Source organism: Oncorhynchus keta, unplaced genomic scaffold, assembly GCF_023373465.1.
Source record: "Oncorhynchus keta strain PuntledgeMale-10-30-2019 unplaced genomic scaffold, Oket_V2 Un_contig_992_pilon_pilon, whole genome shotgun sequence".
In the NCBI taxonomy this organism is placed as follows: domain Eukaryota; kingdom Metazoa; phylum Chordata; class Actinopteri; order Salmoniformes; family Salmonidae; genus Oncorhynchus; species Oncorhynchus keta.
The window spans coordinates 157,062-301,240 of NW_026290727.1; the positions used below are offsets into that span (position 1 = coordinate 157,062).

Here is a 144,179-nt window from a genome sequence, read left to right on the forward strand (position 1 = left end):
AATATTAAAAAGAAACTATTTAAGTGCAATTATATTCACTCTGAACATATCTTTATTATAATGATTCATGAAGATGTTATTTGGGTGGCAATGGCTTTCTTACTACCGCCAAGAGTCGCGTGACGTCCGTGTGTTGCCTATTGTAAAATAAATTGAGTTTTTGGATAAACACCGAAAATAAGGCCTGTGGTAAATGCAGGCTTAGGAGATCTTATACGTTTTGTTCTATGATAATCTTTATCAGCTAACGTCACTTTTTTGTAAATGTTGAATAATTTATATAATCATATAAAGCACATAAGGCTTCATAATTCATAAAGGTCATGTTAACTGACGGATGTTATCTCATAGAACAAAACGTATAAGATCTCCTAAACCTCTGTTAACCTCAGACCTTATTTTTCGTAATTTATCTCAAAACCCTATTCTTTGCCAATTCATTTTCCCCATAGGAATGGTTGAACGAAGCACAGGTAACTAATTTCTGTTTTTTAGGACTACAAACTGGCGAGATCTATGGAGGATTGGGTTAGTACCAGGATTAAGATCCACATATGGATGTGGTATAAATCGGAAGTCAAAAGATCAGATTCAATGGCTGTTTTTTTTCACGAATTGGTCTTTTGACCTATCATCTCTGAAAAATGATCCGATGTAAAAAGATCTGATGTGATTGGTCAAAAGACCAATTAGTGTAAGAAATATATCTGAATTGGCCTGCCTGTGTAAACACAGCCTTAATAGCCTACATGGTGCAAGCACAGTGAGGTCAAACAATGTAACAGTGAGTTTTAAAGGCATCACACTCCCACCCAGTGACATGTACTAAGAGGTGGGCCATAGAGAATGATAGAGGCCTCTAGCAGCCAAAATGCAGTTTTAGCATGAGCAGTGCCATTGAGGGATTCCACCCTTTTAAAATAGTCAACTGGGTGGAGATTCCTATGGGTTGTAGCCTCTATCTGGCTCTGGTTAGGAGGATTAGGTTAAGGTCAGGGAAAGAGTTAGCTAAAAACTATCAACGTTTGAAGTCAAATTTGACAAAAGCTGTATCCAGTCTAGATATGACCTTATCAAGTGGGTGATCAATCAAGGTGATGTTGGAGAAAGACCTGCCTTTATAGGCACTGCCCCCAGAATAAGTATAAGTCTCCTCTCTGTTGGGAGTAGATCAGTGAGAAACTGCTTTGTGACAAAAGACTGACATCTGAAATGGTAAGGGCCTTGTCTTGTCTGTGGAATAGTAGGACTCCGAGGCTGGTTTGATTTAACAATTAATGTGTTGACTGAATGAGAATATTTGGAAATGTACCGTACGTGCAGTAGATGGAATACAGACCGTGGGACATAGAACGCCTTCGTTAGCGGCCGTTCAAAAAAGATGGTCAAACAAAGTAGATATTCGTCAAATCCGAATTGATTTGTGCCCCAACAGGCTTATAAGGTTACTAAAATCCGATGTCGCTGTATAATATTTAGAAGTTGTCTAATTACCAATATATTTAGATTTAAAGTAGTAACGGTTATCGAAGCTGTTTGCGATGGATGAAAATACTGAACTTGTGAAATCAATCAGATATTGACTGAATTATATCACACAAAACATTACTTGCATGGACAAACAATTGAGTTCAGGCATTTGTTCTACCGATTCGATTCGGCCAACGACGTTCACCAAAACAATCGGCTCAGAAAGAGCCGTCTGTTCGAGATCGACCCATCATTAGCCAACAGCGCGCAGATGCAGCACGGGTAAACTAATCTAGGCTACATGATTACATTATTTTGGGTAAGAGCGAGAATACGTTTATTTATCAAGCATCGGTCACCAGAATAATAATAATAATAATAATAATAATACCCTTAAATACATGTCATTGTGTCCATGGCATATTTAATGTAAATACTATAGAATTCCATTCCTTCCTATGGAAGACTGCACCTACTGGGGAGTGCCATTATGGTTGACCTGTTGCTTCAAAGCCTTTCAATGGCCCATAACGCACAGCATCACCAATCCAGGGTTTACATTCATCATTGATTTGGCCCCATATTCCTAAAACACAATAACTACATCAAGCTTGTGACTCTACAAACGTGTTGGATGCATTTGCTATTTGTTTTTGTTGTTTCAGATTATTTTGTGCCCAATGTAAATGATGGTAAATAATGTATTATCATTTTGGAGTCAATTTTGTGAATAGAATGTTTCTGAACATGTCTACATAATGTTGATGCTAGTATAATTACAGATAATCCTGTATAATGAGTAAGAAAGTTGAGGCACAAATATCATACCCCCGAGACATGCTATCCTCTCACCAATAACAGGGGAGGTTAGTATATTATCATTATTCACATTTCATTCAAGATTCTGTAATCATGGTAGAGCATCCACATTATGTAGAAATGTTCAGAAACCCAGTCCCACTCCTCCAACAGTCTTCACCTCTGGTGCCCCACCCAATGAAAAGCTTTCTGGGCAACCCTGAGGAGAGTGACCCCCTGATGAGATGGAGAATTGGTTCGCCCTCTGTATCTCAGATACACTTGACCCAGGGGTTGGTGAAGGCAGGGTAAGACACTGTCCATAACTCAAGAGATTCAAATCAACCCACCCCCTCTGCCCTCAGAACAGCTTCAATTTGTCAGGCTATGGACTCTACAAGGTATCAAGCGTTCCACAGGGATGCTGTCCCATGTTGACTCCAATGGTTCCCACAGTTGTCAAGTTGTCTGGATGTCCTTCGGGTGGCGGAGCATTATTGATACACACAGAAACTGAGTGTGGAAAAACCCAGCACCGTTAAAATTCTTGACACAAACCGGTACGCCTGGCACCTACTACCAAACCCTGTTCAAAGACACTTAAATATTTTGTCTTACACATTCACCCTCAATGTCACACATACACAATCCATGTCTCAAGGCTTAAAAATCCTTTTTAATCCTTTTTAAGTTGACTCCTCTGGTTCATCTACATTAATTTGAAGTGATTTTAACATGTGACATCAATAAGGGGTCGTAGACTGACCAGGTGAAAGCTATGTATGGAAAGAGGTGTTCATAATGTTTTATATTCTCACTGTACATGGTCTTAAATTCCTTTGTTTGAACTGTATTTTCACTTTGTCTCCCATTGACATCAATGCATGGCTAAATGCATGGCTAAGTGACCATTCTACTTTAGTGGAAGTTAAATTTCTCCCCAGAGTGCATGGTCTCTGAAATTACTTGAATAACTTTTTTTACTCCTCTCAGGCCACCTTCTGTTGACAGAGAGGAGTCCAGTTCAGCTACACAGGAAATGTGTTCGGTGAGACAAAATAAAAGTATCACAGTCAGTCAGCTCTAAATGGGAAATTGGCCCCAAGTGGCATTTTTTTTTCAATGTAAAAGTACACTGTCTCTACACAGGAAGAACATAAAGCTCTGTTTGTTTATTACAACCTCAACTAGCGACAACCAGAGTTTACTAATGTAACCACGGTTCTATGAACCAAGTGCACATTTCCTCTCGCACCCACCCCTGGTCTGGGAGACCCTGCATTAGTGAGACCAACTGGGTACATTCAGTCTGGTTCAGTTGTGCATCAGAATGGCTACCATGTTTCATCGTCCAATCTATCGTTGTGAACCAAATCATTAAAAGAGAATAGATTTAGTCATGTTCATTTCACTGAATCTCTCAATGGGCATTGTAAAAGTGTACCGTATAACTGCACTGGGGATTACAGTTATATGGCAGGGTTTCCCAACCCTGGTCCTCTAGTACCACCAACAATACAGTTTATTATAGCCCTGGACAAACACACCTCATTCAACTCTTTGAGGGCCTGATGATTAGTTGACAAGTTGAAACAGGTGTGCGTGTCCAGGGTTACAAGAAAAATGTGTACTATTTGGGCTACTCCAGGGTTGGGGGAAACGCTGCATAACTGACTCTGTAATCCCTGTTGCATGGTATTATCAAGTTGATGCAGAAAAACCTGCTTTTCTAGGCACTGCCCTCCGAATAGTAGATTGATGCACACAAAGAAGTCTCTCCTATTGTGAGTGGAGAAAGGAGAGGAAGTGTATGAGGTAAACCGTGCTTTAGGACAAGACCAATATCCAGAGACGTTCAGACAGGGGAATACTGGTATATCTGAGATGGCAAAGGTAAGGTACTTTTTCATTTACCTGTGGAGTTTTATGACTGAAGTGCAATTGATATGCTTATAATTTAAAGTTGAAACTAACACTGTGCAGCAACAGTGTTTGACAGATGTTTGCAGCTATCTTTGTGTCATGATAAATGCATTTTGTTTTTCACACAATCTAAATGCAAAAAGTCAGACTGAAAGTGAAAGAGGTGGAATGGCAAGGCGCAGTGTCAACAGCTGAAATGTCTCGTCCAACTGGATAGACAAGGAAATTACATCCATGGTTCCTTCTCCACTGCAAAATAAAACAAAAAAAGCATATTTAGGCAGAGTTTAAAACTATTGCATTGATAACATGTTACTTAAGATAAATGATGCATTTATGGTAGATGTGTTTTGGGGATATCATGATGGAACATTCCTACTGGGAGTGCTCAGTTGGTCTTTGCTGGCGGGAGAGCAGGCTGGGCAGGTAACAGGTTGGGTAGAGTACAGTCATACCTGAGTTTTCTTAAAGGCCAAGAGTTGTTGCCTGGCAACAGAGAGTATCTTTTGATTTTTTAAAGTATTTATGTCAACGTCCTGTTATTTTCTGTACAAGGTTTATTGGCCAACTCGTCCTGTCTGTCTCCTCCTCACTGTCCGATCAGCCGCCTCAGCTTCTATTTCACACCCACCCATACGTTCTTAACCCCCTCCTCCTCCACCCACAGCCTCCACCTCTGGTGCCCCACCCCAGGAACATCTGTATGGGCAAGCCTGAGGAGAGTGATCCCCAGAGGAGATGGAGTTATGGTCCCTCTCCCCCAGACCCATCTGTCCCAGGGCTTGGTGAAGGCAGAGTAAGAGACTGTCAACCATTGACAACATGAGCCCTGGTCAAAAGAAGTGCACTATGTAGGGAATAGGAGCCATTTGGGACCCTATTCCATATATAGTGCACTACTTTTGACACGGCTATTGACTTTTTATTTTATTTATTTCACCTTTATTTAACCAGGTAGGCTAGTTGAGAACAAGTTCTCATTTGCACTGCGACCTGGCCAAGATAAAGCATAGCAGTGTGAACAGACAACACAGAGTTACACATGGAGTAAACAATTTAGCAAGTCAATAACACAGTAGAAAAAAATGGGCAGTCTATATACAATGTGTGCAAAAGGCATGAGGAGGTAGGCGAATAATACAATTTTGCAGATTAACACTGGTGATAAATGATCAGATGGGCATGTACAGGTAGAGATATTGGTGTGCAAAAGAGCAGAAAAGTAAATAAATAAAAACAGTATAAAAACAGTATGGGAATGAGGTAGGTGAAAAGGGTGAGCTATTTACCAATAGACTATGTACAGCTGCAGCGATCGGTTAGCTGCTCGGATAGCTGATGTTTGAAGTTGGTGAGGGAGATAAAAGTCTCCAACTTCAGCGGCAATTCGTTCCAGTCACAGGCAGCAGAGTACCACCAAATGAGGTGTTGGCTTTAGGGATGATCAGTGAGATACACCTGCTGGAGCGCGTGCTACGGATGGGTGTTGCCATCGTGACCAGTGAACTGAGATAAGGCGGAGCTTTACCTAGCATGGACTTGTAGATGACCTGGAGCCAATATGTAGTGAGGGCCAGCCGACTAGAGCATACAAGTCGCAGTGGTGGGTGGTATAAGGTGCTTTAGTGACAAAACGGATGGCACTGTGATAGACTGCATCCAGTTTGCTGAGTAGAGTGTTGGAAGCCATTTTGTAGATGACATCGCCGAAGTCGAGGATCGGTAGGATAGTCAGTTTTACTAGGGTAAGCTTGGCAGCGTGAGTGAAGGAGGCTTTGTTGCGGAATGAAAGCCGACTCTGGATTTGATTTTTGATTGGAGATGTTTGATGTGAGTCTGGAAGGAGAGTTTGCAGTCTAGCCAGACACCTAGGTACTTATAGATGTCCACATATTCAAGGTTGGAACCATCCAGGGTGGTGATGCTAGTCGGGCATGCGGGTGCAGGCAGCGATCGGTTGAAAAGCATGCATTTGGTTTTACCCGTTTAGGAGCAGTTGGAGGCCACGGAAGGAGTGCTGTATGGCATTGAAGCTCGTTTGGAGGTTGGATAGCACAGTGTCCAATGACGGGCCGAAAGTATATAGAATGGTGTCGTCTGCGTAGAGGTGGATCAGGGAATCGCCCGCAGCAAGAGCAACATCATTGATATATACAGAGAAAAGAGTCGGCCCGAGAATTGAACCCTGTGGCACCCCCATAGAGACTGCCAGAGGACCGGACAGCATGCCCTCCGATTTGACACACTGAACTCTGTCTGCAAAGTAATTGGTGAACCAGGCAAGGCAGTCATCCGAAAAACCGAGGCTGTTGAGTCTGCCGATAAGAATTTGGTGATTGACAGAGTCGAAAGCCTTGGCGAGGTCGATGAAGACGGCTGCACAGTACTGTCTTTTATCGATGGCGGTTATGATATCATTTAGTACCTTGAGTGTGGCTGAGGTCGTGACCGGCTCGGAAACCAGATTGCACAGCGGAGAAGGTACGGTGGGATTGAGATGGTCAGTGACCTGTTTGTTGACTTGGCTTTCAAAGACCTTAGATAGGCAGGGCAGGATGGATATAGGTCTATAGCAGTTTGGGTCCAGGGTGTCTCCCCCTTTGAAGAGGGGGATGACTGCGGCAGCTTTCAATCCTTGGGGATCTCAGACGATATGAAAGAGAGGTTGAACAGGCTGGTAATAGGGGTTGCGACAATGGCGGCAGATAGTTTCAGAAATAGCGGGTCCAGATTATCAAGCCCAGCTGATTTGTACGGGTCCAGGTTTTGCAGCTCTTTCAGAACATCTGCTATCTGGATTTGGGTAAAGGAGAACCTGGAGAGGCTTGGGTGAGGAACTACGGGGCGGAGCTGTTGGCCGAGGTTGGAGTAGCCAGGCGGAAGGCATGGCCAGCCGTTGAGAAGTGCTTATTGAAGTTTTCGATAATCATGGATTTATCGGTGGAGACCGTGTTTCCTAGCCTCAGTGCAGTGGGCAGCTGGGAGGAGGTGCTCTTGTTCTCCATGGACTTCACAGTGTCCCAGAACTTTTTGGAGTTGGAGTTACAGGATGCAAACTTCTGCCTGAAGAAGCTGGCCTTAGCTTTCCTGACTGACTGCGTGTATTGGTTCCTGACTTCCCTGAACAGTTGCATATCACGGGGGCTATTCGATGCTATTGCAGTCCGCCACAGGATGTTTTTGTGCTGGTCGAGGGCAGTCAGGTCTGGAGTGAACCAAGGGCTGTATCTGTTCTTGGTTCTGCATTTTTGAACGGAGCATGCTTATCTAAAATGGTGAGGAAGTTACTTTTAAAGAATGACCAGGCATCCTCAACTGACGGGATGAGGTCAATGTCCTTCCAGGATACACGGGCCAGGTCGATTAGAAAGGCCTGCTCACAGAAGTGTTTTAGGGAGCGTTTGACAGTGATGAGGGGTGGTCGTTTGACTGCGGCTCCGTGGCCAGGCGATGAGGCAGTGATCGCTGAGATCCTGGTTGAAGACAGCGGAGGTATATTTGGAGGGCCAGTTGGTCAGGATGACGTCTATGAGGGTGCCCTTGTTTACAGAGTTAGGGTTGTACCTGGTGGGTTCCTTGATGATTTGAGTGAGATTGAGGGCATCTAGCTTAGATTGTAGGACTGCCGGGGTGTTAAGCATATCCCAGTTTAGGTCACCTAACAGAACAAACTCTGAAGCTAGATGAGGGGCGATCAATTCACAAATGGTGTCCAGGGCGCAGCTGGGAGCTGACGGGGGTCGGTAGCAGGCGGCAACAGTGATAGACTTGTTTCTGGAGAGAGTAATTTTCAAAATTAGTAGTTCAAACTGTTTGGGTATGGACCTGGAAAGTATGACATTACTTTGCAGGCTATCTCTGCAGTAGACTGCGACTCCGCCCCCTTTGGCAGTTCTATCTTGACGGAAGATGTTATAGTTGGGTATGGAAATCTCTGAATTTTGGTGGCCTTCCTGAGCCAGGATTCAGACACGGCAAGGACATCAGGGTTATTGCTAAAGCAGTGAGTAAAACAAACTTAGGGAGGAGGCTTCTGATGTTGACATGCATAAAACCAAGACTTTTTCGATCACAGAAGTCAACAAATGAGGGTACCTGGGGGCATGCAGGGCCTGGGTTTACCTCCACATCACCCGCGGAACAGAGAAGGAGTAGTATGAGGGTGCGGCTAAAGGCTATCAAAACTGGTCGCCTAGAGCGTTGGGGGCAGAGGATAAGAGGAGCAGGTTTCTGGGCATGGTAGAATATATTCAGGGCATAATGCGCAGACAGGGGTATGGTGGGGTGCGGGTACAGCGGAGGTAAGCCCAGGCACTGGGTGATGATGAGAGAGGTTGTATCTCTGGACATGCTGGTTGTAATGGGTGAGGTCACCGCATGTGTGGGGGGTGGGACAAAGGAGGTAACAGGGGTATGCAGAGTGGATCTAGGGGCTCCATTGTGAACTAAAACAATGATAACTAACCTGAACAACAGTATACAAGGCATATTGACATTTGGGAGAGACATACAGCGAGGCATACAGTAATCACAGGTGTTGAATTGGGAAAGCTAGCTAAAAACAGTAGGCGAGGCTAATCAGCTAGCACAACAAACAGCAGGTAAAATGGCGTTGACTAGGCAACTGGGCCGACAGATAAACAAACAAGCAGAATGGGGTACCGTGATTAATGGACAGTCCAGCGTGCGTCAGCTATGTAGCCAAGAAATCAGTGTCCAGGGGGCAGTGGATGGGCAGGGAAGCTGGGCTGGCGAGTGTTATCCAGGTTTTTTTTTTTTTTTTTTTTTTTTTTTTTTTTTTTTTTTTAAACTAACAATGACTAAATAGCTTGTAGCTAGTTAGCTGGTTAGCGTCTGGAGGTTCTTGAGTGTGTCATAAAAATAAATCAAAATTAAAAGTGATAGCGAATCCGTATCACAGTGGGTGAGGCAGGTTTCCGGAAGGTATAAACAAATAAAAATCAAAGAGAGAGAAAGTAAATGGGTTCAGAAGTGTTTGGGATGAGGTGAGTCAGATGGTTAGCAGGCCTGTGCTAACAAGCTAACAGTTCGTAGGCCCGGGCTAGACAAGCTAGCCGTTAGCAGGCCGAATAGCAAGTAGGGAGATAGCGAGGGCTAGAGAGCTAACCTTTGGGGACGTCGCGATGGGGTGAGTCTGTTTATTCCTCTTCTTGCGGTGGTATTGACAGACTAGCCCAGGATTATGAGGAGCTCTGTGAGCTTTTAACTATTTGAACTGCAGGTATAACTCACCTGACTTCATCCTCTTGGCCCCCTGGGGAGCGTAGGACATCCACCATGGCTCTCCACCTAACGCTTCTCTGAGAGACCTATGGTTTGAAATATAAATGGACTCAAATGTATTTATATTAGAACTGCAGTGGTATACCATGATGTACACTATATAACTATAGTGTGAAACTGTTATTGTAAATGTGAATTCTTAGAACCCAGGAACGGCCCAGAAGCCTGTGGCCCAGAATAAGGGATAGTTGAGAGTCCTCCACAAGAAGGTGGTTGTGACCCTCAGGATGGAGTGTCTGAAGGCATCTCATCTGATGCAGCAACATGCATTCTTCTCTTTTACTTTGCTCTCATACAGTATGAATCTTAACACCCACCCATACATTCTTCACCCACAGCCTCCACCTCCAGTGCCCCACCCCAGGAAAATCAATATGAGCAAGCCTGAGGAGAGTAAGCCCCAGAGGAGATGGAGCTATGGTCCCTCCTCTCCCTCACACACATCCGGTCCAGGGGTTGATAGAGGCAGAGTAAGAGACTGTCCATAAATCATTAAATTGGAATCAACCATTGACAACCAGTCAGGTCACCCATCATACAAGTCAGTATTCTATGTCTGAGGATGTTGGGAAATGAAGTGGACCCTGGCCACTAGGGGCAACAGTGAGCGCTGTTACCTTCAAGAAGGTTTCAGTTTTGCTAGGGCGTTGGGGATGGCGTAAGCATCTGCCCCTGATGCCAAAGGCTGCAATTTCGAATCCAACAATAAAGTTGTTTTCTGTATTTTAGTTTTAAGCCATAACCATTTGGAGTGAATGCTTACCTTAACCATTCAGAGTGAATGCCTAACCTTAAACAATTCAGAAGTTGCTGTTTGAGAAACATGGATGAACATCTAATTCTGTCGTGAGTGCTGGTAGACGTGTGAAATGCCTTTCTTGAAGGTCTAACCCCCAACAATTCATAAATCAATAACAATGTAATACTAAAAAATAACGTAGAACAAAAAATATAGCATACTATATACAGGCGACTTTCTCTGTAAGCAGCGAAGCAAGACAACACTGAACTTTCTCTATACTGTTTGAATTGTGATTGAATCAACACTATTAGCCACTTTCAATGCAGCATACCGACGCAAAACGAACCACGCAAGAGTAAATGGCTTGTTTTGAGGTACATGTAGCGACACATGTTCAAAACTAGCAAAGTATAATTGGTTATTAGCCCAGTTCTAGGTAATTTGTAGTCAGCAATGGGGGAGTGATTGTTTCCTACAAGAGCACAAAACGTGTGCATTTCTGGACATCTTTGAAAAGCTTTTTTAAATTTTATGTTTTTCCTTAAATGGGCAGTGTTGTATTTTGAGACAGGCTGGAATAAGCTAAGTAGACAATAGCTTATTCCAGCCTGTCTATTGTCTACTTAGCTTATTCCAGCCTGTCTATTGTCTACTTAGCTTATTCCAGCCTGTCTATTGTCTACTTAGCTTATTCCAGCCTGTCTATTGTCTACTTAGCTTATTCCAGCCTGTCTAAGTAGACAATAGACAGGCTGGAATAAGCTAAGTAGACAATAGACAGAGAGTAGCATCGGTGAGTATGTCTGGTCTGCTGAGTGCAGAACACTGAGGCTGCACCCACTTAACTAAAGTGGTCAAGTAGGCTACTGTGACTATTTCATTATAATGAAGGCCTACTAGAGGGGCTTACAATGAAGACTATGTATCACATTACATTTTAACATGGAAATAGCTGTTCTATCATACAGTAGCAGCTAATGTGTGGTGTTCAATGTAGGCCTACATTCCATGAGAAATTTGAAAAAGAAATTCAGGGCTTGACATTAACCTGTTTATCCACTTGTCCTTCAGACAAGGTGACTGAATGTTCTGGTGTTTGATACAAGAAGCCACTTTACAAAATAAAATGCATTGTCACTATATGTAGCTCTCGCTTTGATTTCAAGCGCATCTACTCATGACCGCTCATGCTGTAAACACAGTCCAGTTCAAAGTGAATGGCACAGATCTATATATGGCAATGACTCTGTTTGCATATAGGCCTACTGCAGCTCTGATCTGGTTATGGCGCATGGGTCTCTGTAGAGTATGGGTCGTGCCTGTCAATGCTATAGAATTCTACTTGGATGCGTTCTGCCTACAACAATCTCTTGCATAGATTGTTTTTTTTATTTCGGTATGTTAAATTGAAAGTGGCTAATATTGTTTCGATCACAACTCCCACAGTAAAGGGGAAATGTGGATTATGTAACACTAAGGGGGAAAACTGGAGAAAATTGAGTGATGTTCAATCTCATGCTTCTCTGTGTGCACTGATATTTCTTCTGTGCTGCAGTCCCAGGGGAGCTGCGCGCTAGCGCAGGCATGCAGCTCAGAGGGAGCATCGGTTCTGAATACAAAGCATTATGTTTGGGGCAAATCCAACACCACATCACTGAGTACCACTCTTCATATTTTCAAGCATGGTGGCTGCATCATTTATGGGTATGCATGTCATCGGCAAAGACTAGGGATTTCTTAAAATAAATGGAATTGAGCTAATAACAGGCAAAATCTTAGAGGAAAACCTTGTTCAGTCTGCTTTTCAACGGGGACAAATTCACCTCTTTGAGCAGGACAATAACCTAAAACACAAGGCCAAATATACACTGGAGTTGCTTACCAAGACAACTTTGAATGTTTCTGAGTGGCCTACTGTAGTTGACAGTTTTTACTTCAATTGGCTTAAATCTATGGCAAGACTTGAAAATGGCTAGGGGTGTGAATACCTTCTGAACGCACTGTGTACAAAACATTATGACCATCTGCTCTTTCCACCACAGACTATCCAGGTTAAAGCTATGATTCCTTATTGATGTCACTTGTTAAATCCACTTCAAACAGTGAAGGGAAGCGGGGGGGACAGGTTAAATAAGATTGTTTTAAATGTCTTGAGACATGGATTGTGTACAGTCGTGGCCAAAAGTTTTGAGAGTGACACAAATATAAATTTTCACAAAGTCTGCTGCCTCAGTTTGTATGATGGCAATTTGCATATACTCCAGAATGTTATGAAGTGTGATCAGATGAATTGCAAAGTCTCTCTTTGCCATGCAAATGAACTGAATCCCCAAAAACATTTCCACTGCATTTCAGCCCTGCCACAAAAGGACCAGCTGACATGTCAGTGATTATTTCGTTAACACAGGTGAGTGTTGACAAGGCTGGAGATCACTCTGTCATGCTGATTGAGTTTGAATAACAGACTGGAAGCTTCAAAAGGAGGGTGATGCTTGGAATCATTGTTGTTCCTCTGTCAACCATGGTTACCTGCAAGGAAACACATGCCGTCATCATTGTGTTGCACAAAAAGGGCTTCACAGGCAAGGATATTGCTACCAGTAAGATTGCACCTAAATCAAACATTTATCGGATCATCAAGAACTTCAAGGAGAGCGGTTCAATTGTTGTGATGAAGGCTTCAGGGCGCCCCAGAATGTCCAGCAAGCGCCAGGACCGTCTCCTAAAGTTGATTCAGCTGCGGGATCAGGGCACCACCAGTACAGAGCTTGCTCAGGAATGGCAGCAAGCAGGTGTGAGTGCATCTGCACGGACAGTGAGGCAAATACTTTTGGAGGATGGCCTGGAATCAAGAAGGGCAGCAAAGAAACCACTTCTTTCTGGGAAAAACATCAGGGACAGACTGATATTCTGCAAAAGGTACAGGGATTGGACTGCTGAGGACTGGGGTAAAGTCATTTTCTCTGATGAATCCCCTTTCCGATTGTTTGGGGCATCCAGAAAAAAGCTTGTTCGGAGAAGACAAGGTGAGCGCTACCATCAGTCCTGTGTCATGCCAACAGTAAAGCATCCTGAGACCATTCATGTGTGGGGTTGCTTCTCAGCCAAGAGTGGGCTCATTTACAATTTTGCCTAAGAACACAGCCATGAATAAAGAATGGTACCAACACATCCCCCGAGAGCAACTTCTCCAAACCATCCAGGAACAGTTTGGTGACGAACGATGCCTTTTCCAGCATGATGGAGCACCTTGTCATAAGGCAAAAGTGATAACTAAGTGGCTCGGGGAACAAAAGATTGATATTTTGGGTCCATGGCCAGGAAAATCCCATTGAAAACTTGTGGTCAATCCTCAAGAGGTGGGTGGACAAACAAAAGCCCACAAATTCTGACACTCCAAGCATTGTTTATGCCAGAATGGGCTGCCATCATTCTGGATGTGGCCCAGAAAGTTAATTGACAGCATGCCAGGGTGGATTGCAGAGTTCTTGAAAAAGAAGGGTCAACCCTGCAAATATTGTTTGCATCAACTTTATGTAATTGTCAATCAAAGCCTTTGACACTTATGAAATGCTTGTAATTATACTTCAGTATTTCATAATAACATCATCTGCCAAAAATATCTAAAGACACTGAAGCAGCAAACTTTGGAAATTAATATTTGTCATTCTCAACTTTTGGCCACGACTGTATGCATCCCATTCAGAGGGTGAACGGTCTTGACAAAAGTTGTGCCTTTTGAAAGGGGTATGGTAGCAGGTGCCAGGTTCACTGGTTTATGTCAAGAACTACAATGCTGCTGGGTTTTTCAAGATCAACAGTTTCCCGTGTGTATTAATGGTCCACCACCCAAGGACATCCAGCCAACTTGACACAACTGGGGAGGCAGCGGAGTCCAGATTAATTTAGGCTGTTCTGAGGGCAAAAGGGGAGAGGGGGGTACAACTCAGTATTAGGAAGATGTTCTTCATGTTTTGTACTGTGTGTGTGTGTGTGTGTGTATATAACTATGATGTGACACTTTTATTTGTTGTAACTGACATCTTAGAAGCCAGGCTCCGCCCAGAAACCGCCCCCTGTGACCCAGAATAAGTGGTCGGTGGGAAGGAATCCTCCACAAGAAGGTGGTTGTGACCCTCCGGATGGGGGGAGTGTGTCTGAATTCATTAAGAAGGTATCTCATCTGGTGCAGCAACACACTTCTCTTTCATATACAGTGAGAGTGAATCCTAACTTCCACTTATGTTGCATTTTCTCTGTCTCCCGCTGACATTTAACTACAACTAAGTGGAAATTCGTCTTGAGCGGAAGTTAGAATTTAGGTCAAAGTGCACGGTCTCTGAATATGACTTGAATGTTATGTTTCAGTTTGAAGCTAAAGAGGACCAGAACAAGCAGCTGGTGGTGTGTTGTCCTGTTGGTCCGCCTGCCGTCATTTACAGGGAGGACTCCGTTCACCCTCTCTATGAAAAGGTTTTGGCTATGCAGGAAACTCGTACGGTGAGACAGAGAGAACAGATGTTTAACACTAAGCTTAAATCAAATAATTGTGTATTGGTCGCGTACACAGTTTAGAAGATGTTAAAACGTGTGCGGCGAAATGCTTATGTTACTAGCTCCTAAAAATGGAGTGTAATGCCAAACAAGTAAGGATTGTCTCAACCAATCCAATTAAATAACACTGGAACGGCAATCCAAATGCAATCTGTATGTACGTATACCGGGACAACTTCCACAATATACTAAGAATGACAGAGTACAGCAGTAGATATATTACAGCAGTAGATATATTACAGCAGTAGGTATATTACAGCAGTAGGTATATTACAGCAGTAGGTATATTACAGCAGTAGGTATATTACAGCAGTAGGTATATTACAGCAGTAGGTATATTACAGTGAGCTATGTCAAGAATCCGTATATAATACATATGTGGTGAGTGTATAAACAGTAACTACAATGCAATGTACAGTAGTATAAATATTAGAATGAGCTATACGGAGAATACAGTATTTAATCATAACACTAATGCTTGGTTTTCTGAGCTGTACCTTGTTCTTCCAGTTTGGGTCACCTGCCTTTGTTGACAGAGAAGAATCCAATGACTACATCTATGAAGAGGTTTTTGCTACGCATGAGACTCCTACGGTATGACAACTGAAGGGATCAGTCAGCCAGCTTCAAATACTGTTTTTACGTTTTTCACATTATACTTCAAGGGCTGGTTTCCTGGACTTGGGGGTGGATGTAACAGTAAACAAATATCGGGGACACTCAAATTAGTATGATATGTATTGATTTGTGGATGGCCGTCATTCACTTCATATGTTATGAATTACAATATGTTACAAATTGCAATACATATATGTTAGATTCCAATTTGTGGTGGCGGACATTGGCTAGGTGGCTAATGCTAACGTTAGCTAGATGTCTGTTTGCTAGACTAGGGGTAAAGGTTAGCTAACTAGTTGCAAAGTAGCATGTAGTTGCAAAGTTGTCCATGAGGCGATTTGAACATGGACATTTTGGGTTGCTCAACATTCCCTTTATACGCCAACCCATCCATGCTCCTTTCGTTTTTGCCTTAAGTAACCTTCTGTCTTATGTAACCATACCAAACATTGCATATCATATACCTTTGAGTGCCACTGATTTTAGTTTACTATGTTAGATCTATTCTGAGACCAGCCTGATTTCCCAGACCCAGATTAAGCCTCGTCCAAATAATGCTTTTAAAAAATGTAGCATACGCTCTGGACAAGAGCAACTTTTTTTTCCTTCATCGGAATCAAACCCACACCCCTATTGTTGCAAGCACCATGCTCTACCAACTGTGCCACACGGGACCATTCTCAATGTAGATTCTCTTTTGAAAGAGTTTTTACTAGGACTAGGCTTGATCTTAATCTGGCAAACCGGCCCGACGTGTCATCCTTTATTACAAAGTGTCCTGAGAAAAAGTTTATTGTATTTCTATTGTTTTAGGTAACAGTTGAACAACGGATATGTGCAACCTATGTTCACTGTGTAAGGCCACCTCCTCCATTGCCGTTAAAGCAGTCACTCCCTCTGAAAGGCAGAATCAAAACACTCTCAAAAAGCAGCATTAGTGAAGAGGAAAAAGACAACATCAAGGTATGACCGTGAACCTGCTCCGTGATGATTCCCCTGGGTATAGATCTAGGATCAGCTTCCACTTCCCCAGTCCTAACAGTAACAATTAGGGGGGGGATATGCTAAACTGATCCACGATCAGAATTGACTGGATATTTCACCATACACTGTAAAACCTAGCCTAAACTGCCCTAAGTGGTCAAAAGACAGGAATGAAACCACAACCACTAGCGGCTGTTGGGCCTATGTATAACCATGAACAGCTCATCAATACATTCTGTGTTATATTATTTACATACATGTGGGTTTGTTACATACGGAACCTCCCAAAGAATCATCACTAATGACAATTTGACCACAATCATTTGTCATTCGCATTTCTCCCTTTCATTGAATTCTTCCATCAGGATGCAGATGGTCTGATGGAATGGTGGGAGAAGGTGAAAAGTGAACGTGAGCATCACAGCTTCAAAATGTACTTTGTAATTTCCAGCATAGTTTAGGTGCAACTTTAATATTTTCCTCTGCCTTTTTAGCATGGAAAGATCTGTCTAAAGACCCTAAACTGGCCAAGAAGGGAGAAGCAAAGTAAGTTATTTAGGTTAGACCCAGCTAACAAAATTGTGTACATTTGAATATTCTGTCACTAACCACCCTCCATACTGATGACCTTCTATTTCTAGACTGTTCAAAGAGAAAGCCCAGCGGTTCCAGAATGCATTGCAGTTGTACAACCTCCTCCTGACTAAGCATGGGGAGACCCTAAAGAACCACATCATTGACCTCATCAGCATCGCAGACAACTTAGACAAGGTAGGAGTACTATAGACTAATAATAATATAATAATATATGCCATTTAGCAGACGCTTTTATCCAAAGCGACTTACAGTCTCATGTGTGCATACATTCTACGTATGGGTGGTCCCGGGGATCGAACCCACTACCCTGGCGTTACAAGCGCCATGCTCTACCAACTGAGCTACTTACTGTACAGGCAACGTAGACAGGGTAGGAGCATGATGCCCTACTGTACAGACTACTTAGACAAGGTAGGAACACTATAGAATACTACTGTATACGCTTGTAATGCCTTTGATTTTTAATGTAAGCCTGTAACTAACATCAATTACCCCAATCAGATTTAAATACAATTCTACAATTCCATTAGAGTTCATTCCATTCAAATCAACAATTTAATTATATCCAAGGTTTCCAAGGGAACCAAGATTGCTGGCATCACCGGGGGCGCCACAGGGGCAGTTGGAGGGGTGGCGGCTGCAGCAGGGGTGATCCTCGCCCCCTTCACCCTAGGGGCATCACTGGCCTTGACAGTGGTCGGTGTCGGTGTAGCTGCAGCTGGAGGGGTCACAGGGGCCTCTGCAGCTATTGCTAACAAAGTGAGCTGTTAGAATCACAATCAAACTATATTTATAGAGCATTTGCAGGATGATGGCACACTTAATATATTCTTATGGTTCATGCTTGATTGGACAGACACCAGGAATTTAACTTGGCCTGGGAACCAAGTTAGTTTCCCATGAAACTCACTCAGATAAATTCACTAAGTGTTCCCTTCAGAACTTAGATACGAATGTAGAGAAGTACTGTGCATAACATCACTGTCCAACTCCTCATTCCAGGAAGTAAATTCTTCATCTCTCTTAGGTGAGCAGTGCACAGGACAGGAAGAAGATTGAGTTGATCCTCCAGGACTACCTGGCCCTGATGGGTGACATTGAAGCCTGCTTGAGGTTCATCAACGTGGGCATGGAGCACCTGAGGAAGCACAACCTCTCAACCCTCCAGGAGGTCGACACAGAGGCCGTCAGAGTGGTCAGGTATGATCTTAATAATATACTGCATTTACTCTTGTCTGGAAATATATTATCTTTATTTTATTTTTTTTATATTTGCATGTTTTTCAAACTGAACCTAAACCAGGGTGGCCATAGTGACAGGAGTGGGTAGCTCCAGTGCCATAGATGCCAGCAGTAAGGCATCAGGGATGCTCCAAGGCTTTGCTCTAGGCATGGATATCTATTTTACCCAGAAGGAGGATGGCAAAGGTGGCCCGAAGCTGAAGAAGGGATTGGAGTCCAAGTTTGGGAGAAAGATACGCGAAGTGGCTCAGCAGCTGAATGAAGGGCTGGATGAAATGATCAAGGTCAAATATGAGCTAGTTGAAAATAATCTCATCCTCTGAAGAAAGGGAAAGGGGGATACCTGGTCAGTTGCTCAACTGAAATGTCTTCCGCATTTAACCCAACCCCTCTGCCTTAATCGACAGCCCTACACACACAAACATGTGGCTTCCTCAAGGCTTCTTTGGGAAGGGTGATGGTTCCAGTGATATTTCTGATGTTGGTGGCGGCTCATTGGACTTGATGTTATGCGATTACATGATTAAGGTCAGTGTCTTGTGAAGTGAGACTGGTTGACAGTCAGTAGTTCTCAATTCTCTCCTCAGGGACCCTGAGCAGTTCCAGAGCTAGCATACTTGATTCTGTTAATGGACATAATAGTAAAAACCGATGGAATTTTAAAAATATAACATTGCTATTAACCAGAATAAATAACCTTTTGAGATCATTCTCCATGAAGTTTCTATACATGACCATAAGGGTTGTAACCATAACGGAACCCTTTGTCTAAAACTTTTTAGAAATGGTTATTTATAGAACATTTTGGTACCAGGTTTCAGTTCACTACCAGGTTTCAGAATCACTGCAACATTTTCCACTGTCAAATCTATTGTCATATAAACCAATGTTGTGAATAAATAAATAATTAGAAGACATAGAATTAGTCATGTTCCTTTTTTTTCAAATTTCAATTAATCTCTCAATGGATCTTGTAGGACTGTATATTATAACTGGTAATGTACTCTCCGGTGCAATGATCAGGGCCGGTCCTCCATCTAGGCAAAATTATGCCCGGCACTTGATTTTTGGGGAGGCATTTTGACAATTGGTTGCCGCCCTCTTGCGCCCCTGATCGGCTACTACACCGCCCGCGGCATCCCAGCCACCGGCTCATAGCGTTGCTGCTGTTCCCGCTCCCCACCCCATTCCTGCTTCTCCCGAATCCCACTATCCTTGGTGGTGATATGTTTATGGGATTATCCAATTGTGAAAAAATTATAAAAATTAATCTGCCAATTAAATGTTTGTTTTAAAATATATTTGTGTGTGACACGATTAGTGATTAAGGCAGTAGCCTACCATGTTAGTAGCTAGCTAACAGAGGATATCATTTTAGCTAAACGTAATCTATAGAGTTGAAACAATTTGCTACCACGTCTAAAACCGACAACTATGAGACAAGAGGCACAATCTCTGAACCAAAGAAATTTGCTGGTGCATTGTATCAGCATGCAGCAATGTCCATCAGCCGGTGTGGAGAATGACAAGCCTACGAGGACGACGAGCCCCGGTTCGCTGATTCTAGCAGCAAAGGGGGCAAACCGGAGGAGTCCCAAAGCCATGCACTTCCACCGATGATGACAGCTCTCTGGGCTGGACAAGAACAGGTGCTCGCACCAGGCCAAGCCACACCTCCAAACAATGCTAAGACCCTATTTTGGACCCAGACTCAGATTCTTCACTCCCTGTCCCCGATGACAGTTGTGGTACTACTGCTAAATCCGACTCCCAGAAAAAAAAACATAAAATATTCCTGTGATTGGCCAAAATATATTAATGGATCTTTACGGGGTATGTTTGTGCAGGCTGTGCCACAACAGGATAAGGAGGGGTAATTCCCAAGAGATGAGGGTACCGTTTTGTGTGAGCTTTTGTCTGTGTGGAAAGGTAACTTTTTAAAGTGCCATAAGGATGTCTAAAATGTAATAATTTTTGTCTCACCTAGGGTGGCAGAGCTTCCCCGGCATTAGGGATTTTATCAATGTAATCAGATTGAAAATGTTAGGCTATATTATTGACATTGAACTGATTATATAGCCTATTAACGAGATGTATTTTAAAATTGTGTTTAATTTGTAGCATAGGCCTATTTAAATTGAGCTACTGTTCTGTTCCTTCTGACTTTTAGCTGAGATAAAAATTGTCTCGCCTTGGGCGGCAGCACGTCCAGGAGCGGCCCTGGGCATGATCATGTTGTGGCTCAAGTTAATGAAGTAGGAAGTTTGATACCCTCCGAAATGTAGATCCAAGCACGCAAAATAATAATGATCTTCTATTGTGAGTGGAGAGAGAAACCGTGCTTTGTGACAAGACAAATCTCCAGGGAAGTTCAGACAGGAGTGTAGTTGTACATCTGTGATGGCAAAGGTAAGGGCCTTTGTGTATTTCCCTGTGGAGTTTTGTCTCTGAGTCTGGTATGATTTAGCCCTTGATGCATATCCTCAAATGGATGAGCAGACTTCATGAAAGTTTCTTTTGTTCAATAAGTACATACGTTTTTGCCCCAATATACTTTATTTGTGCTCACTTAAGGATTTATGTCAAACCTTGTATTGACTACATTAACCAAACACAAATTAATGCATTGCAAAAAATAATACAATTGTTTTTTTTACAAGTAGGAACCTGTGTTTTGTCATGACATGATGCCTGATTTTAATGCTGCATTTTTAGCCTTACATAAAACAAATTGAAGCAATGGTCTGAGTATGTTGCTGCACAATCTGACATAAAAAGAAAAGGACAGTTTGATGAAAAAGCTTTAAATGAAGGTTAAAATCCAGGCATGTCATATGATGGCGCAAAACACAAGGCCGAATTTAAGACTTGTGTGTTTGTGACACTGTCAGAGTGAAAGTGAAAAGGATGCAAGGCATTATGAATGATTCATTCCAAGTTGCACAACTCCACAGCCTAAATGTGTCTGGACTCTTATCCAAATGGATAGACAGGCAACATCCAGGGTTCTTCCTCCACTGCAAAACACCAATAAAGCATGTACAGAAAGCAGATAATCAACTGTTATCAAGCACACCTGGGTCAGAAAATATGATTGCCTTCCTGAATAGCAGCCAGCGAATTCTACTAGATGAAAAGACTAAATTAGTATGACATCCTGGCATTTGAAACATACTCAATTCAACGCGGGACATACAATAAAATGTTATATTTCCGCATACCCCAAAACACTACTATTTAGAACTCAACTACAGTTATTCAGCAGGTGCTTCATCTCTGTCCGGCTCCTTACTATTCACCGTTATAAACATGACAGTATCGATTTAAAGAAGTATGTACACGAGTATTTGCTTTTAACCTTTCCACCTTAGCTACTTTTTGAGTGTGTGGCAGATTCACCCCCCCAACAGCCTCCACCTCCAGGAACATCTATATGGGCAAGCCTGAGGAGAGTGATCCCCAGAGGAGATGGAGCTGTGGTTTTGACTGGGCTAAGCGGGAACTGTACTTCCTCAGTGGTAGGGAGGCGAGCAGGCCGGAGGTGGATGAGCGCAGTGCCCTTGTTTGGGTGTAGGGCCTGATCAGAGCCTGGAGATGGAGCTGTGGTCCTCCCCTCTCCCCCAGTCTCACTTGGCCCAGGGGTTGGTGGAGGCAGAGTAAGATTGGATTCAACCATTGTCAACATACTGTACATCAAGTTGAATTCCTTTTATATTTGAACTGCAGTTTCAACTAGGACATCCACCATGGCTCTCGACCTCCCTCTTCTCTGAGAGTCCTATGGTGGGAAATATACATTGACTTGAGTTCTCTAGACACAGTTCAGAGGTGGCCTCCTATGGCCCAGCAGAAGTTGTCTGTGAGATGTAATCCTGAAATCACTGTGACTGAAATGGTCAAGAAGGTATCTTGCCACAACACACTCTTCTCTTCCATTTTCTCTCATATATATATATATATATATATGAGTGAATCCTAACTTCCCCTGAAGTCAAATGTTCACGTTGTCTCCCATTAACATCAACGCAGTGCTATGTAGTAAAAATTTGACTTGCGTGGAAGTTAGGATTTGCCTCAGAAAATGCACTCTCTGAAAAATGAAACATTTTTGGTTACGCAGGAATCTCGAATGGTGAGACAGACAGAGAAAAGAGATGTTTAACGCTAAGCGTAAATCCAATGAACAACCCAAATAACACTAACAGTAATCCAAATGCAATCTATACGTATGTACACAGGGAGCATTTACACATTGTACTGTATACTAAGAATGACAGAGTACAGCAGTATATATATTATAGTGAGCTGTCAAGAATCAGTATATAATACATATGTGGTGAGTGTATAAACAGTAACTACAATGCAATGTACAGCAGTAGAAATATTAGAATGAGCTACATGAAGAATACAGTATTTAATCACAACACTAATGTTTTTCCGAGCTGTACATTGTTTGGGTCGCCTGCTGTCGTTGACAGAGAGGAGTCCAATCACCCTCTTTATGAAGAGGTTTTGGTTACGCAGGAAACGCGTACGGTGAGACAACTTTCTCAGTTTTAGCATTTATGTATCTGAAGGACTTTGCATTATCTGTTGTGTATGACTTTATTGATGATATATTTAGGCAGATTATTTCTATAATTGTGTTTTATATGATATAACATGTTAAGAATGTTTCTGCATATGTACCAAGATGATCAAATAAACCTAAACCTTAACCAGGGTGGCCAAAGTGACAGGAGTGGGTAGCTCCAGTGCCATAGAGGCCAGAAGTAAGGCATCGGGGATGTTCCAAGGCTTCGCTCTGGGCATGGATATCTACTTCACAAAGCAAGAGGATGTTCCAAGGCTTTGCTCTGGGCATGCATATCTACTTCATGAAGCAACAGGATGCTCCAAGGCTTCGCTCTGGGCATGGATATCTACTTCACGAAGCAAGAGGATGCTCCAAGGCTTCGCTCTGGGCATGGATATCTACTTCACGAAGCAAGAGGATGCTCCAAGGCTTCGCTCTGGGCATGGATATCTACTTCACGAAGCAAGAGGATGCTCCAAGGCTTCGCTCTGGGCATGGATATCTACTTCACGAAGCAAGAGGATGCTCCAAGGCTTCGCTCTGGGCATGGATATCTACTTCACGAAGCAAGAGGATGTTCCAAGGCTTCGCTCTGGGCATGGATGCTCCAAGGCTTCGCTCTGGGCATGGATATCTACTTCACGAAGCAAGAGGATGCTCCAAGGCTTTGCTCTGGGCATGGATATCTACTTCACGAAGCAAGAGGATGCTCCAAGGCTTCGAAGCAAGAGGATGCTCTGGGCATGGATATCTACTTCACGAAGCAAGAGGATGCTCCAAGGCTTCGCTCTGGGCATGGATATCTACTTCACGAAGCAAGAGGATGCTCCAAGGCTTCGCTCTGGGCATGGATATCTACTTCACGAAGCAAGAGGATGCTCCAAGGCTTCGCTCTGGGCATGGATATCTACTTCACGAAGCAAGAGGATGCTCCAAAGCTGAAGAAAGGACTGAAGTACAAGTTTTGGGGAAAAAGAAACGCAAAGTGGCTCAGCAGCTGAATGAAGGGCTGGATGAAGTGTTCGAGGCCAAAGACGAGCTAGCAGAAAATAATCTCTTCCTCTGAGGTGGAGGAGACGGAGAAAGAGGATGAGGAGCCAAATCAATGTTTATTTGTGAGGTGAAAATAATATAGGGTGTAAACTGTACAGTGAAATTCTTACTTGGAAGCTCTCAACATTCCAGTAACATTACACTTTGTCAAAGATATTAGAAATAAAAAAGTAATACAAAATATGTAGGAAAATAAACAATTTTTTGTTATATTTTATTCTGTTCTATTCTATGTTCTATTAATAGTTTAGATTGTCTGTGAATAAGAAGGCATGAGGTTGTTAATCATGATTTGTCAGGACTCTTGACAGCTGCTTTTCCAGATGTAGATATTTTTACTAATAACTTCAACAAATGTGCCACTCGATTGACTCAACCTCAAAATATGTAATAAACAAATAACCTTGAATTCATTATATTTACATCTCTGTCAACAAAATTGAGAGACAATATTTTTGCTCAATAAACTATTTTTTCAAATGATCTTTCGAATGAACCATTTCTATATTGTCACGTATACCAAACATTAGGAACACATTCCTAATATTGAGTTGCACACGGGAAACTGTTGAGCGTGAAAAACCCAGCAGTGTTGCAGTTCTTGACACAAACCAGTGTGCCTGTCTTGCCCATTCCCCCTCTGAATGGTATACATACACAATCCATGTCTCAATTGTCTCAAGGCTTAAAAATCCATCTTTATTTTGTCTCCTCCCCTTCATCTACACTGAAGTGAATTTAACAAGTGACATCAATAAGGGATCATGGCTCTCACCTGGATTTACCTAGTCAGTCTGTCATGGAAATAACAGGTGTTCTTAATGTTTTGTATAATCAGTGTATATCTGTACTATACATTTGTTAAAAATGTCAAATAAATTGACATTTTTATTTTTTACTACCCACTAGACCCCGACTTTGAATACCACTGGTCAAATGGAACAGTAACATTGTCTGTTTCTCAAATGGCACCATATAGGGTTGTGGTCAAAAGTAGTGCACTACATGGGGAATAGGGTACTAGTTTGATGTACCATAGACAATGGAGAACTCAATGACCTCCACTACTTGTTTTATTTGGCTTTTCAACCACCAGGTGGAGAGATTGGACATGTATTCAATTGTAATAATGAGTTGTCATCAGAATATAACTAAACCATATCTGTTTATAAAATTGAAATAAAGTTACCACAATTTTCGTTTTAATCTGTTGATTAGTTACCGTTGATTAGTCTTCAGTTAAGTTAATAAAGACACTCGAATCATTGAGGACAAATCATCTTTGGAAAAGAGACTCCTCAGGAATTCAACGTGTCCTTTTCTACCATAAGTAATGGGTGTATTAAGGCTGGAAAACTATTTGATCACTTTAGACAAGTTATAATACATTTTGATCGATCTTAGATTGACTTTTATCTAACTTTGTGAAGTAGTCTACTCTACACATTGCAGTCCTTCGTTTTGTGGGCAACAAGTTTCACGTAATCAAACGTAATACACTGGCTTTTTTAGATTGGAAATACAAGTTACCTATGTAAACATTAATTTCCTCTTCAATCTTAATTCAATGTATACATGTTCATTTGACCTACATTTCGTCGGTTACACTATGGCCCTGGACCTATTTATTTCCAACGAGCGGAATAATGACCTAAACCAATCAGAGGCAGTAACGGGATCGGAGTGATACACCACAGCGCTGTTTGACGGAAGGATACACTTGGGTGTGATGCGGGACTATAAATACTCATGTGACCTCGTTCGACCGTTGTTTCTCTGTGACATTCAACGTTGTTTCGTAGCATTCCGAGCGCTCAGTTCTCCTTCGCAAAATGGCAGTTTAACGTGCAGCGGCTTATCCAGCAGCGGCAACAACCCGGCAGTGCAACGGTCAAGCACTGGCTTTTTTACGCAAAATGGCGTAAGTAAAAATGATACGTATTTCTTCTCAGAAAATGTAAAGTCAGTCACATGTCAGCTGTCGGGCAGGTGTGGCTGGCAAGCAGGCTTGGGAAGTTGTTGTTAGCGTCCTAGCTCGCTAACTCTACAATACAATAGCTTATACTGTTTGCTAACTTTTCTTCAGATATTTGATATGTCAGACTGTCAGCTAGATTTGAGCTGTCTTTGGCACCTACCCAACTGTGGAAATAGTTACTCGTATCAACTGTCTGTCTGAAATAACCAACGTTAGACAGCATATGCTAACGTTATTCAGTGTCGGCGTTTCAGTGCCTTTCAACAAAGTGACAATAAAACCACGTGGATCCCGTGCCATCTACAGTGGGCCGTTTTTAAACCGATATCTACGTCATAACTAATCAACTACCCCCTTCTCATATTGAATAACAATCTTGTTATGATTTTTAACTAATGTTATTAAACCCAGGCTCATACATGGATGAAGTTACTATGCCAGACATGGCAACGTGGCACTTTCAAAATGGCGTATTTGTGTCCTCTCGCTTTCTACTTTCCTTTCATGACCAGATGGTTGTTGTGAAAATGGCGGTATCCTCACCCTCCCCTCTCCGTTTCCATAGTGAGTCAGCGAGGAGGCGGCGTTACCGGTCACATCATGACCAAATTAGGCAACGTTATCCCGTGGCGGTGGGCGAGGAGTTTACCAGCAATGGCGAAATTTCCACTGAAGTATTAGACCAGAATATCTCGTACTATTTTTGTGAAATATATGAATGCGTTTTAGGAGATATTAAGTCAAAAGTTATTGACTCGACTTGTTCCTTTAGCACTTAGTTGAACAAATGGCCTCAAATTTACCAGGAAACGACCGAATGTTACCGTTGACTAGGTCACTAGGACATAACTTCAGATACCACAGGTTTTACAAGATATCTCTAGCAGACTGTTTTCATGTGTATTTCCCAGACGCATACTTCCTCTTAAAATACTTCCTCCTAACACTGGGGCATTTGTTTATTTGTCCCTACCTTGGTGGGTGGGAGGAGTTTGAACCGGTGCATTCGTTGAGCCAGATGCCCTGCTCAGTCCAACTGTGAAGCCAGCTCAAAACAAACGTGACATAAATAAGCATGTGGAGTGATGTGTAGGATTCTGTGTTTTCACATGTAAAGTGATTGCTTTTGATAAATGGTGCATCTGCCTTCAAAGTGAAAACCAGTTAAATATTTATTATATGGAGAAGCGATGTATGTTTCTGGAAGACACACCATGCTGCCTTTGACAACATGACAGCGGCACAGATTATTGTTTGATTTGTCAAGGGCGCTCCACCCTCCCCACTTTCTCCCGGCGTGAAGGACTATTCCCCGGTTCAACCCAGGCCGGCGTAATAGAACTTCCTCGATGGGTGTTACGTTGAGGGTAGTCAATGAGTAGCACCATTTAACTGACATAATATAATATTGATATGATTACCTATCCCTCAAAACAATGACATGTGGCGAAGAGATTCTTGAAGAACGATCTGACCTTGAAGGCCATGTACTCTTATAATCTCCACCCCTCAGATCCTGGTTCCTCTCTAGGTTTCTTCCTAGGTTCCTAGCCACCGTGCTTCTATATATGCATTGTTTGGAGTTTTAGTCTGGGTTTCTGTGTAAGCACTTTGTGACATCTGCTGATTTAATAAAAGAAAGAGGCTTTATAAATACATTTTTATTGATTGTTTTCCTTTTTATATAGCCTAGCTATGATGGTACTAAGGCCCTGTCATACATGACATCTCACCCCTATCTCACCTTCTCTCCTACAGTATGTGTATGTCTACCGGAGAGAATGGGATATGCAAAATACATTTCTGTTGCTCATGTAGTAAATGGACCAATAAAATAATGTTCTCTCCTCTGTGGAACTACTTGTCATACTGCAATGTGTAACCCCTATCCCTCCATCTCTCCTTTCTGCTTCCAGTTCTCTCAAACCAACCACCCTCAGCTCTGCTGTTGTCTACCACAGCACGATATCACCGTTCCCCCTAACGACGACAACGTCCGAAGACTCTCTGTTATCCCGTTATAGTACCCTGTTACTGTTGACAGCCACCAGAAGAAGCAGTCATGTCCCTGTTGACTTCCCAACTGGTCATGGAGGAAGTTGGAGCCCTGTTACTGGACAACTGGTTTCTGACGGCTGACCCCATGGGGCCCCGTCTGGACCAAGATGAAGAGGATGATCTACCCCCCTCTCTCTCCTCCTTCTCTCCTTCCCTCTCTCTCTCCAACTCTTCCGCCTCTTCCCTCTCTCCCTCCTCTTTGTTTAGTTTGTCTCCTTCCCCCTCCCATCTCTCGTCCTCCTACTCCCTGCCTCCATCCCCTCGTCCCTCATTCCTGGGGAGCAGCAAGGCCGGGTCCGGGGTAGAGGACCACCTGATGCCGTTGACTCCGTGGCTGGACTCTAGCGACCTGCTCCATGCCCACATGGGAACAAATGTCTGCAGAGGTGAGAACACAGCTGAAAAGAAAACTACAACAAAAACGCACAGCTCAAGTTGCAAAAGACTTACAAACTCCTCCTTTGTTTGCTGACTAACCCTATACGTGGTTCCATCTGTGGTGTTATCACATCTATTAGGCTTGAACCTATCATTTTAAGCAATCCCTCACCTACACAACAGTTGCCCGATACCAACGTGTATGGTAATCATTAACCATAAAGGTAGTTAGTAACTACCGGTATTACCCGTTTGCACATCCACACGTGATGACAAGCCACCCATCACCCGAACAAACTGGTTTGTACCAGATTTCCTGGCTATTAATGTAAAACAAGACTAGTGTCAGCGGTGCTTTTCTTCCTGTTGTACAGACAGGAAACATTTTGGCAAACAATAGGGTTTTATAGTAGGGTTCCGGTATCAGCAACTTCAATGTCCCTTCAAATCATAATTAGACTGGAATATTGTCTTTCAGAGCAGGTTTTTGTTTGGGAAAGGACTTGTTTCAGAGGACCTATTTATTTATTAGTTATTTTTTTATTTCTTCTTTCTGTTATCGCTGTACAATAATTATTAAAATTGTCATGAACATTGAGTATAATATGTTGTATATTTAGATGGAATTAACTTATCGCTTCTTCCCCAGATGATGCGTTTTCGGGCATGGACTGGATGGCTGAGAAGATAGACCTGAGTGACTTTGACCTGGACTCTCTGATTGGCTCCTGTTGTTCCGACGCCCCGCCCAGTTCCCCCGAGGAGCTCCTGGCCTCCCTGGAGACCCGAATGGACCTAGACCTGATGGACCCCTTCACCGCCCCAATCCCTGCCCCACACGAGGTGCTCTCCCTGGGCATCCCTCTGGCCGACCTCCCCTCCCTGGAGATCCCTGAAGAAGAGGTAGGGGATGAGGTCAGAGGTCCTGTGGTGACGGTTCAGGATCAAGAGGTCGTGGTGAAGTCTGAGCCACAATCTCCAGCACCCCTCTCCATGGGGTATACCCTCGAGCTGGGGAGCGAAGTGGACGTTGATGTCTTGGAAGTCAAGACCACCCACACTCCAACTACCATCATCTCTGAGCCCAGCGACAGCCTCCAGACCACCGCCCCTATCGTCCTCTCCCTCCTGCCCTCAGGCCACTTCGTGGTAGTCCTCTCCCCTAAAGAGGAGCCAACCATCCTCCCCACATCAACCCTCTCAGCCTCCAGTAGCTGTGATGAGCAGTCTGATGACAGCGACTCCGGCATCGACTCTGTATCTGGCTCCCCTCCTCACCACCCATCTCCTTCTCCCTCCATAGCCGGGTCCTCCAGGACCAAACCTTACTCCAAACCTGAACCTGAGACTACATCCCCCACAACCCTCAGCGGCAAGGTCAAATCAGTATCCGGGGCGCCCAAGGTCGTGGAGAAGAAGCTCAAGAAGATGGCGCAGAACAAGACGGCAGCGACACGTTACCGACAGAAGAAGAAGAGCGAACAGGAAGTGCTGAGTGCGGAGTGTTCCGAGCTGGAGCAGAGGAACCATGAGCTGGCAGAGAAGGCTGACGGCATCAGCAGAGAGATCCAGTACCTCAGAGATCTGATGGAGGAGGTCCGCTCAGCGAAGAACAGGAAGAAGACCACTGTTAGTGTGGCGTAGTCAGTGGAAATGATGGATAGAAGGAAGGCAAGAAGGGGGAATGCATAGAATGAGATCCAGTACCTTGTGGAGGAGGGGCTACGTCCTGGTTATCCACCCTTCCACCAAAGTGGACGTTTGCATACTTGCTGTCTATGATGGGAAGTGTGCATTTGCATACTTTGGGAGAAGATTAGAGAATGGAGAAGGCAGTCTGGTAATGGCTAGAAAGATGATAGAAAAGTTGATGAGATTATTATCAGGGGGAGAAGATGCGGGACTGATTTTAGTCAGGCGGCGCATCAGTCATGCTGGTCTGTTCTGTATGAACCCTATTACAGTGTTACACTGGTATACATACACATTATTAAACGCACACACACACAAGTGTTGTATGGTATTGTCTTGACTAGGCCATGGCTACTGCGTAGGTAGGAAAATGTAGAATTACGACAGACAAATTAGTATGGCCACACACCAAGATCCAACCCATAACCTTCCCCAAAAATACTCCAGTTTCAAAGACCAGTTACAACAACCCCCCCCCCCCAACTGTCACCCTACTGTTACTCTTACCCCACTCACCCCTTACCTTCCCCCTTTTTTCTCGTTACCCCACTACTCTTTGACATCCTCTATGCAGCTTTAGTCCAGAAAGGGGCCTCACCCTGTGGCAGATTTTTAATTGTTACACTGAATTCCCTCTGTCACAATGTAATGTTTGTTATGTATATATCTTCACCTGAACTCTACTCTGGCTTCATCAGGGTTTTATTTAACGCTGGGTAGTAGGAAACCATCCATCTCCTAGACTGTCCTAGACCTAGTTGGCAACTCTACTGTAGCTTTTAGCTACATGTTTGTTTGGCTTGTATAAATGCTTTGCTATTGTTTACTATTAAAGCTCCTTATTGAATCTCAATTGATCTGTTATCTTTTATTTGGATTATGAAGTACATGTTAACTATTAGTTAACTTAATTATTAGTTAACTATTAGTGGCAAATGTAAATGCCATGACAAACGTACAGTGAAATTGATATTCAAGTTTAGTAAAGCACTAGTCGTGTACACATACGACATACCATATAAGAGTTGAATCAATTTGATGACTAAGCAACAGCACTCTGGTATTTTAAGCCTGTGCAACTGGAATGGCAGGTGATACTGGTCCTGGGGAAAAAATATACATGAAGCATATGAGTAGGAGTGCTGACCTAGGATCAGGTCTCGTGTCCATATAATCTTGATCTGAAATATAAACTGGTCCTAGATCAGCACTCCCTACTTTGAAGTTCTATGAATACAGACTGCCACACTCGAGCGCCAACCTAAGCTTTGTGAATATCGGGTCTATTTTAAGCATCTTGGAGTAGGAGTGCTGATTGAGTTCAGTTTTCCTTTTAAATCACAATGAATAAGAGGACTGATCCTAGATTGGCTCTCGATACATACGGCCCCAGGTATACCTGATTTACATGTAAGATTGCGCAAACAGGAAATGGCTGGGTGGTTGGTAGTGCAAACATCCATGCTAGAACTAGTACAGCTATACAACTTGTCATTGTGCAATAGTTAATGCAGGGGTTGGCAAGTACACTACTACACGTTTGAGCTTTTAGAGTGATTAGCTTATAATATAAATAAAAAAAATGTTATTTAAATAATTATTAAACAAGCTATTTATCCTTTATTAAACCATAACATATAAGGATATATAGCAGGGATTGTTAACTGGTGGCCCTTACATTTTTTTTCAGAATACATTTTTAGCATTAAAAATTGGGGCATAAAGTAATAAAATCACTAGGAATTCACCTCAAAATGTTATTTAGGAAATCTATACCCAAGTATTTCCACTCATAAATAGAGACGTGATCTTGTAAGCAAGGTTTTAAATGATTGTTTCCGTCAAATACAATATCTGTTTGGGCTTCTTACGTCAATTTTCAGAGTACAAATGAGTAATAATTATGTTCCGGTGCCCTGACCATCCGCTCAAGAAATGGTCCCGCGGCTGAATCTAGTTGATGATCCCTGTCTATAGAATCTATATAATATCAGTGTTTGTCATTGTGCTTTAAGGGTTAGCCAGTACACCCTGCTTATACTGTGTCATTAGCTGTTTTACAGTAACATTTGTTTAAAAAATAAATATATCCTTAATTAAACAAGTTAAAGACTAATCTTCTGAAAATAAGCCTTGGTGCGAGTTGAGCTATTTCAGAAAGTCTTAGAAAACAGGTTTGAACCGGCCATCATTCAGCACATTTTCGTGCCATTGGCTGAAGGAACAAAACCCAAAATGCAGAAGTGAGACAGAGAAAGGTGTGTGAGTGAGAAAGAGACTGAGTGGGGGGAGGATAGAGAGAACAATGAAGCACAGCTGTGAAAACGTCTCACAGGAAAGAATCTCTTGTCTTTCTCCCCTATTTGTTTTATCTGAAACCAGACAGACTGAGGGGAAACATTGGTCTCTTTCTCTCTGTGTGTGTGTGTGTGTGTGTGTGTGTGTGTGTGTGTGTGTGTGTGTGTGTGTGTGTGTGTGTGTGTGTGTGTGTGTGTGTGTGTGTGTGTGTGTGTGTGTGTGTGTGGCAAAAAGTTGTGGGTTGACAGCATATGTCAGTGAGTGAGAGAGAGAAAAAGGTTGTGGGTTAGTGTGTGAGTATGTGCAATGAAAATAGTGTGAGGTCATTGGACTGAATATTTGTGTGTGTCTATATGTAAGACTAGTGCACGTGTATGAGTGTCTGTTCAGGTGTACAAACGTTTGTGTGAAAGAGTTCAGTGGGTTGAAAGAAACATGGCAGACAGATGTGTACGTTTAGCTTGGGCAGTAAAACGTCACAGGTTTATTTATTTTACCTTTATTTACAACCATGTAAGCCGGGAGAACAGACACACACACACACACAGTCCACAGTAGTGAGGCCTTCCACTCCTGCACAGGCCCTGATAAGAACCGCCCTTAGAGAGAAAGGGGGGAGGGAGAGAGAGAGAGAAGAGGAGGGAAGGAGAAGGAGAGAGTGGAAACGATAAGGGGAGAGAGCGAGAGTAGAAGAGAGAGGGGGAGAATAGCTAGTCAGTTGTTCAACTGAAATGTGTCTTCTGCATTTAACCCAACCCGTCTGAATCAGAGAGGTGCGGGGGGGAGGGGGCCTTAATCGACATCCATGTCATCGCGCCTGGGGAGCAGTTGTTGTTGGGAGTTAACTGCCTTGCTCAAGGGCAGAACGGCAGATTTATCTACCTTGCTGGCTCTGGGTTTTGAACCAGCGACCTTTCAGTAACTGGCCCAATGCTCTTAACCGCTAGATGGAGGGAGAGAACAAGTGAGAGGCATGTCAAGCCAAGGCAAATGCCATGCAGGGAATGAATGCCTGTTTGAAATGGGACTTGAAATGGCTCCAGACCTGGGTTCAAATACCATTTGAAATCATTTCAAATACTTGATCTGTGCTTGATTGAGGTTGCCTGTTAAAATGGAACCAATAGAGAAGTCCCAAAAGTGCAAAACCGGCCCACCTGTGACCTGGCACTCCAGGCAGAACGTTTTCAAATAGTATTTGAACCCAGGTCTGAATAGCTCATTAGGAGATCATGGGTGTGAGTGCTGGGATCGGCGAAGCGTTTTAAGGCAGGCTGACTGAAGATGAGCCTTGACTTGTAGTGTTCATTCCACATGAATATACTGTTATTTGGTTTGCGTACCAAATGGCACCCTATTCCCCATGGGACCTGGTCAAAAGGAGTGTACTACATAGGGAATAGGGTGCCATTTTGGGATGCACTCTACCAACCACAATGGGCTTCATTCATTAATGGCTTGGGTTGGCTTGTCAGTATGCTTTTGGTGTTTTGAGCCATTCACAATAACAGGGATTCTCACTGGCGTGTGTGTTTCATGATTCACTGGCCCTAAACTAAGGTTTGATCAGGCCACAGCCACATAGCAGTTACTGGTGGTATGTAGTGTTAATTATAACTCTTGGCTAGAGCCCAGGTAGAGGCCTCATTGGTTAACAAAGGCAAAGAAGGTCTGAGTAAGGAATAGTATAGATGTATCTGTCCTCCACTGAGTAGATTCAAAGAGGGACTACAGTACCATGAAACTGAGACTGCATCCCAATGGCACCTATAGGGTTCTGGTCAAAAGTAGAGCACTGTCTAGGGAATAGTGCTAATTGGGACGTGACCTCTAGCAGTCCATTGCTACTTCCCACATACTTGTCAAAATGTTATTTTAGGCACTTACCTTTCAAAGCACAAAATACTATACCTAACATTATGGGGAAGCAACTTTGATTCAACCAGCGTGTGCCCAGTGGGGATCATCTCTTTCTACCTCTCTCTCCTCTTCCCTTCTTTCTCTTTCCAACCCCCTCTCTTCTGGCTCTCTCTCCCTCTCTCTCACTCACTACTGTATGTAGGAGTCTAAAACCAGATGACTGGTAGGTCTATTTTCAAGTAGGTCTATTTTAGGCTAACTTTAATCTGAAGCAGGACTTAACCCAGCAACTCTTCAACGCAGTCAGTCACAGGACAAGTGCACTGGTCTGCGTCATAAAGATGGTTGAGTAAACTGAGTTGACTGAGGGGTAACAGAGAAGTGGTAGTGACAGCGTTAGCATTGGCCCTACTTCCCTGAGAGTATATATAGTTCCCTAATCCCCAGCCATCAGCCTGGTAATGAGCTCAGATAATGTCACTGTGACCAGATAATTACAATGTGTGTGTGAGAAAGAGCGAGAGCGAGAGCAAGCGAGAGAGAGAGAGATCAGGTAATTAGCCTGAAGGCTCGGGATCAGAGTGAGTCATCCAGGGACATGTCAGTCAGTATACAGACATGTGAGAGAGGAAGAAAGGGGTAGAGCTTAAATAATTAGTTAAATCAAATACAGGTTCCACTGAATGACAACAAAGACAGAATACAATATGTAATTTTATTGAATAGTTTGGGGTAGCCTCATCTCCGTGGAATGCTCCTCAGAGCTAGATGCTGATGACAAGTTGCCCTATGCTGGAAGAAGGGGGGCGCGATGACAGCTGGTGGTGGGGAGGTGGAAGGTCGTTGAAAGGCTGTTTCTGCAAAACAGCAAGTGGGAGACAAAGTTTGAGTTGACATAAATACCCCCCTAGATTCGTGCTCATTGGTTGAAAGAAAGGAAAGTGATTACTGCACGAGTGAGCCCATAGGTTAATCAGCAAGCGGGGTGGGATTGCCTTAGTGTGCCATGCTCATAGGCTGAAGTGAATAGGTGAATGACATTCTGCATTCTTGCTAATAGTAGAGGAGGAGAGACGTGACACTATGCTGATGAGGTAACATTATACACACTACCATACCTGCTATGCTGATGAGGTAACATTATAGACACTACCATACCTGCTATGCTGATGAGGTAACATTATAGACACTACCATACCTGCTATGCTGATGAGGTAACATTATAGACACTACCATACCTGCTATGCTGATGAGGTAACATTATAGACACTACCATACCTGCTATGCTGATGAGGTAACATTATAGACACTACCATACCTGCTATGCTGATGAGGTAACATTATAGACACTACCATACCTGCTATGCTGATGAGGTAACATTATAGACACTACCATACCTGCTATGCTGATGAGGTAACATTATAGACACTACCATACCTGCTATGCTGATGAGGTAACATTATAGACACTACCATACCTGCTATGTTAATGGGGTAAAATGATACGCTCTACCATAGATACCTGTTATTCTTGTGAGGTAACATTATAGTCCTTACCAAATGCCTGCTATGCTAATGAGGCAACATTATAAACACTAGCCTATAAATACCGGTTGTCTTTATGAGGTAACGTTATAGACACTACCATATGAATAAAAGCGATGTGAATTATATGCATTTATGAATAAAAAGTAACCCTAGACTAGAGTCTCTAAGTGTGTGTGTGTGTGTGTGTGTGTGTGTGTGTGTGTGTGTGTGCGTGTGCGTGTGCGTGTGTGTGTGTGTGTGTGTGTGTGTGTGTGTGTAAGCGAGAGGTGTGTAATAAGGAACCTATGAGTCATTGTGAAAGAACCAGTGGTATGGTGCCATTCTACACTTCTAGAGAATTGGGGAGGAAGGACTTGAGGTAATAATATTATACTGTAATAATATTTTCAAACCTCGACTCAATCAGCAATAAAGATAAACAAAGTAAACTTGTCATGGATATTGTGAACATTTTGGATAATATGATGAATATAAACACAGCATCAAACACCAACAATTGTATTGCCCCATATGTGTGTCTTCCTAGGGTACTCCTCTTTTGTAAATTTTAAAAGTGTTTCTCTCCGTCTATTGTCTGATTTGTGTTGTGCTTTTTAAGTTATGTTAGCAAACATGTAGAAATGCACACGTGATCAAAGTAGGCCTCCAAGTTACCTCTAATGCTAGAGTGCCACCTGGCGTCCTTACTGAAAACTACACGTCCCCATTTTTATGAAAACATAATATCCGTAGACTGTCATGTGACCAGCAAACACTGAGCTTGTTCCGACATTGCAGCCGACTGACTGATCTACAAATCACCTTGCATCATAAATAACGATATTATTATTTGTAGATCAGTCAGTAAGCATTTACTTCACGGTTTTGATGCTCCCGAACAACGGCTTTTAAGAGAAACAGAAAGTTGACTGAACTACGGTTGTTGTTACGGTAGAAACGACGCTGTTACCCAGCGCTCACCTCCATCATTCTGAACTCTTTTGACTGAACACCGTTTTGAACCCACGTTCTTGCTGCATGCTGCTTGCACGGTTTCTACGAAGGTACCGTAAGTCGGTTGACAAACATTTTTGAGATCCATTACTGGGAGTTACAGGCTAGGTACTGTTTGTAGCACAGATCATTTTCGACCAACCTTTACTTGAATGTCCAGTTTCAGGTGGTGGGTTTGAATTTAGAAAATGCTCCGTTATCAAAATAAATACATGTTTTGCTCCATTAAGTAATTCAACAATGTGTATGGCGCCATCTTGTCTATTTAAAATATCTAATTGATTGAGACAGGTCCACCCTGAAGTGCAGGATGTCATGATGACACTAAAATAAATATTTTTATTTTATTAACAACAAATCAATACATAAAGCACATGAGAGAACACAAGCATACATAGATTAAAAACAATGGACAATCGAGCTAGGGGCGGAGCTGGGGGCGGGGTTAGGGGGTAAAATATCACATTACAATTACACAAGGACCTTAAGGGACATACATATACTTACAAGTCCAACAGCTTATTTGTTAGTAGAGCATTTAACCGTCTTAAAATACAGTTACATTTCTTTTTGTAGGGTACGAAAATGTGGTTTTCTGTTTGTAAATTTACATTTGTATATTAAATTTGGCCAAAAGAATAATGAAATGAATTACAGAAATGTTTCAGCTTATTTCCATTGTATGTAAAGAATCCAAGCAGTACATCTCTCCACAATAGTGTAAAATCTTCATAAATGTGTTCAATTATAAATCTACTGATGTCTTGCCACAGTTTTCTTACATGAATACAATGCCAAAAAAGATGCAACACTGTTTCTGGGTGGTCATTACAAAAAGAGCAATTTGAGTTGATGTTTTCCTTAAACTTCTTCATATAGTGGTTGGCAGGATAATATTTATGAATAATTTTAAAGGAAACTTCCTTAATTTTGTTAACAAGTAGGTATGTGTGTATCTCTTCTTACCGTCCTTGTATTACAGACTTCCCATCTTTCTGTCTCTCTATTTCCCTCTTTCTCCTCCCTCTCCTGACCTCACTCTCTTCCTCCCCCTCTGTCTTTTCCCTTCCTCAATCAGGATGTCATCTCTTCCCCGACCTCGTCATGTGATCTGGGAGACAGAGGAGCTGGTGGCCTACCTCCACCCCCAGCCCTGGACCCCAGGTAGATGCATCTTATTTACCACAATACCTAACTCTGGTCCAGGGCCCGGTTTCCCAAAAGCATCTTAAGGCTAAGTTAATCGTTAGAACTTTCGTAGAAGCGTCGTTAGATATCCAAGCTGTTTCCCTAAACTATCGCTATTAACACTGCACTTAAACGCTCGTAATCTACAGCCTGCCTCAGACCACTCGTAGAACAGCGTCGTTAGATATCCAAGCTGTTTCCCTAAACCATCGCTATTAACACTGCACTTAAACGCTCGTAATCTACAGCCTGCCTCAGACCACTCGTAGAACAGCGTCGTTAGATGCTTTGTTTGCCCTCCTGTGTCACTTAACATACAGAAAATCTAAACTAAACATGGATCAACCATGTGATTCTATCTCTACGACCACTGATAACTTCAGAACAAAAGTTGACTACTAAGAGGAAGTTGCCAATGTCTTTGCAGTTGATACAAACAAGCCACGTAGACAAAGATAGCCTACTGTTTATAGCATATGTGTTTTCAATCAATATGAGACAATATACCCACAGGAAAGTACAATTCCATCATCCTTTCAGAGCGCATGTAGTGCATTCAGATTCCTGTCACCGGAAGCATGCATGTAAACATGTGTAAGAGCTCGGCAAGTATGCATGTGTCTCCTGCATGTGTCTCCTGCATGTGTCTCCTGCATGTGTCTCCTGCATGTGTCTCCTGCATGTGTCTCCTGCATGTGTCTCCTGCATGTGTCTCCTGCATGTGTCTCCTGCATGCATTTTTTTATCTCGTGCGCATGCTTCAGGTGATGGGAATCTAAATGCACTACCTGCGCTTTGAATGGTTGATGGAATTATACTTTCCTGTGGGTATATTGTCTCATATACCGATCAAAAAGACCAACCACACAGACAACAAGTGAAGTACATACAAATATAATTGTAATTTTATTCAACATTCTGTCTTGTCAAAGTTGTGAGAGGAAACTGTCCTGATTCAAATGCTCATTTCTGCCCAACGTAGAATTCAATGTAATTCATCGTCAGGATCCCAGCCAAGTAACACACCTCACATCAATCCATTGCCTTTACATTTTATAATAGTCAGTTGCTACGCAACCACTGAACATGTACAGTGAACTGTGCAATCCTTCTATAGTATACTATCATCCTCTATAGTGCACTGAATAGGGACAATCTTTATCTTCATATATGGAATATCAATCACAGGCACTACCATCCTGGAGCCGAAGACCCCCAGGGGCCCAGACGAGGAACCAAGCCCAGCGCAGGGCAGTCTCTTCAGGCTGGGTGAGGGAGCCTACCTGAGGTTGCTGCTGGGGGCCAGGGAGGTGGGGGCCCTGCTGTGTGAGAGGCTGGGGGTGAAGAGATGTGCCCTGGTCTGCAGGCCCCACCCAGACAGTAACAGTCCACCCCAGGTCTGTTGTGTTTGTACCCTACACTCTTCTTTTCTACTTTACTATTATTCAACTCCATTCTACTTTACTCGTTTCTGTTTTATTCTACTCTTTTAAATCCTGCTTTCTTCTACTTTACTCTTATTCTATTCTGCTATTTTCTATTTTACTCTTCTATTCTGTGTCTCATCTAGTTTTTGAATAAAAACTGACAATGTTTTTGTTCATCAACATAAATTATATTTGTTTAGCTAGCACCATAATTATGTCCTCCTTTATAGTATGAACCGGTAGCCTGGTAATAGTCCCTGTTGTTGACTTACAGATCCGGGTGCTGCCGCTACACGGCCTTGACAGCGAGTGGCGCCCCCACCTGGCGGTAGATGAGCACTACACCCACCACGACCCCGGCTACATCACCTCTAAAAGCGGCCCTCGCTGGACTGACACGTCCCTCCAGGAGATCCAGGCCGAGATCCGGGCCCAGCTCCCTTCCCCCAATGCCCTACCAAACCTCACCTTCCTGGGAGAAGACCCATCGCACCCAGGCCTCTTCTCCCGGATCGTCCGTGGAGAGGAGCAGCAGTGGAGGGTGTGGGAGGACGAGGGACACGTGGCATTCCTCACCCCCTTCCCCAACGCCCCCGGCCTCACCGTACTGATCCCCCGTCGACCGCTGACCTCGGATATATTTAGACTTGAAGAGGCAGATTATACGAGTTTGGTACTGGCAACCCAGAAGGTGGCCAGGGTTTTGGAAGATGGTCTTGGAGCGTGGGGGGTGGGGTTGATATTCGAGGGGTTTGAGATTGACTATGCTCATGCTAAATTGATACCTCTGCTCTCTCCGCCCTCCTCTCACCAGGTTGGAGGCTCCACCACTGGCTCTCTACCTCCTCAGGCCCAGTTTAGTGCCACCTATCCTGGGTTTGTGACCTCTGAGGATGGCCCTGAGGCAAGCCTGGAGTGTTTGAAGGAGTTACAGGCCAAAATCACACACTAATGATAATGTAATGTTCATTGACATGTTATGAAATATGTATATAATTGCATATTATGAAGGATCTGAAACTGGGTGATTATAGTATTGATGTATTGCACTTGACTCCATACATTCCAATTGCATTATTGGTTGACTTGGTAATGTGATTCATGTACATACTGATTTGGTACCAAATTCTGTAGATGTGACTGTTTCTGTCATTTTATTATGAACTTGAAATAGGACAACAATCAAGAGATTTATTTGATAAACATGTAATGGTTTTAGATATATCCTTTGAGAAGTACTTAAAGAGCACAACAGGCTGAGAAAGAGAAATTGTAACATTGTCAAATGTTACAATACATATGTCATTACTCATTATCCCTCTAATTGTATTAAATTAGTACAAACAACCATGAAACCAAGCACCTTCATATAGGGCTAGTTCACTCAAATTACAAAATGAAGTATTGGATTCCTTCAAAGGTTTACATTTGAAGCAGGGGCCAGATAGACATACCTTGTACAGACAGTTTATTTATTTTCTTACCCGGTAAGCAATGTAATTTAGTGAACTATCCCTTTAATCATTATATTCCATATGCTTCAGTCATATCATTGAATCATCACCCAGCGTTCAATTATGTTTTGCGGGATCTATTTACAGGGTTCAGCACTCGCAACACAGCTGCATATTCCCCTAACGAGGTCTTAAGATCTCTGCCTAACAAGGCTTCTAATTGGTCCCTCAGTGTTTCAATTAAGAGGTTGAATTAATGAGCAGTTAAGTGGTTAATTAGTGGGTTATAAACAGGACATTACCCGAGGCTATTGTTATACAAAGACTGGGGCTTCATCTCAATACTATTTCCATGGTTACTAGAGCAACAGACTGGGTCTTCATCTCAATACTCTTTCCATGGTTACTAGAGAAACAGACTGGGGCTTCATCTCAATACTATTTCCATGGTTACTAGAGAAACAGACTGGGGCTTCATCTCAATACTATTTCCATGGTTACTAGAGAAACAGAAAGATGGTTAAGGATAGGATTGAGGGAGGGGAAGCTGATCCTAGATCTTTAACTAGGGGAAACTTCAACCCGGAGCATGGCTTCATTTCAATACGCTTTCCATGGTTACTAGAGAAACAGAAATATGGTTAAGGATAGGATTGAGGGAGGGGAAGCTGATCCTAGATCTTTAACTAGGGGAAACTTCAACCCGGAGCATGGCTTCATTTCGATACTGTCATGGCTTCATTTCGATACTGTCATGGCTTCCTTTCTTTCAGTGCCCCAAACAGGTGAAAGGGCTTAAAAGACATGTCATCCTTTGACAACAAACACGATCTTGAAGGCAATATTATTTGGGTCTCGTTCATTAATGAACACATATCTAAACTTTTTGCAACTGAAAACTTAAGAAAGCGTTTCTTATTGGACAAGTTCATGATAGTAGTTTTTTGTTTGTCCTCTTTCTTCCGTTTGGTGGTTAATAAACATGACACAGGTCTACCTCCCGATAACAACCCAGGATTGTAAAGAGACAGGATTTCTCTACACTTCTATCACAGTCTTAGGAAGGGAAGATGGCGTGTAACTCTGAGCAGCGGGGAAACGCTGACACGGCAGCCTGGGCAGTTTCCTGGTCCGGATGAGATAACACAGAGGCTGAATGAAACTGCTCATAGAGAGCACCGTGTAGACCACACAGGTCAGTGGTGAGTAGGCCTGCAACGTTTTGATATAGAACCTTAACACAAAGTCAACCAGGGGTTGAATGTAGTGAATGCTAATCAACACAAAAACAGCACTTTTTAAAGGCCTGCTTTTTTGATTGGGTGGAGCTCCTGTCTGCCTGGACCTGATTGGCTCAGGGACTTAAGGACCAGTATATTGCAGTTTGAGGTGATCGCCATGGCAATGAGGAGGCTCATGAAGACCATCCACTTGCTCTAGGCATTCGCGAACTTCAGCGAGAGGCAGTATGAAGCGCCTAGGGAACACGGCGAAAAACACAGACAGATGAAACTTGGGCTTCTTGATTTTCAGAAAGAACAGTGGGTGAAACACGGAGAGGTAGCTGTCCACACATAGACAACATAGCAACAGAGGCCCGCTGAGGTCAGGTGATCAGGTCATTTCACATGCCATGGAATGTATTCATGAAAGTTCCGGTAGGGTGTAAAGAGAGACAAGAGCGTGTGTGTGTGTCTCCTAGTGTGTGTGTGTTTACCCAGGAGGGAGCATAGAAACAGCGTGGCCTGGGAGACCCAGGACGGGAACCATGGTGACCGAGAGGAGGATGTAGAGGGTGTAATGGTCGAAGGCAACTTCTTCTGTGGTGTTGTAGGAGGAATGGCTAGAATTGAGGGTCAGGATGTCCATGGTGATGATGAGGATTCCTTATAATGCTGTATCTGGGAGTAGAGATGGGTCAGGTTGTCCTTGGTGATGATGAGGACTCCTTATAATGCTGTCTCTGGGAGTAGAGATGGGTCAGGTTGTCCTTGGTGGTGGTGGTGATGGTGATGAGGACTCCTTATTATGCTGTCTCTGGGAGTAGAGATGGGTCAGGTTGTCCTTGGTGATGGTGGTGATGATGATGGTGATGAGGACTCCTTATTATGTTGTCTCTGGGAGTAGAGATGGGTCAGGTTGTCCTTGGTGATGGTGGTGATGATGATGGTGATGAGGACTCCTTATAATGTTGTCTCTGGGAGTAGAGATGGGTCAGGTTGTCCTTGGTGATGGTGGTGATGAGGACTCCTTATTATGCTGTCTCTGGGAGTAGAGATGGGTCAGGTTGTCCTTGGTGATGGTGGTGATGATGATGGTGATGAGGACTCCTTATTATGTTGTCTCTGGGAGTAGAGATGGGTCAGGTTGTCCTTGGTGATGGTGGTGATGATGATGGTGATGAGGACTCCTTATAATGTTGTCTCTGGGAGTAGAGATGGGTCAGGTTGTCCTTGGTGATGGTGGTGATGAAGACTCCTTATAATGCTGTCTCTGGGAGTAGAGATGGGAATAGGTTTTGATGAAATAGAGTTTGAGCAGGGCTGGAGCAAAAGCCTGCACACCCAGGAGCTGCACTGCTTTTTCTGTACACAGACCTATAGACCTACATCTGGTCATACACAATGCCACCCCTGGCATTGTAATGGTGTTCCGATGTTCCATAACATTAGATTCTATCTATTCCAATCAGCGAGGAATCAGTTAGTTCCAAGAACTGGCGGAATTCAAATGACCCTCAAACAAATCAAATTGTATTGGTTACATACACATATTTATCAGATGTCATGGCAGGTGTAGCTCATGCTTGTGTTCCTCATGTTTAGTATGATGTAACTTCCAAACCTGGATAAAACATGTCATAATGTGTATATATATACAGTTGATGTCGGAAGTTTACATACACTTAGGTTGGAGTCATTAAAACTCGTTTTTCAACCACTCCACAAATTTCTGGTCAACGAACTATAGTTTTGGCAAGTCGGTTAGAACATTTACCTTGTGCATGACACAAGTCAGTTAGAACATTTACCTTGTGCATGACACAAGTCAGTTAGAACATTTACCTTGTGCATGACACAAGTCAGTTAGAACATTTACCTTGTGCATGACACAAGTCAGTTAGAACATTTACCTTGTGCATGACACAAGTCAGTTAGAACATTTACCTTGTGCATGACAAGTCAGTTAGAACATTTACCTTGTGCATGACACAAGTCAGTTAGAACATTTAACTTGTGCATGACACAAGTCAGTTAGAACATTTACCTTGTGCATGACACAAGTCAGTTAGAACATTTACCTTGTGCATGACACAAGTCAGTTAGAACATTTACCTTGTGCATGACACAAGTCAGTTAGAACATTTACCTTGTGCATGACACAAGTCAGTTAGAACATTTACCTTGTGCATGACAAGTCAGTTAGAACATTTACCTTGTGCATGACACAAGTCAGTTAGAACATTTAACTTGTGCATGACACAAGTCAGTTAGAACATTTACCTTGTGCATGACACAAGTCAGTTAGAACATTTACCTTGTGCATGACACAAGTCAGTTAGAACATTTACCTTGTGCATGACACAAGTCAGTTAGAACATTTACCTTGTGCATGACAAGTCAGTTAGAACATTTACCTTGTGCATGACACAAGTCAGTTAGAACATTTACCTTGTGCATGACACAAGTCAGTTAGAACATTTACCTTGTGCATGACAAGTCAGTTAGAACATTTACCTTGTGCATGACACAAGTCAGTTAGAACATTTAACTTGTGCATGACACAAGTCAGTTAGAACATTTACCTTGTGCATGACACAAGTCAGTTAGAACATTTACCTTGTGCATGACAAGTCAGTTAGAACATTTACCTTGTGCATGACACAAGTCAGTTAGAAGTGAGTTTGAATTTACCTTTGTGCATGACACAAGTCAGTTAGAACATTTACCTTGTGCATGACAAGTCAGTTAGAACATTTACCTTGTGCATGACACAAGTCAGTTAGAACATTTACCTTGTGCATGACACAAGTCAGTTAGAACATTTACCTTGTGCATGACACAAGTCAGTTAGAACATTTACCTTGTGCATGACACAAGTCAGTTAGAACATTTACCTTGTGCATGACACAAGTCAGTTAGAACATTTACCTTGTGCATGACACAAGTCAGTTAGAACATTTACCTTGTGCATGACACAAGTCAGTTAGAACATTTACCTTGTGCATGACAAGTCAGTTAGAACATTTACCTTGTGCATGACACAAGTCAGTTAGAACATTTATCTTGTGCATGACACAAGTCAGTTAGAACATTTACCTTGTGCATGACACAAGTCAGTTAGAACATTTATCTTGTGCATGACACAAGTCAGTTAGAACATTTATCTTGTGCATGACACAAGTCAGTTAGAACATTTACCTTGTGCATGACAAGTCAGTTAGAACATTTATCTTGTGCATGACACAAGTCAGTTAGAACATTTACCTTGTGCATGACACAAGTCAGTTAGAACATTTACCTTGTGCATGACACAAGTCAGTTAGAACATTTATCTTGTGCATGACACAAGTCAGTTAGAACATTTATCTTGTGCATGACACAAGTCAGTTAGAACATTTATCTTGTGCATGACACAAGTCAGTTAGAACATTTATCTTGTGCATGACACAAGTCAGTTAGAACATTTATCTTGTGCATGACACAAGTCAGTTAGAACATTTATCTTGTGCATGACACAAGTCAGTTAGAACATTTATCTTGTGCATGACACAAGTCAGTTAGAACATTTACCTTGTGCATGACACAAGTCAGTTAGAACATTTATCTTGTGCATGACACAAGTCAGTTAGAACATTTATCTTGTGCATGACACAAGTCAGTTAGAACATTTACCTTGTGCATGACAAGTCAGTTAGAACATTTATCTTGTGCATGACACAAGTCAGTTAGAACATTTACCTTGTGCATGACACAAGTCAGTTAGAACATTTATCTTGTGCATGACACAAGTCAGTTAGAACATTTACCTTGTGCATGACACAAGTCAGTTAGAACATTTATCTTGTGCATGACACAAGTCAGTTAGAACATTTATCTTGTGCATGACACAAGTCAGTTAGAACATTTACCTTGTGCATGACACAAGTCAGTTAGAACATTTACCTTGTGCATGACAAGTCAGTTAGAACATTTACCTTGTGCATGACACAAGTCAGTTTTCCAACCATTGTTTACAGATGATTTCACTTATAATTAAAATCCAGTAGGTCAGAAGTTTACATACACTGAGTTGACTGCCTTTAAACAGCTTGGAAAATTCCAGAAAATTATGTCATGGCTTTAGAAGCTTCTGATAGGCTAATTGGCATTTTATGTGTCAATTGGTGGTGTACCTGTGGATGTATTTCAAGGCCTAAGTGCCTCTTTGCTTGACATCATGGGAAAATCAAAAGAAATCAGCCAAGACCTCAGATAAAAAATTGTAGACCTCCACAAGTCTGGTTCATCCTTGGGAGCAATTTCCAAACGTCTGAAGGTACCACGTTCATCTGTACAAACAATAGTACGCAAGTATAAACACCATGGGACCACGCAGCCATCATACTGCTCAGGAAGGAGACACGTTCTGTCTCCTAGAGAGGAACGTACTTTGGTGCGAAAAGTGCAAATCAATCCCAGAACAACAGCAAAGGACCTTGTGAAGGTGCTGGAGGAAACGGGTACCAAAGTATCTATATCCACAGTAAAACGAGTCCTATATCGACATAACCTGAAAGGGTGCTCAACAAGGAGGAAGCCACTGCTCCAAAACTGCCATAAAAAGCCAGACTATGGTTTGCAACTGCACATGGGGACAAAGATCGTACTTTTTGGAGAAATGTCCTCTTGTCTGATGAAACAAAAATAGAACTGTTTGGCCATAATGACCATCGTTATGTTTGGATGAAAAAATGGGAGGCTTGCAAGCCGAAGAACACCATCCCAACCGTGAAGCACGTGGGTGGCAGCATCATGTTGTGGGGCTGCTTTGCTGGAGGAGGGACTGGTGCACTTCACAAAATAGATGGCATCATGAGGATGGAAAATTATTTTGATATATTGATGCAACATCTCAAGGCATCAGTCAGGAAGTTAAAGCTTGGTCGCAAATGGGTCTTCCAAATGGACAATGACCCCAAGCATACTTCCAAAGTTGTGGCAAAATGGCTTAAGGACAACAGACTCAAGGTATTGCATCGGCCATCACAAAGCCCTGACCTCAATCCTATAGAAAATGTGTGGGCAGAACTGAAAAAGCTTTTGTGAGCAAGGAGGCCTACAAACTTGACTCAGTTACACCAGCTCTGTCAGGAGGAATGGGCCAAAATTCACTCAACTTATTGTGGGAAGCTAGTGGAAGGCTACCCAAAACGTTTGACCCAAGATAAACAATTTAAAGGCAATGCTACCAAATACTAATTGAGTGTATGTAAACTTCTGACCCACTGGGAATGTGATGAAATAAATAAAAGCTGAAATAAATCATCCTCTCTACTATTTTTCTGACATTTCACATTCTTAAAATGAAGTGGTGATCCTACCTGACCTAAAACAGGGAATTTCTACAAGGATTACATGTCAGGAATTGTGAAAAACTTAGTTTAAATGTATTTTGCAAAGGTGTATGTAAACTTATGACTTCAACTGTCCAAATTTTGGACACACCTATATTGTAAAAATAATAGTGAAGTGATTTTACATGGTAGAATCATAGTGAAGACATTAAAACTATGAAATAACACATATGGAATCATGTAGTAACCAATAAAGTGTTAAACAAATCTGAATATATTTTATATCTGAGATTCTACAAAGTAGCCACCCTTTGCCTTGATGACAGCTTTGCACTCTCTTGGAATTCTCGCAAAATTTAACCTTTATTTTAACTAGGCAAGTCAGTTAAGAACAAATTCTAATTTAAAATTACAGCCTACCGGGGAACAGTGGGTTAACTGCCTTGTTCAGGGTCAGAATGCCAGAATTTTACCTTGGGGATTCGATCCAGCAACCTTTCGGTTACTGGCCCAACTCTCTAACCACTAGGTTACCTGCCCCTACGATTGTTCCGTTTGGCCGGGCGGCCAGCTCTTGGAGGTGATCTTCAGTGCTGCAGAAATGTTTTGGTCTGTGCCTCGACACAATCCTGTCTCTGAGCTCTACAGACAATTTCTTTGACCTCATGGCTTGGTTTTTGCTCTGACATGCACTGTCAATTGTGGGACCTTATATAGACAGGTGTGTGCCTTTCCAAATCATGTCCAATCAATTGATTTTACCACAGGTGGACTCCAATCAAGTTGTGGATACATCTCAAGGATGATCAGTAGAATGAGGATGCACCTGAACTCAATTTCGAGTCTCACAGCAAAGGGTCTGAATACTTTGAATATTTCTGTTTTTTTTATACATTTGCAAAGATTTGTCATTATGGGGTATTGTGTGTAGACTGCTGAGGATTATTTATTTTGTAATCCATTTTAGAATAAGGCTGTAATGTAACAAAATGTGGAAAAAGTCAAGGGGTCTGAATACCTTCCGAAGGCAATATATATATATATTAAGAATAACTGAGAATCAATATGTAGCCATAGTCTAGTGACTGTAAAAAGTCAATGGATCAATACCCAATAACCCATTCAGGCCACACACTTCACAGTACATGACAGGCCCTGTTCCAGAGTGTAGAACGGTGAGTAAACATCACGTGAAGTGTAGCTGCCTGTAATATGCCACTGTAAGGGACAGATCAAAATGCACCCGGGGAGTGTCGTCAAACCTTTTTAAAAATATAGATTTTTACAAATATATTTTACTGGGCACAAGGGAGGGTAGTACGTTTTGCCCCTGGTTTACATTTGCTCATCTCCTTGTATTTTCTCTATAAACAATCGGTTGACTTACTTTTGATATTAACCTAATACAGTTTAGAAATGTTTGAAGGTTTGCTATGGTGTGGCTATTATTAAGCTTTAGCTACTGCAGGTCAATTTGAGGTGAGGTGTGTTTTGTGTGTGTTGACTGGTTGAGAACTAAATGCCCTAAAGGCATCATTCTTCTGCTAACCTGTGTCTACCCTACAAGACAACCTGAGCCTTGTCTGCAAGATCTTGCGTTGTATTTCTCATGTCTCTGGTGCTACTGTTGACTTGCATCACCTGTTGACAGTGTGGAGGGCCTAGTCTACTTGGCCCTCTAAGTTACATCAGAGAGAGAACATATTACATTGTAAGACAGCCAAGACGCGTCCCTACTCACTATATAGTCCACTAGTTTTGACCAGAGCCATATGGCCCTATGTAGGGAATAGGGTGCCATTTCGGACACAGGCTTAGTGTATGGACACCATGTTGTTCATCACATCTATCCAACTCTACACCCCACCCCTACCGTTGAGTCATTTCCCGAAACATAATCACGATACCCCTTTCATAGGCACCGCCCATCCTGTTCAGTGCCATCAACCAATCACGACCTTCCGTTGCGGCTGCGCCAAAGAGAGGCCATAATGTTGAGGTTGTCGAGGTTCCCCAGATTGGTTGTTTCCATAAGTGTCATCCTCCTACTGTCTCTCTCTCCCTCCCTACCTCTCTCTCTCCCAGGAGACTGTCTTTATTAAGCATTGGCCCCTGTGAGACGGTGCCATATGGAGTAAGGGTCCGGTTTGGCATACAGCTTGGCTTCTGGGGGCCAACAGCGAGATAAAGAGCTCTGCTACGGAGGATAGGGAAGAGCTGTGGCTTTGCTACTTGGAGTCAGTTGGCTCGACTCGATAGTTTGTAATCAACAGTCATTGAGTCCAGGGTTAACTAGACATATAGATTGGAAACGGAAAACACACTGAAATAGTTTGTTCTACTGAGGGACTGAGACTGAAGGAAAAGTGTGGAGGAGGACCAGTGAAATAGTTTGTTCTACTGAGGGACTGAGACTGAAGGAAAAGTGTGGAGGAGGACCAGTGAAATAGTTTGTTCTACTGAGGGACTGAGACTGAAGGAGAAGATTGGAGGAGGACCAGTGAAATAGTTTGTTCTACTGAGGGACTGAGACTGAAGGAGAAGATTGGAGGAGGACCAGTGAAATAGTTTGTTCTACTGAGGGACTGAGACTGAAGGAAAAGTGTGGAGGAGGACCAGTGAAATAGTTTGTTCTACTGAGGGACTGAGACTGAAGGAAAAGTGTGGAGGAGGACCAGTGAAATAGTTTGTTCTACTGAGGGATTGAGACTGAAGGAAAAGATTGGAGGAGGACCAGTGAAATAGTTTGTTCTACTGAGGGATTGAGACTGAAGGAGAAGATTGGAGGAGGACCAGTGAAATAGTTTGTTCTACTGAGGGACTGAGACTGAAGGAAAAGTGTGGAGGAGGACCAGTGAAATAGTTTGTTCTACTGAGGGATTGAGACTGAAGGAGAAGATTGGAGGAGGACCAGTGAAATAGTTTGTTCTACTGAGGGATTGAGACTGAAGGAAAAGTGTGGAGGAGGACCAGTGAAATAGTTTGTTTTACTGAGGGACAGAGACTGAAGGAGAAGATTGGAGGAGGACCAGTGAAATAGTTTGTTCTACTGAGGGATTGAGACTGAAGGAAAAGTGTGGAGGAGGACCAGTGAAATAGTTTGTTCTACTGAGGGACTGAGACTGAAGGAAAAGTGTGGAGGAGGACCAGTGAAATAGTTTGTTCTACTGAGGGACTGAGACTGAAGGAAAAGTGTGGAGGAGGACCAGTGAAATAGTTTGTTCTACTGAGGGACTGAGACTGAAGGAGAAGATTGGAGGAGGACCAGTGAAATAGTTTGTTCTACTGAGGGACTGAGACTGAAGGAGAAGATTGGAGGAGGACCAGTGAAATAGTTTGTTCTACTGAGGGACTGAGACTGAAGGAAAAGTGTGGAGGAGGACCAGTGAAATAGTTTGTTCTACTGAGGGACTGAGACTGAAGGAAAAGTGTGGAGGAGGACCAGTGAAATAGTTTGTTCTACTGAGGGATTGAGACTGAAGGAAAAGATTGGAGGAGGACCAGTGAAATAGTTTGTTCTACTGAGGGATTGAGACTGAAGGAGAAGATTGGAGGAGGACCAGTGAAATAGTTTGTTCTACTGAGGGACTGAGACTGAAGGAAAAGTGTGGAGGAGGACCAGTGAAATAGTTTGTTCTACTGAGGGATTGAGACTGAAGGAGAAGATTGGAGGAGGACCAGTGAAATAGTTTGTTCTACTGAGGGATTGAGACTGAAGGAGAAGATTGGAGGAGGACCAGTGAAATAGTTTGTTCTACTGAGGGATTGAGACTGAAGGAGAAGATTGGAGGAGGACCAGTAGAGGGACGTATCATCTCTGTTGAGGTAGGTGAGACTTTGACTTTTTACTGTATTTGATAGCAATTTGTCAGTTTTATAAGTCGTAATATTCCTCAGAAGAAATGTAAGTGGCTATCTATTCGATTTGAACGAGTAATGCATTATGATAACAGGTTTTTAAGCATCAATTTTAATAGGTGCAGCAAAGCGCAATGAAATGATATAAGTGATTTTTTGACGTCAGCCAACAATATGGAGGGATTTTTGTGGCAATTTATTTTGGTATGAAAATCCATTCATACAATAAACTGAACAGATCCGTAAATTATATAAAATACTTTTTATGACAACATGCAAAAGTTAATGTAGTGGAATATAATCGCTTGATGATAGCAGGCAGCAGGTCAAAGTCTGTTGGTCCTCAACTCTGTCATACACAATACAGATAAAATGATATACACTACAATTATATACAGCTATACAGTATATATTATATGCAATTATACATTTGTAACTCGTGTCAATTGTTCCCTTTTCCTCCTGTTTAGATCCAAATCTCTTCTCCACTTTGACCCCACCTTCCATGGCGATGATTGCTAACTCCACGGGGATGACCTCCAATGACCTCTCCCTGAACTCAACGTCGACCCTTAGTCCGGAACCTTGGACCCCGCCTCCTTGGTACCAATTCCACGTCTGCTCCGTGGCCCCTTACGGATTCATCTTCTACTTTGGAGTCAAAGTCTTCAACCTGGCCATAGGTGTAGTAGCATGATATACTACATTACCCACAATGCTGTGGTAGTAGGTGTAGTAGAATGATATACTACATTAAACATAATGCTCTGGTTGTATTTGTAGTAGGACAAATGTATTACATTACCCATAATGCTCTGGGAGTAGGTGTAGTAGAATGATATACTACTACATTACCCATAATGCTCTGGGAGTAGGTGTAGTAGAATGATATACTACTACATTACCCATAATGCTCTGGGAGTAGGTGTAGTAGAATGTTGTTTATGATGAAAATGAAAATGTTACAGTTTGACACTTTCACGTATTTGGAGTAATAACATGTTCAACTACTTAAGACATTGGCTGGAATCTAGGTTGTGCCTTTAGATTTAGCAACAATGAACAACTAAGAAAGAGTTTCCCTTCTCTCATTGATTTCTCATATCCCAAACCCTGGCCTGATCTGCTTGGTCTGCTTCCCGGAAGTCTTTCAATCTTCCGCCTTTTGGTTGAGAAACTATGTGGCAGCATGATGTACTACAGTACCCATAATGCTGTGGTAGTAAGTGTCGTAGCATGATGTACTACAGTACCCATAATGCTGTGGTAATGGGTGGAGTAGCATGATGTACTTCAGTACCCATAATGATGTGGTAGTAAGTGAAGTAGTGTGATATACTACAGTACCCATAATGCTGTGATAGTAGGTGTAGTAACATGATGTATCTTTTCACCAGAACCCTATGAAGTAGTGCTCTGTATAGAGGGCTCTGATCAAAAGTAGTGCACTATACATGGAATAGGGAAAGTAGGACACTATATAGGGAATGGGTGCCATTTTGGACTCAGCCTTGGTAAAGATATTCCTGTCACTAACACAGTGGTGTCCCTACTGTCTATGGGGTCTGGTCAAAAGTAGTGCACGACATAGGGAATAGGGTGCCATTTGGGATGCATCCTAACACAGTCCTTATTGATGCAACAGGCACACCCTGCAATATACTGGTCCTGTGGCACATCTCCAGCAGGAAAAGTGACTCGTCCACGTCTGACATCTTCATCTTTAATCTGGCTTTAATGGACACCTACTTCTGCCTCATGGGGCCCATAGACATGGTCAACAGGCTGGTTCTGGACCACCAAGGCATCTGGTACTTCCAACGCTTTGCCTACGGGGTCAAAGACACAGGACCCCTCTTCCTGGTGGGTAGATAATAAGGCCTAGGTAGTTATGTTATATAGACCTGGGTTATGTTATAATCTGGATTATGTTATCTTGTCCTGGGTTATATTATACTGTGGGTTATGTTATATAGACCTGGGTTATGTTATAATCTGGGTTATGTTATATAGACCTGGGATATGTTATAATCTGGGTTATGTTTTAATCTGGATTATGTTATCTTGTCCTGGGTTAAATTATAATGTGGGCTATGTTATATAGACTTGGGTTATGTTATAATCTGGGTTATGTTATATAGACCTGGGATATGTTATAATCTCTGTTACGTTCTAATCTTAGTTATGTTATATAGACCTGGATTATATTATATTGTGGGTTATGTTATAATCTGGGTTATGTTATAGACCTGGGTTATATTATAATTTGGGTTGGGTTATGATATAATCTGGGTTATGTTATATAGACCTTGGTTATGTTATATAGACCTGGGTCATATTATAATTTGGGTTATGATATAATCTGGGTTATGTTATATAGACCTGGGTTATATTATAATTTGGGTTGGGTTATGATATAATCTGGGTTATGTTATATAGACCTTGGTTATGTTATATAAACCTGGGATATGTTATAATCTGGGTTACGTTATAATCTGAGTTATGTTATATAGACCTGGGTTATATTATAATGTGGGTTATGTTATATAGACCTGGGTTATATTATAATCTGAGTTATGTTATATAGACCTGGGTTATATTATAATGTGGGTTATGTTATATAGACCTGGGTTACGTTATAATCTGAGTTATGTTATATAGACCTGGGTTACGTTATAATCTGAGTTATGTTATATAGACCTGGGTTATATTATAATGTGGGTTATGTTATATAGACCTGGGTTATATTATAATCTGAGTTATGTTATATAGACCTGGGTTATATTATAATGTGGGTTATGTTATATAGACCTGGGTTACGTTATAATCTGAGTTATGTTATATAGACCTGGGTTATATTATACTGTGGGTTATGTTACATAGACCTGGGTTATATTATAATATGGGCTATGTTTAAACCTGGATAGTTCATCCAATGCTTTGCCTACGGGGTCAAATCACCGCACCACTATTCTTGGTGGGTAGAAAATCTCAAATCTAAACATGACTGTGTACATCTGAAAAGATTGGTTTGTGAATTAAATGACCTTACAACTGTAGATTTTGATGAGGGAACTTGTGACATTAGGGTCTTTAAAATACATTGTATGGAACATTATATATTTTTTCTTGGTGTAACGGCTTTCTTCTGTGGAAGAAGGAGAGGACCAAAGCGCAACGTGGTTAGTGTTCATCATGTTTAATAAAGACGATAAAACGTGAACACTACAAAATAGAAAACAACAAATGTGAAAAAAACAAAACAGTTCTGTCTGGAGCAGACACACGAAGACAGACAACCACCCACAAAACCCAACACAAAACAGTTCTGTCTGGAGCAGACACACGAAGACAGAGACAACCACCCACAAAACCCAACACAAAACAGTTCTGTCTGGAGCAGACACACGAAGACAGAGACAACCACCCACAAAACCCAACACAAAACAGTTCTGTCTGGTGCAGACACACGAAGACAGAGACAACCACCCACAAAACCCAACACAAAACAGTTCTGTCTGGTGCAGACACACGAAGACAGAGACAACCACCCACAAAACCCAACACAAACCAGTTCTGTCTGGAGCAGACACACGAAGACAGAGACAACCACCCACAAAACCCAACACAAAACAGGCTACCTAAATATGGTTCCCAATCAGAGATAATGACTAACACCTGCCTCTGATTGAGAACCATATCAGGCCAAACATAGAAACGGGAAAACTAGACACACAACATAGAATGCCCACTCAGTTTACATCCTGACCAACACTAAAACAAAGAAAACACAAAATAACTATGGTCAGAACGTGACACTTGGGTCACGTTATAATCTGGGTTATGTTATATAGACCTGGTTTATTATGTTATAGTCTGGGTTATGTTCATATTATATTCTGGGTTATATTATAATGTGGGTTAGACCTAATCCCTCTCCATCTCTCCCCTCCCAGATGTGTATTTGTCTAGACCTGGGTGGTTATGTTATAATAATCTGCGTCAGGTAGCCTAGCAGTTAAGAGCAATGGACCAGTAACCAAAAGATCGCTGGTTTGAATCCCTGAGCAGACTAGGTGAAAAATCTGTCAGTGTCCTTGAGCAAGGCACTTAACCCTAAATGATCCTGCAAGTCTCTCTGGATAAGAGCATCTGCTAAATTACTCAAATGTAAATGTAAAAAACTGTTATAATTTGGGTCATATTTGAATCTGGGTTATGTTATAATCTGGGTTATATTATGATGTTCATTATTTTGTAGTCTGGTTATATTATAATCTGGGTTATGTTATAATCTGGGTCATGTTATAATCATAATTATGTTATAATCTGGGTTATATATTGAACTGGGTTATATTATAATCTGAGTTATATTCCATCTCTCTCCTCCCAGGTGTGTATCTGTCTGGACCGCTACGTGGCCGTGGTCCATCCGGTGCTGTTCACCGGTATCCGTGACAACAAGATCCGCATTGGTGTCTCCGTGGTAACCTGGGCCCTCATCCTGGCCTACAGCCTCACAAAGAGCATCCTGGGAGTCATGTCTGTCAACGAGGTGTTCAGCGGCCTCATCCTCTTCGCCTTCGCCGTCATGATCTACTGTAACCTCTCCATCATATGGGTCCTACGCCGCTCCGTAGCCGGGAAGGAGGTGATGCACCCCGTGAAGAAGAAGGCCTTCAAAATGGTGCTGGTCATCTTGGGTATAATCTTCGTCAACTACCTTCCTCCTGTGGCTCTTGTTCCGTTCTTCTCCTACTACACGTTCGTCCAGTTCCGCTGTCAGGTGACTATCAGTGTGTTCGCCATCATGGATCTGAGTTGTAGTATGGAGCCACTTCTGTATATGACCAAGATGGACAGGCCTGCGTGTGTACCTGGCTGGTGCTGTGCGGGGGAGAGCTCGGTCAAGAAACCCTACGAGGTTAAAGTGTGATGGGGCTCATCACTATCCTGCCAAGTTACAAAGTCAGAAGGCCCAATCATTTCTACGATTCCTCTTCTTAAACTCCGATTTTAAACCTTAACTTTAACCGAACCTTAACCACACTGCTAACCGTATGCCTAACCCTAACCTTAAATTAAGACCAAAAATAACATTTCTGTTGGCAGACATTTTTACGTTAAAGCCAATTCTGACTTTGCAGCTTGGCCATCTACTGGGAACCATGTGATGAGGGAGAGAAGAAGAGGCTGGTGGGTGGAGCTATACGAGGATGGGTTCATTGTAATGGCTGGAATAAATGGAATGGACCATGTGTTTCATGTGCGTGATTCTGTTCCATTTATTCTATTCCAACCATTACAATGAGCCTGTCCTCCTATATCTTTGCCCACCAGCCTCCAGTGGGGTGACCATCTACCAACTACCAACTCCTGTCCTGGAGAGCCACTGCTGTGCAGGCTTTAGGCCCAGCCCTGCAGTACACATTATATTCAGCCTGCACAGTCCTGGCATGTCTTAAATTAGGTAGGCCGCAATACACACATTTAGATATATCACAGGGTAAATGTATTGTGTGTGGACATGTATACTGCTGTATTGCCAATAAATACTATTCATATTATTAATATGTGTTATTATTATTATCATTAATAATGAATAATCATTTGTGATTTCCTAGAATGTGTTTGTTTATTTATTTATACTTCATTTTGGGCTCCCGAGTGTCGCAGCGGCACTACATCTCAGTGCTTGAGGCGTCACTACAGACAGCCTGGTTCGAATGCAGGCTGTATCACAAACGGCCATAATTGGGAGTCCCATAGGGTGGCGCACAATTGGCCCAGCGTCGTCCGTGTTTGGCCGGTGTAAGCAATCTTTGTAAATAAGAATTTGTTCTTAACTTACTTGCCTAGTTAAATAAAGTTTAATAAAAAAATATTTTAAAAATTCACCATAGTTGGCCCATAAGCAATGTCTCCCAGTGTAGATCTCCCATTTGGACCGGATCTGGCCTGTCTAATGCCTCACATTGCCAGTGTAGATCTCCCATTTGGACCAGATCTGGCCTGTCTAATGCTTCACATTGCCAGTGTAGATCTCCCATTTGGACCAGATCTGGCCTGTCTAATGCTTCACATTGCCAGTGTAGATCTCCCATTTGGACCAGATCTGGCCTGTCTAATGCTTCACATTACCAGTGTAGATCTCCCATTTGGACCGGATCTGGTCTGTCTAATGCTTCACATTGCCAGGGTAGATCTCCCATTTGGACCAGATCTGGTCTGTCTAATGCTTCACATTGCCAGTGTAGATCTCCCATTTGGACCGGATCTGGCCTGTCTAATGCTTCACATTGCCAGTGTAGATCTCCCATTTGGACCGGATCTGGTCTGTCTAATGCTTCACATTGCCAGTGTAGATCTCCCATTTGGACCGGATCTGGCCTGTCTAATGCTTCACATTACCAGTGTAGATCTCCCATTTGGACCGGATCTGGCCTGTCTAATGCTTCACATTGCCAGTGTAGATCTCCCATTTGGACCGGATCTGGCCTGTCTAATGCTTCACATTACCAGTGTAGATCTCCCATTTGGACCGGATCTGGCCTGTCTAATGCTTCCCATTGCCAGTGTAGATCTCCCATTTGGACCGGATCTGGCCTGTCTAATGCTTCACATTGCCAGTGTAGATCTCCCATTTGGACCGGATCTGGCCTGTCTAATGCTTCACATTGCCAGGGTAGATCTCCCATTTGGACCGGATCTGGCCTGTCTAATGCTTCACATTGCCAGTGTAGATCTCCCATTTGGACCGGATCTGGCCTGTCTAATGCTTGACATTGCCAGTGTAGATCTCCCATTTGGACCGGATCTGGCCTGTCTAATGCTTCACATTGCCAGTGTAGATCTCCCATTTGGACCGGATCTGGCCTGTCTAATGCTTCACATTGCCAGTGTAGATCTCCCATTTGGACCGGATCTGGCCTGTCTAATGCTTCACATTGCCAGTGTAGATCTCCCATTTGGACCGGATCTGGCCTGTCTAATGCTTCACATTGCCAGTGTAGATCTCCCATTTGGACCGGATCTGGCCTGTCTAATGCTTCACATTGCCAGTGTAGATCTCCCATTTGGACCGGATCTGGCCTGTCTAATGCTTCACATTGCCAGTGTAGATCTCCCATTTGGACCAGATCTGGCCTGTCTAATGCTTCACATTGCCAGTGTAGATCTCCCATTTGGACCGGATCTGGCCTGTCTAATGCTTCACATTGCCAGTGTAGATCTCCCATTTGGACCGGATCTGGCCTGTCTAATGCTTCACATTGCCAGTGTAGATCTCCCATTTGGACCGGATCTGGCCTGTCTAATGCTTCACATTGCCAGTGTAGATCTCCCATTTGGACCAGATCTGGCCTGTCTAATGCTTCACATTGCCAGTGTAGATCTCCCATTTGGACCGGATCTGGTCTGTCTAATGCTTCACATTGCCAGTGTAGATCTCCCATTTGGACCGGATCTGGTCTGTCTAATGCTTCACATTGCCAGTGTAGATCTCCCATTTGGACCAGATCTGGCCTGTCTAATGCTTCACATTGCCAGTGTAGATCTCCCATTTGGACCAGATCTGGCCTGTCTAATGCTTCACATTGCCAGTGTAGATCTCCCATTTGGACCGGATCTGGTCTGTCTAATGCTTCACATTGCCAGTGTAGATCTCCCATTTGGACCAGATCTGGCCTGTCTAATGCTTCACATTGCCAGTGTAGATCTCCCATTTGGACCGGATCTGGCCTGTCTAATGCTTCACATTGCCAGTGTAGATCTCCCATTTGGACCAGATCTGGCCTGTCTAATGCTTCACATTGCCAGTGTAGATCTCCCATTTGGACCGGATCTAGCCTGTCTAATGCTTCACATTGCCAGTGTAGATCTCCCATTTGGACCAGATCTGGCCTGTCTAATGCTTCACATTGCCAGTGTAGATCTCCCATTTGGACCGGATCTGGCCTGTCTAATGCTTCACATTGCCAGTGTAGATCTCCCATTTGGACCAGATCTGGCCTGTCTAATGCTTCACATTGCCAGTGTAGATCTCCCATTTGGACCGGATCTGGTCTGTCTAATGCTTCACATTGCCAGTGTAGATCTCCCATTTGGACCGGATCTGGTCTGTCTAATGCTTCACATTGCCAGTGTACAGCTAACTGCCAAAATAAAGGAAACACTTCAGTAAATAAGGGATACAAAGTATATTGAAAGCAGGTGCACCCCACCCAGGTGTGGTTCCTTAGTTAATTAAGCAATTTTGGCTACACTCTTAGTATAGGGGATCACAATGGAAACAAGTCTTTGACTTTTTGTTTGTATAATCTTGGGAAATTTTGGTACATGGATTGGTTGCCTGGTGTGGCTTCTTTTTTATTTTTTTATTTTATTATTTTTTTTAATTTTACCCCTTTTTCTCCCCAATTTCGTGGTATCCAATTGTTGTAGTAGCTACTATCTTGTCTCATCGCTACAACTCCCGTACGGGCTCGGGAGAGACGAAGGTTGAAAGTCATGCGTCCTCCGATACACAACCCAACCAGCCGTACTGCGCGCATCCAACCCGGAAGCCAGCTGCACCAATGATCGGAGGGTACACCGTGTACCTGGCAACCTGGTTAGCGCGCACTGCGCCCGGCCTGCCACAGGAGTCGCTGGTACGCGATGAAACAAGGACATCCCTACCGACCAAGTCCTCCCTAACCCGGACGACGCTAGGCCAATTGTGCGTCGCCCCACGGACCTCCCGGTCACGGCCGGTTACGACAGAGCCTGGGCGCGAACCCAGGGACTCTGATGCAGTACAGCGCCCTTAACCACTGCGCCACCCGGGAGGCCTGGTGTGGCTTCTTTATGTATTTTAAATAGTCAAATTACCATTATAAAAATATATGTGATAGAGCAATCTGATGCCCATCTGCAAACTCGATAACGTGTTGCGTAACCATTAGTTACAATGCAACGTCTGCAATGTATTCGGCCTGGAACCTTCTAGTACCATGTCTCAGAGAGGAAGGAAATGACATAAGCTACATTCTACATTTAATATGTATACCACATTCGCTCGGTAAGTACACTTGATGATATCTTATAATATAGTGTTTGATAGTATGTTTTTAGTGATAAACAATACACTGAGTGTACAAAACAATAGGAGCACCTGCTGTTTCCATGACATAGACTGACCCGGTGAATCCAGGTGTCACTTGTGAAATCCACTTCAATAAGTGTAGATGAAGGGGAGGAGACGGGTTAAAGAAGGATTTTTAAGTCTTGAAAGAATTGAGACATGGATTGTGTGTGTGTGTGCCATTCAGAGGGGGTGTGGTAGTAGGTGCCAGGCTCACCGGTTTGTGTCCAATGCCGCTGGGTTTTTCACTCTCAACAGCTTCTTGTGTGTATCAAGAATGGTCCACCACCCAAAGGACATCCAGCAAACTTGACACAACTGTGGGAAGCATTGGAGTCAACATGGACCAGCATCCCTGTGGAACGCTTTCGACACCTTGTAGAGTCCATGCCCCAATGAACTGAGGATGTTCTGAGGGCAAAAAGGGGTGCAACTCATTATTAGGAAGGTGTTACTAATGTTTTCTACACTCTGTGTATATTCTGTTAATAATTGGACTCAATGCTACATTCAAGATTGTACAAATTAAATGGATTTGAAGCAATAAATGAATAATTATGTGTATACAGTGCTATAGACAGATCTTACTTCGTTTGATGGATAAGGTGTAGTAATTCACCAGCTACAGTTGACTACCTTCATGTTGCTAAGACTAGGTTGGGAGATGCAACAATGGCCTTGAGAACAGCACAAAGTGTGTTGGTGGTCTTTGTCTGGTCTGTGGTAGGTACGGTCTCATTCATAACTTTTCAGTAATAAGCTTTCTCCTATCCTTTGCTTTTCAATCTATAGACAATTGCTATATAACAATTCACAATAAGTAGTTTCCGAAGGTTTTTCCTGGTGTGCATTGTTCATTTCCTTGTTCATATTCATAGATGTCCCAAGCGGAACAAATATATTTAAATATACTTCAATTAATATATTTTATTATATTTAAGTATGTCTGTGACAAATATACCTAAGTATATTTAACATGATCTAAATTGGAGCAATTTTAAATAAATGTATTAAATGTATGTGTATTTTTTAGCATTAAGTATATTAGAATGAATTTAAAATTATTTAAATTGGGACACATTTTTTGTACTTCAGTATATTCTTAGTGTATTAGATAAAGAGCAAAACAAATACTTTGAAACACCTTAAGTACATTTTATGAACTGTACCAGTCAAAAGTTTGGACACCCCTACTCATTCAGGGGGTTTGCTTTATAGTTTCTTCAAAGTAGCCACCGTTTGCCTTGATGACAGCTTTGCACACTCTTGGAATTCTCTCCACCAGCTTCACCTGGAATAACTTTCCAACAGTCTTGTAGGAGTTCCCACATACGCTGAGCACTTGTTGGCTGCTTTTCCTTCCCTCTGCAGTCCAACTCAGCCCAAACCATCTCAATTGGGTTGAGGTCCGGTGATTGTGGAGGCCAGGTCATCTGATGCAGCACTCTATCACTCTGCTTCTTGGTCAAATAGCCCTTACAGAAACTGGAGGTGTGTTGGGTCATTGTCCTGTTGAGAAACAAATGATAGTCCCACTAAGCGCAAACCAGATGGGATGGCGTATCGCTGCAGAATGGTATGGTAGCCATGCTGGTTAAGTGTGCCTTGAATTCTAAATAAATCACAGACAGTGTCACTGGCAAAGCACCCCCACACCATCACACCTCCTCCATGCTTTACGGTGAGAACCACACATGTGGAGATAATCCGTTCACGTACTCCGCGTCTAACAGAGACACGGTGGTTGGAACCAAAATTCTCAGATTTCAACTGGTCTAATGTCCATTGCTCATGTTTCTTGGCCCAAGCAAGTCTCTTCTTCTTATTGGTGTCCTTTAGTAGTGTTCTTTTTGCAGCAATGCGACCATGAAGGCCTGATTCATGCAATCTCCTCTGAACAGTTGATGTTGAGATGTTACTTGAACTCTGTGAAACATTTTTTGGGGCTGAAATGTGTGAGGCTGGTTACTCTAATGAACTTATCCTCTGCAGCAGAGGTAACTCTGGGTCTTCCTTTTCTGTGGGAGTCCTCATGAGAGCCAGTTTCATCATAACGCTTGATGGTTTTTGCGACTGCGCTTGAAGAAACTTTCAAAGATCTTGACATTTTCCGTATTGACTGACCTTCATGTCTTAAATTAATGATGGACTGTCATTTGTCTTTCCTTATTTGAGCAGTTCTTGCCATAATATGGACTTGGTCTTTTAACGAATAGGGCTATCTTCTGCATACCACCCCTACCTTGTCACAACACAACTGATTAGCGCAAATGCATTAAGAAGGTAAGAAATTCCACAAATTAACTCTTAACAAGACACACCTGTTAATTGAAATGCATTCCAGGTGACTACTTCATGAAGCTGGTTCAGAGAATACCAAGGCTGCGGTCCAAACCCTTAAAAAACACAATGATGAGCCAAGCAAGGGAAGTTTGCAACGTAAGCCCCTCAGCCCTTATTTTTAGTCGGCTTTACGAGTGTGCAATTATGTTCACTCCGGGGCCTGATACTCCCCATAATTCAATTTGCGACGATTGTACATCAGCTAAGAAAAGTCAGCCAAAACTTAAAAACAACATCAGTGGAGAAGTCACCATACAAGTGTAAGTGAAATAGAATGCTACTAATAAACAAGTGTAAGTGAAATAGAATGCTACTAATAAACAAGTGTAAGTGAAATAGAATGCTACTAATAAACAAGTGTAAGTGAAATAGAATGCTACTAATAAACAAGTGTAAGTGAAATAGAATGCTACTAATAAACAAGTGTAAGTGAAATAGAATGCTACTAATAAACAAGTGTAAGTGAAATAGAATGCTACTAATAAACAAGTGTAAGTGAAATAGAATGCTACTAATAAACAAGTGTAAGTGAAATAGAATGCTACTAATAAACAAGTGTAAGTGAAATAGAATGCTACTAATAAACAAGTGTAAGTGAAATAGAATGCTACTAATAAACAAGTGTAAGTGAAATAGAATGCTACTAATAAACAAGTGTAAGTGAAATAGAATGCTACTAATAAACAAGTGTAAGTGAAATAGAATGCTACTAATAAACAAGTGTAAGTGAAATAGAATGCTACTAATAAACAAGTGTAAGTGAAATAGAATGCTACTAATAAACAAGTGTAAGTGAAATAGAATGCTACTAATAAACAAGTGTAAGTGAAATAGAATGCTACTAATAAACAAGTGTAAGTGAAATAGAATGCTACTAATAAACAAAAGTGAAATAGAATGCTACTAATAAACAAGTGTAAGTGAAATAGAATGCTACTAATAAACAAGTGTAAGTGAAATAGAATGCTACTAATAAACAAGTGTAAGTGAAATAGAATGCTACTAATAAACAAGTGTAAGTGAAATAGAATGCTACTAATAAACAAGTGTAAGTGAAATAGAATGCTACTAATAAACAAGTGTAAGTGAAATGAATGCTACTAATAAACAAGTGTAAGTGAAATAGAATGCTACTAATAAACAAGTGTAAGTGAAATAGAATGCTACTAATAAACAAGTGTAAGTGAAATAGAATGCTACTAATAAACAAGTGTAAGTGAAATAGAATGCTACTAATAAACAAGTGTAAGTGAAATAGAATGCTACTAATAAACAAGTGTAAGTGAAATAGAATGCTACTAATAAACAAGTGTAAGTGAAATAGAATGCTACTAATAAACAAGTGTAAGTGAAATAGAATGCTACTAATAAACAAGTGTAAGTGAAATAGAATGCTACTAATAAACAAGTGTAAGTGAAATAGAATGCTACTAATAAACAAGTGTAAGTGAAATAGAATGCTACTAATAAACAAGTGTAAGTGAAATAGAATGCTACTAATAAACAAGTGTAAGTGAAATAGAATGCTACTAATAAACAAGTGTAAGTGAAATAGAATGCTACTAATAAACAAGTGTAAGTGAAATAGAATGCTACTAATAAACAAGTGTAAGTGAAATAGAAGTGTTCTTTTTGCAGCAATGCTACTAATGAAGTGATAAGTGAAATAGAAGCTACTAATAAACAAGTGTAAGTGAAATAGAATGCTACTAATAAACAAGTGTACTAATAAACAAGTGAAATAGAATGCTACTAATAAACAAGTTAAGTGTAATGCTACTAATGAAATAGAATGCTACTAATAAACAAGTGTAAGTGAAATAGAATGCTACTAATAAACAAGTGTAAGTGAAATAGAATGCTACTAATAAACAAGTGTAAGTGAAATAGAATGCTACTAATAAACAAGTGTAAGTGAAATAGAATGCTACTAATAAACAAGTGTAAGTGAAATAGAATGCTACTAATAAACAAGTGTAAGTGAAATAGAATGCTACTAATAAACAAGTGTAAGTGAAATAGAATGTACTAATAAACAAGTGTAAGTGAAATAGAATGCTACTAATAAACAAGTGTAAGTGAAATAGAATGCTACTAATAAACAAGTGTAAGTGAAATAGAATGCTACTAATAAACAAGTGTAAGTGAAATAGAATGCTACTAATAAACAAGTGTAAGTGAAATAGAATGCTACTAATAAACAAGTGTAAGTGAAATAGAATGCTACTAATAAACAAGTGTAAGTGAAATAGAATGCTACTAATAAACAAGTGTAAGTGAAATAGAATGCTACTAATAAACAAGTGTAAGTGAAATAGAATGCTACTAATAAACAAGTGTAAGTGAAATAGAATGCTACTAATAAACAAGTGTAAGTGAAATAGAATGCTACTAATAAACAAGTGTAAGTGAAATAGAATGCTACTAATAAACAAGTGTAAGTGAAATAGAATGCTACTAATAAACAAGTGTAAGTGAAATAGAATGCTACTAATAAACAAGTGTAAGTGAAATAGAATGCTACTAATAAACAAGTGTAAGTGAAATAGAATGCTACTAATAAACAAGTGTAAGTGAAATAGAATGCTACTAATAAACAAGTGTAAGTGAAATAGAATGCTACTAATAAACAAGTGTAAGTGAAATAGAATGCTACTAATAAACAAGTGTAAGTGAAATAGAATGCTACTAATAAACAAGTGTAAGTGAAATAGAATGCTACTAATAAACAAGTGTAAGTGAAATAGAATGCTACTAATAAACTACTAATAAACAAGTGTAAGTGAAATAGAATGCTACTAATAAACAAGTGTAAGTGAAATAGAATGCTACTAATAAACAAGTGTAAGTGAAATAGAATGCTACTAATAAACAAGTGTAAGTGAAATAGAATGCTACTAATAAACAAGTGTAAGTGAAATAGAATGCTACTAATAAACTACTAATAAACAAGTGTAAGTGAAATAGAATGCTACTAATAAACAAGTGTAAGTGAAATAGAATGCTACTAATAAACAAGTGTAAGTGAAATAGAATGCTACTAATAAACAAGTGTAAGTGAAATAGAATGCTACTAATAAACAAGTGTAAGTGAAATAGAATGCTACTAATAAAACAAGTGTAAGTGAAATAGAATGCTACTAATAAACAAGTGTAAGTGAAATAGAATGCTACTAATAAACAAGTGTAAGTGAAATAGAATGCTACTAATAAACAAGTGTAAGTGAAATAGAATGCTACTAATAAACAAGTGTAAGTGAAATAGAATGCTACTAATAAACAAGTGTAAGTGAAATAGAATGCTACTAATAAACAAGTGTAAGTGAAATAGAATGCTACTAATAAACAAGTGTAAGTGAAATAGAATGCTACTAATAAACAAGTGTAAGTGAAATAGAATGCTACTAATAAACAAGTGTAAGTGAAATAGAATGCTACTAATAAACAAGTGTAAGTGAAATAGAATGCTACTAATAAACAAGTGTAAGTGAAATAGAATGCTACTAATAAACAAGTGTAAGTGAAATAGAATGCTACTAATAAACAAGTGTAAGTGAAATAGAATGCTACTAATAAACAAGTGTAAGTGAAATAGAATGCTACTAATAAACAAGTGTAAGTGAAATAGAATGCTACTAATAAACAAGTGTAAGTGAAATAGAATGCTACTAATAAACAAGTGTAAGTGAAATAGAATGCTACTAATAAACAAGTGTAAGTGAAATAGAATGCTACTAATAAACAAGTGTAAGTGAAATAGAATGCTACTAATAAACAAGTGTAAGTGAAATAGAATGCAACTAAGTTAGAAATGGTTCAACTAATGCACATGAAGGCCCAAACACGTGTGTTAAAATGTACATGTGTTTTTACTTGGTTCTTTTGGAAATGGTAGAAATAAAACATTTGGAAAACAGAAAGTAAAACACAGCTGCTCAAGATCCCAGGTGACATTTATTTACAATGTTTCCACCTTTAGGTCTTCATCAGACATCCATATCCCAGGTGGGGGTGGAAGGTCCTATATATAGGAACAGTATTCTGTGACATCACTTCCTGAAACAGGAGGTAAAAAATGTATAACAGTTTCACAATATTAACATTCAATGCATAGAGAGAGAATGTCATCAATATTTATAGTAATATACATACACATACAGCATTCAATAAGGATTCAAAAAAACACAAGAGGAATTAGAATTATTGAAACTATAAAAACATTTTCAAGTCAAGCTCCTCGTTAAGGCCAAGAGGAGACAGTGTGTACAGCCTGTGAATCCAGAAAGATTCCCTTTGAAGAAGTTTCCTCTCAGTGTCCCCTCCCCTGTGTTTCCTCTCAGTGTCCCCTCCCCTGTGTTTCCTCTCAGTGTCCCCTCCCCTGTTTTTCCTCTCAGTGTCCCCTCCCCTGTGTTTCCTCTCAGTGTCCCCTCCCCTGTGTTTCCTCTCAGTGTCCCCTCCCCTGTGTTTCCTCTCAGTGTCCCCTCCCCTGTGTTTCCTCTCAGTGTCCCCTCCCCTGTGTTTCCTCTCAGTGTCCCCTCCCCTGTGTTTCCTCTCAGTGTCCCCTCCCCTGTGTTTCCTCTCAGTGTCCCCTCCCCTGTGTTTCCTCTCAGTGTCCCCTCCCCTGTGTTTCCTCTCAGTGTCCCCTCCCCTGTGTTTCCTCTCAGTGTCCCCTCCCCTGTGTTTCCTCTCAGTGTCCCCTCCCCTGTGTTTCCTCTCAGTGTCCCCTCCCCTGTGTTTCCTCTCAGTGTCCCCTCCCCTGTGTTTCCTCTCAGTGTCCCCTCCCCTGTGTTTCCTCTCAGTGTCCCCTCCCCTGTGTTTCCTCTCAGTGTCCCCTCCCCTGTGTGACATCTTGACCATTTCTATTCCAATGTATCTCAGAGAACTAATAGGAAGTCCAGCTTGTACAAAATGAGCAGCAACCAGATGTGTTGTCTCACCTGTCCGTGTGTTGCTGCGGTGCTCACTGATCTGTGTCTTAAGGCTTCTATGGGTTTTCTCTATGTAAGACAGACCACAAGGACATTTCAACATGTCAATAACACTGGTGGACATGCAAGTAATCAGGCCCTTATTCTTAAACCTTTGTCCTGTGTGGTTGGTGGGTAAATGAGTTGCATTTGTATGTGAAGCTGCATTGGGCACATCGGCCACATTTGTAATTACCCTCTGGAACCTTGTCCAAAAACGTTCCCCTTTTCTCTGGTGGGTAATCAGATTTAACCACAATATCTCTCACGCTTGGGGGTCTTTTAAAAACCATACGTGGGTGATATTTAAAATGGGTTTCAATTGTGGGTCGGTATCAATAATGTGCCAGTGCTTCCTGATAATGTCCTTAAATACCTTCCTCATTGGTGAGTATTGGATAAAGCAGGATGGGACACGTTCTGCTTTTTCTTTTACTTTTGGTTTTAGGCTTTCCAACTGTGTTAGTCCTTCACAACGATCATTGGCATGTTTTACCCAATTGTCTTTGTACCCCCTTTCCTTAAATCTTTGTGTTGAGGTCCGTGGTCTGTTTCAGATAAGCAGCATCAGAGCTGCATGTTCTTCTGATACGACTGAATTGACTGATAGTGAGATTTTTAATAAGTGGACGTGGATGAAAGCTGTCACCTCTAAGGAGGGTATTTCTGTCCGTAGGTTTCCTATAGAGATCTGTAGAGAGGGATATTTTGTCCTTAATAACCATCACACCAAGAAAACTGATTTGCGATAGGTCATAGTTAATGCTGAAGTGAAGGTGTTCATTCATAGAGTTTAGGTAAGCATGGAATTCCAAAGGTTCTTCCTGGGTGCCTGTATAGATCACAAAAATGTCATCCAAATATCTCAGAATTAGGAGAATATTGGAGAGAAAAGGGTTACGGTCTGGATTCAGCACCACCTGTTTTTCATACATACCTAGATACAGGTTAGTATAAATAGGAACATAGTGCTCCCCATCACTGTCCCTTTGGTCTGGAGGAAGAAGTCTCCTCTGAAGAGAAGATAGTTGGAGGTACCAGTTCACCCAAGTCCACCATACGATTTGTGCTGGGAAGAGCATTACGGGGACGTTCATTGAGGAAGATCTTGAGGGCCTCTTGGCCGCCCTGATGGGGGATTTTAGTATACAGGCTGGTAATATCAAAAGTCCACAGAATAGAATTTTCAGGTGATAAATTGATAAAATCAATAGTCCCTAGTATACGTGGGGAGGGAGATCGCCCAGGGTTTCACAGAATGGTCTACAAAGGTAGAGATATTCTCTGTCAGAGATCCATTACGGCTCACAATAGGCCTGCCTGGTACAGGTAGAGTCATGCTCTTGTGAATTTTCTGTAGAGCGTATATGACAAGTGTGGTTGGGCAGTCAACTTTCATATACTCATATTCTGTCTTTGTAATTTCCCCTTCATTCAACTATTTTTACAATGTATCATGGATCAGAGACTTGAATTGAGTAGTAGGGTCCTTTGGGAGTCTTCTGTCAAATTCATCATCACTAAGTTGTCTCGGAATTTCCTTTTCATAGTCTGTTGCATTTAGTATCACTATTGCACCTCATTTGTACATGTAGGTAGATATGGACGAAGTGACTATGCATAGATAATAAACAGCAAGTACAAAACAAATGGAGGGGAGAGGCTTGTCAATGTAAATAGTCCAGTGGGCATTTGATTAATTGTTCAGCAGTCTTATGGCTTGGGGGTAGAAGCTGTTAAGGAGCCTTTTGGTCCTTAACACCATCTCCGGTACCACTCTGGTACTGCTTGTCGTGCGGTAGCAGAGAAAACAGTCTATGACTTGGGTGACTGGAGTCTCTGACAATTTTATGGGCTTTTCTCTGACACTGCCTATTATATAGGTCCTGGATGGCATGAAGCTTGACCCCAGTGATATACTGGACCATACGCATTACCCTCTGCATCGCCTTATGGTTAGATGCTGAGCAGTTGCCATACCAGGCGGCGATGCAACCGGTCAGGATGCTCTCGATGGTGCAGCTGTATAACTTTTTGTGGATCTGGGAACCCATGCCAAGTCTTTTAAGTCTCCTGAGGGGGAGAAGGTTTTGTCGTGCCCTCTTCATGACTGTCTTAGTGTGTGTGTACCATGATAGTTAATTGGTGATGTGGACACCAAGGAACTTGAAACTCTCGACCCGCTCCACTACAGCCCCGTCTATGTTAATGGGGGCCTGGTTGTCCTGCTTTTTCCTGTAGTCCACGATCAGTTCCTTTGTCTTGCTCACATTGAGAGAGAGGTTGTTGTCCTGGCACGACACTGCCAGTTCTCTGACCTCCTCCCTACAGGCTGTTTGTCGGTGATCAGGCCTATACTATCACTGTTGTGTCGTCAGCAACCTTAACCTTGGGATAGGGGGCAGTATTGGGACGTTTGGCTGAATGAGTTGCCCAATGTAAACTGCCTGTTACTCAGGCCCAGAAGCTAGGATATGCATATGCATGGATAGAAAACACTCTAAAGTTTCCAAAACTGTTCAAATAATGTCTGTGAATATAACAGAATTGATATGGCAGGTAAAAACCTGAGGAAAATCAACCCAGGAAGTGGGATGTTTTTGGATGTGAGTTGTTTTCATTGAAAGCCTATTGAATATCTAATGGGTTAGGGCCCAGATTGCAGTTCCTATGGCTTCCACTAGATGTCAACAGTCTTTAGACATTGTTTCCGGCTTGTTTTCTGAAAAATGAAGAATAATTAGACCTTTCTGTCAGGGGCCTGGGGAATCATGCATCGTGCGTGTAATTGTGTGCACGCCCTTTGTTGTTGAACTTTCTATTGAAAACGCTGTTGTCCGGTTGAAATATTATCGATTATTTAGACAATTGACAACCTGAGGATGAATTATAAACATTGTTTGACATGTTTCCATGAACTTTACCGGTACTATTAGGATGTATTCATCTGCATGTTTTGACCGCCTTTGAGCCAGTGGATTACTGAACAAAACGCGCCAACAAATCAAATCAAATCAAATGTATTTATATAGCCCTTCGTACATCAGCTGATATCTCAAAGTAAGGTACAGAAACCCAGCCTAAAACCCCAAACAGCAAGCAACAAAGTGTTTGGGATATAAAAAGGGACTTTATCGAACAAAAATGACCATTTATTATGTTGCTGGGACCCTTGTGATTGCAACCAGATGAAGATCTTCAAAGGTATGCGATTAATTTTATCGCTATTTCTGACTTTCGTGACTCCTCTACTTGGTTGGAAAATGTTTGTATGCTTTTCTAAGCGGTGCACTGTCCTCAGATAATCGCATGGTATGCTTTCGCTGTAAAGCCTTTTTGAAATCTGACAAAGCGGCTGGATTAAGAGGAAGTTCATCTTTAAGCCAATGTATAACACTTCTGAATGTTTATTATGACTATTTCTGTAATTTGAATTTGGCGCTCTGCAATTTCACTGGATGTTGTCGAGGTGGGTCGCTAGCGGCATGCCTAGCCTACAGCGGTTTTAACCACACACAGCAATGGTGTTGGACAGGTGGCCTACTCCCTTCTCATGGTCTCTTTAGGGTTGGAAAACAAAATAGATTAGTTGAAAGGCACACTTCAGGTCAGGATTTGATAAACCCTAAACTTATATAGAAAATATTGTTTTCAAGAATTAACTTATCTAAAATGTTAAACATGCAACAGCCCCCTCACAGTGTCTGGTACTGTCCCCTGAAGGAATATAATCATTCTCTATTGTACGTCTTCTGACGATTATTACATTAAATTACATTTAGAAAGGTCAAGTCAAATGTGAGTGTGTGTCTGTCTGCCTGCCTGTCAGTCAGTCAGTTGCTACTCAAACTACAGTCTACCTCAATCCGTAGTGCATTGCATGGCGATGAACTTGGCTGACTTCTTCCTGGCCTAAGCGATGGTCAGAAGACTGCACTGAGGGGTGAAGGACAGCAGAAGGATCTGATAGGTGCTCACCTCTCCTGTAATATATTGAGGGGAGACCACAATAGAAGTGTTTAATGCAGAATAAAGCATCTCTCATGGTGATTGGATGTCAAATAAATCCTTGCCAATAGTTGAGAAGAGCTGCTGTTGCTAGGCGAGTCCCAGATCTGCAAGTCCACTCACCCACATCTACGAATCATAGACCAGGGGGTCAATCTGAAATTATAGAAAGGATTATCGGAGGGAGAGAATTCACCATCAGAGTAGGAGTGCTGATCTGGGATCAGGTTGACTCTGTCCATATAATACTAGTATTCATTATGATCTGATCTTTGGTCAATTCTTAGTCTGGATTGTTGTCTTGGGTCAAAATGAACCCTGTACATTTTAGAAATCTAATTATTAAAGTTCCTAATACATGTAGAATACTTGTATCAGATGTTATAGATATATTTGACAATGCTGAGTTTGGTGGCCTAGTGGTTAGAGTATTGGGCCAGTAAACGAAAGGTTAATGGATTAAATCCCCGAGCTGACAAGGTAAAAATATTTTGTTCTGCCCTGGAGCAAAGCAGTTAACTCACTGTTCCCCAGGTGCCGAAAATGTTGATAAGGCAGCCCCCCCCCCACCCCACACCTCTCTGATTCAGAGGCTTTGGGAAATACCTAGTCAGTTGGACAACTGAATGCCTTCAACTGAAATGTGTCTTCCACATTTAACCCAAACCCTCTGAATCAGAGAGGTACGGGGGGCTGCCATAATAAACATCCACGTCTTCGGCGCTCAGGGTATTGTGAGTTAACTTCCTTGCTCAGGGGCAGAACGACAGATTTTTACGTTGTCAGCTCGGGGATTCAATCCAGTTACCTTTCAGTTACTGGCCCAACGCTCTAGCCACTAGGCTACCTGCCGCCAATGTAGGAGCTCCCTAGGTGAGCCCTCCTTACCTTTACTCGACTCAGGTTTAGATATGCTGTCCATGTTCATAGATCTCTATTCTTGCCACAACTGAAAAAAATATAAAAACATCTAAATACATGTACAGTTGAAGTCGGCAGTTTACATACACTTAGATTGGAGTCATTAAAACTCGTTTTTCAACCACTCCACACATTTCTTGTTAACAAACTATAGTTTTGGCAAGTCAGTTAGGACATCTACTTTGTGCATGACACAAGTCATTTTTCCAACAATTGTTTACAGACAGACTATTTCACTTATAATTCACTGTATCACAATTCCAGTGGGTCAGAAGTTTATATACACTAAGTTATATACACAGCTTGGAAAATTCTAGAAAATGAAGTCATGGCTTTAGAAGCTTCTGATAGGCTAATTGACATCATTTGAGTCAATTGGAGGTGTACCTGTGGATGTATTTCAAGGCCTACCTACAGTAAGTACTGTACTCCATGTTCACCCATGACTGCGTGGTCAAGCACGCCTCCAACTCAATCATCAAGTTTGCAGACAACACAACAGCAGTAGGCTTGATTACCAACAATGACGAGACAGCTTACAGGGAGGAGGTGAGGGCTCTGGGAGAGTGGGGCCAGGAAAATAACCTCTCACTCAATGTCAACAAAACAAAGGAGATGATTGTCGACTTCAGGAAATAGTAGAGGGTGCACCCCCCTATCCACATCGATGGGACCGTAGTGGAGAAGGTGGAAACCTTCAAGTTACTTGGTGTACACATCACTAACAAACTGAAAAAGTCAGCACAGGTGCATCAAAGCTAGGACCGAGAGACTGAAAAACAGCTTCTATCTCAAGGCCATCAGAATGTTAAACAGCCATCATTAGCACATTAGAGGCTCCTGCCTATAGACATAGCCTAGAAATTACTGGCCACTTTAAGAAATGGATCATTAGTCACTTTGATAATGTTTACATATTTTGCATTACTCATCTCATATGTATATACAGTATTCTATACTTTTCTATTGTATCTTAGTCCAATCTGCTCTGACATCACTCGTCAATATATGTATATATTCTTAATTCCATTCTTTACTTATATTTGTGTGTATTGGGTATATGTTGTGAAATTGTTAGATATTACTTGTTAGATATTACTGCACTGTCAGAGCTAGAATAACAAGCATTTTTCGACACCTGCAATAACATCTACTAAACATGTGTATGTGACCAATACAATTTGATTTTAATATGACATTTGAAATGTCTTTATTCTTTTGAAACTTATGTGAGTTGTTTACTGTCAATTTTTTAATTGTTTATTTCACTTTTATTTATGATCTATTTCACTTACTTTGGCAATGTAATCATATAATTCCCATGCCATTAAAGACTCTTAAATTGAATTCAGAGAGAGAGAGAGAGAGCAGGGTTGTACCCCGAAGTTGAATGGTAATTCAGTACGTAAGTTCCAAAATGGTGACAAATACTGTCATTACATGACTCTCCCCTGGACTAAATAAATAAAATACTAATCCCTCCCCAGACTGAAATTGAAAAAGCATGACACTCGTTCATTTTCCACCGAGAAATACAGTAATTGCGTACATTTCTGCCTGTCCCTGAATTATAATGGATTTATACTAACGTCCAGTTGGGGGCGGTAATGCAAGATATTGGATGCCACCCACCATTAAAGCCCACTGAAGAAGAATACATCGAATCTGGTCATTGCAAATCTTTTACGGCATGTGAGATAATTTACTTGTTCTCTGTAATATCGTATAGATTTGGAATCCTGACATTATCTACGGTGGAGGAAAATATGCAGGTTTCTCGACTCATTCCCTGACTATGAGAAGGGATTGAGTGACGACGATTCGTTTAGCAAACCTTGTGACCCAGCATGACACCGTGAACAAGATTGGTCGACCGTCTGCTGGGTGAGGCGATATACGTTCCTGCATTCATTAACGGGGTTCCTATATTCTCATTTCTTTAAATATCTCTACTAGGAACTCTTAAATCGAGATAGCTGTGTATTTTGCTACTGCATGGCCAGTGTGAGCCAGAATACTAACTAGCCTGTTGTTCTTTCAAATGCGATGGTCAGTGGATAAACTGGCTCTGAGTTGAACATTTGTCAGAAAACGAACTAGTAGCCAGTTGTTGTTGTCCATGGTGGAATAATATCATCCCCACAGGCTCCTGAAGCACATGTCCCACACGAACTCCCGAGTCTAGTTAGCATTTCGCTACCTAGCTAGGCTGTTTGATGACCAAACGGATGATCTGAATCAAACACTAACGTTAGTTAGCCATCCTCGGCGACAATGTTATTGTGGCGCAGGAATGTAATATAAGTGTTTTAACTTTATGTTAATTGTCATTGAAGTTGATGTTTACTGTTAGGTTTCAGATCCGACGTAAGATAAATTGTCCGCCATGTTTTATGTTTAGGCCTCAGTAACGTCAAGCACTTAAGGTAACTCAACCAGTCACCCAATGGGTTTTATGTAGAGAGGTATGAATATACATGATATTGCCCCTTACTACTGAAGGAAATCACGCCTTCCGGCAGACCTCTTGTGAACACTTAAACAAAGTAACTATACTACTGTTGACTTTTGTTTTTTTTGTTTTTTTGCAATTCAGGATATCATTTATATAACACGTTGTCTGATAAAGGAGCAATAGCTTCCTCAATGGATCCGGTAAGTCTGGTTTCCTTTTAACAGTATATGCCCGCTGTGTTGTATAAATGTCTAGGCCTAGTTTTCATCATCTTTGATCCTCCACATTTCTGTGTTTGGCTTAAATAACTGGACAACAAAACATGAGGATAAAACTCGTTTTTTTTTCCTTCAGAAAAGTAACCTACTAATGTATCATGTGTAGGAATCTGTGTTTATTACTTAATTATTTATCCTTCCTCCCAAAGTGTGCACTTGTTCATCACTGATTTGAAAGTCAGATTATCCATATCAAACTCAATTCCTGTACCCCTTTCTCCCTCATACTAGATCAGTCTCTCTGTTTCCCCATCATACTGGCCACACTGTATCAGTACATTCTCCACTGTCTCTGTTTCCCTATCATACTGCCCACACTGTATCAGTACATTCTCCACTGTCTCTGTTTCCCCATCATACTGCCCACACTGTATCAGTACATTCTCCACTGTCTCTGTTTCTCTATCATACTGCCCACACTGTATCAGTACATTCTCCACTGTCTCTGTTTCCCTATCATACTGCCCACACTGTATCAGTACATTCTCCACTGTCTCTGTTTCCCTATCATACTGCCCACACTGTATCAGTACATTCTCCACTGTCTCTGTTTCATTCTATCATACTGCCCACACTGTATCAGTACATTCTCCATTCTCCACTATCATCCCACACTGTTTCCCTATTATACTGCCCACACTGTATCAGTACATTCTCCACTGTCTCTGTTTCCCTGTATCATACTGCCCACACTGTATCAGTACATTCTCCACTGTCTCTGTTTCCCTATCATACTGCCCACACTGTATCAGTACATTCTCCACTGTCTCTGTTTCCCTATCATACTGCCCACACTGTATCAGTACATTCTCCACTCAGTCTCTGTTTCTCTATCATACTGCCCACACTGTATCAGTACATTCTCCACTGTTTCCCTATCATACTGCCCACACTGTATCAGTACATTCTCCACTGTCTCTGTTTCCCTATCATACTGCCCACACTGTATCAGTACATTCTCCACTGTCTCTGTTTCCCTATCATACTGCCCACACTGTATCAGTACATTCTCCACTGTCTCTGTTTCCCTATCATACTGCCCACACTGTATCAGTACATTCTCCACTGTCTCTGTTTCCCTATCATACTGCCCACACTGTATCAGTACATTCTCCACTGTCTCTGTTTCCCTATCATACTGCACCACACTGTATCACTGTATCAGTACATTCTCCACTGTCTCTGTTTCCCTATCATACTGCCCACACTGTATCACATTCTATCAGTACATTCTCCACTGTCTCTGTTTCCCTATCATACTGCCCACACTGTATCAGTACATTCTCCACTGTCTCTGTTTCTCATACTGCCCACACTTTCAGTACATTCTCCACTGTCTCTGTTTCCCTATCATACTGCCCACACTGTATCAGTACATTCTCCACTGTCTCTGTTTCCCTATCATACTGCCCACACTGTATCAGTACATTCTCCACTGTCTCTGTTTCCCTATCATACTGCCCACACTGTATCAGTACATTCTCCACTGTCTCTGTTTCCCTATCATACTGCCCACACTGTATCAGTACATTCTCCACTGTCTCTGTTTCCCTATCATACTGCCCACACTGTATCAGTACATTCTCCACTGTCTCTGTTTCCCTATCATACTGCCCACACTGTATCAGTACATTCTCCACTGTCTCTGTTTCCCTATCATACTGCCCACACTGTATCAGTACATTCTCCACTGTCTCTGTTTCCCTATCATACTGTTTCCCTATCATACTGCCCACACTGTATCAGTACATTCTCCACTGTCTCTGTTTCCCTATCATACTGCCCACACTGTCAGTACATTCTCCACTGTCTCTGTTTCCCTATCATACACTGTATTCATTCTCCACTGTCTCTGTTTCCCTATCATACTGCCCACACTGTATCAGTACATTCTCCACTGTCTCTACATTCTCCACTTCTCCCCTATCATACTGCCCACACTGTATCAGTACATTCTCCACTGTCTCTGTTTCCCTATCATACTGCCCACACTGTATCAGTACATTCTCCACTGTCTCTGTTTCCCTATCATACTGCCCACACTGTATCAGTACATTCTCCACTGTCTCTGTTTCCCTATCATACTGCCCACACTGTATCAGTACATTCTCCATCATACTGCCCACACTCAGTACACTGTCTCTGTTTCCCTATCATACTGCCCACACTGTATCAGTACATTCTCCACTGTCTCTGTTTCCCTATCATACTGCCCACACTGTATCAGTACATTCTCCACTGTCTCTGTTTCCCTATCATACTGCCCACACTGTATCAGTACATTCTCCACTGTCTACTGCCCACACTTCAGTACATTCTCCACTGTCTCTGTTTCCATCATACTGCCCACACTGTATCAGTACATTCTCCACTGTCTCTGTTTCCCTATCATACTGCCCACACTGTATCAGTACATTCTCCACTGTCTCTGTTTCCTGGCAGTAATCACATCTTCCTGTTGAATGATTTCCTATCACATTTAATCACTTATTCAGCTGGCTGTGTCCTACTCTTAGCCTTGTAAGGAAAGCCTCCTCTCTTCTGTCAATTCCTACCATCCTCCCCTACTTTACTCTGTACCTGGAATAGGGGTGGCAGGTCGCCTAGTGGTTTAGAGCGTTGGGCCAGTAACCTGAGCCGACTAGGTGAAAAATTCTGTTTGTGTGCCTTTGAGCAACTTAACCCTAATTGCTCCTTCCTGTAAGTCGCTCTAGATCAGTGTCTGCTAAATGACTCAAATGTCAACAATGAATAGAGGCCTGCCCTTAGTGTCACTGTTCCACTGCTCCTGCCATCTCTGCACCACCACTGCCCATATCATTCCCTTAGCCTCTGCCTTGCTCATTGGCACCTCCACTTCCTGTCTCCTAAGGGCCTGTTTAGCTAGCACATCTACTTCCTCATTCCCTTCCACCCCCACATGGGCCGGGACCCAAGCAAAGCTTATATGGACACCTATAGTGGGGAGAACAAGTATTTGATATACTGCCAATTATGCATGTTTTCCTTCTTACAAAGCATGTAGAGGTCTGTAATATGTATCATAGGTACACTTCAACTGTGAGAGACGGAATCTAAAACAAAAATCAAGAAAATCACATTGTATGATTTTTAAGTAATTCATTTGCATTTTATTGCATGACATAAGTATTTGATCACCTACCAACCAGTAAGAATTCCAACTCTCACAGACCTGTTAGTTTTTCTTTAAGAAGCCCTCCTGTTCTCCACTCATTACCTGTATTAACTGCACCTGTTTGAACTCATTACCTGTATAAAAGACACCTGTCCACACACTCAATCAAACAGACTCCAACCTCTCCACAATGGCCAAGACCAGGGAGATGTGTAAGGACATCAGGGATACAATTGTAGACCTGCACAAGGCTGGAATGGGCTACAGGACAATAGGCAAGCAGCTTGGTGAGAAGGCAACAACTGTTGGCGCAATTATTAGAGAATGGAAGAAGTTCAAGATGACGGTCAATCACCCTCGGTCTGGGGCTCCATGCAAGATCTCACCTCGTGGGGCATCAATGATCATGAGGAAGGTGAGGGATCAGCCCAGAACTACACGGCAGGACCTGATCAATGACCTGAAGAGAGCTGGGACCACAGTCTCAAAGAAAACCATTAGTAACACACTACGCCGTCATGGATTAAAATCCTGCAGTGCACGCAAGGTCCCCCTGCTCAAGCCAGCGCATGTCCAGGCCTGTCTGAAGTTTGCCAATGACCATCTGGATGATCCAGAGGTGGAATGAGAGAAGGTCATGTGGTCTGATGAGACAAAAATAGAGCTTTTTGGTCTAAACTCCACTTGCTGTGTTTGGAGGAAGAAGAAGGATGAGTACAACTCCAAGAACACCATCCCAACCGTGAAGCATGGAGGTGGAAACATCATTCTTTGGGGATGCTTTTCTGCAAAGGGGACAGGACGACTGCACCGCATTGAGGGGAGGATGGATGGGGCCATGTATCGCAAGATCTTGGCCAACAACCTCCTTCCCTCAGTAAGAGCATTGAAGATGGGTCGTGGCTGGGTCTTCCAGCATGACAACAACCCGAAACACACAGCCAGGGAAACTAAGGAGTGGCTCCGTAAGAAGCATCTCAAGGTCCTGGAGTGGCCTAGCCAGTCTCCAGACCTGAACCCAATAGAAAATCTTTGGAGGGAACCTGAAGGATCTGGAGAAGGTTTGTATGGAGGACTGGGCCAAAATCCCTGCTGCAGTGTGTGCAAACCTGGTCAAGAACTACAGGAAACGTATGATCCCTGTAATTGCAAAAAAAGGTTTCTGTACCAAATATTAAGTTCTGCTTTTCTGATGTATCAAATATTTATGTCATGCAATAAAATGCAAATGAATTACTTAAAAATCATACAATGTGATTTTCTGGATTTTTGTTTTAGATTCCGTCTCTCACAGTTGAAGTGTACCTATGATACAAATTACAGACCTCTACATGCTTTTTAAGTAGGAAAACCTGCAAAATCGGCAGTGTATCAAATCCTTGTTCTCCCCACTGTATCTGTCTCACCTGGGCATGAATTTGAATTCCCTCATGTAGTGCTCCTTGTCTGCTATGTGAGCTAAATGATTGTAGACTCATCAATGCAGCACATGAGTCAGAACATATAACTACACTGTCTGGTTTGACTTCTTCTGCCCACTGCAGTACGGTCATCAGCTCTGCCATGTACACAGCCAGGTGGTCTGTAATACGTCTCCTGACAGCCACCTCACTTTCCTGTTCAACAAAGGCTGGTCCAGTCTGACCTGTCCTTGGGTCTTTTGATCCATCTGTATATTGGGGCGACAGGGTAGCCTAGTGGTTAGTGTTGGACTAGCAACCGGAAGGTTGCAAGTTCAAATCCCCGACTTGACAAGGTACAACTCTGTCGTTCTGCCCCTGAAGAGGCAATTAACCCACTCTTCCAAGGACGTCATTGAAAATAAGAATTTGTTCTTAACTGACTTGCCTAGTTAAATAAAGGTTAAAAAAAAATACATGTGAAAAAAAATAAAGTAGTTTTGAAAGGTAATGACTGGTATAATACATATGGTGGAAACTAGCCCATGCCTCCACCAACCCAATACTATTAGATTAGTAGGAAGTTGTGAACGATTGAACATTTAAGCAAAAAGGTGATATTCTAGGGATGCACCCAAATTAGAGGTGTGGACTAAATTAATAAAATATTTGGTTTAATGATACTGTTTAATATTTATTGTGGCCAACAGGACAAAGCTATTCCCTTCCCCTCCACCCTCCCGGAGTCCCCAGGTCAAACGTCTCCCAGGACCGCTTTACTGCTGGGTCTGGTTGACTGCAGGAAAACACCGGGGCAGAGAGGAGAAGAAGAAGAGAAGGAAGATGGAGATGTGATTTCATTAAGTAAGAACCATGGTGTGTAGATTAGACTACAGTTCTGAAACGATAGCAGAGTTACTCCTTTTGCTGAGTTCACTGTATTCTACATTGCTCTCCTTTACTGTTTTGTTGGTATGGACATTAGCACATTTAACATGATCCCAATTTTAGCTTCAAGATGGCGGTGATTGTAGATTTATTGGAACATTGTTCAATGTCGCTCACCGTAGTTTCAGAACTCAGTGGATAGTGCTAAAACAATGATGTCATATCAGAATCCTGCCATCTTTATGCACTTTAGTCATTCATTGATAAATTATATATGACAATATCTGGGTCATTCCACCCATTTTTAAATGTGTAAAAAATGCACCTAATTTTACCATTCTGTAATAGAGCACATGTTCAACTTCATAAAAAACAAGACATTGCATAAAAATATGACTACACTAAGTGCCAATGTGCCACAAAAAGTAACAGGGTTGGCCGTAACAGGGGACAACTGAAAACAACAGAACCACCAGATTACATTGGTAAAACAGTCCTTTAAACCAGCCATGAATCTGCTTGTGACGGGGGAATGAAAGCTAGTATTGTGCAACAGGAAGTAGTAATTGAATGCAGTCTTCACATAAAAAGTTATTGTTAAAACATCTCTATCATGTCTGTGTCTGGATAGAAGGGTTGAGATGCTCAGTTTCCTACCATAAAACAGCAGTAAATCGATAGAGTAGAACCAGCTCACCTGCTTTTACTCTGATTTGACTATTAGATGTTCAGTGTTTCTTTTGAAAACCTTTTTTTTTTTTAAAGAATAGTTTCACCATATTAAAACAAGAGTTCAGTTCATGTAACAGGGTAGACCTTTAAAATGAGGGACAGACGTAAATTAATGACTAATCACATCCATAATAACCTTCAGAAAGGACTTTGTCAAAGCGACAAAATAACTAGTGCTTTACAATGAGTATGTTTATATGTGTTAGGTTCTGAACAAACAGAGTAAAAACTCAGAACTTGGAAAGGCTCAATCCAAGATTCTTCACCCACTGGGTCATACAGCTGCAAAGACATCATTACACAAGAACATATATTAATATCCTCCTACTAGGCGGAGCACATCTAAACAGCCAATACATTTCTGTTGCTCGGCAGGAACTTAATTGGTTCCTCTCAATGGTGTTGTCATGGCCCTTGCCTGATGCTATAGAACCGTCGTGGGCGTGGAAGTATGTGTCAAGTAGGACTGTTTCTTCTCACTCCACTTCATCGGCCTACCCCCAAATTCCTCGCTCCTCTCTAATCCACAGCTGTCCGATTTATCAGTGACTGAAACCAGACTGTTGCCCTTTGCCTCCCTCCTTAGGAAATAACATGTTTTGAGAGTGTTAACTTTCTGCACTCCCCCTTGTCTCACTCAGTAACTTTCCTTACACTTAGTTCCTATCCACCCTCCATTGACCCCCAACATATACATTCCTTCTACATGCAAGGTAATCAACAAGTTCTAGTATGGTAACATGAATATGTATATTAAAAGCATGAATCCAACACATCCACACTCATCATTTGACATTAAACTAGTTATGGCAGTAGGCCGAGTATGGCATTAGTCACCTAAACACCTTACTCTGCTTATCTTAATTGGCTTAAGTTGACAATCGAAGTGACGCTGTTAAAAACACCTGGTGTTCTGAGCAATTTTTAAAATGTATTAGGACACGTAAAGGCCTTCAGATTCATAGAGGCATATTTAATCTGCACATGTTCTAGCACAAGCAGCGCAAGCTTCCTCCTTTTGCTCGAGTGCAGTAAGTTCAGGGAAACTGAAAGTATGCATCTTAGAAATAGTTTTCACATACAAACTTAATATGTCCGAAATCGGAATCAAATATGCTTCTAAAAAAGGTCACTGTGGTAGTGCATTTATTTTGATTGGCAATTTTCAGCATTTATCAAAGTCCCATCAGGTAGCCTGATTTCAGATGTCCATGCTATTCAATGTCTTTGTTTCACAGGGGACAGCCCTAACCGTTGCTCTCTCAGTGGGAGGGGCTTATCATCTGGGGAGCCTCGACAACGTCATGATGCTGACAAGAAAGAGAAGAGTCTCTCCAGACCAGAACACCTCAAGAAACACCATCAGAGACTTACAGGGAAGAAACCTGACCACTGCTGCTTTGACTGTGGGAAGAGTTCTGCTAAACAGAGGGAATTGGACATTTACAAGCAGATTCACACTGGGAGGAAAATGTACCGCTGCTCTCAGTGTGGGAAGAGTTTTGCTGCATCTAAAACCTTACAATCTCAGAGAATTCATACAGGGGAGAGGCCTTACCCCTGCTTTGATTGTGGGAAGAGCTTCAGTCAATTAAGGGCCCTGACAACACACCAACGCAAACACACAGGAGAGAAGCCTTACAGCTGTGATCAGTGTGGGAAGAGCTTCAGGAACTCAGGACACCTGACTAGACACAAACACATACACACAGGAGAGAAGCCTTACAGCTGTGATCAGTGTGGGAAGAGCTTCCGGAAGTCAGGACACCTGACTATACACCAACGCATACACACAGGAGAGAAGCCTTATAGCTGTGATCGGTGTGGAAAGAGCTTCAATCAATCAGGAGATCTGACAACACACCAACGCTTACACACAGGAGAGAAGCCTTATAGCTGTGATCAGTGTGGGAAGAGCTTCAAGAACTCAGGACACCTGACTAGTCACAAACGCATACACACAGGAGAGAAGCCTTACAGCTGTGAAGAGTGTGGGAAGAGCTTTGCACTGTCCGGAAATCTGACTACACACAAACGCATACACACAGGAGAGAAGCCTTATAGCTGTGATCAGTGTGGGAAGAGCTTCAATCATTCAGGATCCCTGATTACACATCAATACATACACACAGGAGAGAAGCCTTATAGCTGTGATCAGTGTGGGAAGAGCTTCAATCATTCAGGAAATCTGACTTCACATCAACGCATACACACTGGAGAGAAGCCTTATATCTGTATTCAGTGTGGGAAGAGCTTCAGGAAGTCAGGACACCTGACTGAACACCAGTGCAAACACACAGGAGAGAAGCCTTATAGCTGTGATCAGTGTGGGAAGAGCTTCAATCAATTAGGAGACCTGACTAAACACCAACGCATACACACAGGAGAGAAACCTCATAGCTGTGATCAGTGTGGGAAGAGCTTCAATCATTCAGGATCCCTGGTTACACACCAACGCATACACACAGGAGAGAAGCCTTATAGCTGTGATCAGTGTGGGAAGAGCTTCAATCAATCAGGAGACCTGACTCTACACCAACGCATACACACAGGAGAGAAGCCTTATAGCTGTTATCATTGTGGGAAGAGCTTCAGGAACTCAGGACAACTGACTGCACACCAGCGCACACACACAGGAGAGAAGCCTTATAGCTGTGATCAGTGTGGGAAGAGCTTCAGTCAATCAGGAGTCCTGACTATACACCAACGCATACACACAGGAGAGAAGCCTTATAGCTGTGATCAGTGTGGGAAGAGCTTCAATCAATCAGGATACCTGACTATACACCAACGAATACACACAGGAGAGAAGCCTTATAGCTGTGATCAGTGTGGGAAGGGTTTTGCTCAAGCTTCCACCCTGACTGCACACCAACGTATACACACAGGAGAGAAGCCTTATAGCTGTGATCAGTGTGGGAAGAGCTTCAATCAATCAGGATCCCTGACTAAACACCAACGAATACACACAGGAGAGAAGCCTTATAGCTGTGATCAGTGTGGGAAGAGTTTTGCTCAAGATTTCGCCCTGACTACACACCAGCTCTCACACACAGGAGAGAAACCTTATTCCTGTCTATGTGGAAAGAGCTTTGCTCATTCAGGGTCACTGAAAAAACACCAGAAAACACAAACATGTTTTCTTTCATCTCCCTCCTCTCTGGCACCGGTTCCAGATCCCTAAAAGTTTCAATAGAAAACATCTTGTAAAGAGTCATCCATTTCCCATTCTCTAACTAAGTCTGATTTACCATGGTAACCTGTGTATCATAATATGCAGCTCTGGATCCATATGTATCAAGTGTCTTGGAGTAGGAGTCCTGTGTGTGGTGGGGTGGTTCTGAGCTGTATCTTTTTTCATCAACTCCTGTTATCCATTAAAGAACTGTATAATGTAGAATAATGTTTCAACAATACTCTGTGTGTATTCATGTATTCAATAGATTAATAATTAAATCCATTATCTGATCAACGTCTGCTTATCACATATAGACTTTTAAAATCTATAATAATTCATTTTTTTACAAGGAGCATAGGCCTCTTGTATAATTTTTGTTGGTCCTAAAGATGTTAACATTTCTTTTTAAAACCCTTCATCAGGTTTTACTGTCGCTTATGAGACATAAGGAAGTGTGGTCAAAAATACTATTAGTGTGGTCAAATGATGTTGTTGCATTTGTTTTCAATGATTTTAATGGGTATATCTTTCAACTTTCCTTATTGTACAGTACCAGTCAAAAGTTTGTCCACATTTAATCATTACAGGGTTTTTCTTTATTTGACTGTTTTCTACATTGTAGGATAATAGTGAAGACATCAAAACTATGAAATAACACACATGGAATCATGTAGTAAGCTTTGCACACTCTTGGTATAATCTCAACCAACTTCATGAGGTAGTGACCTGGAATGCTTTTCCAACATTCTTGAAGGAGATGTCGTGGAGGATCGTTACAAAATATAACACTTACAAGAACTTGTGAATTCAATATAGGCTTTTAATACAAACATATCAGAAGCCTAGATGGTCCGCGGAACACACCCTTTTCCAGAGCACTGGGTCTGATTTATACACATACAACATATGAGTCCATCCCACATGCAAATGAAGTTATTTCCCTCAGTCCATCTGCCACCATTATATCCCAATCTGTGCATCCTGCTTGTTCACGCCCAATAACGCCCATATCTGCTTTCAGTCAAGTTATAATGGTGACAGGACCTCTTCATGTCCCAAAAATAATACATGCCCATCTTATCCTATGTGCCCCTTATGTTTGGCTTGTCCTTATTAGGACTAGTAGACTTTGTCTCTTCTGTTCATGTCCTAAAAATATATGCCCTATGTCTATAGTCCATCAGTTAGTCATTTGGCTGACCCTCTCCTTTGTATGTTCCTCTGACCTTGGTATGTCCAGCTGTCCTATGCTCTCATGGCCTTACTTTGACTTCCTGTCCTATACAATAGACAATGCATTTTACCAGAATGGCAAATGCACTCTTAAGTGTATCTTTCTCTTTTGGTACAGTATTGTTTCTTCCTATATGTACATCTTGCTCCCACAGAGTTCCCACATATGCTGAGCCCTTTTTGGCAGCTTTTCCTTCACTCTGCAGTCCAGCTCATCCCAAACCATCTCAATTGGGTTGAGATCTGGTGATTGTAGATGCCAGGTCATCTGATGCAGCACTCCATCACTCTCATTCTTTGTCAAATAGCCCTTACACAGCCTGGAGGTGTGTTCTGGGTCATTGTCCTGTTGAAAAACAATGATAGTCCCACTAAGCGCAAACCAGATGGGATGGCGTATTGCTGCAGAATGCTGTGGTGGCCATGCTGGTTAAGTGTGCACCTTGAATTCTAAATAAATAACAGCCAGTGTCACCAGCAAATCACCCCCACACCGTAACACCTCCCTGCTTCACGGTGGGATCCACACATGCAGAGATCATCTGTTCACCTATTCAGAGGGGTTGGGTTAAATGTAGAAGACACATTTCAGTTGAATACATTCTGTTGGACAACTGACTAGATATCCCCCTTTCCCTTATTCTGTGTCTCTGGACTCATCAGACCAAAGAACAGATTTCCACCGGTCTAATGTCCATTGCTCGTGTTTCTTGGCCCAAGCAAGTCTCTAATTCTTATTAGTGTCCTTTAGTGGTGGTTTCTTGCCTGCAATTCGACCATGAAGGTCTGATTCACACAGTCTCCTCTGAACAGTTGATGTTTGAGATGTCTGTTACTTGAACTCTGAAGCATTTATTTGGGCTGCAATTTGAGGTGCAGTTACAGTGCCTTGCGAAAGTATTCGGCCCCCTTGAACTTTGCGACCTTTTGCCACATTTCAGGCTTCAAACATAAAGATATAAAACTGTATTTTTTTGTGAAGAATCAACTACAAGTGGGACACAATCATGAAGTGGAACGACATTTATTGGATATTTCAAACTTTTTTAACAAATCAAAAACTGAAAAATTGGGCGTGCAAAATTATTCAGCCCCCTTAAGTTAATACTTTGTAGCGCCACCTTTTGCTGCGATTACAGCTGTAAGTCGCTTGGGGTATGTCTATCAGTTTTGCACATCGAGAGACTGACATTTTTTCCCATTCCTCTTTGCAAAACAGCTCGAGCTCAGTGAGTTTGGATGGAGAGCATTTGTGAACAGCCGTTTTCAGTTCTTTCCACAGATTCTCAATTGGATTCAGGTCTGGACTTTGACTTGGCCATTCTAACACCTGGATATGTTTATTTTTGAACCATTCCATTGTAGATTTTGCTTTATGTTTTGGATCATTGTCTTGTTGGAAGTCAAATCTCCGTCCCAGTCTCAGGTCTTTTGCAGACTCCATCAGGTTTTCTTCCAGAATGGTCCTGTATTTGGCTCCATCCATCTTCCCATCAATTTTAACCATCTTCCCTGTCCCTGCTGAAGAAAAGCAGGCCCAAACCAAACTGCCACCACCATGTTTGACAGTGGGGATGGTGTGTTCAGGGTGATGAGCTGTGTTGCTTTTACGCCAAACATTACATTTTGCATTGTTGCCAAAAAGTTCAATTTTGGTTTCATCTGACCAGAGCACCTTTTTCCACATGTTTGGTGTGTCTTCCAGGTGGCTTGTGGCAAACTTTAAACAACACTTTTTATGGATATCTTTAAGAAATGGCTTTCTTCTTGCCACTCTTCCATAAAGGCCAGATTTGTGCAATATACGACTGATTGTTGTCCTAGGGACAGAGTCTCCCACCTCAGCTGTAGATCTCTGCAGTTCATCCAGAGTGATCATGGGCCTCTTGGCTGCGTCTCTGATCAGTCTTCTCCTTGTATGAGCTGAAAGTTTAGAGGGACGGCTAGGTCTTGGTAGATTTGCAGTGGTCTGATACTCCTTCCATTTCAATATTATCGCTTGCACAGTGCGCCTTGGGATGTTTAAAGCTTGGGAAATCTTTTTGTATCCAAATCCGGCTTTAAACTTCTTCACAACAGTGTCTCGGACCTGCCTGGTGTGTTCCTTGTTCTTCATGATGCTCTCTGCGCTTTTAACGGACCTCTGAGACTATCACAGTGCAGGTGCATCTATACGGAGACTTGATTACACACAGGTGGATTGTATTTATCATCATTAGTCATTTAGGTCAACATTGGATCATTCAGAGATCCTCACTGAACTTCTGGAGAGAGTTTGCTGCACTGAAAGTAAAGGGGCTGAATAATTTTGCACGCCCAATTTTTCAGTTTTTGATTTGTTCCACTTCATGATTGTGTCCCACTTGTTGTTGATTCTTCACAAAAAAATACAGTTTTATATCTTTGTTTGAAGCCTGAAATGTGGCAAAAGGTCGCACAGTTCAAGGGGGCCGAATACTTTCGCAAGGCACTGTAATTACCGATTTCTGAATCTGGTACCTCTAATGAAATTATCCTCTGCAGCAGAGGTAACTCTGAGTCTTTCTTTCATGTGGCGGTCCTCAAGAGTGCCAGTTTCATCATAGCACTCAATGGTTTTTGTGATTGCACTTTCCGGACTGACTGACCTTCATGTCTTAAAGTCATGATGGACTGTCGTTTCTCTTTGCTTATTTGAGCTGTTCTTGGCATAATACTTGGTATTTTACCAAATAGGACTGTCTTCTGTATAGCAACCCTCAAAGTTGCCAGGATGTCACACGTCCTACTTTTACCAATACACTCCTAACAACCAACTCGTTACGAAATGTATATATGATCAAATAAGCCAGAAGACAGATTTTGGGCCCAGTTATCCCTCTTCCTTCTCCTCTTCTTCACTGTTTGATATGAAATATGGTGGAAACTAGCGCATGCCTCCACCAGCCAATGCTCTTAGATTTGCGGGTCGTTTTGAACGAGTGAACATTAAAGGAACAACAGATATTCGAGGGATGCACCCAAATCCGAGGTATAGACTCATTTTAAATTCCTTATATTAGGCAAAGCAGACAGTACCATTTTCTTATTTTTTTAATTTACAGATAGTCAGGGGCTCAATCCAACACTCAGACCTCATTTACAAACAAAGCATTTGTGTTTAGTCAGTCCACCAGATCGGAGGCAGTAGGGATGACCAGGCATGTTCTCTTGATAAATATGTGAATTGGACAATTTCCCTGTCCTGCTAAGCATTCAAAATGTAATGAGTACTTTTGGGTGTCAGGAAAATGTATGGAGTAAAAAGTACATTTATATTCTTTAGCAATGTAGTGAAGTAAAAGTTGTCAAAAATATGAATAGTAAAGTACAGATACACAAGAAAACGACTTATGTAGTGCTTTAAGTATTTGTACTTCAGTACTTCACACCACTGGTAACCAAATAACTTGGGCTTTACATGCACACTAATCATTTCCTATTAAACTGATTATGGCAGTAGGCTGGGTGTGTTATTAGTCATGTAAACATCTTACTCTGCTGATCTTAATTGGTGTGAGGTCATAACTGAAGTAAGGATACACCTTTAAAAACACCTGGTTTTCTGAACAATCTTTAGAATGATTAGGACATGTAAACACTTTAATCAGAGTTATAGAGGTGTATTTAATCTGTGTATGTGCTAACACAAGCAGCGCCAGGTAACTTCTTTTAACTGAGTTCAGGAAAAACTAAAAGTATACAGTTTAGAAATTGTTTTCACAAACAAACTTTTTTCTCCAAACTCAGAATTAAATATGCTTAAAAAGAATGACATGGTTGGTGTGGTGGTACGTTTGATCCTCGTCCCAGTCAGCAGTGAGGATACAGGCAGAAACTCCTGTACAGTAGAAGGCTACAATAATCTCAACTTTCCTGTGTTGTCTGTGGGGGAACAATCGTCTTTGAAGGAAGCAGCTGTAGGAATCATAGTGTATGTTCTGATTCTCATCCTCTGGCTTTATGTGGTTCAGGTGAGTGAGAGGAATTAACCCCTTTTCATATTCTGTTTTATAATCATTGATCTCAATATTAAACTTTAATTTATGAATTAATTCATCCAATCATCTGTTCATTTATTTATTCTTTCCATCATTCGCAAAAACAGGGAGAAGGCCTCCAAATCCACCTCTGACAGAAGAGACACAGCAGAGAATGGACTTGTGAGTCTGTTGGAATCAGCTGACTGACAACGGTATGTGTGAATCACCCTTAGCTGCTTGGCAAAGTGGATTTTTCTGGTTTTCAGGGATAAAGCATTTTCAACCTAACTACTGTTTCTTTTGAAAAACGGAAGTGTGCTGACAAATGGAAGTGTGCTGACAAATGGAAGTGTGCTGACAAATGGAAGTGTGCTGACAAACGGAAGTGTGCTGACAAACGGAAAGTGTGCTGACAAACGGAAGTGTGCTGACAAACGGAAGTGTGCTGACAAACGGGAAGTGTGCTGACAAACGGAAAGTGTGCTGACAAACGGAAAGTGTGCTGACAAACGGAAAGTGTGCTGACAAACGGAAAGTGTGCTGACAAAGTGTGCTGGAAAGTGTGCTGCGGAAAGTGTGCTGACAAACGGAAAGTGTGCTGACAAACGGAAAGTGTGCTGACAAACGGAAAGTGTGCTGACAAACGGAAAGTGTGCTGACAAACGGAAAGTGTGCTGACAAACGGAAAGTGTGCTGACAAACGGAAAGTGTGCTGACAAACGGAAAGTGTGCTGACAAACGGAAAGTGTGCTGACAAACGGAAAGTGTGCTGACAAACGGAAGTGTGCTGACAAACGGAAAGTGTGCTGACAAACGGAAAGTGTGCTGACAAACGGAAAGTGTGCTGACAAACGGAAAGTGTGCTGACAAACGGAAAGTGTGCTGACAAACGGAAAGTGTGCTGACAAACGGAAAGTGTGCTGACAAACGGAAAGTGTGCTGACAAACGGAAGTGTGCTGACAAACGGAAGTGTGCTGACAAACGGAAAGTGTGCTGACAAACGGAAAGTGTGCTGACAAACGGAAAGTGTGCTGACAAACGGAAGTGTGCTGACAAACGGAAAGTGTGCTGACAAACGGAAAGTGTGCTGACAAACGGAAAGTGTGCTGACAAACGGAAAGTGTGCTGACAAACGGAAAGTGTGCTGACAAACGGAAGTGTGCACTCTGCTCAGGCATCTTTCTATGCCAATGACTGTGGCGTTACTGTATTTTTCAACCGTAATGTTATGTCTTCTTTCCCCATCAGCGAGACGCTAGTCCAATTTATGTCAACGGCTCAGGCATGGCCATGACCCCTTCTGCAGCACAGACAGCAGACACAGATGATCAGGATGACGTTCACAACATCAGTATTCACCACAGAAACCAGAAAGTGCCTCTATATTCCACCGTCCAACTGCCTCAAACCCAGAAATAGGTTGGGTTCTTCTATGTGTGTATTGGCAGTTTTTAAAATAAATTAAAAAGGTGCAAACTGCCGTCATCTGTGCTGGAGTCTGTATCGTCTGAACAGGTGCAAACTGCCGTCATCTGTGCTGGAGTCTGTATCGTCTGAACAGGTGCAAACTGCCGTCATCTGTGCTGGAGTCTGTATCGTCTGAACAGGTGCAAACTGCCGTCATCTGTGCTGGAGTCTGTATCGTCTGAACAGGTGCAAACTGCCGTCATCTGTGCTGGAGTCTGTATCGTCTGAACAGGTGCAAACTGCCGTCATCTGTGCTGGAGTCTGTATCGCCTGAACAGGTGCAAACTGCCGTCATCTGTGCTGGAGTCTGTATCGTCTGAACAGGTGCAAACTGCCGTCATCTGTGCTGGAGTCTGTATCGCCTGAACAGGTGCAAACTGCCGTCATCTGTGCTGGAGTCTGTATCGTCTGAACAGGTGCAAACTGCCGTCATCTGTGCTGGAGTCTGTATCGTCTGAACAGGTGCAAACTGCCGTCATCTGTGCTGGAGTCTGTATCGTCTGAACAGGTGCAAACTGCCGTCATCTGTGCTGGAGTCTGTATCGCCTGAACAGGTGCAAACTGCCGTCATCTGTGCTGGAGTCTGTATCGTCTGAACAGGTGCAAACTGCCGTCATCTGTGCTGGAGTCTGTATCGTCTGAACAGGTGCAAACTGCCGTCATCTGTGCTGGAGTCTGTATCGTCTGAACAGGTGCAAACTGCCGTCATCTGTGCTGGAGTCTGTATCGTCTGAACAGGTGCAAACTGCCGTCATCTGTGCTGGAGTCTGTATCGCCTGAACAGGTGCAAACTGCCGTCATCTGTGCTGGAGTCTGTATCGTCTGAACAGGTGCAAACTGCCGTCATCTGTGCTGGAGTCTGTATCGTCTGAACAGGTGCAAACTGCCGTCATCTGTGCTGGAGTCTGTATCGCCTGAACAGGTGCAAACTGCCGTCATCTGTCCTGGAGTCTGTATCGTCTGAACAGGTGCAAACTGCCGTCATCTGTGCTGGAGTCTGTATCGTCTGAACAGGTGCAAACTGCCGTCATCTGTGCTGGAGTCTGTATCGTCTGAACAGGTGCAAACTGCCGTCATCTGTGCTGGAGTCTGTATCGTCTGAACAGGTGCAAACTGCCGTCATCTGTGCTGGAGTCTGTATCGCCTGAACAGGTGCAAACTGCCGTCATCTGTGCTGGAGTCTGTATCGTCTGAACAGGTGCAAACTGCCGTCATCTGTGCTGGAGTCTGTATCGTCTGAACAGGTGCAAACTGTCATCTGTGCTGGAGTCTGTATCTGAACAGGTGCAAACTGCCGTCATCTGTGCTGGAGTCTGTATCGTCTGAACAGGTGCAAACTGCCGTCATCTGTGCTGGAGTCTGTATCGTCTGAACAGGTGCAAACTGCCGTCATCTGTGCTGGAGTCTGTATCGTCTGAACAGGTGCAAACTGCCGTCATCTGTGCTGGAGTCTGTATCGTCTGAACAGGTGCAAACTGCCGTCATCTGTGCTGGAGTCTGTATCGTCTGAACAGGTGCAAACTGCCGTCATCTGTGCTGGAGTCTGTATCGCTGAACAGGTGCAAACTGCCGTCATCTGTGCTGGAGTCTGTATCGTCTGAACAGGTGCAAACTGCCGTCATCTGTGCTGGAGTCTGTATCGTCTGAACAGGTGCAAACTGCCGTCATCTGTGCTGGAGTCTGTATCGTCTGAACAGGTGCAAACTGCCGTCATCTGTGCTGGAGTCTGTATCGTCTGAACAGGTGCAAACTGCCGTCATCTGTGCTGGAGTCTGTATCGTCTGAACAGGTGCAAACTGCCGTCATCTGTGCTGGAGTCTGTATCGCCTGAACAGGTGCAAACTGCCGTCATCTGTGCTGGAGTCTGTATCGTCTGAACAGGTGCAAACTGCCGTCATCTGTGCTGGAGTCTGTATCGTCTGAACAGGTGCAAACTGCCGTCATCTGTGCTGGAGTCTGTATCGTCTGAACAGGTGCAAACTGCCGTCATCTGTGCTGGAGTCTGTATCGTCTGAACAGGTGCAAACTGCCGTCATCTGTGCTGGAGTCTGTATCGTCTGAACAGGTGCAAACTGCCGTCATCTGTGCTGGAGTCTGTATCGTCTGAACAGGTGCAAACTGCCGTCATCTGTGCTGGAGTCTGTATCGTCTGAACAGGTGCAAACTGCCGTCATCTGTGCTGGAGTCTGTATCGTCTGAACAGGTGCAAACTGCCGTCATCTGTGCTGGAGTCTGTATCGTCTGAACAGGTGCAAACTGCCGTCATCTGTGCTGGAGTCTGTATCGTCTGAACAGGTGCAAACTGCCGTCATCTGTGCTGGAGTCTGTATCGTCTGAACAGGTGCAAACTGCCGTCATCTGTGCTGGAGTCTGTATCGCCTGAACAGGTGCAAACTGCCGTCATCTGTGCTGGAGTCTGTATCGTCTGAACAGGTGCAAACTGCCGTCATCTGTGCTGGAGTCTGTATCGTCTGAACAGGTGCAAACTGCCGTCATCTGTGCTGGAGTCTGTATCTGAACAGGTGCAAACTGCCGTCATCTGTGCTGGAGTCTGTATCGTCTGAACAGGTGCAAACTGCCGTCATCTGTGCTGGAGTCTGTATCGCCTGAACAGGTGCAAACTGCCGTCATCTGTGCTGGAGTCTGTATCGTCTGAACAGGTGCAAAGTCATCTGTGCTGGAGTCTGTATCGTCTGAACAGGTGCAAACTGCCGTCATCTGTGCTGGAGTCTGTATCGCCTGAACAGGTGCAAACTGCCGTCATCTGTGCTGGAGTCTGTATCGTCTGAACAGGTGCAAACTGCCGTCATCTGTGCTGGAGTCTGTATCGTCTGAACAGGTGCAAACTGCCGTCATCTGTGCTGGAGTCTGTATCGTCTGAACAGGTGCAAACTGCCGTCATCTGTGCTGGAGTCTGTATCGTCTGAACAGGTGCAAACTGCCGTCATCTGTGCTGGAGTCTGTATCGTCTGAACAGGTGCAAAGTCAAGGTTGGTGATTTCCTGCCACCTGCAGTCATTGAATGTTTGCTCAGGAGTATAATTAATTAGCAGACCCTTCATGCTGACCTGGATATACTTTTTTTATCCTTCCTGAACTCATATCAAGTCCCACCTAGTCGACTACTTCAAAATGGTGAAAACCCTCAATGCTGCTATCCATGCTAAAATAGGCTTTGGTCCAAGTGCTCCCTCTACCTACCTCTATGGTTTGAGTCAGCTGTTGACTGCTGTCAGCTGTTGACGGCTGTTGTGTTGAGATGCCAGAAGAGAGCACTGTGGTCCAATTATATTGTAGGATCTTAATAGGGATATTTTACAACTCTCCTTCTTGTAGAATAGCTTGACTGACTTAAACCCTTGGCTTCTAGAAGGAACATAGGCCTCTTGTATAATAAGTGCTCCATAAGAAGTTAATAGATTTGTTGAAAAGCCCTTTACTGACATGTTGGTTGTCAGGAGAAGACATGACAGGAAGACAGCTCTTCATCACCATTTTAGCCTCTGTACATCTGGATGGTGTCAACCACAGACCTCAGACTCTGTTTCACACATCCAATAAGGCATTCTATCAAAACTCTCGCTCTCTCTTCACTCTGTAAGTACACTTGATAATAACGTATACCCTACCGTTCTACTTTTTATTGGGGATTTGTTCTGCAGAATGAAAGCTTGCATGTCAATCCAAATGTAAAATAGACATCTGTAGTGTGGTGTCATTTATTTTGTTATGTTGAGTTGAATTACATAGAAGAGACCAGGATATATTGTGCGCCTGAGTTCCAAAACAACAATGCTATAGTCATGATAATGAGAATAAAATAAGTTTGAAACAATTGATGGAGAAACATGTCTTACAGGAGCTACACATTTGCTACAATAAGTGACCACCCGCCCCTCCCGTGCTTAGTTGCAGTATGACGTGTAATCTACATAATATTAACCATCTACAGTCGTGGCCAAACGTTTTGAGAATGACACAAATATGAATTTCCATAAAGTTTGCTGCTTCAGTGTCTTTAGATATTTTTGTCAGATGTTTAATATGGAAAACTGAAGTAAAACTAAAACTACAAGCATTTCATAAGTGTCAAAGGCTTATGTTGACAATTACATGAGGTTGATGCAAAGAGTCAATATTTGCAGTATTGACCCTTCTTTTTCAAGACATCTGCAATCCGCCCTGGCATGCTGTCAATTAACTTCTGGGCCACATCCTGACTGATGGCAGCCCATTCTTGCATAATCAATGCTTGGAGTTTGTCAGAATTTGTGGGTATTTGTTTGTCCATCCGCCTCCTGAGGAATGACCACAAGTTCTCAATGGGAATATGGTCTGGGGAGTTTCCTGGCCATGGAACCAAAATATCGACATTTTGTTCCCGAGCCACTTAGTTATCACTTTTGCCTTATGACAAGGTGCTCCATCATGCTGGAAAAGGCATCGTTCGTCACAGAGAAGTTGCTCTCGGAGGATGTGTTGGTACCATTCTTTATTCATGGCTGTGTTCTTAGGCAAAATTGTGAGTGAGCCCACTCCCTTGGCTGAGAAGCAACCCCACACATGAATGGTCTCAGGATGCTTTACTGTTGGCATGACACAGGGCTGATGGTAGCGCTCACCTTGTCTTCTCCGTACAAGCTTTTTTCCAGATGCCCCAAACAATCGGAAAGGGGATTCATCAGAGAAGATTACTTTACCCCAGTCCTCAGCAGTCCAATCCCTGTACCTTTTGCAGAATATCAGTCTGTCCCTGATGTTTTTCCTGGAGAGAAATTGCTTCTTTGCTGCCCTTCTTGAAACCAGGCCATCCTCCAAAAGTATTTGCCTCACTGTACGTGCAGATGCACTCACACCTGCTTGCTGCCATTCCTGAGCAAGCTCTGTGCTGGTGGTACCCCAGACCCCGCAGCTGAATCAACATTAGGAGACGGTCCTGGCGCTTGCTGGACTTTCTTGGGCGCCCTGAAGCCTTCTTCACAACAATTGAACCGCTCTCCTTGAAGTTCTTGATGATCCGATAAATGGTTGATTTAGGTACAATCTTACTGGCAATGGTTCCAAGCACCACCCTCCTGAAGCTTCCAGTCTGTTATTCAAACTCAATCAGCATGACAGTGATCTCCAGCCTTGTCCTCGTCAACACTCACACCTGTGTTAACGAAAGAATCACTGACATCATGTCAGCTGGTCCGTTTGTGGCAGGGCTGAAATGCAGTGGAAATGTTTTTGGGGATTCAGTTCATTTGCATGTTAGAGGGACTTTGCAATTAATCTGATCACTCTTCAATACATTCTAGAGTATATGCAAATTGCCATCATACAAACTGAGGCAGCAGACTTTGTGAAAATTAATATTTGTGTCATTCTCAACTTTTGGCAATGACTGTACTCTATTAAAGGGGGCACTGATCTGTAGGCCTATGTGACATCATTAGTTGCCTTTCATCATTTACATTTACATTACATTTAAGTCATTTAGCAGACGCTCTTATCCAGAGCGACTTACAAATTGGTGCATTCACCTTATGACATCCAGTGGAACAGCCACTTTACAATAGTGCATCTAAATCTTTTAAGGGGGGGTGAGAAGGATTACTTTATCCTATCCTAGGTATTCCTTATATCAAAAAGATCATGCATGTTAATATCTTAATAATGTGTCAAAATATACAGTACCAGTCAAAAGTATTAGAACACCTACTCATTCAAGGGTTTTTCTTTATTTTTTACTATTTTCTACATTGTGGAATAGTAGTGAATACATAACTATGAAATAACACATGGAATCAAGTAGTGAGCAAAAAAGTGTTAAACAAATCAAAGTATATTTTTGATTCTTCAAAGTAGCCACCCTTTGCCTTAAAGACTGCTTTGCACACTCTTGGTATTCTCTCAACCAGCTTCATGAGGAATGACAGAGTGATTCATTCCTCATGAAGCTGGAGAGAATGCCAACAGTTTTGAAGGATTCCTACATATGCTGAGCACTTGTTGGCTGATTTTCCTTCACTCTGCGGTCCAGCTCATCCCAAACCATCTCAATTGGGTTGAGGTTGGATGATTGTAGAGGCCCGGTCATCTGATGCAGCACTCCATCACTCTTCTTATTGGTCAAATAGCCCTGATACAACCTGGAGGTGTGTTGGGTCATTGTCCTGTTGAAAAACAAATGATAGTCCCACTAAGCACAAACCAGACAGCATGGCGTATCGCTGCAGAATGCTGTGGTAGCCATGCTGGTTAAGTGTACCTTGAATTCTAAATAAATTACCGACAGTGTCGCCAGGAAAGCACCCCCACACCTCCTCCTCCTCCATGCTTCATGTTGGGAAGCACACATGGGGAGATCATCTGTTCACCAACTGTGTCTCACAAAGACACAGCGGTTGCAAACAAACATCTCAAATCAAATCAAATTTATTTATATAGCCCTTCGTACATCAGCTGATATCTCAAAGTGCTGTACAGAAACCCAGCCTAAAACCCCAAACGGCAAACAATGCAGGTGTAAAAGCACGGTGGCTAGGAAAAACTCCCTAGAAAGGCCAAAACCTAGGAAGAAACCTAGAGAGGAACCGGGCTATGTGGGGTGGCCAGTCCTCTTCTGGCTGTGCCGGGTAGAGATTATAACAGAACATGACCAAGCAGGCCAACCCAGACAGGCCGACCACAACAGTGAATCAACCCACCCAAATGTGGACTCCTCAGACCAAAGGACAAATTTCCAACGGTCTAATGTCCATTGCTCGTGTTTCTTGGCCCAAGCAAGTCTCCTCTTCTCATTGGTGTCCTTTAGTAGTGGTTTCTTTGTAGCAATTCGACCATGAAGGCCTGATTCACAGTCTCCTCTGAACTGTTTACGTTAAGATTTGTCTGTTAGTTGAACTCTCCAAAGCATGTATTTGGGCGGCAATCTGAGGTGCAGTTAACTCTAATAAACTTATCCTCTGCAGCAAAGGTAACTCTGGGTCTTCCTTTCCTGTGGGGGTCCTGATGTGAGCCAGTTAGCGCTTGATAGTTTTTGCGACTGCACCTGCAGAAACTTTCATAGTTCTTGACATTTTCCGGATTGACTGACCTTCATTTCTTAAAGTAATGATGGACTGTCGTTTCTCTTTGCTTATATGAGCTGTTCTTGCCATAATATGGACTTGGTCTTCTACCAAATAGAGCTATGTTCTGTATCCCTACCTTAACACAACTGGAACCCAAAAGAGTTCTCCTATGGGGACAGCTGAAGAACCCATTTGGAATCCTGTTTTCTAAGAGACTACCCTGCATGTGTCACAGGTGTAACCAAGGTCTTATAATGAGTGACATAATCCTCACCTCGTCCATGGAGGCTACACTGTTGATCCTGGCAACGGCTCAAAGGTTCTGAGCGCGGTTGCTAGGCGATGGTCCAGGGTGGAGAGGGGCCACGGGAATAGAGGATCATGAAAAAGAGTCCCTCATGACATCAGACTGTACTGGGGCAGGGAGAGGAGACGCAGACAGACACAGGAGGGTAGAGTGACGGATCCTAGAGAAGGAGAAAGAGAGCGAGAGAGAAATGAAGTAAAAGTTGAGAAAGAAGAGGAATAAATTATATTTTTCATTTATCATGTTCTCTCCTCTAGGTGAGTATATATATTCATGATAACACAACTTATGTCTTAATTTTTTATCATGTACCATGTTATACCAGCAGCACTGCTCCAGAGGTGTCAGGATAGAGGGTTCATCTGTAGTGACGTCCAAACCTGTAGTCAGCACACAGTGTCAATGTTACAATCAACTAACGTTAGTTAAACCTGTAGTCAACACACAGTGTCAATGTTACAATCAACTAACGTTAGTTAAACCTGTAGTCAGCACACAGTGTCAATGTTACATTCAACTAACGTTAGTTAAACCTGTAGTCAACACACAGACCGTTCGTTAGCTAGCATTCGAGGGCTGACTGTTCTCTATTTGTGCAGAGTAAAAATAAAATGTTGATAATTTGTGTAGTCTTACTACTGCAGTATGCTACTGCTTGTCCATGTGATCGCTAACAGCAAGAAACACAGACGAGAGAAACGTGAAAGAATTCAGGCAGCAGAGATGAGCTTGTCATTAGCTAGCGAACGTTTGCTTTATTGCTACAATATAGCTTTATTTGTTATTTTGAAATTGCATCTTTATTGTTTATTTATTGTATACAAGTTATACATAGACAGAAGGGAGTTAGTTATAAATACAATACATTTGACTGTAGTTTAGAAGAAAGACTTACGCAGGGGTGTAAAGTACTTAAGTAAAAATACTTTAAAGTACTACTTTAGTAGTTTTTGGGTGTATCTGTACTTTACTATGTATATATTTGACAACTTTCACTTAACTACATCCCACAAGAAAATAATGTAATTTTCCCTAAAGCCCAAAAGTCCTAATTACATTTTGAATTCTTAGCAGGACCGAAAATGGTTCAATTCACACTTATGAAGAGAACATCCCTGGTCGTCCTACTGACTCTGATCTGGCAGACTCAATAAACAGAGAACATCCCTGGTCATCCCTACTGACTCTGATCTGGCAGACTCACTAAACAGAGAACATCCCTGGTCATCCCTACTGACTCTGCTCTGGCAGACTCACTAAACAGAGAACATCCCTGGTCCTCCCTACTGACTCTGCTCTGGCAGACTCACTAAACAGAGAACATCCCTGGTCCTCCCTACTGACTGCTCTGGCAGACTCACTAAACAGAGAACATCCCTGGTCCTCCCTACTGACTGCTCTGGCAGACTCACTAAACAGAGAACATCCCTGGTCATCCCTACTGACTCTGCTCTGGCAGACTCACTAAACAGAGAACATCCCTGGTCCTCACTACTGACTCTGCTCTGGCAGACTCACTAAACAGAGAACATCCCTGGTCCTCACTACTGACTCTGCTCTGGCAGACTCAATAAACATAAATTATTTGTTTGTAAATGCTGTCTGACTATCCGGCTATCCGTACATTTGAAAAAACAAGAAAATTGTGCCGTCTGGTTTGCTTAGTATAATAACATTTTAATTATTCATACTTATATTTGAACAATTACCTCAAAGTTGTATCTTTCCATAATTCCTCTCCGTGTAAATAGATTCCCACTAATATGAACTAATTGGCGCACAAGGACAATGTTGTTCGAGAACCAGATACTCCCTCGCGAGAGAGAAGCCTGTTGACATACTTCCTCTTTGCGCATGTGTTCCAAGTGGCTGTCAGGTAAAAGTAGACGAAATCAGACAACAGGATTCTTAGGGAAAGGGGGTGTTGAACGTTTTCTTCACTTTTATAGATCACGTCAAATGTTATCCAGGAACTTTCTGAAGTAATATTAGGCTACATGAGACGTTTATTTGTTCTAACTTATTTACGTTTTGATATTTAAATAGATGTTTGATTGCTCTCGTCTAGGGGCGCATCAGTCGCAGCCTTGAGAATCGATTTTTTTTCACAGCAACTAGTCCCTAGTCATTATCTGAACACTACAACAAAAGTAGTTCAACTGTACTGTACCCTACAACATGTCATGCCATACAAATAAACAATAGCTTCCACAATGGATCGGGTAAGTCTATATGCCTCCTGTGTTGTACAAAATGTCTAGGCCAAGTTTTCATCAACTTGGATCCTCCACATTCATGTGTTGAGTATAAACGGCTGGACAAAAAAACATGACGGAAAAACTTGTTGGGATTTTTTTCTTCTTCAACAAAGTAGCCTACTACTACTACTATATCATGTTTAGGAATCTGTGACTGACCTAATTATCTCTCCTTCCTCCCAAAGTGTTCACATTCCTTCGCTGATTTCGAACACATTGTCCATTATTTGACCTGATACTCAAGTGGCCGCTCAAACAAAGAAAATAAATGTCTTTAAAAATGGAAGGAAATCGGAAAAAGGCAAGATCAGGTGGGACCATTATAGCCAACGAGAGGGAAGACATGCGTGTTGCCACAGAGTCCAACTTCTATTTAGCATTTACATTTATGTCGGATTAGGCATAACGCTAGAAGTGTTGTTAAGGTTAGGGTTAAAATCACATGTTAATAAGGACAATGGTAGAAATGGGCGTGGTTTAGGGCTTTGTTTGCGTCACTACTACCATATAAAGTGTCCTATTTTTTTTATCAATACACTCTTAACCTAATCGGTACGAATTTGATATTTGATCAAATGAAACAGAAGACAGATTTTGGGCCCAGTTATCCCTCTCGCTTCACCTCTTCATCGCTGTTTGAAAGGAAATGACTGATATGAGATATATGGTGGAAACTAGACCATTCCTCCACCAGTCAATGCTCTTAGATTAGTGGGAAGTAGTGAACGATTCAGCATTTGAGGAAAAATGAGATATCCTAGGGATGCACCCAAATCAGAGGTTTAGACTAAATTAATACAATATTTGGTTTAATGTTAATCAATGTAGAATACTTATTGTGGCCAACAGGACAAAGCTAGCCTGCCCCACTTCACCCCCCTGGAGTCCCCAGGTCTAATGTCTCCCTGTACTTTACTGCTGGGTCTGGTCGACTGCAGGAAAACACCGGGGCAGAGTGGAACTGAGAGAGGAGAAGAGGAACATGGAGATATGATTTCATTACGTAAGAACCATGGTGTGTGGATTAGACTACAGTCTGCTTCTGTAACAAATAATTGATTTAAGCATATATTGATTAAAATATCTGGTCGATTTTAAGAAGTGTAACTTGGTAAAAAAAAAACGTTTGATTTCACATAATTTTAACATTCTGTCATGAAGAGCAAGTGCTCAACTAAATAAAAAACAAGTTTCTCATCTCAAGAGGTTACATAGAAATAAATACTATAGTAAGTGCCAAATAAAGTAACCGTGTTGACTTAACAGGGGACGACTGAAAACAACAAAACCTCTGGATTACATGGCTAAAATAGGCAAGCAGCGCCAGCTAACATCTGTTGCTCGAGTCCGGTGAGTTCAGGAAAAACTGAAAGTATGCAGCTTTATTTATCCGAACTCAATCAAATATGCTTAAAATAACATGGTCGCTGTTGTAGAAAGTTTATTTTGATAGCCTATTTTTTGCATTTATCAAAGTCACGTAGCCTGATTTCAGATGTGTCCATGTAAACAGGTTTATGAGGGAAATTGTTCTACTTTCCAAGCTTGTCCATGTTTTAATCAAACTCCTATACTAATTGACTTCACAATAATCATATTATTCTGCGCTTGTAACTTTACTCAATGATGGTAAACCTACGAGTTATTATTGTATTAGGTGGGTTAAAATCTTACTAGAAGTTTTGACGAAGGGACCTGTCAAAATGCTGAATTGTATCACTTTAGCAAGTCTTTATTCATATTAAAAATCTAATTAATCAAATACTCCATCCATGTGTTCTGTATTAAATGTCACTTTATTTTATATAACAGATTTAAAATGGAATATTGGTGCACAATTATTACTGGAAAAATATCAGAAGGACGCAAAAGGCATTCATTTAATGGAAATACCGATCTGTTTATGGACCCATATTTGCAGAACTTAATGATTTAACGTCTTTGTTTCACAGGGGACATCCCTAATCGTTGCTCTCTCAGTGGGAAGGGCTTATCATCTGGGGCACCTCGACAACATCATGATGCTGAGGAGAAAGAGCAGAGTCTCTCCAGATCAGAACACCTCAAGAAACACCAGCAGAGATGTATAGGGAAGAAACCTCACCGCTGCTGCTTTGACTGTGGGAAGAGTTTTGCTAAACAGAAGGAATTGGATCATTCATGAGCGGATTCACACCGGTGAGAAACTGTACCACTGCTCTCAGTGTGGGAAGAGTTTAGCTGATTCTAAAACATTAAATTGTCATCAGAAAGTTCATACAGGGGAGATACTGTACCCCTGCTTTGATTGTGGAAAATACCTCAATCAATCAGGAGCCCAGACAACACAAACAATATAATCATTTTGCACGCCCAATTTTTCAGTTTTTGATTTGTTAAAGTTTGAAATATCCAATAAATGTCGTTCCACTTCATGATTGTGTCCCACTTGTTGATTCTTCACAAAAAAAAATACAGTTTTAGATCTTTATGTTTGAAGCCTGAAATGTGGCAAAAGGTCGCAAAGTTCAAGGGGGGCGAATACTTTCGCAAGGCACTGTAATATCTACAGGTAATATAATATCTACTGGTAATATCTACAGGTAATATATAATATCAAATTATAATAATTCATTAGAATCATTCAGAGCTGCAGGTGAAGGTGTCTTCCTCCACAGAGGAAAATAAGTGAACACTGACCTGTAGCACCAGCTGTCTTCTGACAAAGTCTCACCAACCCAAATACCAAAATAACTACCTAGACCCAGTCAGCAGTAAGGATACAGACAGATACTCCTGTTCTGTAAACGGCCATGAGGATCTCCTCTCACTGTCACGATGTGGCCTTTTGGGTGTAGATTGTGGCTCCCCCCTTCTCTCTCCCACGTCAGGTTTTACAACTGTCATAAATACCTGGTGGAAACTCCCATGCAGTATTGAGGGAGAGAGTCTACCAGAGCAAAGAGCTTCTCTTTAATCCCCAAAATGGGAGAGCTAACCCATTTCTATTTTTGAGAATGTGGAAATTGTCCGTGGACATTTAAAGAACAATCCTGTCGAAGTTGTTTGACACACAACTATATCTCTTAATGTGTACATTTCCCAGCTGTCAGGTTTACATATATATATATTGAGGAATGTATGTGATTAAACATGAAACTATTTGTGAAAAGATGTTATGTGATGTTAACCTTCTACATGAGTGGTTTTCATATAAAGATTCCAAGAACACAGGATGAGATGTTAGTATCCTTTGTGCAAGCACTTCCAAGAGTTAATGAACAGTGAGCCTGGTGAAATTTGGGGAGCGCATCGTCAGTAGTGTACCTTTGGTTCCTAGGGTGTTTCGGCCTTTCACACTATACACCCTCCCCAAAGCTGGCCAGCGACAGGGTGATCAATCATACGCTTTCGTCCCATTCCCAATTAGTCATAGAAGTTGCCTTGTTGTTGATAGCCAACATCCCATGGGACTATGCATGGCAGGGGCGTCCTCCTCCCTGAGTCTAGCATTGTTGACTGCATACCTCCTGGCCCTCTCACTTCGGGGCCCAGCTGGGGTCTTTCCTCTTCATCCAGAGCCACTGACTGCCGCCTTCTGCCGCCTCCGATACAGCTTTGATTGCCGAAAGCTGGCTCTGGCCCTTAATTCCCATGTCTCTAAGCAGTCTGGTTGTAGATGTTGCCACAAAACCTCTGCAGCCCACCTCCACTGGTCGGACTTGTGTTCCAGCCATGATGCCGTGCTTCGGCAGCTAGATCGTCATAGCGCAGATGTTTTCGCTCATAAGCCTCATCTACTGAGTCCTCCCAGGGTACTGTGAGCTCAATGATGAAGACCTTCTTGAGCGAACGGGACCAGAGCACCATGTCAGGTCTTAGGGTGGTGGTTGCGATATCCGGAGGAAACACAAGTTGCCGGCCAATGTCAGCTAGCATTTTCCAGTCGCGGGCCAAGCGCAGCTGGTCTCGCTCTACACCATGGTGTACACCATGGTGTAGAGCCGCTCTTCGGAGGTTTAGCCCCTTCGCGGACAAAGTTTGTTCGTAAGGGGTGTGATGCTGCTGGGGGTGGTAGGGAGTTGGTGGCAGCTCGCTTGTCCTCCAGGGCGGACGCAAGGTTTTTAAGGACTTGGTTGTGACGCCAAGTGTAGCGTCCTTGGGTGAGGGTGTTTTACACCCTGTGAGAATGTGCCTGAGGTTGGCTGGCATGGAATAGAGGGCACAGTCTGGATCTTCACCATACCATTGGTGAAGATTAACTGGTGTTGGAAGGATGTCATATGTTGCTCTGATGGAAAACCGCCTCGCTTCCATGGCCCACAGATCCTTCCAGCTGATCTTTCTCTTCTCCACACTGTCCCATCGAGTCCACTGTCCCTGTTTGGAAAGAGAGACTGCCTTGGCCCATCTTGCAGTCTCTTCCTGATGGCGTACTTCCGCCGCTCTGGTGCAGTGGCCTTACTCCAAGCAGCAAGGCTAGTTAGCCCAAGGCTTCCTCTCCCTTGCTGAACATGACCCACAATGTCAGCATGTCTGAGGGCTGCTGTTGCCTCCTGGACTGCTTTTCCTGGCCTCCATTTGCGCCCAGTTGCCAAAGTCGGCGCGTTGTGCTCACCACTGGGTCTCGAGCTTCATTCAGTGTCATCTGGAGCCTGGTTTTTGCACACTTGAATTCCTCTGTTAGACTGGTGAGGGGCAGCTTGAGGACACCATCTCCACAGAGGCCTATGGTGGTAAGGCATCGTGGAACTCCGAGCCACTTCTTTAAGTAGCCTGTGACTCCTCTTTCCATCCTCTCCACTGTTGAGATTGGAACCTCAGACACTGCTAAGGGCCACAACACCTGGGGTAGGAGACCAAACTGCAGACACCAGGCCTTTAACTTTCCAGGTAGCTGGGTGTTGTCGATGGACTGTAGGCTACTACTGATGTCTTTGCGCAGCTGTTGCACCTGGTCTTTGTCCTTCAGGCTTGCATCATACCACCTTCCAAGGATTTTTACCGGCTGCTCAGACACTGTTGGGATTTGGTCATCTCCGATGAAGAATTTCAGGTCAGAGAGTACTCCCTTCACAATCGAGATGCTGCGTGACTTGGATGGTTTAAATCTTCATACGGGCCCAGCTGATGTTCTCCTTGAGTTTTCTGAGCAGTCTCCTGGTGCATGGGATAGTGGTGGTCAATGTTGTAATGTCGTCCATGTAGGCTCTGAGTGGAGGGAGGCGGAAACCAGAGTCGACTCGCTGTCCACCAACAACCCATTTTGAGGATCTGATGATAACCTCCATTGCCATTATGAATGCCAACGGAGAAATGGTACATCCCGCCATTATACCTACATTCAGGCACTGCCATGAGGTGGTGAAGCAGAACTGCAGATCCTGGAAGTACGACTTCACCAGGGTTGTGATGGTGTCCGGTATGTGGAAAAATCTGAAGGCAACCCACAGGAGTTCATGGGGCACAGAGCCAAATGCATTGGCGAGGTCGAGGAAGACTACATGGAGGTCCCTTTTCTCCACCTTGGCCATTTGGATCTGGTGCCAGATCATGCTGGAATGTTCCAAGCAGCCAGAGAACCCTGATATTCCTGCCTTCTGTACAGATGTATCGACGTACGCATTCCTTTGCAGGTACTCAGCCATCCTCTGGGCAATGACCCTAAAGAAGATTTGGGCGGAATTGGCTGATGTTCACTGCATCCTTCTCCTTAGGGATCAGGACCACGCCTGCCCTACGCCACACTTTGGGTATTATCTTCTTTTGCCAAGCTGTTCTCATAAGCCTCCAGAGGAACCTCAGGACGTCTGGTGCGTTCTTATACACTTTGTACGGGACTCCATTTGGCCCCGGGGCTGATGCTGTTCTTGCCTGTCGAACTGTGTTTTCCACCTCTTTCCATGTCGGAGGGCTGGTCTCAATATGATGTTCTGGGGGTTCAATGGGTGGGATATCTGATGGGATGGCCAGATGTTTATGTCGCTTTGAGTCAAAGTTTGTTGTTCTCAGGTGCTCCTCTAGGTCTTTCTTTGTTGTTTTTGGAGCTCCACTTTTTTCCTTCGTGAAGAGACTTTTAAGGAACTTGAAGGGATCTTTATAGAATCGAGTTCTAGTTTGTTCAATTCTTCCTTCTGCGTTTCCGTAGGTTCTCTGCTCTACGGAGGGATGCCAACCGGGTTTTAATGTCAGCCTGAAGTGCCTCTATGCCCTCCTTTTCCACTTCCGAGGCCTTCTTCCACTGTTTCTTAAGCTGTCGCCTTTCTTGAACGAGGCGCTTGATTTCTTGTTGCCTCCTGGAAACTGGTGGGGTTGGAACCTTTCTCCCGCCTTTTGCCTTTTCCATTCCAAATCTTTCTGTCCCGTACTCATAGATGATGTCCCCCATCCTCTCCAACTTCTTCTCCACTGTGCCTCGAAGTTTCTCGAGGGTCAAGGTAAGGTCAGTATTCACTGTTTCCCACAACTTCTTGTCACTGGCGCCAGGCCACTTCACATACGATCTGTGCCCTGGTAGTCTCCTCTTGACTGCAGGTCTGGGAGGCTGGGTGATTACAGTTGAAGTCAGAAGTTTACATACACCTTAAACAAATACATTTAAACTCAGTTTTTCACAATTCATGACATTTAATCCTAGTAAAAAATTCCCTGTCTTAGGTCAGTTAGGATCACCACTTTATTTTAAGAATGTGAAATGTCAGAATAATAGTAGAGAGAATTATTTATTTCAGCTTTTCTTTCATCACATCCCAGTGGGTCAGAGGTTTACGTACACTCAGTTAGTATTTGGTAGCATTGCCTTTACATTTTTTAATTTGGGTCAAACTTTTTCGGTAGCCTTCCACAAGCTTCCCACAATAAGTTGGGTGAATTTTGGCCCACTCCTCCTGACAGACCTGGTGTAACTGAGTCAGGTTTGTAGGCCTCCTTGCTCGCACACGCTTTTTCAGTTCTGCCCACAAATGTTCTATAGGATTGAGGTCAGGACTTTGTGATGGCCACTCTAATACCTTGACTTTGTTGTCCATAAGCCATTTTGCCACAACATTTCTTTTTCACCTTTATTTAACCAGGTAGGCTAGTTGAGAACAAGTTCTCATTTGCAACTGCGACCTGGCCAAGATAAAGCGCAATTCGACACATACAACAACACAGAGTTACACATGGAATAAACAAAACATACAGTCAATAATACAGTAGAACAAAATAAAACAAAAGGTATACATATATACAGTGAGTGCAAATGAGGTAAGATAAGGGAATTAAGGAAATAAATAGGCCATGGTGGCGAAGTAATTACAATATAGCAATTAAACACTGGAATGGTAGATCGGCAGAAGATGAATGTGCAGGTAGAGATACTGGGGTGCAAAGGAGCAAAATAAATAAATAAATACCAGTATGGGGATGAGGTAGGTAGATGGGCTGTTTACAGATGGGCTATGTACAGGTGCAGTGATCTGTAAGCTGCTCTGACAGCTGGTGCTTAAAGCTAGTGAGGGAGATGTGAGTCTCCAGCTTCAGAGATTTTTGCAATTTGTTCCAGTCAAGGGCAGCAGAGAACTGGGAGGAAAGACGACCAAAGGAGGAATTGGCTTTGGGGTGACCAGTGAGATATACCTGCTGGAGCGCGTGCTGCGAGTGGGTGCTGCTATGGTGACCAGTGAGCTGAGATAAGGTGGGGCTTTACCTAGCAGAGACTTGTAGATAACCTGTAGCCAGTGGGTTTGGCGACGAGTATGAAGCGAGGGCCAGCCAACGAGAGCATACAGGTCGCAATGGTGGGTAGTGTATGGGGCTTTGGTGACAAAACGGATGGCACTGTGATAGACTGCATCCAGTTTGTTGAGTAGAGTGTTGGAGGCAATTTTATAGATGACTTCATCAAGGTCGAGGATCGGTAGGATGTTCAGTTTTACGAGGGTATGTTTGGCAGCATGAGTGAAGGATGCTTTGTTGCGATATAGAAAGCCGATTCTAGATTTAATTTTGGATTGGAGATGCTTAATATGAGTCTGGAAGGAGAGTTTACAGTCTAACCAGACACCCAGGTATTTGTAGTTGTCCACGTAGTCTAAGTCAGAGCCGTCCAGAGTAGTGATGCTGGACGGGCGAGCAGAAGCGGGCAGTGATCGATTGCATAGCATGCATTTAGTATTACTTGCATTTAAGAGCAGTTGGAGGCCACGGAAGGAGAGTTGTATGGCATTGAAGCTCGTCTGGAGGTTAGTTAACACAGTGTCCAAGGAGGGGCCAGAGGTATACAGAATGGTGTTGTCTGCGTAGAGGTGGATCAGAGAATCACCAGCAGCAAGAGCAACATCATTGATGTATACAGAAAAGAGAGTCGGCCCGAGAATTGAACCCTGTGTCACACCCATAGAGACTGTCAGAGGTCCGTATGGAAGTATGCTTGGGGTGATTGTCATTTTAGAAGACCCATTTTCAACCAAGCTTTAACTTCCTGACTGATGTCCTGAGATGTTGCTTCAATATATCCACATAGTTTTCTTTCCTCAAGATGCCATCCATTTTGTGAAGTGCACCAGTACCTCCTGCAGCAAAGCAACCCCACAACATGATGCTGCCACCCCCATGCTTCATGGTTGGGATGGTGTTCTTCGGCTTGCAAGCCTCCTCTTTTTCCTCCAAACATAACGTTGGTCATTATGGCCAAACAGTTCAATTTTTGTTTAATCAGACCAGAGGACATTTCTCCAAAAAGTACGATATTTGTTGCAAACCGTAGTCTGGCTTCTTTAATGCGGTTTTGGAGCAGTGGCTTCTTCCTTGCTGAGTGGCCTTTCAGGTTATGTCGATATAGGACTCTTTGTACTGTGGATATAGATACTTTTGGACCTGTTTCCTCCAGAATCTTCACAAGGTCCTTTGCTGTTGTTCTGGGATTGATTTGCACTTTTCGCACCAAAGTATGTTCATCTCTAGGAGACATAACGCGTCTCCTTCCTGAGCGGTATGACGGCTGCATGGTCCCATGGTGTTTATACTTGCGTACTATTGTTTGTACAGATGAATGTGGTACCTTCAGGCATTTGGAAATTACTCTCAAGGCTGAACCAGACTTGTGGAGGGCTACAATTTATTTTTCTGAGGTCTTGGCTGATTTATTTTGATTTCCCATGATGTCAAGCGAAGAGGCACTGAGTTTGATGGTAGGCCTTGGTCCACAGGTACACCTTCAATTGACTTAAATGATGTCAATTAGCCTATCAGAAGCTTCTAAAGCCATGACATAATTTTATGGAATTTTCCAAGCTGTTTAAAGGCAGTCAGTTGTTCCATGGAAGCTGTACCCCCATTTCTGCATTCTGTGTTTTAAATCTGAACTTGTACTCAGCTGAATCTCTCTCAGGTCTGTGATTCTCAGGGTGCAGTCTTTCTCTTTAGTCCCAAGGTACTCAGCACGAACGTGCATACTCTGGCACCGAGGGCAGGATTTTAGGCACCTCATTACATTTCTCTTGTTTAAAACCTCCTAGCACACGGATCCCGCTAGCGGGATCAAATTCGACGACATCCGGTGAAATTGCAGAGTGCCAAATTCAAAATATAAAATCGTAATATTAAAAATTCATTAAAATACAAGTGTCTTACATGGTTCAAAAGCTTAGAATCTTGGTAATCGAACTGCGTAGTATTTGATTGTCTGAGGACAGCGCCTCACATTAGCATGTTTTCCATATTTCCCAAACCATCACAGGCATCACAAAATAACAAATAAAGATACAATGAATCACTTACTTTTGCAGATCCTCTGTTTGCAATCCCAAGGGTCCCAGCTACACAATGAATGGTTGTTTTGTTCGATAAAGTCCTTCTTTATATCCTAGAAACGCTGTTTTAGTTGGCTCCATTGAATTCAATAATCCACTCCTTCAACATACATACAAAGGATTCCAAAAGGTTACCAGCAAAGTTAATCCAAATAAGTCAATGTTTTTTATTAATCCTCAGAATGTCTAACATCTAAAAAAAAATGATAATATTTCAGACTGAGATTACTATGTCCAATAGGAAAGTAAAATAATGAAGAATGCTCTTCTGCTGACAATGCAGTTTTTAAAGAAATGTCCTGATGTTTGCAGAGGTCATATTTGCATTGGCGCTCACCTTGGAAAGACTACAAATACTTCTTCATTTAAAAAAACAACAAAGACTGTTGACATCTAGTGGAAGCCATTGGAACTGCAACCTGGGAGGCAGAAATGATATCTTCCATTAGTTTCTTCAATTGTTATTGCACTCAACAAAAATATTAACGCAACATGCAACAATTTGTACGATTTTACTGAGTTAAAGTTCATATAAAGAAATCAGTCAATTTAAATGAATGAATTAGGCCCTAATCTATAGATTTCACATGACTGGGAATACAGATCTGTTGGTCACAGATACCTTTAAAAAAAGGTAGTCAGTATCTGGTGAGACCACCATTTGCCTCATGCAGTGCGACATCTCCTTCACATAAGACAATAGATTTAATGTATTTTTGTATTGAAGACATGTGTTCTGAAAATTACTAACTGGGACTTGGTGAAACTTAAATGAATAATTATTTATTATCAGCCAGCTGGAGAGGTTCCAACAAACTTAAAGCACCAGAGTAAACATCGGTCTGGAGCTCTTTCAGGGTAGTCATTAGTTCTCTAAAATACTGCTTACACAGACAAGTTATATTTGCATGATTTAAATGATTCATAACTAATTCATCATTAACGTTTGGATCCTGCATGTGACTGGAACTGCATGTGACTGGAACCGTCTCCGATCTTAACATATAGAACATATTCTGTGCCTTCTGCCAAAAGGTCTGAGGGGGTCATGACCGTCTCCCCTCATATCTCTACCTACAGGAACCAATGATTGTATGAGACAAGTACAATTCAAGACTCTGTCTTCAGACAACATTTCCCCACACATGAATATACACCTACCATTGTTGAAACATTATCCTACATTATTTAATGGATAACAGGAGTTAATGAAATAACATACAGCTCTGAAAACCCCACCACACATATGACTCCTACTCCAAGACGCTTGATACATATGGATCCAGAGCTGCATATTAGCAACACAGGTTACCATGGTAATCAGACTTAGAGAATGGGAGATAATAACTCTTAACCAGATGTTTTCTATTGAAACTTTATTTAGGGATCTGGAACCGGTGCCTGACAGGAGGGAGATGAAAGAAAACATGTTTGTGCTGCATTGTGTTTTTTCAGTGACCCTGAATAAGCAAAGCTCTTTCCACATAGACAGGAATAAGGTTTCTCTCCAGTGTGTATTCGCTGGTGTGTAGTCAGGGTGAAATCTAGAGCAAAACTCTTCCCACACTGATCACAGCTATAAGGCTTCTCTCCTGTGTGTATGCGTTGGTGTTTAGTCAGTTTCTAATGATTGATTGAAGCTCTTCCCACACTGATCACAGCTATAAGGCTTCTCTCCTGTGTGTATGCGTTGGTGTGTAATCAGGTCTCCTGATGATTGAAGCTCTTCCCACACTGATCACAGCTATAAGGCTTCTCTCCTGTGTGTATGCGTTGGTGTATAATCAGGGATCCTGAGTGATTGAAGGTCTTCCCACACTGATCACAGCTATAAGGCTTCTCACCTGTGTGTATTCGCTGGTGTGTAGTCAGGTGTCCTGAGGTCCAGAAATTCTTCCCACACTGATCACAGCTATAAGGCTTCTCTCCTGTGTGTATTCGCTGGTGTGTAGTCAGGTGTCCTGAGGTCCAGAAATTCTTCCCACACTGATCACAGCTATAAGGCTTCTCTCCTCTGTGTATACGTTGATGTGTAGTCAGGGAGAAATCTTGAGCAAAACTCTTCCCACACTGATCACAACTATAAGGCTTCTCTCCTGTGTGTATGCGTTGGTGTCTAGTCATGGCGCCTGAATTACTGAAGCTTTTCTCACATTGATCACAGCTATAAGGCTTCTCTCCTGTGTGTACGAGCTGGTGTGTAGTCAGGTCTCCTGACTGATTGAAGCATTTCCCACAACCAAAGCATGGGTAAGGCCTCTCCCCTGTATGAATTCTCTGAGATTTTAAGGTTTTAGATGCAGCGAAACTCTTCCCAAACTGAGAGCAGTGGTACGGTTTCTCTCCAGTGTGAATCCGTTTGTGAATGATCAAATCCTTCTGTTTAGCAAAACTTATCCCACAGTCAGAGCAGCTGTGCTGAGGTTTCTTCCCTATACCTCTATGCTGGTGTTTCTTGAGGTGTTCTGATCTGGAGAGACTCTTCTCTTTCTTGTCAGCATTATGATGTTGAGGATCCACAGATGATAAGCCCCTCCCACTTAGAGAGCAACGATTAGGGATGTCCCCTGTGAAACAAAGACATTGAATAGTTAGGTTTTGCAAATATGGGTCCATAAACAGATGTCTATGAAAGACTGCCGTTTGGGTCCCTTTGACATTTTTCCAGTAATAATTGCATGCTAATATTGCATTTTAAAACTGTAATATTCAATAAAGTGCCATTTAATATCCCCTGTGAAACAAAGACATTGAATAGTTAGATTTTGCAAATATGGGTCCATAAACATATGGGGCGTTACATAAAATTAATGCTTTTTGCGTTCCTTAGATATTTTCCAGTAATAATTGTGCACCAATATTCAATTTTAAATCTCTGTTATATGAAATAAAGTGCAGAACACATACAGAACACATGGACAATTCAATGAATATGATTTTTAATATGAATAAACAGTTGCTAAAGTGACATTTCTGCATTTTTCATTTACGTCTGTCCCTCATTTTAAAGGTCTACCCTGTTACATGAACTGAACTCTTGTTTTAATATGGTGAAACTATTCTTTAAAAAAAATAGGTTTTCCAAAGAAACACTGAACATCTAATAGTCAAATCAGAGTAAAAGCAGGTGAGCTGGTTCTACTTTTTTTAATCAATTTACTGCTGTTTTGTGGTGGAGAACTGAGCATCTCAACCCTTCTATCCAGACACAGACATGATAGAGATGTTTTAACAATAACTTTTTATGTGAAGACTGCATTCAATTACTACTTCCTGTTGCACAATACTAGCTTTCATTCCCCCGTCACAAGCAGATTCATGGCTGGTTTAAAGGACTGTTTTACCAATGTAGTGTTTTTGTTGTTTTCAGTAGTCCCCTGTTATGGTCAACCCTGTTACTTTATTTGGCACATACTATAGTATTTATATTTCATTAAGCCTCTTGAGATGGCAAAACATGTATTTTATTAAGTTGAACACGTGCTCTTTATAACATGACCATGTTAAAATTATGTGAAATCAAACTATTTGTTTTACCAAGTTACACTTTGGGTGGAACAACCAGATATTTTCATCAATATATAATTCATTCATTAATTGTTACAGAAGCTGACTGTAGTCTAATCCACACACCATGGTTCTTACTTAATGAAATCACATCTCCATGTTCCTCTTCTCCTCTCTCAGTTCCACTCTGCCACAGTGTTTTCCTGCAGTCGACCAGACCCAGCAGTAAAGTACAGGGAGGCGATTGACCTGGGGACTCCTGGAGGGTGGAGGGCAACAGGCTAGATTTGTCCTGTTGGCCGCAAGAAGTATTCAACATAGATGAATATTAAACCAAATATTTTATTGGGTGCATACTTCGAATATCTCCTTTTTCCTTTAATGTTCAATTGTTCACTACAACCCACAAATCTAAGAGCATTAGATTGGTGGAGGATTGGGCTAGTTTCCACCATATATCTCATACCAGTCATTTCCCTTCAAACAGCGAGGAAGAGGTGAAGCGAGAGGGATAACTGGGCCCAAAATCTGGCTTCTGCCTTATTTGATCGAATATACATTTCATAAAGATTAGGTAGTTAGGAGTGTATTTGTAAAAGTAGGACACTTTTCAGGGAAGTCAGGAACCAATATATGTAACGGATGTCAAATAGCTAGCTAGTTAGCGATGGTGCGCACTAAGTATTGTTTCAATCGGTGACGTCACTGGCTCTGAGACCTTGAAGTAGTAGTTCCCCTTGCTCTGCAAGGGCCGCGGCTTTTGTGGAGCAATGGGTAACGATGCTTCGTGGGTGACTGTTGTTGATGTGTGCAGAGGGTCCCTGGTTCGCGCCCGGGTATGGGCGAGGGGACGGTCTAAAGTTATACTGTTACATATACACAGTCAGTTAGGAAAGGCTAGCTTTTTCAAACAGAAATTTGCATCCTGCAGCACAAACTCCAAAACGTTTTGGGACACTGTAAAGTCCATGGAGAGTAAGAGCACCTCCTCTCAGCTGCCCACTGCACTGAGGCTAGGAAACACTGTCACCACCGATAAATCCAAGAAGCATTTCTTTACGGCTGGCCACGCTTTCCACCTGGCTACCCCAACCCTGGCCAACAGCTCCGCACCCCTTGCAGCTACTGTCCAACTGCTCTTAAACGCTAGTAAAGCTAAATGCATGCTCTTCAACCGATCGCTGCCCGCACCCGCCCGCCCGCCTAGCATCACTACTCTGGACGGTTTTGACTTAGGTATTTAAAGTTGTCCACATATTCTAGGTGTCTGGCTAGACTGTAAACTCTCCTTCCAGACTCACATTAAGCATCTCCAATCCAAAGTTAAATCTAGAATCGGCTTCCTATTTCGCAACAAAGCCTCCTTCACTCATGCTACCAAACATACCCTCGTAAAACTGACTATCCTGCCGAACCTTGATTTTGGCGATGTCATTTACAACATAACCTCCAACACTCTACTCAGCAAATTGGATGAAGTCTGTTTTGTCATCAAAGCCCCATATACTACCCACTATTGCAACCTGTATGCTCTCGTCCTTGCTACATATTCATCGCCAAACCCACTGGCTCCAGGTCATCTACAAGTCTTTACTAGGTAAAGATCTGCCTTATCTCAGATCACTGGTCACCATAGCAGCACCCACCTGTAGCATGCACTCCAGCAGGTATATTTCACTGGTCATCCCCGAAGCCAGCACCTGCTTTGGCCACCTTTCCTTCCAGTTCTCTGCTGCCAATGACTGGAACTAATTGCAAAAATCACTGAAGTTGAAGACTCACCAACTTCAAGCATTTGCTGTCAGAGCAGCTTACCGATCGCTGCAGCTGTACACAGCCAATCTGTAAATAGCCCATCCAACCAAATACCTACCTCATCCCCATATTTGTTTTTTTTCTGCTCTTTTGCACACCAGTATTTATTCCGGTATTTATAATTGTACATCCTCAACTGCACATATCACTCCAGTGTTAATTGCTAAATTGAAATGACTTCGCCACTATGGCCTATTTATTGCCTTACCTCCTTACTTCATCTGCACACACTGTATACAGATTTTCTATTGTGGTATTTACTGTACTTTGTTTATCCCACGTGTAGCTCTGTGTTGTTTTTGTCCAGGTCGCAGTTGTAAATGACAACATGTTCTCAACTGGCCTACCTGGTTAAATAAATAACAAAAATATAGTAGTAGTGCCTGGAGGTTACTAGTTACCACAAACAAAGCCATAAACCATGCACATTTCTAAAATGTATCTTATTAAAATGTGATTTTAACCCTAACAACACTTCTGACTTTATGCCTAACCTTAAATAAATGAAAATGCGATATAGACGTCTGTGGCTGTGGAAACACGCATGTCTGCCCTCTGATTGGCTATTATGTTCTCACCTGATCTTGTCTCTTTACCGATTGCCTTCCATTTAAGAAAACATTTATTTTCTTTGTTAGAACGGACACTTGAGTATCTGGTCAAATAATGGATAATGTGTTCAAAAGGAATGTGAACACTTTGGGAGGAAGGAGAGATAATTCGTTCATAGCCACAGATTCCTAAACATGATATAGTAGTAGGCTTCTTTGACGAAGAAAAAAAAAATCCAACAAGTTTTACCGTGATGTTTTTGTTGTTGTTGTTCAGCCGTTTAAACCGAGCACAGGGGCCTGTTGCACAAAAGGATTAAGACATCCGGGATAAATGACTAAGCTGAGCTCAATGAAGCCAAAACATGTGCGTACAACCAGGCTTAATTGGTTGCACAAAGACCAAGCCAGGATGAGCAGACACGGATTCATTAAGCCAGGTGAAACCAATCCTGGATAGGTGCGCGCTCACGGCTCACTCAAATAGACCCCGCCACAGATCACAGATTAACTGATTTACCATGGCAACTAGAGCCGCGTACTTTTCCCCGTATGGAATGCACAAATCCTCATGGAGGCATACGAGGAGGTAAAAGATATAATTAAGAAGAAAGGCAACACCGCCACAGTGATAAAGCAAAGAGAAAAAGCGTGGCAAAGTATTGCAGACCGCCTGAATGCGTAAGTAGTGCACAATTACACACTCACCGCTCCGCTGAAACATCACAATTACAATTCAAATATTTAATTCACATCTCCAAAAACGCAGTTGTACTGTAATTATGAAACGGTTAAATTTTTAATTGAAATGCACTGCAGATATGAGTGAAATTGTGTAAAGTAAGTCCATCACACTGTATAAAGCTATGATAAATTATTATTAAAGCCTTACATTATTATAATTAACGTTACTACGCTCAGTACGGTTTAATCTTAGCCGTTGTACTCTGCTTCTTATGTTGTCCACCGTTTTTTGTGTTTCTCCTGCTTTCATTAATGTAAAGCTGCTTTGACAGAATGAAACAATTGTGAAAAGTGCTATATAAATAAAATTTAATTGAATAAATAGATGAGCTATAATAATAATCACTTTAATTTATATAGCGCCTTTCAAAGGACCCAAAGGTCGGTTGCTCACTGCACTGCAAAAATGTCTTTCTTACTTAGTATTTTTGTCTTGTTTTCAGTAAAAAAAAAATATCTAAAAACATCTTGAATATTTTCTTGAGCAAAATTACCTAGGAAAATAAGCAAAAAAATCTGCCAGTGATGTGCATTGATTGGTGTAATATTCCTCATCTTATGATTTCAGATGGTCTGCAATGCTGACTGTGTGATCAGCAATGTTGTGGCAAAATGGCCTGGCTCAGTCCATGACTCCAGAATCTTTCGGGCCTCTGAAATCTATCAGTGCCTATCACAAGGTAAGCCACACAACCCCTATTTATAACCATCATGGCTGTGTCAAGAATATCACTGTGTTTATGAGGTAGTAATGATGAGATTTTGTGTTGACAGGTGAATTCTCTGGTGTGTTGCTGGGAGACAGGGGTATGGCTGCCAGCCTTTTCTCCTGACACCTTTCACAGACCCCCAGGAAGCACAGCAGGCCTACAACCATGCCCATGCCAGGACCAGGGCCAGAGTTGAAATGACCTTTGGCCTCCTGAAGGCACGCTTTCACTGCCTTCACAAATTAAGGGTCAGCCCTGTTAGGGCATGTGATATTACTGTGGCTTGTGCTGTCCTCCACAATGTGGCCTGCCTGAGGAAGGAGAGGGCCCCCAGAGTGCCACCAGCCATGGACTGGGACAATCCGGCAATCTTCCCTGATGACGACAGTGGTCGGCTGCTGAGGGACCAATAACGTGTTGAATTATTTTAGTTAGTATGTGTGCTTTCAATTTTGGTTAAATATGTCTTGCGGTGGCAGAGGAATTTGGTTTTTTTTTTTGGGTTTGTTTTTTTACGAATTTGGCCTCTTATGATGTTTGTGCGGTATACTGTGTGTAATACAAGGCTGCAGGGAGGCTACTGCATCCATTCATTTGTCTGTTCAGTTGATGTGTATGGATTTGTCCTGCATTTATTTTAGTGTGCAGACATGCAGGGTGTGTTATATACAGACCTTTGAATGTGTATGTATCATTTTGTATAATATGCTTGGATTCTGTGCTTTCCATCTTGTAAGTCACTGTGACTTCAGTTTAAAGGAGCTGATGGTTTACCTGCTTTGTTTTGTCCTTATTCAATAAAGGAACATAATGTTACACATTGTGTTTTTATATTCATATGGAATGTGTATTTGTTTATATGACAGAGTACTAGGGCCACACTGAAGAAAAAGGATAAAGTCATAAATTTATGAGGCTGGTTCTTTCTGCAGAAAAGCTACATATTGTTTTTACAGTTTTGATACTTATGACAATGTGATACTTAATATTCTGGCACATCAGCATGTCTTTGTTTATGAAACCATACTGAAGTACAATTTCACGAAATGCCCGCATCTGTCATTTTAACAACTGTCCTCCTTTAAAACAACTGGTTACAATATTATGACTTGTCTTTTTTTTCCTCTGTGGCCCTAATATTCTATCATTTTATATATAGTCTATGGGAAACTGTAAATTATCTAATGATAGCAACATCTAAAAATCATTTTTTATCCAAAATCATTGAAATTAATGATCACAAACGTTTAAATAATGACAGTGGGTCTAGTTATATGTGATAACAATGTATAGTGAGCAGTGAAATAACTATTGGTTTCCATTTGTGGTGACTGCTGACTGACATTAGGGATGAGATTAAATAGATCCTGGAATTTAGCCTGGTCTGGAGCAGGCTAGCTCCACAGAATAAATCTCCATGGTAATTTATACCATAACATATCCTCCTGCCCCTATCCATCTTTAGTGCAACCGGATTACGGATCAATTGAGCCAGGATCACAAAGATATCCTGGCTTAATCCCTATCCTAGTTTTGTGCAACAGGCCCCAGGAAGTGGAGGATCAAAAACGATGAAAACTAGGCCGATACATTTTGTACAACACAGCACTTATACTGTTAAAGCCAGACTTACCCGATCCATTGTGGAAGCTATTATTTCTTTGTATGGAATGAAATATTGTTGGCTACAGTACAGTTGAACTACTTTTGTTGTAGTGTAGAGATAATAACTAGGGAGTTGCGGAGAGAAAATTCGATTCTCAAGGCTGCAACTGATTCGCCCCTAGACCAGAGCAATCAAACATCTATTTTCATTTCAAAACGGAATTAAGGTCAAACAAATAAACGTCTCATGAAGTCTAATATTTATTCAGAAAGTTCCTGGATAACATTTTACGTGATCTATAAAAGTCGAGTAAAAGAAAACGTTCAACACTCCCTTCGCTAAGAATAGTTTGTTATCGTCTACCCTTGCCTGGCAGTAACTTGGAATACATGGGCAAAGAGGGAGTATCTGAATAGGCCTTAAAAAAACTTTTATAAACAACAAATCAATACAGGAAGTACATTGGGACAACAAGTTTATATAAATAATATACAAAGGACAATTGGGATGGGGGTACAATATCACATTACACAAGGACCATAAGTGACATACATACACTTATTATTGTAACAGCTTTTTTGTTAGTAGAGTATTTAATTGTCTTAAAGTACAGTTCAATGTATTTTTGTAAGGTAATAAAACGTGGTGTTTTGTTTGTAAATTTACATTTGTGAATATGAAATTTGGCCAAACGAATAATGAAATTAATTACATAAAATGGTTTCAGCTTATTTCTATCATAGGTAAAGAATCCAAGCAGTACATCTCTCCACAATAGTGTAACATCTTCATAAATGTGTTCAATTATAAATCTACTGATGTCTACAGTTTTCTTACATGAATACAATGCCAAAAAAGATGCAACACTTTCTGGGTGGTCATTACAAAAGGAGCAATTTGAGTTGATGTTTTCCTTAAACTTCTTCATATAGTGGTTAGCAGGATAATATTTATTAATAATTTAAAAGGAAACTTACTTAATTTTGTTAACAGGTAGGTATGTGTGTTGCAACATCCAAACTTTTTTCCAACAGATATTATCAATAAATCCATTCCAATAAGGCATGACATAAGGTATAGATACAACATCCTGCTGAAACAAGGTTCGTATCGCTCTGTTGTTGAATGGACCAAAAAATAAACACATCTTTCCTGCTGATGAGTCAACAGGGTTAATGGAGGGTAGGCTGTGAGGGCCAGGTCTTGACACGTTCCTGAATAACAATGCAACACCTGAGGGAATGGCATATAAAACTATTGCAAAATCTTTAGGTGTTACAGGGACCTTGTAAAGTGATAAGAATTCCTTATCTGAATAGGCCTCTCGTGAGGGGGTGTCTGAGAATGACTTCTTCTGGTCTTTCGCTGCTGCTATAATGGCAGCTGCTGTTCACTACCAGCACAGACAGGACAAAGAGCTGTTTATGCAAGTCTTTGCAATGGGTGCATCAAACCTAATTCACAAATAATTATCCGGTCAAAAATAAACATAAGTCCAGTGGTGAACAAAGTACCCAATTGTCAGACCTGAGTAAAGTAAAGATACCATAATAGAAAATGACTCAAGTAAAAGTTAGTCACCCAGTAAAATTCTACTTGAGTAAAAGTCTAAAAGTAATTGGTTTCGAATATACTTATGTATCAAAATAAATGTAATTGCTCAAATATACTTAAGTATTAAAAGTAAAAGTATGAATAATTAAAATGTCCTTATACTAAGCAAACCAGACAGCACCATTTTCTTGTTTTTAAACATTTACGGATAGGCAGGGGCACACTCCAACACTCAGACATAATTGACAAAAAAAAATGAGTGAGTCTGCCAGATTAGAGGAAGTAGGGAGCCCCAGGGATGTTCTCTGTTTAGTGAGTCTGCCAGATCAGAGGAAGTAGGGAGCCCCAGGGATGTTCTCTGTTTAGTGAGTCTGCCAGATTAGAGGAAGTAGGGAGCCCCAGGGATGTTCTCTGTTTAGTGAGTCTGCCAGAGCAGAGTCAATAGGGAGGACCAGGGATGTTCTCTGTTTAGTGAGTCTGCCAGATCAGAGGAAGTAGGGAGGACCAGGGATGTTCTCTGTTTAGTGAGTCTGCCAGATTAGAGGAAGTAGGGAGCCCCAGGGATGTTCTCTGTTTAGTGAGTCTGCCAGATCAGAGGAAGTAGGGAGCCCCAGGGATGTTCTCTGTTTAGTGAGTCTGCCAGATCAGAGGAAGTAGGGAGCCCCAGGGATGTTCTCTGTTTAGTGAGTCTGCCAGATCAGAGGAAGTAGGGAGCCCCAGGGATGTTCTCTGTTTAGTGAGTCTGCCAGATCAGAGGAAGTAGGGAGCCCCAGGGATGTTCTCTGTTTAGTGAGTCTGCCAGAGCAGAGTCAATAGGGAGGACCAGGGATGTTCTCTGTTTAGTGAGTCTGCCAGATTAGAGGAAGTAGGGAGCCCCAGGGATGGTCTCTGTTTAGTGAGTCTGCCAGATTAGAGGAAGTAGGGAGCCCCAGGGATGTTCTCTGTTTAGTGAGTCTGCCAGATCAGAGGAAGTAGGGAGGACCAGGGATGTTCTCTGTTTAGTGAGTCTGCCAGATCAGAGGAAGTAGGGAGGACCAGGGATGTTCTCTGTTTAGTGAGTCTGCCAGATCAGAGGAAGTAGGGAGGACCAGGGATGTTCTCTGTTTAGTGAGTCTGCCAGATTAGAGGAAGTAGGGAGCCCCAGGGATGTTCTCTGTTTAGTGAGTTTGCCAGATCAGAGGAAGTAGGGAGGACCAGGGATGTTCTCTGTTTAGTGAGTCTGCCAGATGTTCTCTGTTTAGTGAGTCTGCCAGATTAGAGGAAGTAGAGAGGACCAGGGATGTTCTCTGTTTAGTGAGTTTGCCAGATTAGAGGAAGTAGAGAGGACCAGGGATGTTCTCTGTTTAGTGAGTTTGCCAGATTAGAGGAAGTAGGGAGGACCAGGGATGTTCTCTTGATAAGTGTGTGAATTGAACCATTTTCTGTACAGCTAAGCATTCAAAATGTAAAGAGTACTTTTGCATGTCAGGGAAAATGTATTTTCTTTAGGAATGTAGTGAAGTAAAAGTAAAAGTTGTAAATATATAAATACTAAAGTAAAGTACAGATTCCCCCAAAAACTAGTTAATTAAGTAGTACTTTAAAGTATTTTTACTTAAGTATTTTACACCACTGCGTAAGTCTTTCTTCTAAACTACAGCCAAATATAATGTATTTATAACTAACTCCCTTCTGTCTATGTATATAACTTGTATACAATCAAATAAATAACAATAAACATAATGCTTTTATAGCTACAATAAAGCTAACGTTAGCTAGCTAATGACAAGCTCATCTCTGCTGCCTGAATGCTTTCACGTTTCTCTCATCTGGGTTTCTTGTTGTTAGCAGGCACATGGACAAGCAGTAGCCTACTGCAGTAGTAAGACTACACAAATTACCAACATTTTATTTTTACTCTGCACAAATCATTGAGAACAGTCATCCCTCGAATGCTAGCTAACGAACGTTAGTCTCAATGTTACAATCAACTGTCTGTGTGCTGACTACAGGGTTTTAACTACACGTTATGTTGATTACAGGTTTAACTAACATTGACACTGTCTGTATGTTGATTACAGGTTTAACTAACGTTAGTTGATTGTAACATTGACCCTGTCTGTATGTTGATTACAGGTTTAACTAACGTTAGTTGATTGTAACATTGACCCTGTCTGTATGTTGATTACAGGTTTAACTAACGTTAGTTGATTGTAACATTAACACTGTGTGCTGACTACAGGTTTGGACGTCACTCTACAGATGAACCCTCTATCCTGACATCTCTGGAGCAGTGCTGCAGGTATAACATGGTACATGATTAAACATTAAGGTGCAATAAGTTGTGTTATCATGAATATATATACTCAGCTAGAGGAGAGAACATGATAAATTAAAAATATAATTTATTCATCTTTCTCAACTTTCACTCCATTTTTCTCTCGCTCTCTTTCACCTTCTCTAGGATCCGTCACTCTACCCTCCTGTGTCTGTCTGCGTTTCCTCTCCCTGCCCCAGTACAGTCTGTGATGTCATGAGGGACTCTCTTTTCCATGATCATCTATTCTCCGTAACCCCTCTCCAAGCTGCACCTGTCCGCCCTGGACTGTCGCCTAGCGACCGTGCTCAGAACCTTTGAGCCGTTGCCAGGAGCAACAGTGTAGCCGCCAAGGAGGAGGCGAGGATCATGTCACTCATTATAAGACCTTGGTTACACCTGTGACACATGCAGGGTAGTCTCTTAGAAAACAGGATTCCAAATGGGTTCTTGGCTGTCCCCATAGGAGAACTCTTTTGGGTTCCAGGTAGAACCATTTTGGGTTCCAGTTGTGTTTTGACAAGGTAGTGGTGGTATACAGAACATAGCCCAATTTGGTAAAAGACCCAAGTCCATATTATGGAAAGAACAGCTCAAATAAGCAAAGAGAAACAACAGTCCATCATTACTTTAAGTCATGAAGGTCAGTCAATACGGAAAATGTCAAGAACCTTTGAGTTTCTTCAAATGTAAGTGCAGTTGCAAAAACCATCAAGCTCTATGATGAAACTGACTCTCATGAGGACCCCCACAGGAAAGGAGGACCCAGAGTTACATGAAGAGGGTACGTTCATTAGAGTTAACTGCACCTCAGATTGCAGCCCAAATACATGCTTCACAGGGTTCAACTAACAGACATATCTCAACATCAACTGTTCAGAGGAATCAGGCCTTCATGGTCAAATTGCTGCAAAGAAACCATTACTAAAGGACACCAATAAGAAGAGGAGACTTGCTTGGGCCAAGAAACACGAGCAATGGACATTAGACAGGTGGAAATCTGTCCTTTGGTCTGATGAGTCCACATTTGAGATGGTTCCAACCGCCGTGTCTTTGTGAGACACAGAGTTGGCGAATGGATGATCGCTCCATGTGTGGTTCCCAGCATGAAGCATGGAGGAGAAGGTGTGGGGGTGCTTTGCTGGTGACACTGTCGGTAATTTATTTTGAATTAGCTACACTTAACCAGCATGGCTACCACAGAATTCTGCAGCGATATGCCACCCCAGCTGGTTTGCGCTTAGTGGGACTATCATTTGTTTTTCAACAGGACAATAACCCAAAACACACCTCCAGGCTGTATCAGGACTATTTGACCAATAACAAGAGTGATGGAGTCCTGCATCCAAATGAAGCGATGTCGCCGGAGGGGAGGGCTGCCGTCTTATTGGCTCTTTACCAACCATGCTATTTTATTGGTTTTTTCTCGTTGTTCCGAACTTGTTTTGTACATAATGTTGCTGCTACCGTCTCTTATGACCGAAAAGAGCTTCTGGACATCAGAACTGCGATTACACACCTCAGATTAAACAGAGTTTTTTTTCAATGAGCTGGACGAGAGGGATATACTGCCTGACCAGGCCCAGATTCCCGTCATTCGCTGGAGAAGGAAACTGAGATTTTGCAGAAAAAGATCAGGGTGCCTTGTGAGGATCAGGCGACAAGTGGCTAATCTGCCTTTGCCTTCCGTCCTGCTAGCTAACGTTCAATCGCTGGAAAATAAATGGGACGAACTGAAAGAACATATATCCTACCAATGGGACATTAAAAACTTTAACATCTTATGTTTCACCGAGTCGTGGCTGAACGACGACATTAAGAACATACAGCTGGAGGGTTATACACTCTTTCGGCAGGATAGAACTGCAGTCTCTGGTAAGACACTATGCATATTTGTAAACAACAGCTGGTGCATGATATCTAAGGAAGTCTCTAGGTTTTGCGAGCAAAGTAACAAGTCATTAAAGAGCAGCAGTAAAATTGCAATAGCGAGACTATATATTTGCGGGGGGCACCGGTTAGTTGAGTTGTTGTTAGGTGGAGCGGGCCAGGGGGTACTGATACAGAATCAATTTGTCAGAGCGGGCAAAACTGCAGTGAGACTGGATAAACAGGCCAGAGGAAGCTCAGGTGGGCAGGGAAACAGGCAGGGAGTGAGACAGGCACAGCTCAGGGTAAGGGAGGATCTGAGCTGAATAATCATAAATAGCTAGAAACATAAACTGACTGAGAGGCAGAGATTAGGCAGGGAATCTGGCAGAGGGTAACAGGATCTTGAATAATCATAAATAGCTAGAAGGACTGAGTATCTTTGTAGGAGTATTTGTAGAGGTCTTGATTATGGAACGGGTTGCAGCTGGTTGGGATCTGCTCTGACTCCAGCACAGCTGTCTCCAACCACACAACCACACAGAGAGGGAGAGGGAGAGAGAGAGAGTGTACTGGGGGAGTGACTGCAGGTCAAGAACACACTGGATGAACACAAGAGGGCGTAGCAGGAGCAGATGGGACAGTTGTATGTACATGTAGGAAGAGTTATTAAAGTGACTATGCATAGATGATAGCAACAGAGAGTAGCAGCGGCGAAAAGAGGGGAGAGGGACATTAAATTAGATGTTCAGGAGTCTTATGGCTTGGAGGTAGAAGCTGTTTAGAAGCCTTTTGGACCTACACTTGGCGCTCCGGTACCGCTTGCCACACGGAGGCCGAGCAGTTGCCATACAGGGCAGTGATGCAACCAGTCAGGATGCTCTCGATGGTGCAGCTGTAGAACCTTTTGAGGATCTGAGGACCCATGCCAAATATTTTCCGTCACCTGAGGGGTGATTTTAGGCACCTCATTATATTTCTCTTGAAGATACCAGTTTGGTTCTGAGACTACATGATAACTTGGATGTTGATATGTGCAGGGAAGTTCCACTGTTGAGCCCTTCACAGCACAGATACTCTGATGGGTGTAAATCACGTTGACAGTTCTGACGCAGAACACCTAAAACAGTAGTAGGCCCAATCATTTATGCAATTAGTTCATTTAATATTTTTTTCACTCAACAAAACATAAATGCAACAATTTGTACGATTTTACTGAGTTACAGTTCATATAAAGAAATCAGTCAATTGTTATAAATGAATTAGACCCTAATCTATGGATTTCACATGACTGGGAATACAGATACAATTAAAGTCAGAAGTTTACATACACTTAGGTTGGAGTCATTAAAACTTGTTTTTCAACCACTCCACAAATTTCTTGTAAACAAACTATAGTGTTGGCAAGTCGGTTAGGACATCTACTTTGTGCATGACACAAGTCATTTTTCCAACAATTGTTTACAGACAGATTATGCAATTTATAATTCACTATATCACAATTCCAGTGGGTCAGTGAACATTCGGACCAAAGCGCATTGTGATATGGGTTCCACATGTTTATTAAATGAAACGCACAAAAACAATAAAGAACGAACGGACCGTGAAGTAGATGAATTGCTGACAGGCAACTACACATAAACAAGATCCCACAATACACAGTGGGGAAATGGCTGCCTAACCAAAATAGAGAATAAAAAGGCTCTCTACGCTCAGGGCTTGACAGTACCCCCCCCCAAAGTTGCGGACTCTGGCCGCAAAACCTGAAAACAACTGGGGAGGGTAGGGGGGTGACTAGTGTCGGTGGCGGCCCTGGTTCAGGTCTTTGCCCCCGACCAGACCACGGGTCCGGCCATGGGTAGAACGCCATGCCTGGACTGGGCACCGGCGCCGAGAAAGGCTCCTGCCATGGAACGGGACTGGACGCCGTGCCTGGACTGGGCACCGGCACAGAGGAAGGCTCCTGCCATGTAGCGGGACTGGACGCCGTGCCTGGACTGGGCACCGGCGCAGAGGAAGGATTCTGCCATGGAGCTGGACTGGAGCCGTGCCTGGCTCTCCGGACCGTTGACCATCGCTGGAGGTTCCCGGACTGCTGACCGTCGCTGGAGGTTCCAGATTGTGAACCGTCGCAGAAAGCTCTGGACTGGAAACCGTCGCCGGAAGCTCTGGACTTGGAACCGTCGTAGGAAGCTCTGGACTGTGAACCGTCGCCGGAAGCTCTGGACTGGAAACCGTTGCCGTAAGCTCTGGACTACCAAATACTAATTGAGTGTATCTAAACTTCTGACCCATGTGAGGTATGTGATGAAAGATAGAAAAGCTGAAATAAATAATTCTCTCTACTATTATTCTGACATTTCACATTCTTAAAATAAAGTGGTGATCCTAACTGACCTAAAACAGAGAATTTTTACTAGGATTAAATGTCATGATTTGTGAAAAACTGAGTTTAAATGTATTTGGCTGAGGTGTATGTAAACTTCCAACTTCAACTATATGCATCTGTTGGTCACAGATACCTTAAAAAAAACAGTAGTCAGTATCTGGTGTGACCACCATTTGCCTCATGCAGTGCGACATAAGATAAAGGATTTAATGTGTTTTTGTATTGAATACACGCGTCGTGGAAATTACTACCAAGGACTCAGTCAAACTTAAATGAATAATTATTTATTATCAGCAAGCTGGAGAGATTCCAACAAACTTAATGCACCATAGTACATGTCGGTCAGGAGCTCTTTCGGGGCAGTCCCGTTAGTCCTCTTATATACTGCTTACACAGACAAATTATATTTGCATGATTTACATTATTCATCATTAACATTTGGTTCCTGCATGTAAATTATAGAACATATTCTGAGCGTTCTGCCAAAAGGTCTGAGGGGGTCATGACCGTCTCCCCTCATATCTCTACCTACAGGAACCAATGACTGTATGAGACAAGTACAATTCAAGGCTCTCTCTTCAGATAACATTTCCCCCACACATGAATATACACCTACCATTGGTGAAACATTTTATTATACATTATTTAATGGATAATATGAGTTCATAAACTAAAAGATAGCTCTGAACACCTCCTCCCCCACCCCACACAGCACTCATACTCCAAGACGCTTGATACATATGGATCCAGAGCTGCATATTATCTACACATGTTACCATGGCAATCAGACTTACTAAAGTGTTAGAGAATGGGAGATGGATGACTGTTTACAAGATGTTTTCTTTATGTAAACTTTATTTAGGGATCTGGATGCGTTGGTGTCTAGTCAGTTCCTAATGATTGATTGAAGCTCTTCCCACCGGTGCTCTCTGTGTGTATGCGGAGAGAAGGGAGATGAAAGAAAACATGTTTGTGCTTTCTGGTGTTTTATCAGTGACCCTGAACGGCAAAACTCTTCCCACACTGATCACAACTATAAGGTTGCTCTCCTGTGTGTATGTGTTGGTGTAGAGTCAGGTCTCCTGATCGAGTCAGGTGAAGCTCTTCCCACACTGATCACAACTATAAGGTTGCTCTCCTGTGTGTATGTGTTGGTGTAGAGTCAGGTCTCCTGATCGACTGAAGCTCTTCCCACACTGATCACAGCTATAAGGCTTCTCTCCTGTGTGTTTGTGTTTAGTCTGGGATCCTGACTGATTCAAGTATTTCCCACAATCAAAGCAGGTATAAGGCCTCTAGAGTGTGAATTTGCACGTGAATTTTCAAGTCCTGTTTAGCAGAACTCTTCCCACAGTCAGAGCAGCAGTGGTCAGGTTTCTTCCCTGTACCTCTATGCTGGTGTTTGAGGTGTTCTGATCTGGAGAGACTCTTCTCTTTCTTGTCAGCATCATGATGTTGTTGAGGCTCCCCAGATGATAAGCCCCTCCCACTGAGAGAGCAACGATTAGGGATGTCCCCTGTGAAACAAAGATATTGAATAGTTAGGTTTTGCAAATATGGGTCCATAAACAGATGGGTCCTTCCATGAAATTAAGGCCTTTTGCTTCCCTTTCATATTTTTCCAGTAGAAATTGTACATCAGTATTACATCAGTATTATTTTAGACCTGTTATTAAATCATATAAATAAAGACTTGCTAAAGTGACAATTCTGAATTTTGACAAGTCTCTCCATCAACCCTATGTCACATCAACCCTGTGTCACATTACATTTACATTACATTTGAGTCATTTAGCAGACGCTCTTATCCAGAGCGACTTACAAATCAACCCTGTGTCACTTCTAGAAAGATTTTAACCCAACTAATACAATATTTTCTCCAAGTTTTACCATCGTTGAGGTCCTTCTGTAGCTCAGTTGGTAGAGCATGGCGCTTGTAACGCCAGGGTAGTGGGTTCGATTCCCGGGACCACCCATACATAGAATGTATGCACACATGACTGTAAGTCGCTTTGGATAAAAGGTCTGCTAAATGGCATATATTATATTAAAAGTGCAGAATAATAGGTTAATTGTTCAGTCAATTAGTATAAGAGTTTGATTTAAATCGTTGACATGCTTTGAAAGAACAATTTCCCTAATAAACCTGTTTACATGGACACACCTGAAATCAGGCTACCTGACGGGACTTCGATAAACGCTGAAAATTGTCAATCAAAATAAACGTTTTTCCACAACGACTGTTATTTCTTTTAAGCAGTATAATGTTTGCATGTGAAAACTCTTTCTAAGATGAGTACTTGGTTGTTTTTCCTGAACTCACTGAACTCAGTCAAAAGAAGTTAGCTGGCGCTGCTTGTGTTAGAACATACACAGATTAAATACACCTCTATAACTCTGATTAAAGTGTTTACATGTCCTAATCAGTCTAAAGATTGTTCAGAAAACCAGGTGTTTTTAAAGGCGTATCCTTACTTCAGTTATGACCTCACACCAATTAAGATCAGCAGAGTAAGATGTTTACATGACTAATAACACACCCAGCCTACTGCCATAATCAGTTTAATAGGAAATGATTAGTGTGCATGTAAAGCCCTAGTTATTTGGTTACTTTAACAGTCATTTCTGAACATTATTTATTTCAAGTGATTAGTGATTCATTTACATCTGTCCCTCATTTTAAGGTCTACCCTGTTTGGGGCGGCAGGTAACCTAGTGGTTAGAGCGTTGGGCCAGTAACCAAAAGGTTCCTAGCTCTAATCCCCGAGCTGACAAGGTAAACATCTGTCGTTCTGACCCTGAACAAGGCAGTTAACCCACTGTTCCTAAGCCATCATTGTAAATAAGTATTTGTTCTTAACTGACTTGTCTAGTTAGATAAAGATTAAATACATGAACTGAACTCTTGTTTTAATATGATGAAACTGTTCCTTGATTATTTTTTGAAAAAGAAACATTGAACATCTAATAGTCAAATCAGAGTAAAAGCAGGTGAGCTGGTTCTACACTTTATCAATTTACTGCTGTTTTGTGGTGGAGAACTGAGGAAGTCAACCCTTTTACCCAGACATAGACATGCTACAAATATTTTAACAATAACTTTGTGAAAATTGCATTCAATTGCTACTCGTTGTTGCACAATACTATCTTCCATTCCCGTCACCAGAGGATTCATGGCTGATTTAAAGGACGAATATTACAATGTAAAATAGTGGTTTTGTTGTTTTTAGTTGTCCCCCATTTACAGTCAACCGTGTTACTTTATTTGGCACATTGGCACTTACTATAGTATTTATATTTCATTAAACCTCTTGAGATGGGAAAACGTGTTTTTTCTTTAGTTGAACACGTGCTCTTTATGACAGAATGTTAAAATGATGTGAAATCAAACTTTTTTTTAAACCAAGTTACACTTCTTAAAATTGGGTGGAACGACTAGATATCTTCATCAATATATAATTAATCAATTAATTGTTACAGAAGCAGAATGTAGTCTCATCCACACACCATGGTTCTTACTTAATGAAATCACATCTCCATGTTCCTCTTCTCCTCTCTCAGTTCCACTCTGCCCCGGTGTTTTCCTGCAGTCGACCAGAACCAGCAGTAAAGTACAGGGAGGCGATCGACCTGGGGACTCCTGGAGGGTGGAGGGGGACAGGCTAGCTTTATCCTGTTGGACACAATAAGTATTCTACATAGATTAAAATGAAACTAAATATTTGATTAAGTTAGTCTACACCTCTAATTGATTTGGGTGTATCCCTAGAATATCTAATTTTTCCTGAAATGTTCAATCGTTCACTGCAACAAACAAACTAATAGCATTGAGTTACTGGAGGCTTGGGACAGTCAGAGTTTCCACCATATTTCTTATACCAGTCTCTTTAGGGGTCTCATTTTAAGTAATCATGTAGATTTTAACACATTTAAACCAATCAATTGCTGGTCTGCTTAACATACAAGTGTTTAATGCATTCCTAAGGGTCAAGCACAAGTGCCATCTAATAAAACAATTATGTGAGATGTTGTAATGACTGGACTTGCTCACCGGGTGGCAGCACTGGGGCACTTGAATTTCACAGCATCATACTGGACATCCTCATCCTCTTTCTGGGGATGAGGAGGTTGGACAGTGGAGTACAGAGGCACTTCCTGGTTATTGGAGGAAGAGAGGTGGGCATTGGTGTAGTCAGCATCACCCTGTTAGTCTGTGCCGTGGTAGTGGCCATGGCCATTCCTGAGACGTTGTCATAAACTGGACTGAGTCTCCCTGGAGGAGAAAAGAGACAATATAAGCATTCCTTGGGAATATTCCATTGGTTCCACTGTGCCAGACCAGATTAATCAAACACTGTTAAAAGATCTGAAAGAAAACAAATACTTTTTGACCTCATCTCACCTGTCCATTCCCTGCTGACTTTAATGTTTTTTTACACAAGTGAATGATGAATAAATGGATGTCATAAGGTGTATGCACCAATTTGTAAGTCGCTCTGGATAAGAGCGTCTGCTAAATGACTTAAATGTAAATGTAAATAAATCAACAATTGAATAACAATCACGTTAATAACAACTCAAAATGATCAAGTAAAATATACTTCTTAGAAAGATGCTCAACTGAACCACATGAAGCCGGAGAGACAGAGGATGAGAACCACAACTACAATTCCTATAGCTGCATTCTTCTGTATGTCCCATCAGCTGCAGTAAAACCTGGTAAAGGGTTTTACAATAAATATGTCTAGATCTTTTTGGGGCAAACTTATTCTAGAGGAGGCCTCTGGTCCATAGTGAGAAGCAGATGTTGTTGAGCAGATAATGGATGTAATATATTGATCTATTGAATACATGAACACACCTTGTATTGTTGAAACATTTTTCTACATTACACAAATATCTAATGGATAATAGGAGTTAATTAAATAAGATACAGCTCTGAACACCCCACCCACACCAACATCCCCCTCTACACACAAACTGTTCACTATGACATTTTCCATTTAGATGACAAGTTTACAGTGTTGTAAAGTATTTAAGTAAAAATACTTGAAAGTACTACTTAAGGAGGTTTTTGGGGTATCTGTACTTCACTATTTATATTTTTGTCAACTTTGACTTCTTACTCCATATATTTTCCCTGACACCCAAAAGTACTTGTTACATTTTGACAGGAAAATGGTCCAATTCACACACTTATCAAGATAACATCCCTGGTCATCCCTACTGCCTCTGATCTAGCAGACTCACTAAACACAAATGCTTCATTTGTAAATTATATCTGAGTGTTGGAGTGTGCCCCTGGCTATCCATCAATAAACATAACAAAAATAATTGTCCACGTTTCTCTCCAGTGTGAGTAAGAATTGAGTTTAATAATCATACGGAGTAGAACATCGTTAGACAGTCGCAAATATTTCTACCTTTTAAGAGAACCTGGGCTGGCAGATAGGATTTAGTTAATCGATTCCTTTTGCTGGCCCACATGCCATTACAGTAGGTGGGTAATGCACCATAACGTTGGATGCCAACCGCTGATAAACTTCACAGAAGATTATCTATTTTCATTGTTAGGGTGGCGACTTGAGTTTAAAATATATGTTTTTATTTAACTAGGCAAGTCAGTTAAGGAAAAAATATTATTTACAATGACAGCCTATCCCGGCCAAACCCTCCCCTATCCCGGACAACGCTGGGCCAATTGTGCGCCGCCCCATGGGATTCCCTCTCACGGTCGGTTGTGATACAGCCCAGGATGGAATCAGGGTATGTAGTGGTGCCTTTAGCACTGAGATTCAGTGCCTTAGACTGCTGAGCCACTCGGAAGCTCCTGAGTATCTGGTCATATAATGAATCATCTGACTTTCAAATCAGTGGAGGTGATTGTGCACACTTTAGGGGATATGTAATACGACACACTTTAGGGGATACGTAATACGACACACTTTAGGGGATACGTCATACGACACACTTTAGGGGACACGTCATACGACACACTTTAGGGGACACGTAATACGACACACTTTAGGGGATACGTAATACGACACACTTTAGGGGATACGTAATACGACACACTTTAGGGGATACGTAATACGACACACTTTAGGGGACACGTAATACGACACACTTTAGGGGATACGTAATACGACACACTTTAGGGGATACGTAATACGACACACTTTAGGGGATACGTCATACGACACACTTTAGGGGACACGTCATACGACACACTTTAGGGGACACGTAATACGACACACTTTAGGGGATACGTAATACGACACACTTTAGGGGATACGACACACTTTAGGGGATACGACACACTTTAGGGGATACGTAATACGACACACTTTAGGGGACACGTAATACGACACACTTTAGGGGATACGTAATACGACACACTTTAGGGGATACGTAATACGACACACTTTAGGGGATACGTAATACGACACACTTTAGGGGACACGTAATACGACACACTTTAGGGGATACGTAATACGACACACTTTAGGGGATACGTAATACGACACACTTTAGGGGATACGTAATACGACACACTTTAGGGGATACGTAATACGACACACTTTAGGGGATACGTAATACGACACACTTTAGGGGATACGTAATACGACACACTTTAGGGGATACGTAATACGACACACTTTAGGGGATACGTAATACGACACACTTTAGGGGATACGTAATACGACACACTTTAGGGGATACGTAATACGACACACTTTAGGGATACGTAATACGACACACTTTAGGGGATACGTAATACGACACACTTTAGGGGATACGTAATACGACACACTTTAGGGGATACGTAATACGACACACTTTAGGGGATACGTAATACGACACACTTTAGGGGATACGTAATACGACACACTTTAGGGGATACGTAATACGACACACTTTAGGGGACACGTAATACGACACACTTTAGGGGATACGTAATACGACACACTTTAGGGGATACGTAATACGACACACTTTAGGGGATACGTAATACGACACACTTTAGGGGATACGTAATACGACACACTTTAGGGGATACGTAATACGACACACTTTAGGGGACACGTAATACGACACACTTCAGGACACACTTTAGGGGATACGTAATACGACACACTTTATGGGATATGTAATACGACACACTTTAGGGGATACGTAATACGACACACTTTAGGGGATATGTAATACGACACACTTTAGGGGACACGTAATACGACACACTTTAGGGGATACGTAATACGACACACTTTAGGGGATACGTAATACGACACACTTTAGGGGATACGTAATACGACACACTTTAGGGGATACGTACACTTTAGGGATACGACACACTTTAGGGGATACGTAATACGACACACTTTAGGGGACACGTCATACGACACACTTTAGGGGATACGTAATACGACACACTTTAGGGGATACGACACACTTTAATACGACACACTTTAGGGGATACGTAATACGACACACTTTAGGGGATACGTAATACGACACACTTTAGGGGATACGTAATACGACACACTTTAGGGGATACGTAATACGACACACTTTAGGGGATACGTAATACGACACACTTTAGGGGATACGTAATACGACACACTTTAGGGGATACGTAATACGACACACTTTAGGGGATACGTAATACGACACACTTTAGGGGACACGTAATACAACACACTTCAGGGGATACGTAATACGACACACTTTATGGGATATGTAATACGACACACTTTAGGGGATACGTAATACGACACACTTTAGGGGATATGTAATACGACACACTTTAGGGGACACGTAATACGACACACTTTAGGGGATACGTAATACGACACACTTTAGGGGATACGTAATACGACACACTTTAGGGGATACGTAATACGACACACTTTAGGGGACACGTAATACGACACACTTTAGGGGATACGTAATACGACACACTTTAGGGGATACGTAATACGACACACTTTAGGGGATACGTAATACGACACACTTTAGGGGATACGTAATACGACACACTTTAGGGGATACGTAATACGACACACTTTAGGGGACACGTAATACGACACACTTTAGGGGACACGTAATACGACACACTTTAGGGGATACGTAATACGACACACTTTAGGGGACACGTAATACGACACACTTTAGGGGACACGTAATACGACACACTTTAGGGGACACGTAATACGACACACTTTAGGGGACACGTAATACGACACACTTTAGGGGACACGTAATACGACACACTTTAGGGGACACGTAATACGACACACTTTAGGGGACACGTAATACGACACACTTTAGGGGATACGTAATACGACACACTTTAGGGGATACGTAATACGACACACTTTAGGGGACACGTAATACGACACACTTTAGGGGATACGTAATACGACACACTTTAGGGGATACGTAATACGACACACTTTAGGGGATACGACACACTTTAGGGGATACGTAATACGACACACTTTAGGGGGTAATACGACACACACGTAATACGACACACTTTAGGGGATACGTAATACGACACACTTTAGGGGATACGTAATACGACACACTTTAGGGGACACGTAATACGACACACTTTAGGGGACACGTAATACGACACACTTTAGGGGATACGTAATACGACACACTTTAGGGGATACGTAATACGACACACTTTAGGGGACACGTAATACGACACACTTTAGGGGACACGTAATACGACACACTTTAGGGGACACGTAATACGACACACTTTAGGGGATATGTAATACGACACACTTTAGGGGATACGTAATACGACACACTTTAGGGGATACGTAATACGACACACTTTAGGGGACACGTAACTTTAGGGGACACGACACACTTTAGGGGACACGTAATACGACACACTTTAGGGGACACGTAATACGACACACTTTAGGGGACACGTAATACGACACACTTTAGGGGATACGTAATACGACACACTTTAGGGGATACGTAATACGACACACTTTAGGGGACACGTAATACGACACACTTTAGGGGATACGTAATACGACACACTTTAGGGGATACGTAATACGACACACTTTAGGGGATACGTAATACGACACATTTCTAAACATGAATGGGAACCTTGCTGAAGGAAAAGAAAAAGCCCAACAACTTTTACAGTAATGTTTTTGTTGTCCAAGCTATTGTTTTTTCAGTGTTCATTCCTAAAACAAGAAATATGTCAACTACAGTACAGTTACTTTGTTGTCACAGTGTTCAAATAAGGATTAGAGGGTTGCTGAGAGAGAATTCCAGTCTCAAGGCTGCAAGTGATGCACCCCTAGACCAGAGCAATCAAACATATATTTAAATATACAAGCTCAATTAAGTTATGACAACATAAAATCTCACATCTCATGTAGGATAATCTTACATCAGAATATTTTTGGATAAGATTTGACCTGATCTATAAAAGTCGAGTAAAGCCAATAAAACACTCAACAACAACCCTTTCACTAAGAATCATGTTGTCTGCTATCGTCTACTTTTACCTGACAACAACTTGGAACAGAGTTCTATTTGAGTCCAGATGTTCTCAAGGCTGTTGTTGCATCTCCCTCCCTGCAGCCTAGAAATATAAAGAGACAACAAACACACTTTATAACTGGTGAAAAACTACACCTGATACTTCCATTAAGCAGGAAAAGTCTCTATCATAACAGATCATAACAGATGTGTAGCACTGTAAGACACGTGTTTCTCTGTTGTTGTTTTAAACCTGTTTTATTCTCAGGACCAGGACTATAACACTGAGTATTGGGACCCAGGACAACAACATATCCTGGTCTCTATTCTCAGGATTTGACTATAACACTGAGTATTGGGACCCAGGACAACAACATATCCTGGTCTATTCTACAGAATCAGTTTCTGCAGGTCAGGACAACAGGACTATAACACTGAGTATTGGGACCCAGGACAACAACATATCCTGGTCTCTATTCTCAGGACCAGGACTATATACACTGGTATTGGGACCCAGGACACTTCAACATATCCTGGTCTCTATTAACAGATCATAACAGATGTGTAGCACTGGGACCAGACACGTGTTTCTCTGTTGTTGTTTTAAACCTGTTTTATTCTCAGGACCAGGACTAACACTGAGTATTGGGACCCAGGACAACAACATATCCTGGTCTCTATTCTCAGGACTATAACACTGAGTATTGGGACCCAGGACAACAACATATCCTGGTCTATATTCTCAGGACCAGGACTATAACACTGAGTATTGGGACCCAGGACAACAACATATCCTGGTCTCTATTCTCAGGACCAGGACTATAACACTGAGTATTGGGACCCAGGACAACAACCTATCCTGGTCTCTATTCTCAGGACCAGGACTATAACACTGAGTATTGGGACCCAGGCTAACAACATATCCTGGTCTCTATTCTCAGGACCAGGACTATAACACTGAGTATTGGGACCCAGGCTAACAACATATCCTGGTCTCTATTCTCAGGACCAGGACTATAACACTGAGTATTGGGACCCAGGACAACAACATATCCTGGTCTCTATTATCAGGACCAGGACTATAACACTGAGTATTGGGACCCAGGCTAACAACATATCCTGGTCTCTATTCTCAGGACCAGGACTATAACACTGAGTATTGGGACCCAGGACAACAACATATCCTGGTCTCTATTCTCAGGACCAGGACTATAACACTGAGTATTGGGACCCAGGACAACAACATATCCTGGTCTCTATTATCAGGACCAGGACTATAACACTGAGTATTGGGACCCAGGACAACAACATATCCTGGTCTCTATTCTCAGGACCAGGACTACAACACTGAGTATTGGGACCCAGGCCAACAACATATCCTGGTCTCTATTCTCAGGACTATAACACTGAGTATTGGGGCCCAGGCCAACAACATATCCTGGTCTCTATTCTCAGGACTATAACACTGAGTATTGGGGCCCAGGCCAACAACATATCCTGGTCTCTATTCTCAGGACTATAACACTGAGTATTGGGGCCCAGGCCAACAACATATCCTGGTCTCTATTCTCAGGACTATAACACTGAGTATTGGGGCCCAGGCCAACAACAATCTGTAGATTTGAGTTCAGCCGTATATAGGACAACTGCTGGGACTGCCCCAGCAGAGCTCCCGATCGATGTGTACTATGGTGCATTGAGTTGGTTGGAAACTCTCCAGTTAACTGTCAATAAACAATGATTCATTTAAGTTTGACTTCCAGTGAACCCGGTGTAGAATTTCCAGAAGAGTGTGAGGTCTGTGTTTGACATGACCTACAGGTACTGATGGGCAGAGCTGACTTCCTGCCCCCATGATGCCTCATCCTAACAACCAAATGTGTGAACATCTTTCTGGAGCACACTTAAAATACAACAAGGAAACTTGAAAGATATCACTATTAAAATTCTTTAAAATAAATACAACATAATTAGACCACACTAATAGTCCTATGTCTTCTGTACTTCCATATGTCCCATCAGCTACACTACTGCATCTTGCCTATGCCGCTCTGTACCATCACTCATTCATATATCTTTATGCACATATTCTTTATCCCTTTACACTTGTGTGTATAAGGTAGTAGTTTTGGAATTGTTAGCTAGATTACTCGTTGGTTATTACTGCATTGTCGGAACTAGAAGCACAAGCATTTCGCTACACTCGCATTAACATCTGCTAACCATGTGTATGTGACAAATACATTTGATTTGACCTGGTGAAGGGTTTTACAATAAATATATGAACATCTTTTAGGAGCAAACTAATTCTACAGGAGTCCTATGCTCCTTATACATTTTTTATTAATATAGATAATAAAAACATAAAATGAACGTGATAAGCAGATGTTGAGCAGATAATGGATGTAATTTATTGATCTTTTGAAAACATACCTAGTATTGTTGAAACATTCTACATTACACAATTATTTAATGGATAATAGGAATTAATGAAATAAGACACAGCTCTGAACCCCCCCACCCCACCACACACAGTACTCCTACTCCAAGACGCTTGATACATATGGATCCAGAGCTGCATATTATCTACACATGTTACCATGGTAATAAGACTTAGTAAACTGTTAGCGAATGGGAGATGGATGACTCTTTACAAGATGTTTTCTATTGTATCTTTATTTAGAGATCTGTAACCGGTGCTGTAGGAGGGAGATGCTTTCTGGTGTTGTTTCAGTGACCCTGAACGAGCAAAGCTCTTTCCACATAGACAAGAGTAAGGTTTCTCTCCAGTGTGTGTGAGCTGGTGTCTAGTCAGGGCTCCTGAATGATTGAAGCTCTTCCCACACTGATCACAGATATAAGGCTTCTCTCCTGTGTGTATGCGTTGGTGTGTAGTCAGGGCTCCTGAACGATTGAAGCTCTTCCCACACTGATCACAGCTATAAGGCTTCTCTCCTGTGTGTATGCGTTGGTGTGCAGTCAGAGTGGAATATTGAGCAAAACTCTTCCCGCATTGATCACAGCTATAAGGCTTTGCTCCTGTGTGTATGCGCTGGTGTCTAGTCAGACTACCTGAATCCATGAAGCTCTTACCACACTGATCACAGCTATAAGGCTTCTCTCCTGTGTGTATGCGCTGGTGTCTAGTCAGACTACCTGAATCCATGAAGCTCTTCCCACACTGTTCACAGCTATAAGGCTTCTCTCCTGTGTGTATGCGCTGGTGTCTAGTCAGGTCTTCGGACAGAGCAAAGCTCTTCCAACACTGATCACAGCTATAAGGCTTCTCTCCTGTGTGTATGCATTGGTGTCTCGTCAGTTCTCCTGATTGATTGAAACTCTTCCCACACTGATCACAGCTATAAGGTTTCTCTCCTGTGTGTATGCGCTGGTGTCTAGTCAGGTTCCCGGATAGAGCAAAGCTCTTCCCACAGTGATCACAGCTATAAGGCTTCTCTCTTGTGTGTACACGCTGGTGCGTAGTCAGGTTTCCTGATTGGTTGAAGCTTTTCCCACACTGATCGCAGCTATAAGGCTTCTCTCCTGTGTGTACACGCTGGTGCGTACTCAGGTTTCCGGATAGAGCAAAGCTCTTCCCACACTGAACACAGCTATAAGGCTTCTCTCCTGTGTGTATGCGTTGGTGTGTAGTCAGGGCTCCTGATTGACTGAAGCTCTTCCCACAATCAAAGCAGGGGTAAGGCCTCTCCCCTGTATGAATTATCTGAGATTGTAAGGTTTTAGATGCAGCAAAACTCTTCCCACACTGAGAGCAGCGGTACATTTTCCTCCCAGTGTGAATCTGCTTGTAAATGACCAATTCCCTCTGTTTAGCAGAACTCTTCCCACAGTCAAAGCAGCAGTGGTCAGGTTTCTTCACTGTAAGTCTCTGATGGTGTTTCTTGAGGTGTTCTGGTCTGGAGAGACTCTTCTCTTTCTTGTCAGCATCATGACGTTGTCGAGGCTCCGCAGATGATAAGCCCCTCCCACTGAGAGAGCAACGATTAGGGATGTCCCCTGTGAAACAAAGACATTGAATAGCATGGCCATCTGAAATCAGGCTACCTGATGGGACTTTGATAAATGCTGAAAATTGCCAATCTAAATAAATGTACTACCACAGCAAAAAGGTTAGTTTTGAGAAGCATGAAGGAAACTTGCGCTGCTCGTGCTAGAACATATGCAGAATAAATATGCCTCTATGAATCTGATGAAGGCCTTTACGTGTCTTAATAATTTGAAATATTGCTCAGAAAAACAGGTGTTTTTAACAGCGTTACTTCGATTGTCAACTTAAGCTGTTTTGTGGTGGAAAACTGAGCATGTCAACCCATTTACCCATACATAGACATGCTAGTAATCTTTGAACAATTCCATTTTCTGGATTGCATTAAATTGACACTAACTGTTGCAAACAACAAGCTTCCATTCCCTGTCACAAGTGAATTGATGGCTGATTTAAGACTTTTACAGTCAACCCTGTTAGTTTATTTGGTACATAGGCACTTAGTATAGTTATATTTTTATTCAATATCTTGAGATGGGAAAACATGTTTTCATGAAATTGAACATGTTGTCTTTATGACAATGTTAAATATATATTGATATATTTCACCTAATTTTAAGTTAATTTTAAAAATGGGTGGAACTACCCAGATATTTTTATCAATATATCATTAGTCAATTAATGACTAAAGTTCATAAAATGGCAGAATTCAGATATATCTTTGTTTTAGCACTATCTACTGAGTTTTGGAACTACGGTGTGCGACATGGTTCAATGTTCCAATATATCAGCACAATCTACTTTTTTGATTTTTCAAATCGCCGCCGTCTTGAAGCAAAAATTGGAACAATGTTTAATGCGCTAATGACCATTCAAAAAAACAGTAAAAAAGAGCAATGTAGAATACAGTGAACTCAGCAAAAGGAGTAATTTTGTGGTAAGTACATGCGGGCCGCCATCTTTATGCACCTTCGCTATTGTTTCAGAAGCAGATTGTAGTCTAATCTACACACCATGGTTCTTACTTAATGAAATCAATTCTCCATCTTCCTTCTTTTCTCCTGTCTCAGTTCCACTCTGCCCCAGTGTTTTCCTGCAGTCGACCAGACCCCGCAGTAAAGCGGAACTGGGAGGCGTTTGACACGGGGACTCCGGGAGGGTGCAGGGGAACGGGCTAGCGTTGTCCTGTTGGCCGCAAGAAGTATTAAAAGAGGTGTATAATTAAACCAAATATTGTATTAATTTAGTCTAAACCTCTGATTGATTTGAGTGCATCCCTTAAATCTGATTGACATATTCAATCGTTCACTACAACCCACAAATCTAAGAGCATTAGATTGGTGGAAGCTTGGGCTAGTTTCCACCATATATCTCATACCAGTCATTTCCTTTCAAACAGCAATTTAGAGGCGAAGCCCAGAATCTGGCTTCTGACTTATTTGATCGAATATACATTTCATAACGAGTAGGTTGTTTGGAGTGTATTGATAAAAGTAGCACACTTTATATGAGAGTAGTGCCTGGTCGTCACTAGTCATAAACCACGCCCATTTCTACAATGGATCGTATTAGATTTGAACCCTAACCATACTACTTTTTTATTTAACTAGGCATGTCAGTAAGAACAAATTATTTACAAAGACGGCCTACACTGGCCATACCGGGATGACGCTGGGGCAATTGTGCGCCGCCCAGTGGGATTCGAACCAGGGTGCCTGTAGTGACGCCTCTAGCATTGACACGCAGTGACTTAGACTGCGCCACTTCTAACTTTATGCCTAACCCTAAATAAATAAAAACACGATATAGACATTTGACTTTGTGGCCGTGTTAACTAGTGGAAACACGCACATCTGCCCTCATTGCATATTATGGTCCCACGTGATCTTGACTCTTCACGATTGCCTTACATTTTCTTTTCTTTGTTAGAGCGGCCACTTGAGCATCTGGTCAAATAATGGATGTGTTCGAAATCAGTAGAAATAATGTTAACATGTGCACACTTTGTGGAAGGAGAGATAATTAGGTTATAGCCACAGATTCCTCAACAGGCTACTTTGTTGAAGTAAAAAAAAAATCCCAACAAGTTTTACTGTCTTGTATTTTATTTTGTAACGACATTTAACCGAAAACAGGAATGTAGAGGTGCAAAGATGATAACTAGGCCTAGACATTTTATACAGCACAGCAGGCATATACTGTTAAAACCAGACTCACCCGATTCATTGTGGAAGCTATTGTTTCTTTGTAAGACATGAAATGTGGTCGGCTACAACAGAACAGTTAGGCTACTTTGTTGTCTTCTTCTTTAAGGTTTAATGTCAGACTACACCTATTTGCGTATTACCGCCACCTACTGGACGGGTAGTGAACGGGGGGAAAAAGTCCATTGTGGGAAATGAATGCGGGAGGGGTGGATACAGTACCACCATCATCATCATATACAATAACAAAAATGTTGTTAATCCCCAAATACCTGCAGGGGCGATGAGGGAGCGGCGCCATGTGAGGATGTACTTTTCTGAGCTCCTCAACAGAACATTTAAATATTTGTGCAGATTGTATTTCGGGGCTCCCGAGTGGCGCAGCGGTCTAAGGTACTACATCTCAGTGCTAGAGGCGTTACTACGGACCCAGGTTTGATTCCCGGCTGTATCTCAACTGGCCGTGTATAGGAGTCCCAAAGGGTGGAGCACAATTGGCCCAGAGTCGTCCAGGATCATTGTTAGTTAATAACAAATTCTTATTTAGTTGCCTAGTAAAATCAAATACAATTTTAATTTGGATCAAAATACCCCTCTACAACCTGAGACTCCATTTTAAGGCTTAATGTCATGTTTTTGTCGAAGATGTCAGGCGCCAAATGCAAGAATCAGCCTAGGGCTAATTCTAACAGACCAGCTAGCCTAGCCAAGGACCATGAATCTACA

The 144,179-nt window shown here is 42.2% G+C and overlaps 7 protein-coding genes, 2 long non-coding RNA genes and 1 pseudogene across 29 annotated transcripts; 7 read left to right on the forward strand and 3 right to left on the reverse strand.

Annotated features, from left to right (window-relative positions):
- The first annotated feature begins 738 nt into the window (after positions 1-738).
- On the forward strand, positions 739-19,148 carry LOC118374232 (inverted formin-2-like). 11 transcript variants are annotated; one of them, XM_052513194.1, is made up of 16 exons: positions 745-1,215; positions 2,242-2,336; positions 2,443-2,576; positions 3,262-3,316; positions 4,859-4,987; positions 9,834-9,965; positions 14,286-14,411; positions 14,606-14,737; positions 15,302-15,385; positions 16,223-16,372; positions 16,759-16,804; positions 16,888-16,939; positions 17,035-17,164; positions 17,561-17,749; positions 18,018-18,190; positions 18,294-19,148. In XM_052513194.1, the coding sequence occupies exons 3-16, from the start codon at positions 2,467-2,469 to the stop codon at positions 18,553-18,555; spliced, it is 1,770 nt and encodes a 589-aa protein (XP_052369154.1). In that variant the 5' UTR covers positions 745-1,215; positions 2,242-2,336; positions 2,443-2,466; the 3' UTR covers positions 18,556-19,148. The 11 variants fall into 11 exon arrangements, with proteins under 11 accessions (XP_052369161.1, XP_052369152.1, XP_052369154.1 ...); XM_052513193.1 differs by having other exon boundaries at positions 2,253-2,336; XM_052513192.1 differs by lacking the exon at positions 2,242-2,336 and having other exon boundaries at positions 744-1,215.
- Positions 19,149-25,613: 6,465 nt separating this feature from the next.
- Positions 25,614-30,820, forward strand: atf4a (activating transcription factor 4a). Its single transcript, XM_035760612.2, has 3 exons — positions 25,614-25,782; positions 27,756-28,283; positions 28,925-30,820. Exons 2-3 carry the CDS (start codon positions 27,902-27,904, stop codon positions 29,917-29,919), a joined length of 1,377 nt encoding a protein of 458 aa, XP_035616505.2. The 5' UTR covers positions 25,614-25,782; positions 27,756-27,901; the 3' UTR covers positions 29,920-30,820.
- Positions 30,821-36,412: 5,592 nt separating this feature from the next.
- Positions 36,413-40,806, forward strand: LOC127927219 (uncharacterized). 2 transcript variants are annotated; one of them, XM_052513190.1, is made up of 4 exons: positions 36,413-36,716; positions 37,649-37,830; positions 39,043-39,251; positions 39,556-40,806. In XM_052513190.1, the coding sequence occupies exons 1-4, from the start codon at positions 36,691-36,693 to the stop codon at positions 40,231-40,233; spliced, it is 1,095 nt and encodes a 364-aa protein (XP_052369150.1). In that variant the 5' UTR covers positions 36,413-36,690; the 3' UTR covers positions 40,234-40,806. The 2 variants fall into 2 exon arrangements, with proteins under 2 accessions (XP_052369150.1, XP_052369151.1); XM_052513191.1 differs by having other exon boundaries at positions 36,414-36,716; positions 37,745-37,830.
- Positions 40,807-49,392: 8,586 nt separating this feature from the next.
- LOC118374233 (G-protein coupled receptor 4-like) lies at positions 49,393-56,716 on the forward strand. 2 transcript variants are annotated; one of them, XM_035760610.2, is made up of 4 exons: positions 49,393-51,116; positions 51,620-51,832; positions 52,795-53,012; positions 55,543-56,716. In XM_035760610.2, exons 2-4 carry the CDS (start codon positions 51,655-51,657, stop codon positions 56,083-56,085), a joined length of 939 nt encoding a protein of 312 aa, XP_035616503.1. In that variant the 5' UTR covers positions 49,393-51,116; positions 51,620-51,654; the 3' UTR covers positions 56,086-56,716. The 2 variants fall into 2 exon arrangements, with proteins under 2 accessions (XP_035616503.1, XP_035616504.1); XM_035760611.1 differs by lacking the exon at positions 49,393-51,116 and having other exon boundaries at positions 51,643-51,752.
- Positions 56,717-66,487: 9,771 nt separating this feature from the next.
- Positions 66,488-100,638, reverse strand: LOC118374234 (uncharacterized). Of its 4 annotated transcripts, XR_008126644.1 has the most exons (7): positions 100,356-100,638; positions 98,969-99,026; positions 98,614-98,806; positions 72,480-72,540; positions 71,715-71,747; positions 67,554-71,566; positions 66,488-66,672 (listed from the first exon to the last, which is right to left on the reverse strand). It is a non-coding gene; the product is annotated as an uncharacterized LOC118374234 (long non-coding RNA). The 4 variants fall into 4 exon arrangements; XR_008126643.1 differs by lacking the exons at positions 66,488-66,672; positions 67,554-71,566; positions 71,715-71,747; positions 72,480-72,540 and adding an exon at positions 94,979-97,439 and having other exon boundaries at positions 100,356-100,515; XR_008126642.1 differs by lacking the exons at positions 66,488-66,672; positions 67,554-71,566; positions 71,715-71,747; positions 72,480-72,540 and having other exon boundaries at positions 94,979-98,806; positions 98,959-99,026; positions 100,356-100,620.
- On the forward strand, positions 74,123-84,869 carry LOC127927224 (zinc finger protein 883-like). Of its 4 annotated transcripts, none has more exons than XM_052513238.1 (4): positions 74,123-74,204; positions 75,109-75,167; positions 80,492-80,657; positions 82,640-84,869. In XM_052513238.1, the coding sequence occupies exons 2-4, from the start codon at positions 75,159-75,161 to the stop codon at positions 84,583-84,585; spliced, it is 2,121 nt and encodes a 706-aa protein (XP_052369198.1). In that variant the 5' UTR covers positions 74,123-74,204; positions 75,109-75,158; the 3' UTR covers positions 84,586-84,869. The 4 variants fall into 4 exon arrangements, with proteins under 4 accessions (XP_052369198.1, XP_052369197.1, XP_052369200.1 ...); XM_052513237.1 differs by having other exon boundaries at positions 74,136-74,396; XM_052513240.1 differs by having other exon boundaries at positions 74,137-74,396; positions 80,492-80,645.
- Positions 100,637-103,318, forward strand: LOC118375022 (zinc finger protein 436-like). Of its 2 annotated transcripts, none has more exons than XM_052513244.1 (3): positions 100,637-100,868; positions 101,754-101,919; positions 102,857-103,318. In XM_052513244.1, the coding sequence occupies exons 1-3, from the start codon at positions 100,860-100,862 to the stop codon at positions 103,066-103,068; spliced, it is 387 nt and encodes a 128-aa protein (XP_052369204.1). In that variant the 5' UTR covers positions 100,637-100,859; the 3' UTR covers positions 103,069-103,318. The 2 variants fall into 2 exon arrangements, with proteins under 2 accessions (XP_052369204.1, XP_052369205.1); XM_052513245.1 differs by having other exon boundaries at positions 101,754-101,907.
- Positions 103,319-111,438: 8,120 nt separating this feature from the next.
- On the reverse strand, positions 111,439-119,802 carry LOC118375023 (zinc finger protein 664-like; annotated as a pseudogene).
- LOC127927225 (uncharacterized) lies at positions 114,365-118,493 on the forward strand. Its single transcript, XR_008126645.1, has 3 exons — positions 114,365-114,492; positions 117,863-117,974; positions 118,069-118,493. It is a non-coding gene; the product is annotated as an uncharacterized LOC127927225 (long non-coding RNA).
- Positions 119,803-139,629: 19,827 nt separating the features above from the next.
- LOC118375029 (zinc finger protein OZF-like) lies at positions 139,630-143,789 on the reverse strand. 2 transcript variants are annotated; one of them, XM_052513242.1, is made up of 3 exons: positions 143,467-143,789; positions 142,263-142,434; positions 139,630-141,260 (listed from the first exon to the last, which is right to left on the reverse strand). In XM_052513242.1, exons 1-3 carry the CDS (start codon positions 143,503-143,505, stop codon positions 139,894-139,896), a joined length of 1,578 nt encoding a protein of 525 aa, XP_052369202.1. In that variant the 5' UTR covers positions 143,506-143,789; the 3' UTR covers positions 139,630-139,893. The 2 variants fall into 2 exon arrangements, with proteins under 2 accessions (XP_052369202.1, XP_052369203.1); XM_052513243.1 differs by having other exon boundaries at positions 142,275-142,434; positions 143,467-143,783.
- Between the last annotated feature and the right edge of the window lie 390 nt (positions 143,790-144,179).

Excerpts from the sequence above, each read along its gene's own strand:
- LOC118374232 (XM_052513192.1), top strand. Across the intron at positions 16,373-16,758 it reads AGGAAAAAGACAACATCAAG|GATGCAGATGGTCTGATGGA; the intron begins GTATGACCGTGA and ends TTCTTCCATCAG. Across the intron at positions 17,750-18,017 it reads CTGCAGCTATTGCTAACAAA|GTGAGCAGTGCACAGGACAG; the intron begins GTGAGCTGTTAG and ends CATCTCTCTTAG.
- LOC127927224 (XM_052513238.1), top strand. Across the intron at positions 80,658-82,639 it reads TTCATTAAGTAAGAACCATG|GGGACAGCCCTAACCGTTGC; the intron begins GTGTGTAGATTA and ends TTTGTTTCACAG.
- LOC118374233 (XM_035760610.2), top strand. The coding sequence starts at position 51,655 with ATGGCGATGATTGCTAACTCCACGGGGATGACCTCCAATGACCTCTCC. Across the intron at positions 51,833-52,794 it reads AGTCTTCAACCTGGCCATAG|GCACACCCTGCAATATACTG; the intron begins GTGTAGTAGCAT and ends TTGATGCAACAG. Across the intron at positions 53,013-55,542 it reads ACACAGGACCCCTCTTCCTG|GTGTGTATCTGTCTGGACCG; the intron begins GTGGGTAGATAA and ends CTCTCCTCCCAG.
- atf4a (XM_035760612.2), top strand. The coding sequence starts at position 27,902 with ATGTCCCTGTTGACTTCCCAACTGGTCATGGAGGAAGTTGGAGCCCTG. Across the intron at positions 28,284-28,924 it reads GGGAACAAATGTCTGCAGAG|ATGATGCGTTTTCGGGCATG; the intron begins GTGAGAACACAG and ends CTTCTTCCCCAG.
- LOC118375029 (XM_052513242.1), bottom strand. The coding sequence starts at position 143,505 with ATGTCTTACAAAGAAACAATAGCTTCCACAATGAATCGG. Across the intron at positions 142,435-143,466 it reads TAGCTTCCACAATGAATCGG|GACAACGCTAGCCCGTTCCC; the intron begins GTGAGTCTGGTT and ends TGCGGCCAACAG. Across the intron at positions 141,261-142,262 it reads TTCATTAAGTAAGAACCATG|GGGACATCCCTAATCGTTGC; the intron begins GTGTGTAGATTA and ends TTTGTTTCACAG.
- LOC127927219 (XM_052513190.1), top strand. The coding sequence starts at position 36,691 with ATGCTGCTTGCACGGTTTCTACGAAG. Across the intron at positions 36,717-37,648 it reads CTTGCACGGTTTCTACGAAG|ACTTCCCATCTTTCTGTCTC; the intron begins GTACCGTAAGTC and ends CTTGTATTACAG. Across the intron at positions 37,831-39,042 it reads CCCCCAGCCCTGGACCCCAG|GCACTACCATCCTGGAGCCG; the intron begins GTAGATGCATCT and ends TATCAATCACAG.
- LOC118375022 (XM_052513244.1), top strand. Across the intron at positions 101,920-102,856 it reads TTCATTACGTAAGAACCATG|GGGACATCCCTAATCGTTGC; the intron begins GTGTGTGGATTA and ends TTTGTTTCACAG.